This window comes from Mirounga angustirostris, unplaced genomic scaffold (assembly GCF_029215605.1).
Source record: "Mirounga angustirostris isolate CCGP_5_RB_7025 unplaced genomic scaffold, mMirAng1.0.hap1 SCAF_12, whole genome shotgun sequence".
Lineage (NCBI taxonomy): Eukaryota > Metazoa > Chordata > Mammalia > Carnivora > Phocidae > Mirounga > Mirounga angustirostris.
Genome location: NW_026991720.1, coordinates 189,136 through 327,818, shown reverse-complemented (window position 1 = coordinate 327,818; position 138,683 = coordinate 189,136). Strand labels below are relative to the sequence as shown.

Sequence of the window (138,683 nt, the reverse complement as noted above, 5' to 3'; positions counted from 1 at the left end):
TATGCTCAGCCTTGTGCCACAAAGCGAGGGGATAGGTGGGAAGATGGAGGGTCAGGAGGCTGAGGCCCCCAGCTTCCCTGTCTTTGGACAAGTCAATCCACTTCAAACCCCACTCCCCGCTTGTGAAATGGGGGCGATATTCTCCGTCCACTCAGTCCATTCATCTTAGAGGTTGCTGTGGGCCGACGTGAGAACCCCAGCATGACCTGCATGGGGTAGCAGAGGTCAGCGTGAGTGCTGTGTTTTGGGGGGTGGCTACTCGGTTTCTCATTCTGCTCACACTGGTGGACTGGCTTGTCTCCCTCAGTGGCTTGAGACTCCTACCCAAGACCAAGCTTGCTTGGGGCTGGAGAGGGCAGGAAAGGCTCACCTGACGGCCTCTTCCTGGAGTGGGGCGTCTTCCTTGTGGCTGGGTTCTCTGTCAGTCTCCAGAACCTAGCCTGGGCCTGAACACCCTGTTGTCTACTTGTTTATTCCAGTGTGAATGCCAGTGTCCCCCACATCCCACTGGCTGGCTTCCATGGCTGACCCCGGACACCTGCCTCTCCCAAACCTGATCTTTGTCCTACACTTTGCTATCTTCTCTAAACATATGCTTTTGTAAAATAGGCAATCCTGAAGTAATATCACCATTCTCTTCCTCATATCATCCAAACTTTTATTACACAAATTTTTAGATTCCATTTTCGATGGTGCTGACGTATGGCTCCAGCTCTTGATGTTGGGGGAACCCTCCCGTGGGTGTGTGGGACCATCTTAGCTGCCTGCTAGGTCCTGCATCCAGGCTGGCCCACGCCTGGTCGGTGTATCCACTGAAGCATGTTCCACAGGCAAGGGGTAGCTGCTCTCCTTCCTCAGACTGAGCAGTTGCGGACCCCTCTGTATCTCAGTGCCTCGGGCAGGGCTTGAGCCACTCATGAGTCTGTGACCACGAATGCCTGGAGCCCAGGGTCTCTCTCACCGTCCAACAGTCCAGGGCACTGACACCCTATTCCCCCCTCTACAGTGTGTGAGGCTCACACTAAGTTCGTGCTGGCTCTTTCAGGGGAAAAGGAAACCAAACCCCACAGTGTACACTTTTTTAGTGGACGTTGCTGTCTGTTTGTCCATATGTGGCAGCTCAGATGCAGGGGACGCCTCCCTGACCCTGGGCTTTTCAGTGGATGGACTCAACCCCGTCCTGCCAGGGCTGCCGGTCACTGCCTCTCAGTTCCCGGGCATCCCTGAGACCCCTCTGCCTTTGTGTACTCAGTGCAGCTGGTTGTGAAACAGCCCTCGCCCCAGCTGCACCCAAATCCACAGTGTCAGGCATTTGGTGTTTCTAATAACATTCCAGACAGGTGAGGGGCCCTTGGGAGGGACCGCAGGGTCCTCCATCCAGCCTGTCCCCCTGCCCCCTTTGCCGCCCCAGAGGAGGAGGCCTCCTGTGGCCTCCCTCCAGCAGGATCCGTGACAGCAGGCTGGCATTCCTTCTAGACAAACCCAGCTTCTCCCAAGAGGGGCACTGAGGCACAGTCCCCAGGGGTCACGCAGAGATGGAATCCGGCCGGCTCTTGTGCAGAGTCCCCTGAACTGTCCTTGGCTCCTCGCTCCTTCTACAGCCATTCCTGAAAACCGGGGCCTCCTGGCCTGCTAGACGTGGGAAGCCTTCTGCTGGGAAGTGTCATCAGCACCAGGCATTTCTGCTGGTCTCTCGTGCAGCTCCACGTGTCGCCGTGGCTGGATTGGTGGACAGTTAAACAGCACTTGTCCATGCCAGCCACAAGCTCTGACAGCCGCTCAGTGGCTGGGATGTGGTCTTTGTGTTACAAGAATTTGTCCCACCAACGCTTTCAATTTTGGAAAATTTTGTGATGTAGTCTGAGATACTTGGAGATTTCTACTCTGTTACGTTTTATTGTCTGGCACATGACAGGAAGTCAGTTGCCTACACAGTCACTTTTTATCTTACTGCATCAGACTGAAGATGTTTTGAACTATTTAAAATTGTAACTAGGTGGGGCGCCTGAGGGGCTCAGTCGTTAAGCGTCTGCCTTCGGCTCAGGTCATGATTCTGGGGTCCTGGGATCGAGCCCCACATCGGGCTCCCTGCTCCGCGGGAAGCCTGCTTCTCCCTCTCTCACTCCCCCTGCTTGTGTTCCCTCTCTCGCTGTCTCTCTCTGTCAAATAAATAAATAAAATCTTTAAAAGAAATAAAGTAAAATTGTAACTAGGCATTGAAATTGAGATTACAATTATACAGATGTGAAGAATCCAAGCACCCCGACAGGCTGCGGGCTGGGGGTCCTGGGTGCGTGGGCGTCAGCACCTGCCCAGCGGCAACAAGCACGGCCCTGCTTGACTTCTGTTGGCTTTGATGACAAGATGCCTCTCTGTGCCAGAAACACACGGAAGCCGTGGCTCAGACGTGAGCAAGCACCTGCTCGATCTTTGGCATCACGTCACTGTCTTATTCCACCTGACATCTGGGCTTCCAAACACTTGCTGACCAGAGATCCCAAACGCTGTCATTCTTTCTTCCTCACGTTGGCTGTTTTCTGGCACTGAGACCCCGGGCCAGAGGCCTGTTCTGTGCGTCTACTGGCTGCCAGCGTCTGTGGGGACACAGGACCCACCTGTCTCCTCCCTTGTCTTCTTGACTGGCTCGTGGCTTCACAGACCCAGGAAGCTCAGCGTAACTCAGGGGCAGGTTTAAATACATCTAAAATACACCCCTGAAAACCTGTACGTAATAAACCGCCAGAGTGGGGTTCTAACTCAGCCCCAAAGCCCCCAAAGGCTCCCTCGCCTCTCGTATACACGTTTACAAACACAGTTCTTCCTGTAACACCTGCTCGGAATTTAATTCTTGCCACCGTTAGGGCAATTCCATCCCCTTCCCTTGGCTTATCGGTGTGGTGGTCGGGGACCTTGGCGCCTGCCTACTGGACGCTGCAGGGAACCGCACCCTCAGCACTGTGCCCGGCGTTCAGTAAGTGCCAAATCGGAGAGTAAGTGAAGCCGAGGATCATGTCAGAGACTCACAGACCACTTTGCTGCAAAGACTCCACACCATAAGTGTGGATGAGAGCAATGAGATGATTTCACGTTTTCTTCTGCCTCTGAAGGTTGACGATTTACAATGATTTGGACCGCTCACCAGGTCAACCCAGGAGGAGACAGGCACCTGCTGTGTGTACTTTGCAGCATCGCAGATGAATTACAGTCGTTCCTCTTTGTACGAGTCCCCCCAGGCTCCTCAGCACAAGACTCACGTGTGTACTTACAGACCATACACCGTTCTTGGGCAGAGGCTCAAGCAGAGTGGCTCCTCTCAGAGGCCTGCCCTGAGGAAGGCTTGGTCCTGAGCGGGGGCCTTCCAAGTGGCCTTTCCTTTCTCTTTGGCCCCCAGAAAGTGGCTCTTAGCCTCCCCTTTGCAGAAGAAGGGAGATGCAGACTCAGGTGCCCCATACCCAGTGGGCAGGACTGCCAGTTTCCCTCTCTCACGCACATCCCTGCCTCACTGGTGTGGCGAAGACCTGTCCTTCCATTTGTGCACGTGTGACCGACTCTCAGACTCCCGCCAGAACCTGCCTCCAGGTGCCCGAGCTTTTTCGGGCAGGGCTCCGGTCAGCAAGAGCGGGGTCCCCACGGGCCTGCTTTCTGCTGGGCGAGGGCGTTTCTCAGGGCGTCGCCCCGTCTGGATAACCCTGGGCGGCTGCGGCAAGCCCAGTCTCCATGCTGAGCTGCCACTCATAAGACCTTAGATTTGGGGGCAGTTTTATAAACACCCTGGGAAAGGCGCTGGAGGAAGAGGGAAGCTTAGAGAAAGACACACGAGAAAAATCCATGGAGGAAGGTGGTGCCATTTGTATCTATCATGCTTCTAATTTATTCGCAAAGTAGCTAGCGTTGAAATGATTGCAGTTTTATTAGAGTAGAATCTCCAGAGAGACCTCCTAATAATGGCGGTCCTTAAAGCTTAAAACCTACCATGCAAGTGTGGGAAGCAGATGATGAGGGTGTGAAAAACCAGCAAGGAGGAATCAGCCATTGGCTGGTATCTCTGTTTATTGTCATATTTTTTTCCTGTTTCACCAACATCCCTGTTCAGCTACTTTGTAATAAATTGTCCCTGAACATGGATTCCTTTTCCCTGCGGAGTCGGCAGAGGCCCTGATCTGCTACTTAGTTGTGGGCTCTCGTAGTTGTAGTTGCAGCGACGTTTCTGCATGGAAGGTGCTCGGTAAGTACTCTCTCTGGGTGTCGTGCCTCGAGTAACAAGTGTTTATTGAAAACCCTTCGCAGTGTTCTGTGTCCCTCTTGTAGCAATAAACCGCAGAGTCTAAACAAGGAGCTAGACTCATTTTTTTTTGCGTCTTTTAAAACGTTCTTTTATTTTGTCTGCCCAATGCCAAATAACTGGATGACTCAAGTTTTAACTTGTTAGGTTTTTTTTGTAACCTGTCATGGATAGAGCCTCTTTTCTTCTGAATTAATCGTGATTTATTTATATGCAAATGATCCTGGGTTTATGAATGGCTGTTATTCTAACCCTTCTTTAAATATGTCTCTGGGATTTCAAATCCATGTCCTCCACACTGTCAGCGGTGACCATTCATTTTCAGCTCAGCCCCACTCCAATATATGATGTGAAAGGAAGGAGGACCTCACCAGCTGTTACTGTGTTACTTGGGAAGGAGAACTCTCACCACGAGGAGATGCCCATGGGGGATGGATGTGGAGAATTCATTTGCAGAAATGAAGGTTTGGGAAAGGAGGCAGCAGGAGGGGAGGCGAGCTGACATTCCCTTCTCTGTTTCCCTCCTGCCTGCCGGTTCCCGAAGCCACTTTCCCCCTGGGTTCCAGCCACCGATCCTTTCTGTCTCTCCGCGGCCCTTGAGCCATGTTGGGTGCGTTGGGCATCTAGTCTGGTGAATACGATGCGTTCTCAGGCGTGGTATTAATGTTTTCCTTCAGGTGATGGGACTTTAAAACACGAGGCTCATATTCTTGGAAGACGGACAAATGGACTCAGAAAGCAGTTTCAAAACAGCCTGAAAATGTTCAGTGCTAACTTGTGACAGCAGGTCACTTAAGGGAAATCACCTTGTGCTTCTGAGGCTCCATCTGGCCTGCAGCCCCCAGCCTGGAAGACGCCTGTGGCAGATCCCACCGGCTTTCAGTGACTCCGGGTCCCAGACCGGCTGAGTTGTCTGGTGTGATCTCCATCTCAGTTCCATCTCCAATCAACCCAAGCCCTTCGTTTCCTCCAGCTCAGACCTCCCCAGGTCTGCTAATCTGCGGTGGGGAAGGGGGTACAGATCTGTACTTTCTCTCCTCCCTCTTCTTCCTGGATTCTGGTTCTTCCAGGACCCAGGCTGGGAAAAATGTGGGGAGCTCTGTTCCCCAAGCGGTGCCATTACAGGATCTGAGTCTGTGGAATGCCCTCCTGTCATGAGGAGGCTGGCTCACTGTGTCTCTGTCTCTCTCCTTCATGAACGCTCCTGTGCAGTGTCCCCTGAGCTGGCCGTGTGCCCTCACCCCACCCGTCTCCATGGGGTCTCCCAGCCCAACAGAGGCCTTCCGTTCAGGCCCCTCCACCAAAGCTCAGGGTTGCCCACGGCGGGCTTGGCTTGCGGTGCGTCACGGGGTCAGCCTGGGCTCCATGCTTCCTCCACTAGCCTGAGAGCAGCCAGAAAGAGCTTAAAAAATGTTAACGGACACATGACTTGCTTGCTTGATGCCCTTTGATAACTTCCCAGTGTATGAGGGCCAAGACCCCCGTCTCCCACCGTCACCTGTCCTGCACGTCTCCAGGCTGACCACATGCCTCCCCCGGGCCTCACCGTTTCTGGTACGGTTTCTCCCCCTTGGGGTGGAGGTGGGGGGCAGGGGAGGGACACCACAGCAAGACTGATGTGTGGTCTGCAGGCACATCCCAGATCTGGGCTCTTCTAGTTCCTCCCAGCTGGGGAACAGCTGCTCTTCAGAGACTCAGGGCGAGGTTCCATGGCTGTCTCTGTAGGAATGAGAGATTATAAACGAGAATTTTGTCTTCACTCCTTGAAAAGAGCTTTTACAAGTGCTTGGACCTTGTACTCTGGCCTTCCCTGTGCACACAGTGTTGCTAGGGTGCTCCTTCCCACCTGTGGGCCATTTTAATGTGCCTACATCTCTGAGAGACACACCTTCCTGACCCTCTTTATCTCTGTGCTTTAATATGGCCGTGTAGTTCTTTATTAACTTGGCAGATCTATTTGTATTTCAATGGCTAGTTTCTGGATTTTTTTGTGTGTTCCAGCTGTTGTTTTTAACGGGAACGCTCATCCTTCTCTGTGGTTACTTTATCATGGGGGTATAGTCCACCCTTTCTGCCTCCAGCCAGAAACAGCTCAGAAAAATAGGACCCTTCCTTCTTTTTCTTCACGCTGTATTCAAAGGATCACCCAGACTTATTTGATTAGGTGTAAGTGTGAAAGCGGGAGAAGAGAGGTTTTTTCCCGTAAATTCTAAGTCGGGAGTTTGCTCCAAAGCCACACGGGAAAGACCTGACCTGTGTCTCCGGCAGGATCGCCCCAGATGCCTCAGTCACAGAAGACACGCGGGAGTGGTTCTCCGCAGTTCACATTTCCTGCTAAACAACCAAACCAAACAGATGCTTAGCCTCCAAGTGTGGTGCATGCGTAATTGATGGGTCTTAAAATAAAGGCAGACTGGCTTTGTCCTAACAAACCAAGCAATTTCTCCAGGAAAAGTTTTGTTTACGATAGAGTAAGATCAACTGGAATTTATGGGAATGAACAGTGGGCCAGGACGGGCGAGGCTCGTGCTTGAATTCAGCCCTGGCAGCGTGTCAGGCCAGCGCAGCCCCTCGAGTCCTTTCCCTGCAGAGTCTTGAGTCTTGGACACTCTGAGTCCTCAAAGAGGCCACACTCACATCAGTTCCGACTGTGAGTTGGCTGAGGAAACAGTGAAGCAATGAGTCTGCAGGCTCCTGGGCAGTTGGATGCGATGAGTGGACGTGGCCTTCCCACGCCAGACCTGCGCAGCTGATGGAGCCACGGCGCCCACGGCCACTGCACAGCCAGTCCCCACACCCCTGCTCCGGGGAGCAGACGTTGGTGTGCATGTGCACGCCTGTGCCGTTGGGGGTTTTCTGAAATCCTTGTCTCCTGCTCGTGGCCAGAGCTGGATGCTCCATGTGCTCCAACGTGGGGACCACGGAACTCCTCTAGTTTTTATGAACAAGAATCTTCTCGATAATCTGCCATTGAGCAGGCTCTTCATCTAGACAGCTTTGTCTTCTCTTCCAGAGTTCGACTGCTTTTCTCATGTTTGAACCCTGCTTGGTTCTGGTGACCTTCATAGTGTTTCCTTTTGTATAGATTTGTTTATTTGGCAGAGGGAGAGGGAGAGAGAGAGAGCATGAGCAGGGGAATGGTGGGTCGAGAGAGAAGCAGGCTCTCCGCCGAGCAGGGAGCCCGATGCGGGACTCGATCCCAGGAACCGAGATCATGACCTGAGCCGAAGGCAGACGCTTGACCATCTGAGCCCCCCCGGGCACCCCATCCTTTTGTATGGATTTATATAGGTGGACATTCGTGTGCACAGTGTGTGTGCATCTTAGTCAACACTGGCTGTTGGGAAGGGCCCAGAGTTTCGGGTTCGTTCTGGAGCCTGGTAAGAGCTGCTTGTCACAGGGCATCCCACCAGGGGCTGCAACGAACCCCTCTCCGCGCCCCCCATGTTTCTTTCTCCCTGATGTCAGTGGACGAAATGCTTCCTCAGATGTGACTGCATGTGTTTCTCCTGGATGCTACATGAGAAACTGCACTTAGGGCTTTGGTAACATCGATAGTTTTGGCCTGTTTTCTGTCTTGCTCCAATATCCTGTTGGTCTGAAAACAAAGGGCACGAGACAGCGTCTCGCCAGCATGGGATGAGAGTGTGGTCTGCCCTCAGGCACGGCTGGGCTCCAGCCACGCTCTGCTGGAGTCGGTTGTGCAGGGTGGGCAAGGCCTCAGCCTCCCCGTGCTCCGTGTCCCTGTCCGTAACTGGGATCCCTTGAAGGATTGGGTAATGAGGCACCTCCCTCATGGAATCGGAGTGCAGGTTAAATGAAATAATCCATGTGAAGTGTTTAGCACAATTCCTGGTACATGATGAGAACTAAATAAAGGTAAGCCTTACTCAGTGTCAGTTCTGAACAAATGTTAAGTACATGATTAAATTATGGGTAAGGGTGGCTATTCAACTTGAAAAAATAAAAGACCAAATCTCTTAGTGTGTTCTGCTCATGGTCATGCATAAGAAATCTACTTATTAGTCAAAAGGAATCCAGAGTTTGAGTGTTTCCACAGCAACAGAACAACAAACACCAACCCAGAAATAGGGGAAAAGTCAGAAATAAAATTGTCCTTTCAAGGCATCTCTGCTTGCCTCGAAGAGGGGCAGGGGGCACATGCCGACCCCCCAATGAGCGCTGCCGGCCAGCCTGCCCCTCAGCCCCTCGTGCACCCTCCCCAGCCCTGGAGCGCACGTACCTGCAGATGCTCTGGCTCGTTGTCCTCGGGTTCTTGTCCATCTCGTGCGCACCTGGAACGGGGTCAGGCAGAGAACGGGCGCTCAGTGAAGGAATGACAGAGTTGAGTGAGGTTGGCAGTTGGCCTGTGATTACTGGTCCTTCAAATGCCCAGCTGGTACCGACTTCCCTGCAGATACCCCGTCACCGAACGTTACAACAAGAAAACGCAGGGAAAAATTAGAAATGAGAGGAAGCTGTGTCACAGCCATGTGACGTGTGAGCGGACATTCTGTCATTAAACTTCCCTCGGCCGCCTGGAAGCACCTCAGTGTTTGGTGTAAGAATTAGCATTTTATAAGGAATCCAGATTTTTCCCTAAATTAAAATAATAAAATACTCTACTTTTGGGTTAAAATGGAGCTGTTTTTCCTGAGAGGAAAGCTTGAATTTCTAGATGACGTCCGTGTGAGACTCCTAACAGAATTACTCTGTGAAAAATTGCCTTTTAATTTCAGCACATTTGCACAGTCCCGGGAGCCTAGGACACCGGGGACCAAGAAGCATCGATGATCGTGTGACAGCGCCACCCAGAGGTGGCTGTTGTAGGTGTCTCCCCGCATTCCCGCTGGGGTCCCCGTGTCCCTGTGTCAGGCGTCCTGTAGTGTGGGGTGGTCCTGGGGTGAGCGTTTGGTGTAGGAGCAGGTCGCGCCTGGGGACGCCAGACTTGCCTGGCCAAAGCCGCAGAGCCACCTCCCAAGGACACCTGGGTGGAGGGCCCAAAACGCGCAGGCCGATTCCCGCCACTAACTCCCCGTTCCCCACCTGGAACACAGGCGTCGTGGGGGAGGGCTGGTGCCTACGCAGGCTGGTGTCCAGCGGGGTAGGGGTGTTAGGGCGGCCGTTTCCTCTGGACACCTCCAGCGGCAGGCGCCGGTCCTCCACAACAGCGTCTGAGGGAACCGGTGTCGGAGTCGTGACTGCGAACGTCCTGGGTCTTGACGACCACCCCACGCAGCACAGCACAGGGCAGTGTGAGGGTGCTCTCGGGCTTCCTCTTTCCTTCCTTTTCTGTGTTGTTCGGCTCTGACTTCCTCAAGACATTTTGGAAGCACTTGCTGATGGGAACGTAGCGTCACCCAAGGTGAGGAGCCCAGCTGTGGACACTGATTTGGGGGTGAAGCACCCTGTATAGTTTGAATATAATTTGAATCTGAGCTTTGGACACGCTTCAGAGATCTGCAGACTGATTTACGTTATTTTCATAACGGAAGTATGATTACATTTCTTTGGTGTCTTTAAGTGAATTGGGCATTTCCAAAAGATACTTGGCACCCCTATTACTTGGAACTACTTCTGCGACCAGCAGCGTGTGGTGGCCCCTCTCGGCCCGGCAATTGTGGGCTCACAGGCACCGCTGTGCGTGTCATGGGTGGTGGGGTTCTCTCCAGGAGGCAGCTCTTCTCCCCCTTCCTGCGTGGCCCCCTCTTCCCTCCGCCGGGGCGCACTCTGCGGCCACCTTACAGCATGGAACTTGCGGAGGTAGAAACAGTGTATCCGAGCCCATCTTTGAGATCCTGTCATTTTTGGAAGGTGTTTTTCTCTATATAAAATTCTAGATTGAGATTTCTTTTCTTTTAGCACTTCAAAGCTGTTATTCCATGATCTTTTGGCCTTTGCTGTTTCTGATAAAAAGCAATTGGTCATTCTGATCATTGTTTCCCTCTATGTAATGTCTTTTTTTCCTCTGGTTAATTGTAAGATTTTGTTTTTCTTTGCCTTTTATTTTAGCAGTTTGACTATGATATGAGTAGGTGTTTTATTTTTTATCGACTTATTCTTGCCTGGTTTCCCTGATCTTGGGATTGCTACATTTGTTCAAATCTGGACATATTTTGGACATTATTTTGACAAAGATTCTTTGCTTGTCCAAACTTAGGTTCCTGACCTGTGCTCTTTCTTATAAAATCCATTTTTAGCAAGAACCCTGGTAAGTCAGTTTGCCAGAACCAACCCACCCAAATCTGAATCTAATTGGGTTCCTCATTCCCCACCTTCCCCCAGGTGAAGTCCCTTAGCAGGAATCCTCTCAGGTCAGCTCAGCCAGAACCCCTCAACCCTGATGCTTCCTCTTAGTGTTTTTTATTTTTATTATTTTAAGATTTTATTTATTGATTTGAGAGAGAGAGAGCTCACGCAAGTGGCAGAGGGAGTGGGAGAGGGAGAAAAACACTCCCCCTGAGCAGAGAGCCTGACTCGGGGCTCAATCCCAGGACTCTGGGATCATGACCCCAGCCAAAGGCAGACGCTTCACCAACTGAGCCACCCAGGCGCCCCCATTCCTCTTAGTGATTTTGCACCTGCCAACCTGCCTGCTCTTTGGCTATAAATTCCTACCTGCCCACATTCATGCTGTGTTCAGCGCAATCTCTTTCCCTTTTTGCAAAATCTCATTGACCTTGTGCCTATATCTATCAAATGGCCCTGAATACAGTCTGCCTCACCATCTGTAACAAGGGTCATTGAATATTCTTATCTTTTCAACAAAATCTTTCAATATTTTATTTATTTTTATTTTTTTAAAGATTTTATTTATTTGACAGAGAGAGACAGCGAGAGAGGGAACACAAGCAGGAGGAGAGAGAGAGGGAGAAGCAGCCTTCCCGCCGAGCAGGGAGCCCGATGCGGGGCTCGATCCCAGGACCCTGGGATCATGACCTGAGCCGAAGGCAGACACTTAATGACTGAGCCACCCAGGCGCCCCAAAATCTTTCAGTATTTTTAAATGCACCATCTCCTCTCCCTCTCCCCCACCTCTGTCTATTTCTCTCTGTTTCTCACTGTCTCTCTCTGTGTGTCTTCCTGTTTCTTTCTCTGTCTCTCTTTCTGGGACTCAACTATATGTCTGTGGATGGATCATGTGATATTGTCCTCAGGTCTTTTGAGTTCTGTTCATTTTTTTTATTATTATGTTCAGTTAGTTCATTTTTAAATACCTTTTCTCTATGTGTTTGAATTGGTATGATTTCTATTGGCCTGTTTTCAAGTTCACAAATATTGTGATTTGATGTGTTCAAATAGATGTTGATCCCAATCAATAAAGTTTTGATTTTAGATATTATATTTTTCATATCTAGAATATCCTATCCTTAAATTTCTAAATCTCCTACTTATTATATCTATCTCTTTCCTGTAGAATCTTAAACACATTTTTTATTTTAAAGCCCGTTTTACTAATTGGAACTCTGGGTCATTGGTGGGTTTCCTTCTATTGACTGATTTTTCTCTTAACTAAGAATCACATTTTCCTATTTCTTCAGGAACTTTTGGTTGTACACTGGATATTGTGATAAATAATGTCATAAAGATTCTGGCTTCTAACTTCCCCTGAAGAGTGTGGAACTATGTTCCAGGGAAGGTGGATCATGAACTTATGAGGCTTGGCCTCACAGTTTGTTATGACAGACTTATTATATTTTTCCTGTAGTTCTGGGACAAATCCCTTAGCACTGGCTTGTGATCTTTACTTCTAAGGCCCAGTTCCTCTGGAGTTTCCATGGAACATGTGTGTTAAGCCTCTGAACTTGGTGAGATCTGAGCTCCAGAGACCCCCATTGTTTGCAGCTATGAGAAGGGCCCAGGATAGAGAGCAAGGGAACCACCAGCTGAGCCAAACCCAACTACTGACACAAAGAAGTATGAGCAAATAAATTGATCACTTCATGCCACTTGTGATATGATACACTTTGCAGCAATAGGTAACTGATGTACATGGTGATTGAGCATATTTCATACATTCTAAGATGCTAATTTGAATATCATAATGCTTTAAAAGTCATGATGTGTCCTATAATTCCATGCATGTTGTAATTTACTTAGCAGTGACTACTTATCCTTACTTAGTACACAAACAGTCATATGTTTTCAAGCAATGGCTTCTTAGATTCAGTGAAATACAGTGCGTTTTTTAAATACTGGGCTAAAGATAGTTAAAGAGCTTATTATATTGCAGGACTTCTCAGAGATTGTTATAGGTTAATGTGGAGTGTGAATTTCCAAAAGGAAATAGAGTAATAAAGTAGCAAAAATAACATATAAGGCATATATACACATGTATATATAATACTATGTGTAAATAAGAAATTAAAAGTAATAAATTAAAAGTCCTCAAACCCAGGACCCCCCCTCCCCCCAGTCACTTTTCCCTCATATTACCCACTAATCTATCAGAGATGGTGGTGTTTCAGGGAACCTAGTTCAGGGAGTTGGTTCATTTTCTTGAGTCAGACTAATCTATTACACTGGTTTCTTCACTTGCAGCCCAAAATGCTGGAGAACATATTCTGAAGACATAGTGGTACAGGAACAAAGAAGTGAAATTTGGAATGGGGAGGTGATGTCTCGTTTAGAACAAAGACAGCAATGTACAGATCTGAAAGAGAAAATGCAAAAGGTTGGTAGCTTTGTTGTTAATGTTTTTTAAATGTGTTCTCTCCTGCTAACAATAATTGAAAATTCTTTTTTAAAAATGGCAGCAAAACTCTTATCTTGACTACATCACAGTTCTGAGATGAAGTCTTTCTTGTCACTTGATAACAGACCTAAGCTCTCTCCACAGGCAAATGCTCACTTTCATAATGGGAGGAAATTAAAATTAGCTTCCAGAAGAGAAATTGCAAAGTAAAGGCATTTATATCTTAGATTAATGAAAGCTTAACAACATAATATTAAAAACAATGTCCCTAGTTAATTTTTTCATGGCCCACAACTGGTATTTCTAATTCATACAGTAGTATTGTTTTGAACATTGAAGATTCTTCTGATAATGGAAAATAAAATGTATTAAAATTTCAGAATATTAGCATTGGAAGGCACCCTGCTAGTCAACGGGTGAATCTCTTCTACAAAATCCCCAACTCACTTTCCTTGAATCCTCCATGATGAGAAACCCACCATTTCATTATATAACAAGACTTCTTTACTCACTTGATTTTTTCTTTATAATTGGAACTTATTTTTTTAAGTGGCTTTATATTTGTTTTTCCATTATAAAAATAATTCATGGTCTTGAAATATGGAAGGTTTAGAATGGCCGAAAGAAGAGAAAATGCTACATGTAGACTGATTTCCTGACAATGTTTGCATTCGTAGTTTGGCGTGTGGCTTATAGCTGACTGTGTTTCCTACAGTAACTCTGGGCATCTCAGGATTACACTCTGTATATAATTATGCAAACTGACTTGTTTTTACACTTAATGCTGCAACTTAGACATTTCCCTGTTAATACAGGCTGGCTCTAAACCTTCTCTTTAACAGCTCCACACATTTGATGGTGCTATAGACTGAATGTTTATGTCCTCCCCCCAAAAAATTCATATGCATATGCTGACATCCTAACCCCAAGGTGATGGTGTTGGGAGGTGGGGCCCTTGGGAGGGGATCAGGTCATGAAGGTGGAGCTCTCATGATGGAATTAGTGCCTTATAAAACAGACCCCAGAGAGCCCCCTCACCCTTCCTCCATGTGCAGACACAGCAAGAAGGTATCATCCCTGAACCCAGGAGGCAGGTTCTCACCAGACACCCAATCTGCCAGCACCTTGATCTTGGCCTTCCTGCCTCGGATCTGTGGGAAATACGTTTCTGTTGTTCACAGGCCCCTCTGTCTGTGGTGTCTGCCCAGCACTTTGGTGTTCTGTCCTAGCCGCCTGAGTAGGCTGAGGCAGGTGGGTCCCTAAGTAGCTTGGACATTTGCAGGTCAGTCCCTAGACAGGCCAATCATTTCCTTCAAGCCACAGGACATTTATTTTGTACACATTTAAAGGTGGTGACTGTTGTTCTTTCATGAGTTTAGAACTAGAATTTTATCACCGAACGGGCTTTATCTTTTCTTCTGTAGCTTCTCTATGTTAAAGCTCAAGAGGCCATGGCAGGGGACGCTGAATTAACCTTCAACAGGCCCCACCATATGCCATGCACTGGTGCCCTCTGCTTGATCCTTGCCATTCCTACGGGGTAGGATTTCCCCATTTGCTGTAACTCAGAAGGTGAAGCCACTTGCTCAGAGTGAGAAGTCCTATGAGCAGGAGGCCAGGGTTCCTGTCTAGATCTGTCTGGGTTCAGAGCCCCTTCTCAGTCTACCACACTCTCTTGGCCCACAGCATGGTCTGGCCCTCTTGGGGAGGCTCTGCTGGCCTCTTTGTTTCCCCGCTCTGGGCAGGAGCACCTCTTGCTCCCAATGATTTCCCCTCCTGAGCTCCAGCAAAATGCTTGTCTCTACACCTACATACCTCTGCCCTCCATACGTAGTGGGCCCTAGACAAGCACTTGTTGGAGGAGTTAGCAATACACACTACTCCTTCTGTGTTCCTGGGAATGTACTCATTTGCATGACAAACATCTATGGAATACCAAAATTTGCCAGGCAGCAGGATGGTGGGCGGCCTGCAGACCAGCGGAGAGCCAATGCTCCAGTCTGAGGTCGAAGGCCATCTGCTGCCTGAATTCTGTCTTCCTGGGAACTCAGTCCATTTCTCTTCATGAAGACCTTGACTGTTTGGGTGAGGACCACTCACATCAGGGAGGGCAATCTCTTTACCAAAGCCCATTGATTTAAATGTTAATCCCATGCAAAAAACACTTTCAGAAACCTCTAGAAGAGTGTTTGACCATATATTTGGGACCTGTGGCCAGCCCGGTCCACATGGAATTCACTGTTACAGTAGCTTAGGGAGCCGGCCTGGCAGAGACTGAAGAGCAGTTGCTGGTTTTAGCAATGAGAAGGTCAGTGCAGGACGGATTATTGTAGCAGTGAGGGGGAATCCAGACACAAGCAAGCAAGCCCTGGCCGCTCGTCAAGATGGTTGGTCAGGGCAGAGGCCTCAGCCAGAAGTGGAAGGAAGGTGGGAGGCTGAAAGTCCGAACAAGCTGGGGAAAGAGGAAACGATGTTAATAGCTAAACGAAACGGGAACGCTGCGTATGAGGCTATGTTATGCAGTTTACATGCATTCTTGCCTGTGATCCTAAATCTTACTGGAGAGAGTGATTATTACCTCCTTTCTACAAATAAGGAGGAGAGGTTTAGAGCAGCTAGAACCTCGAACTCTGCCACCATGTTCTCAACCATGAAATGTTCAGCCTTGGAAAGGAGAAGGGGCTGCATCCTCTCTGTGGAAAGGGAGGGTGCCAGGAAGGGTTGGACAGACACATTTGAAACGAGGAGGCTTGCATCTGGGAGCAGGGCGCTGGGAGGGGGTTGGGCAGCATTCCTGGGGGCCTGGGTCCCTGCCATGGCTGGAGCGGCATGAAACAGCTCACAAGGGTAAGCCCCAGGGGCAGTTGGGGCAGAGGGCAAGAGGGTAGGGAGGCAGCCGAAAGTGGCTTTGGGGCCCTTCCTCTCTCCTCGGGAGAGTGGTCTCAGGGAGAAGGGAGAGCCGTGGGGCAGGGGCCTGGGCCACGCTTCTGAAGTGCAGGACCGGGGACTTTGTCAAGACTAATGGCGGGCCGGTGGGCAACCAATGCGGCTGCCGTACTCTGAGCCCCTAGACTGTCAGGGTTTTAGCTATGCCCATTGTCCAGACATGCCCAGGGGGACGGCCCGGTGCGAGCTCCACCAGGACGCTGCTCTCCGGAGCCCGTTTCAGGGGTGGCATCGCCCACACCTCATCTGAAGGTACACTGTGGTGATCCGAGAGGCTTAGCTCACGTCCTCAGACGTCCTGGAGATCATCCCCACGGATCAGAGTGTCTGTGTCAGAGGAGAGATGAGCAAGATGAGCCTCAGCATGCCTCCTTCCTAGATGCTCTGCTCTCAGGAGAGGGAGGGTGCGGGCCAACGGACTTCCCGGGATGAAAAGGAGCTGTTTTGAGAACCCCGAGGTGCCGTGGTAATAGGCCTTAGTGTCTGCAGGGAGGCCGCCCGCAAAGGGTGGGAATGCTGTGCTGTCACCGGGGAGGGGTGCTGCCCCCGGTTCACTTCCCGTATGTCGGCGAAGTGCAGCCGGTGGAGCGGCCCCTCCTCCGTGCCCAGCGCTGGCGCTGCGGGCTTCCGGGGACGCTTGGTCTCCTGGCGGAGGCTCTCGGAGCCGTCAGACCTTGGGCAGCTCCATCCTGTCTTCACCGGGCACGGGTCACCCGAGCCCGGGATGCCGTGGGGTGGCTGTCACAGGCTGCACAGGACAAAATGCCGTTGAGCGGACCCTTCACTGTCCCCCGTGAGCGCGACAGAAGCTTGGGCTTCCCCTGCTTCCGGGAGATGTGACTCCCTCGCCCAGATGGAGCGACTGACCGTGGACGCTGTCCCAGCAGCGGTTCCCGGGCCGTCGCTGGGGCTGCGCGCGGAGGGCGGGGACGGCGCCCCGCGCTGGTCCGTTGAGCTGTAGCAGCCTTCAGGAAGGAGACACCTGGGAAGTGGCAGCGGGACGGCCAGCGCCTGTGGAGGGGAGTCCCGAGGGGGACCCCGGCCTCCGGGGGCTCACGCAGCAGGCGCACTGGTCACAGCGGGTTTGGGGGAGGCCAGTGGCTTCCGGCAGCTTCTCACGCGGTGGAAGCGTGTCTTAGGGATCATTAAGGGCCAGGGGTCACACACTTGGCCTCGCGGAACCGCTTGCTTTGTTCTCCTAAGAGCGCTCGCGGAGACCGCTTTGCCCAGGGGCGATAGGCTGCCCCCCTTCAGTGGAGACGCTGGGGCGGGGGTGCTGACCCCCTTGAGCCGGCCAGCCTGCCCCTCCGGGCTGTGCCCACCTAGCTTCGCGAGTGGCCTGGTACCAACAAATAGGCAATAAAAGGCCGGTCTCTCCCGCCACCCCCCACCCCCAGCCCAGACCCTTGTGCTGCAGGGGGGCTCTGGGCCCCGGAGGCGGTGGGGGCATCCTGTGCTGCCACCTCTTCCTGAATCGTCACCTTCTCCAGTTAAGCGGGGCCTGTGGGAGGCGGTGCGGACGGAGGAGGGAGGCTGATGTGTGTCCCGCGCGGATTCCAGGCCGTGCAGGCGGCTGCGGACGGGGTGTCCGAGGGCAGGGGAGACTGTTTAATTCAGTTCAGCCCTCAGACGGACACTCCGAACTGGGCTCCGTCCCTGCTAACATGGGAGCCACGGCAACCGTGTGAGGAGAGCCCGCTCGGAGGGGCTGCGCTTGGTGTCGGCCCCGTGGCGGGAGTGGCGGGGACCCCGAGACGTGTCCGGCAACGCTTGAGTCACCGTGCTAAACCTCAGCAGGATCTTGCTGCTCCCCTGTCTGGACCCGCTTCCCAGGCCTTCAGAAAAACCCGCTCTTGTCGCATGGGCCCTCTTCCCATTTCTGGGACATCCCAAGCTCGTCCCACACATGCTATTCCCTCCCTCTGTCTGGAGCGCCCCTCCACACACATACACACGTGCACACACACACTCACAAGCACACGTGTGCACACGAATGCTTCCGCACACACTTGCGTGTGACACCTGGACACACCTGCGCTGGCGTGGCGGGCTCCTCTGCCGCCTTCAGCCCTCAGCTGTCACCTGCTCTGAGGGCTTCCCCTGTCCACCCTCCGTTCGCGTGCCTGGACTCTGCCCTCACGTCCCGGTCTCCCTCGCACGGGGTGGTGAGCGGGGTGGGGGCGGTGGGGTCTCCCCGGCCCAGACGCCGTCTGCCCTGGCGGGTCCCTGTGAGCACAGCTGGACAGAGCCGGGCACGCCTGGGCTCACAGCGAAGCCTGCGCCGTGGCCCATGCCTGCCGCGTGAACTCCGCCTCTTCGCACGGCGGCTGCGACACGCGGGAGCACGAGCCAGTCGCCCCATTTAGGGTTACTAATGGCGGTCACGGGAGGGTTGATGCCCGCGACACTCCATGGAGGCCTCTGATCTTACCAGAAATGTCTCTTCACGTTTGTGTCCTTTAAAGCTGTGCGTTAGTGGGAAATGTAAAACTTGGCTGTGCGAGTCTGAAGAGCCTCTGGGCAAGGACCCAGAGTGGAAATCTGGATTCAGTGGAATTTGAAGTTTTCTAAGGCCTTCCGTCTTGGGAACGCACATTCTCTGGTAGCCGAGGTTAAGTGACCTGAGACTGCCCCGGGGCTTTGCCCTGTGTCCAGAGCCCAAGACAGGGCGTCTGCTGACTCTCCTTTTGATCATTAGCAGGCCCTTGCATGTTTTAGTCTTTGAGGGGAAAAGAGAAGTTTATTTTGGGAATAAGACCGTTTTTCCTGGGTTCTGGTTTGCTCTGTGTCACACATGATTGCCCCAGCAATTCATCATTCACTCATTGAGTTTGTCTGTCTAACCCAAATGCCCTGTTTTCCTTTCATTCCCAGTTGCCTGGAGGCCTGGCTGCCCACCATGCACCCCACTCCCACTGGGGTTCACCTCTGTCAGCTCCCCGCTCATCAGGAAAACCCCACAAAGGCCTGTATCCCAAAGCTGTGTGGCCTGGTGGTAGGGCAAGGGAGGGCCCGGCCTCCCCCATTTTGCTCCACCCCTGGTCACTGGGCCCAAAACAACTCTTCCCGTGTCCAAGACTCATGTCTCTTGAATGCCTCCAACTCACCTACGAAATTGCCAGTAACTTCTGCGCTTCCTGCAGTGGTTTTCCGTGAGTGGTAGTTTTATGGAACTTGGAGAAGATTCTGAGTGTGGGTCCAGTGTCAGCATGAAGATGGGGAGGGCCAACATCTCCTCTTCATCCTTCTCGCTTCCCCCCATTCTGTTCCCCACGTCCTCTCGGCAGCAAGTTCTGACCCGCAGGCAAAGGGAGCCTCCAGGAACAGCACACGGGGCGGAGGGGAGAGGGCTGCTCGCCCAAATCTCCCAGGAGCTACTGTGGGTCACCCAGCACCTATGTCCTCGGCTCCGGTCTGTAGGACAGAGAGGGTTATCATCACAGTTAAAGGAGATGCATCAGCTGTGGGGAATGTGGAGGGTATGTTGAAGAGACCCTCACTGGAAACGGCCTCTTCTCTAAATTTCTCTCCTCAAACTCTTGGCTAATGCATGTAATTCTACGCCTAGTAATTTGTTTATAAAATGCAAACCTTACGTGAATGGGTCACATTATTTAATAGGTCAGGTTCCCAGTGGGGACTGTTGGCACCCTCCCCTGGGGCATTTGAGAAAGGGTCACTTCCGAGTGTGGAGGCCCTTGTGTGAGGGGCACAGTCAGCCTGAGGCCATCTTGCAGAGACTCAACACCCCACCTCTCTTTCCCTGCCCTGAATTTACAGCAGGCGGGGTGGGGGAGGCGGGGGACAGGAGCTCACACTGGCTGCCCCAGGCAGAGGGCAGGTGGGGAGGGATAGCCAGGCCTGGAGGGGCAGTTGGAGGACGTGGGAGAGGTTAGTGCCTGCCCGTTCTCCAAGCCATCTTTATGTTACTGTAAGTTTAGAGAAGTTCCTTGTAGAATAAGCCACATGAAAATCATGAAGATCATTATTTTCCAATCCCCCAAACTAGGCTCTTTTTGCAAATATCTTCCATCTTGTCATATGTAGGATGTGTGGATCTCTGTGGCTCTGAGTACATTCTGGTGGCAGAAGAAAGGCCAGAGAGGGGCTGGATGTGGGTGTTCTTGACCTGAAGCACGATGGGGTGCAGATGGGCAGCAGGGGGTGCATCATGAGAAGACAAAGAAGACCCCCAAGGGGAAGAACACAAAACAGTTTTCAGGCTGGAGTTGGTCGCCAAGACAGGGAAACAAGGGCTCTAGTGGAACAAGGCCAGTCAGAGTGAGAAGAAAGACCCTCTTTGACCTTCCTTGGCCCTCCTTGACCCCTCCTGCTGCTCCACCAGTTTCTCTCTGGCTTGCCTTCATCCATGCTGATTCCCTTCCAAATCCCACTTAAAGGCCCCTCCAGGCTCCCTCGATGCCTGCGTGTCTGCTAGGGCCGCGTCTCTCAGGTCTACCTCACACTGGTCAGGTTCGCCTTTGCTCTCCCTGACACTGAAGCCCTGGAGGGAAGGGACTGTGTCCTGCTCCATCACACCCTCAGACATACCCAGAGCTGTGGGTGTTGTGGGCACTTACTTCATGAGGGCTGGTGGGTGGGTTGAGAAGTGGGTCAGAAGTGGATGTTTGTGGGTGCAAGTGATTTACGTTTCTCTGATGACTGCTGATGTGCAGCATCTTTCCACATGTGTACTGGCCGTCCTGATGTCTTATTTGGAGGAATGTCTACTTAAGTCCTTTTTCCAGTTTTGAACTGTATTGTTGGCTTTTTTGTTGTTGAATTGTAGGAGTTCCTTATATACTGTTGAAGGCTTATTATGTTTTAAAGATTTTATTTATTTATTTTAGAGACAGAGAGAAACAGAGAGAGAGAGAGCACGAGTGAACGGGGGAGGGGCAGAGGGAGAGGGGCAAGCAGACTGCGCTGAGCACAGAGCCCAACGTGGGGCTCGATCTCACAACCCTGAGATCATGACCTGAGCTGAGATCGAGAGTTGGATGCTTAACTGACGGAGCCAGCCAGGCACCCCAAAGGCTTATTTTTATGGTCCAGTAATTCTAGTTTTGGGCATTGTATGACCATATACCAGTATTTCTGGCCACAGCCACTGGCAAGGGTAAAGCATGTCCTCATTTGGTGACTTGGCCAGTGTTTCTAGACTCATTAACTTGAGATCATCTTTTAAAATGACAGAAATTTTATTTTTCTTTTTACAACAGGTTGAAAAAAACCAGTGAAATCTCTGGCTTTCATGTTTCCAGGGCCAAGTATTACCGTGGAGTAGAGTATTAAAGCACAGTGAGAAATCCCTGGGTGAGCAGAGGTTACTTCTCAAAGTCCGGACCCTGTGTGATGGCAGAGTAGGGTCATAAATGGCAACATTGTATTGTGTACTTGATAAGTCTGATAAGCATTTTTTTTTTAAAGATTTTATTTATTTATTTGAGAGAAAGAGTGAGAGAGAGAGCACAAGAGGGGGGAGCAGGAGAGGGAGAAGCAGACTCCCCGCCAAGCAGGTAGCCCGATGCGGGACTCGATCCCGGGACTCCAGGATCATGACCTGAGCCGAAGGCAGTCGCTTAACCAACTGAGCCGCCCAGGCGCCCCAAGTCTGATAAGCATTTGCTGGAAGCCAGGAGAAACCCACAGTAAGATCAACTGGTAGTCATCAAAACCGCAGCTGTTTGCCGAAGGGCAAAGCAGTGTTAGCAAAGGGACTGACATTTGGACCTGCTCTCAGGGCAGTGGGCTTGCAAAGAAAGCCAGAGCACAGAGGGGACCGAGAAGGCCACTTGCCCTGAAATTGGTAGGGAATCAAGTTCTGTGTGGCGTTGAGGGCGAATCGTGCAGCCTGACGCCCATGCTGACATCCCTTCTCAAGAGCTTATCAAACCTCTCCAGGATCGAGGCAGAGGAGGAAGCCCTAGATGCTGATTCAGAAACCCCCCTGTTGAGCCTCGATTGGTTCTTGAAGATTTTGAAACATTCACTTATGAAAGGAATTTTCCATGATGACTTTCCTCCCTGTGATCCACCCTGAGGTTCTTGTAGACCAAACTTTGCATGACTTTTCTGCAGGTGGCTGCTGGATGCCAAACAATAGGAAGGACATTTATAATTAGTCCAATTATCTCTAACATTCTTGTCTGAGTACTGCCCTGGGATGACCCACAGAGGTTTGTGTAAAGTATTCTTATTCTTATTCTTACTATTATTTTAAGTAGGCTGTACACCCAGCATGCAGCCCAACGTGGGGCTTGATCCCACGACCCTGAGATCAAGACCTGAGCTGAGATCAAGAGTCAGACACTGACTGATGGAGCCACCCAGGCGCCCAAGGTTTGTGTAAATTCAAACAGAAACTACAGGCAAGTATTTTGCCAAGACCTTCCTTGCAGACTCCTCATCCCGGTTCTGGGAGAAAGCATGACCAAAGTGGGAAACAAATGCGCCCAAAGAGGGAGCAGCCATGATCTGACAGGGAGATCCAGACCCTCTAGCACCTGTATGCATGCAGTGGAGATTCAGGCCCAGCAGGGGCATCGGAGGCCTCTTCCCCCAGCCGCTGGTGGAGGGTGGAGGGGGCTTGCCAAGGAGGACAAAGGGGCTGTGGTTGGTGCCCTCGAAGCAGACTGTGGTGCTGAGCTTTATAAGACAGATTCAAAGGGGACCATTCCTATAGGGACAGGGGACCCATTGGACCTGGTCACACAATGTTGTGTTCTTTTATTAGCAAAGATGTATTGATGTGTGCCAGGTGGTCTGTTGGGCCCCCCAGCCACGGGATGAAAATCTGTGGAGAAGTAAGCCGAGTGTTCTCTTTGGGTCACCTGGCCACAGGCCACAGAAGCGTTAGCCCAGTTTCCCACCAGGTGGCCAGGGTGTCCACTTAACTCCCGGAATGGTGGCCCAGAAACTCAGACTTCGATGCCTTAGCCCGGGCCATTTAATCTCTGGATTTTATAATCACCAGGATGAGACACGGGAAGTGCAGACGGTGCCGCCATGCTGGCTGGAGCCCAGCCTAGGGCATGGGTACGCAGAGGGCCTGTGGTGGGTTCTGTCTCAGGGTTGAGGAGCTGCTTCCTACCGGTGGGACCTTCTGAGGCGGCCCCTAGGATGATGGTGGGTGCGTGAGCCACACCCAGAGTGTGAAGGAACTGTGAGCTGTGGGGACAAGAGAAGCAGGCAGGGGCAGACAGAGGAGGACCGGTGTGCAGGGCTGAGGGTCTGGTGCTACCCCATTGAGGACAGAGCCTCAGGAGATAGTTAATGGTGAGGCTGTGGGAGACTGGAATTTCCCAAGGTTTTCTAGAGGTGGAGGCAAGACAGGCCTTCCCCGTCTGAGTGGAAAGCCCTGGAGAGGAGATTGTGGGGCTTGTGTGTTCTGAGGAGAACCCTGCAGGCTGACGCCTATCTCCGCCATCCGCAGCCCCTCCCAGGCCAACACGGGTGAGGCTCAGATTGCTTGCCAACAGTCATCTGACAGTATTTAACGTCCTCATGGCACTGGCTATTGTGGTTGTGTCCTGGGGTCTGGGGCCCAGTGGAGAAGCCATGGGGGTGTAGAGGGGAGAGCCTGGGTCTGTGTTTGCCCACCCAAGGGGGTCTTCCTGGTATGCATCTGAAGTTCTGTGCTCCCCCGTTGCTCTCTGGACCTGAAGGATGACTCGAGGACGGCCCTCAGTGTCACCTGGGTGAGCCCTCTGTTCAGAGTGAGTCCGCATGTGGATATTCTGAGCCGGCCAACTGGCTCATGAAGTTTCTGCAAGAAAGTTCTCTGGAAAATTTGGCAGTTCTGAGGGTATGTTTACCCTATCCACTAAAACCCTTTCCAAAACCATCAACTCCAGATTTTGTGAAGGAATTACAAAAGGTCCTGACCACAGAATGTTAGCTCAAGAGCGTTTAGCGGTTTGGTCTCACTTGCTGATTTTCCTAGTGAAGATACTGAAGCCAGACTGTGGGTAAGTCCGAGGGCATGGCGCCATCTGCAAGGAGGTCACCCCCAGCACTGGGTCCCACCACACCAGCTGTCCATGGGATTTCCAACTGCCCAGGATGTAGGCAAATTTCTGGTTCCAGAGTTCTGCACCAAGATATTGACGGCCTTCTTGTTTATACTAATGAAAACTTGGGAGAATCTAAGGGTCCCTCAGTAAGGAGAGAGTGAAGTAAAAGCTGGGGTGATCCTTCTAAGGGGCATGAGGCAGGCTCTGAAGTCCACGGAACTCTTCAGGGATGAGAGTCCCTTTGTTTTTCTGGCTAGAGACATATCCTTAGTGCCCAACACAGGGTCTGGCACTTGAGAGATGCTACTAAGTATTTATTCCAGATTAATGCTGGGATAAAGAGTCTGCATGGAGAATCTTTTCAGAACCCAAAGCTTGAAGTGGCAAATGTAAAAGGGACTGATGTAGCCTGGACCAGAGCCCTGGTGGCATAGACCCATTCCCCAAAACCATCCTGGAAGGAGCCAAGAGAAGTTGGAAGAGGAAAGGGCCTCGGAGTGGATGTCCCCATGGGGGAGGTTGTTTCCTCATCACGCTTGTCTCTTTAGCATCTGAGCTGCTCCCAGGCCATACAACTGACCCACGCCCACTTCAGAGCACACGGGGCCCTGTCAGCTGCGGGGGCCTGATCTCCAGGTGTCCCCAGGGGTTCAGGCTGCTGGAGCATATATTGTGCTTTCAGCTACCGTCAATGTCTTCTCAGCACCACCCCAACCACAGGCTCACTGGTCAGCATGACCAGCAGCATTTTCCTCCCCATACCTGCTCCGGACTGCCTGGGCATCTTCTGTGATGTATTTCCCTCCCTATGGTAGGCTTTCTTGATGGCAACTCAATTTCATTAAGATGCTAATGTTGGAAGTAGAAGGCGTGAGCACAGGGCTCAGTCCCAGAGGGAAGACAGGTTTGTTAGGAAAGTGTAAAGTGCTGGCCCCACTGGGAGCTGTTCCTGAGGTGCAGGGCAGAAAGCAGCTCTGGCCAGATACAGAAAGGTTCTTGGTTCCCCATAAGCTGGCGTCACTCTCAGGATTGTCCCACCCTATCCTATTAAGACAGAGCTCAGATTGCATATGTCCTCTGAGTGAAGCCTGGGTTTTAATCACTCAGGGAATGTGTCCACACAAATGCCCATGCAGCTGAAACTTTAATGTGCTTCTTTAATTAAAAATTAATGTCACAAGCTTAATTAAGTGTTCATAATGAATACGCAATTAGAAAATCTCTTGAGGCATTTGGGGACCCCTTGCCCCACATTTCATGCTCTGGTACTTTCTGGTACATACTCTGAGAGATGTAAAGCAAGTTACTCAGAGTTTAGGGCTAACTAACATTTTTCTGTGGAGCATTCAACTGCTCCAGTCATTTCAGAAATGACATCTTGCTGTTTAGTAAACAAATATTTATTGAGTTTTCTCAAGAAGAAATATAATTATACTTGAATTATGGTCTTTGTTAAGTGGTTTAACTAGGCTTAAGCTCAGTAGATGACAGTTCAAAACTGAGTGCTAGTAATATTCTAAGGAATTATTTGGATTGTGATTTGGGAAAGAGACTTTACCTTTGGTTCAAAAGGCAGCTTAGAAATGTACATGTTGGTTTTTGTAGAAGGGAGGAAGAAGAGGATTATTCTATCCATCCATCATCCACCCACCAATCATCCATCATCCACCCCTCCATCTATCCACCCATCATCCATCTATCTATCATCCATCTATCATCCATCATTATCATCTATCTATCTATTATCTATCTATCTATCTATCTATCTATCTATCTATCTATCTATCTATCATCTATCATCCATCCATTATCCATCCATCATCATCTATCCATCATCCACCCATCCATCCATCTATCCATCCATCCATCATCCATCATCCATCCATCATCCATCTATCTATCATCCATCCATTATCCACCCATCCATCTATCCATTCATCCATCATCCAACTATCATCCAACTATCATCCATCTATCATCCATCCATCATCCATCCATCTATCCATCATCTATCTCTTCATCCCATCCCCTTCCCCTTTTTCTCACCTAAACTCCATACTTAAATTTTCTATTGTTTGAATCCATTATCTTCTTTGGTAATGGATTCTCGCTCTAAAATTCCTGGTCTCAATGAATGACACCACTATCCACCCAGCTGTCCAAAGTCAAGACTTTTTTTTTAAAGATTTCTTATTTATTTATCTGAGAGAGAGAATGGGAGACAGAGAGCATGAGAGGGGGAGGATCAGAGGGAGAAGCAGACTCCCCGCTGAGCAGGGAGCCCAATGCGGGACTCGATCCCGGGACTCCAGGATCATGACCTGAGCCGAAGGCAGTTGCTTAACCAACTGAGCCACCCAGGCGCCCCAAAGTCAAGATTAAGAAATCATTTTGGACTACTTCTGCTTAACATTCACAAGTCCTGTTGATTCTACCTTTCACACTCTTTTGAATCTGTCTCCTCATCTCCACCAACCCAGTTGGGGCCCTTCTCATTTGTCCTACAGATTCCCAAAGGAACATTAGATTATGTTACTTTCCTTGCTTAAAATCTCCAGTGGTTTTCAGCATAAAATCCAGACTGCTTGGCTTGTAAAGCAAGTGGCCTCATGAATGAATCCTATGTATATTTATAGCTTCCTTCTTCACCATCTGCCACGTGCCTCCTATGATCCATTCATTCAACATTCAACAGTATTTTTCGAACCGCTGCTAATAGTGAAGTACTCTACAATGAACAGGAGTGAATAAGACAATCGCTGCCCTTGAAGATGTTGTGGTTTAGAGGTTGAACCATTTGTGGATCCCTTGAGGTCTTCTACTGCACCATCAGCCTGGAAGTGCTCCTGGGACCCCTCTTCCACCTCCTTCATCTGGAAAGCCCCTTCTTGTGTTTCCAGTTGTCTCAAGTCTCAAGTTGTTGCCTCTGGAATCTTCCCTCTCACACCTGCGGTTCCTCTGGTCTCCTACAACCACATGCACATTCATGTTCCACAGTATGTACATGGTAAGTATATGGTAAGTAAGAGAGTGTGCTGTCCATGGAGAGGGGCTGAGATCACTAAGCCGGTGCCTGGCTCTTGGACCCAGTATGTCCCTGGAGAGGACTGGGCTCTGCTGGCATCTGCCACCCCAGTTACCTGCGGAGACTCCTGGCTTAGGTCCTTGACTACAAATCCCCAGTCCCACCTCAGTCCACCTTCCTGTGGATCAGCCTTGAGAATGTATCACGGGCTCTGCCCCATTCTGATTGTGAATTAATTCGGTGGCAATCTAGTTTGTGTATATAAGTCTCTTGTGAATCTCATCTGGCAACTTTGTATGGAGGGCAAAAGCCAGAGGATAAACTTGGACTGTGAAATGCAAAGAAACTCACAGTTTGGGAGCTGCTCACCCCGCACACTCTGCCTGCATCCACATGCCAGTCTTCCCAGGGTCTCGCTTTGTGTTCAGGGAAAACGTCCTGCAGGGAGAGGGATCAGAGCAGAAGGTGATTATTTCACTCATGCTCCAGGTTTTCCTAAGGCGTACCCAAGTGCTTACAATTTTCTCCATGTATTTATAGCATCTAACAACTTCCGCATCTTCTGTAACGTGTGCTGAACTCCCTGGACCCAGATACTCCGTTAGGGGCCCTGTCATGTGTCTTTGATGTGAGTCTCTCTCATGGGGCCTGCCAGAACCTCTTCACATGGAAGAGTGTTCATATCTCCCTGACCAACAGAGATAATTGTTTCCCCACATTTTTCTTGAGTTCATGAAAAACGTAAGCCCTAAAACTCGGCTTTCTGCTAATAACAAAAAGAATAAATTCCCTAGGTGTTTTCAGGCACAGTCAGAATTGCTTGCTGCTTGCTAGCCTGAAATTCTTTCGAAATATAAATGTGGAAAGGACACTTTACCTTGACCTACAACCTCAGAGCAAGTAAGCTAGTTGACACTGGGGCAACAGGTCAAGTATGAAAGCGGCTTAGCGCCTACTAAGGCCCTGCTCTGTCTCATTCGTGTGGAAATACCTGTGAGTCTCTGGATGCCGTCGCCCAGCAGTACAAAGACTGCCTTGGAGGAGTTTGTGATCTCTTTACCACTCCCGTGCCCCCCACCATGGGGTTGAGTGAGGGCTCGGGGTGAGGAGATGATGGCCGTGGTAGTGTTTCTTTCTTTCTTTTTTTTTTTTTTTAAAGATTTTATTTATTTATTCATGAGAGAGAGAGAGGCAGAGGGAGAAGCAGGCTCCCAAGAGCAGGGAGCCCGATGCGGGACCCGATCCCAGGACCCTGAGATCATGACCTGAGCCGAAGGCAGACGCTTAACCATCTGAGCCACCCAGGCGCCCCGTGGTAGTATTTCTGACAGACAGACAGGATCATATGTGCTGGCTTCCTCCTGTGATTCCACGGAACCGACGAATGGCAAATCTAGTCTAGCCAGCTCTCCCCGTGCTCCTCATGACCACTGATCACCTGTGGTCTGGTGCAGTCCCCAGTGGGCTTGTTGATACACGTTTCCAGCTATTTCATGGGATTGGATGACACTCAAGAGACGTTCCTCCCTCTACCTGGCCACCCCATGGGTCACATTTTCAAATAGTCCCCTGGAGGACACAGCCCTTGGGAAGATTGCTGCTTGCCGATCTCAGATGTCTTGCCTGGATTCTTGTTAGTTTTGATTTCTGATTTTTAGAGGTAGTGTTTTCTGATTTTTTCCTTCCTATTCTTCATCCTTCAATTTTACAGATATTTGTGACCAACACTGTGATAGACACTATCTTGGGAAGTGGGGTAGCAGGATGGAATCCCTGACACCTGGAGGCTTAAATACAAAGTGGTGGTCATGGCAACTCTCTGTGGTCTGGTTTTCTTAGAAAGGGCTCTGGAAGGGCAGGCTCTTTGAGCGTGCAGATCCAAGGCCCTCAGTGATGGGGATGGAGGTGGCACCAGCTGCTTTCTCTAAGACTAGGATGAAATGTCCATTTCCCTGTTGGTATGCGCCTGGGACAGCCGGGATCCAACTGTTAGGTGTGGCTTTTCTTCACTGGCTCTTTCTGTTGTGTTGGCTTGAGGCTACGCAGCGTTACTGGATGTCACGTGCTGATCAGTGCAGATGAAGTGGCACTGCCCCAGGGACTCCTGGCATCCTGTGGCTCCTCAGATCTTTTATATCACTGTGGTACTGGGTTCAGAGTGAACATGCAGGGAGCTGCTAAAATGATTTCTTTCCTTTCAAAGTGTTACCAGGTGATTTGGTGCAAAAGGTTAAAGGTTAAAAATAAGCTGTTAAACGTTTTCCATTAGCCATTCATAAAAGAAACGAGACTCAAACTTTAGAGCCCCCTAAGCCCCCATACTCGCCCTGGCCCCGGATGGGGAAGAGCTGGGTTTGGAGCCCTGGCCCTGCTGCTCAGAGATGCCCCTAATCTGTACAAGGGGCTATTCATGCACAGGTCTGTTCTGGGAAGTAGAGGACATCCTGTCTTTGCGTACCCCTAGCGAATGTCGGGCACTCAACAAATACCACTGTGCTTGGTTCAGGTCCTCCTCCCCTGCTTCGGAAAGGGCTGTGCTTCTCATCATGTCCAAGTGGGATCTGTTGCCCTTCTTTCCAAGCACACCTGCTTCACCTCTGAAAATGTTATTTTCCTATTTTGGAGCAGACAGATTTTGGGCGTGAGGATAATAGGCATTTTTACCATCTGTTCTGGGGGTTGGCCTGCCTGGCAGTGACAGATAATGCCTTCCTGCAAGAGAGAGGGTGGTTTCGAACTGTCTGCTGGATACTAATTCCACATTTGAGGCTTGACAAATGCCTTTTCCCTCCTCATTTCCATTTGGTGTTTCCCCGTGGCTGGAATATTATCAGAATTAATTTCTCCAGATAACGCCCTGTCCTCAGAGCAGACGCTGGGGTTTGCTTACTGAAGTGACTTCATGCATAGCGCTCCCCAGAGCCCCTGTGCCCTCTCTCCTGCTCCCACTTCAGAGGAGCCTGTGTGGAAGAGACCCCCTGCCTGTGTCCCTGGGGCTCTTTCTCTCACCCCTGCAAGGAGAGGCTGAACTAGGACATCCTACGTCATTTCCAGTGAAAGCGGTTGACGGCCCCATGCCTTCATCTGCTGACCTGAATTCTGACCCTTTCAGAGTCCCTTTCTCTATGGCACCAAAATTCAAAGATTTCCGTTGATATTTGAGGATTATAATTAGCATATAGATTATAAGTGCTGCTCCAGAGATTGCCAAATCAGACAGATTATTAAATAAGATTTTTTTTTTCTTTCCAGTAATTTCTACACCCAGTGTGGAGCTCAAACTCACAGCCCTGAGATCAAGAGTCGCATGCTCCCCCTAATGAGCCAGCCAGAGACCTCTAAACCAGCTAATTTTATGGTATGTAATGATAATGTATGGGGTTGTCACTGGGGGGGTATTATCACTGGATGGGTATAGACTTTGCATATATAAGTGACAATTGCCAAACATGCAAATGGCTACACTTTCATAAAGGCCGCACTTCCGGGTGCCTTTTCCCTGGAGACTCTTCCATGGGCGCTCAGGTGACAGAACTCTGCTTTTCTGAGGATGAACTTGAGTGTTTGGGCCAGAAGTGTGGATGGGGCAAGGACTTACCCCTGGCCCTGTCTGCCCTGATGGTTGGGGTACATTATTTTAGGTTCTCTTCATTCTCTAAAGTGGCATGAATTTGCCATCTTGTATTTGTTAAACACTCGTCACCCATGTTGGCGTACTATCATGGAGGACACTTGATTCCCTCCTGCAGCCAGGAGCCGGAAGGTGGGATTCCCGGCGTGTCTGTTTGGTCAGACGCTCTCCCAGAGGGGCTGTGCAGGTTCACTCAAGGCACTGGCCAGCAAACAGTTGGTAACAAAGTCTGTGCACATGGCAACTTGCTCCGCCGAGACCGTTCAGACAGAGCTCCCCCGAGAGAGCCCATTTTCAGAGATGGATCAAATATTGTCAGAAGAGCCACCCGGCACAGGGCTGAGAGAATGCAACAGGGCTCTGTCTCCAAAGTGTTGTCAAAGCTCCTGCTGAGCTGTGTCACCCACAGGCCTGACCCCAGTACTCCGTAGGCCCTGCACTAGCTAGCCCCTCATGCCACGAGAGGGTGGCATCCCACTGAGAGGGTGACATGGACCCCACTCTGACCTGGTTGGGGATGTGCTCCTATCAGGCCAGGAGCATCCATGGAAATCATTGGGAATCCTCCCCAGCAGGTGGGGGCTTATGGGGAGGTGAGGCCTTGAGAACCGTTTTGTCTTAGGAGAGACTTCCATGTATAGACTACTATTCTGATGTTCCAAAAACAAAAACAGAATCCAAAAGGTAACACCATGCTTTCTGATGCGGCAGGAACAGTTTCTCATGGGCAGTTTGGAAAGAGCCTGCCCTGTAAGTTCTGGGATCTGGGTCCTCCCTTTTCCTTGCCCTACAGCGCTATGCTTCTGCAGATCAGCCCCCTGGGTTTCACCCGAGAGACAGAGACAAGTCATGCTTGCTTTGAGACAGGGCATGAGGGGAGAAAGCCCCCAGGACCTGTTGTCCTTAGATCTATGATTGCTGTCTTCAGACAAGAGCCTCTCACTGTATCCATGTGATGGGCATGTCTCCTGCTCACTGGAACTGAGGACGAAGGAGGGCTGGACACTCAGCCCCACTCCCAGCAGGCTGATGGCAGAGACCCTGGGGACGTGAGAAAGCTCTCTTCTCTTCAAGAAAAGCCAAATATCCAGCCAGGTCTCTCTCATGCTCAGGTAGCTTTTCTGCCTGGTCACTGTTCCAAATGTTGATGAATGTAGTTGGAAGAGTTGATTGCTTGGTGAATATGTTTTAAAATAGATTTTAATTGTTGCTTCTTCTGCTTCTGCCTAAAGGGTATTTTCTTGTAAAGAACATAACTTTAGAAGTCTGCCGCAAACAATCATGTAGGGAGGTAATGGGGGCGGGGCTGGAAGCTGAAATCACCGTATACCATTTTGAATTTGAAGGCAAATTAAGGGCAGGTGGTCCTTGGGGGTTTTCCCCAAGGTCCCTAAGGTCCAACAGAGGTGACATTTAAGACAGGCAGCATGAGTTAACTAAAGCAGTTTGTATTAAAGTGACATCGGCTGAGGAGAGGGGCCCCTGTGCCGGCGGGAACCCGGAAACCATTATTACTGAGTCCAGTTAGAACTCGGTACATCCTCCCATGCAGGCTGCGGACATTTGGCTGTCACATCCACGTACGGCTGCAAAGTCCCAAGGCCAGAGAGTTCCCTTGTTGCCTCAGCATGCTGGTGGACACTGGCCACCTGCTGTCTGCTGAGGCCCCTTCCCGCCCCAGCCAGATGCAGCTCCCGTCCACCGCCCCTCTCTCCATGCCTGAGTCCCTCTCTCATTCGGGTGTGTCCATGCAGGTCTCCTTCTTTTTTTTTTTTTTTTTTTTAAGATTTTATTTATTTATCTGAGAGAGAATGGGAGACAGAAAGCATGAGAGGGGGAGGATCAGAGGGAGAAGCAGACTCCCTGCCAAGCAGGGAGCCTGATGTGGGACTCGATCCTGGGACTCCAGGATCATGACCTGAGCCGAAGGCAGTTGCTTAACCAACTGAGCCACCCAGGCGCCCATGCAGGTCTCCTTCTTGAGAGCCCAGAGGGAAACTGGTTACACGCTTACAGCGCTCTTAGGTGTTTGCAGAGAGGACCTTCCGGATTCCTAGTCTGTGATATCGTGGAGCTGGAATCAGATGGTCATTGTGAGGCACATATGATAATGAAGTCCATAAAAAAGGGGCCTGCTGATCAGCAGGTGATTGGTCAAGCCAGGCTCAGCAAGCTCTTTGTAAAGTGCCCGATAAGAAGCATTCAGCCACTCTGGCCTCTGTTTCACCCCCTCATTTCCTTGTTCGTGTGTTACAATCACCAGACATGTAAAAACTATTCTTAGCTTGCACAGAGAAATGGGCCTTGAGCTGGATTTGGCTCGAGGACTGCTGGGTTAAACCGTGCTACATCCATAAAATAGCACCCTACGTTGTCATTAAAACAGTTTCATGGGACAGCATTTAGTGAGATGGCAAATACTGATGCTATGTATTTGAATGAAAAAAGCATCAGTGCATGTTACAACATGCATTGGACATGGACATTGCACAGACAGTGATCTCAGTTCTTAAAAAAGAACCCCTCCTTAAAAACAGGTGTGCACAAGTGTGCAGAAAAAAGACTGACTAGAAACCCATGTCTGAATTGAGGCGTGTGGCCTCGCAGGGGCTCAGTGGTTGTGAGGCGACGTCTGCACTACAAAAGCCATCTTAGAATAAAACATTCGGCCGCCTGTCCCAGTCCACTTCGCTGCTGTTACAGACATACAGACACCACCGGTCAGGCGGCTTGCAAACCACACACGTTTCCTGCTCACAGTTCTGGAGGCTGGAACCAGCGTGGATGCCGGCACGGTGGGGTTCTGGTGAAGTCCCCTTCTGGGTTGGAGACAGCTGCCTTCTTGCTGTGTCCTTCCGTGGTGGAGACAGAGCTAGCTAGCTCTCGGGGGGTCCCTCTTGCCAGGCCGCTGACCCCGTCATGGGGCTCCACCCTCATGTGCTTGTCACCTCCCAAAGGCCCCACCTCCTAATATTAGGAGTTAATTGGACACTTACATAGTCAGGGCCAGGGTCCCCAACAAGAAAGCAAAAAAGCTGGGACAGCTAAGACAAAACCGCATTAGCATCCTGTTTTACAGCTTAGAGGAGACCACGATAGCCTCCTGCAGCCTCTGCAGGAGTGACTTCTGCAAAACATCCTGAAACAAAACAGTTAACCATAAAACATGGGTCACTATCACAAGTTGAGGCAGTTAGTCTCCAGATGTCAGCCCAACAGACCATCAACACATGAACAATAACCCGCTAGGTAGTGGGTACATGATCAAAGCCCTGATTGGCACACCTTAGCGGCCAGTCCACAGGGGCCCACACTCAGGATGCTCAAGATAGTTCTGCAAAAGAGCTTATAAAACCCCCTAGATTTAAAAGCCCAAACGGCAACCCTCTCGGTTCCCGTCCCTCTCCAGGAGCTTTGTACTATCGCTCGATAAACATTGCTTTGCTGTCTACCACTCTTCGTCTGGTCTACCTCTTCATTCTTCAAAGCGGTGTGACCAAGAACCACGGGCAGCAAGGGAACAAAAAACCCTGACACTAACAGCATCACCTTGGGATTAGGGTTTCAACACATGAATTAGGGGGAGGCACAAACATTTAGTCCATGTGTCCCGTCCACATCAATACCTGTTATCCCCAGGTCTGGGTCCCAGAGCAGAAAGTTTGCATTTCGCTACCCCTGAGGCTTTGAGAAAAGCTCTAAAATGTGTTGCCTTGGAGCCAATGCACCAAGGAAATTTCCTGTGGACTTCTTTAGAGTTTTGTGACTTGAGTTTAAACATGGTCTTACCTCCACACATATGTTAAAGTAAATTCAATGTCGACCAAAGGTTTCAATATAAAAAGTGAAACCAAACAATTACTAGAAGAAAACGTTTTTTTTGGTATGCAGTAAAATCATTTCAGAGAATGAAAAAAACCCCGAAGCTCATAAAAGAGAAGATGAATAAACAAATTTGACTGATGAAAGCAGAAAACTGCACAACGCAAATGCCATAAATAAAATCAAAAGACAAAGTATAACATGAAAAACATTTGCAGTGCATAAGACAAAAGTGTGTTTTCCTTAAATGTAAAGAAAGCTCAGCTCTATAAGAAAGGATGAACAACCCACTCCAACATCAGCAGATTTAGGAAAGACAGTTCAGGAAGAGAAATCTGATGACCCATCAGCATGGCCAAATTCATAGCGTCCCTAATAATTCAAGGAATGTTTCAAAAGGACACCAGTATACCGTTTTCATCCACCTGATGGGCAAAGATGCTAAAGCTCCTTACAACCTGGTGCTGGAAGTTCTGCGGGAAGCGAGCTCTCAGGTACGCCAGCGGTGGGGGCTAGCCGAGCTCTCAGGTACGCCAGCGGTGGGGGCTAGCCGAGCTCTCAGGTACGCCAGCGGTGGGGGCTAATGGACTCCAGCTCTTTGAAGCCATTCGATGTCGGTTTTCAAACATTAAAAGGCTCCACTGCTTCAAGGAGCACTTCCCCTGCTGGGTTTTATTCAGTGGGTGCACTCCCAGCTCTGTTCCTGGTGGCATTTTGTGTGGCAGCAGTTTAGGCGTCTGTTAGTAGGGAACCAGTTACATGCGTTTTTATTATGACCATGGAGCAGAGCATGGTGTAGCCATTAGGAACCACTTATATGTAACAGGCTCCAAAAATATTAAGTGGAGAACAGCAGGTTAATTGCAGTAGTAGGAGATGACCTCCTGTTTTCAAACATTAACACCCTCCTGCTGTCAACAGAGGTGACCCTTGTGGGGTGGCGTGCTTGGTGGGTGGGAGGAGCTTGTGTTCTTGTCACTGATCCCTCCTTTTTATATGCATCAATTCTATAATTTAAAAAATTACCTTTCTGTTTTTGAGGTATTTGAATCTCCAAACAAAACGTAAAGCAAATATGGGAAACTTCCTCCCCCGCCCCGCCCCCTGCCCCTTGCTAAACAAACACCTCTCAGGGGGATCAGAGACTTGTGATGACCTTGAGTTTGGTGCTCCCGGAGGCTAACACCAGCTGATAAGGGTAAACTGAGCAAACACAAGCAAGCCAAGAAACCAAGCTCTCTCTGGTTTTCTCTTTCTCTGTATTTCTTTTTTTTTTTTTTTCAGATGGATCTATGGAGTTGCGAGTTTAAAAAAAATTCGAAATAATATTAGATTTATAGAAAAGTTGCAAAAAGAATACAGAGTCATCTGTAGCCTTCGCTCAGCTTCCTCCAATGCTAACATCTGGCATTGACATTATACCGTAGTCAAAGCAGGGAGTCCTATTGGTGCAGGGCTATTGACTGGGCTTTGATGTTGTTTGAACTCCACCACTTTATTTAGTGAGGTCCTTGCCGTGCCAGAGTCTAATCCAGGACTCCCTACCACCCAGTTGTCCTGCTTCTTCCCTGTCCTTCAGGCTGTTACCCTCCTCACCTTCCTTGTCTTTCAGGGCCTGGATGCTCTTTGAAGTACTACATGTCTTGTAGAACATCCTTCGATTTGGGTGTGTCTGATATCTCCCCACGATTAGTCTAAGTTGGCGTGTTTAAGAAGAATATCACAGAGGTGATGTGCCTTTCTCATTACATTATACCAGGGACTCCATTGAGTGGATTATGTGGCTCCTATGGGTCTAAAGTGGTTTCCAGTATTTTGCAACTACAAATAGCACTTCAGTAAATAATCTTGTGTCTAGGCATTTTTGTATTGGTGGAGGTATATTTTAGGGTGGATTCCTAAAGTGGATTCCAAGTGGGTTTGCTGGGTCGGTCAAAGGTAAATGTGTATGCAGTTTTGTGAGGATTGACATATCTTCCTCATGAAGGATTGTACCAGTTTGCATTCCTGCCAGTAACATATGAGAGAACCTGTCTCCCCATGGCCTTACCCAAGGAATGTGTTGTCACACTTCAAAAAAATATGCTTGAGGGCCATTTTTATATCTTTTTTCTTGAATTGTTTATTGTTCTTTCCCATGTGTCTATTGGGTTTTTGGTCCTTCAATCCCTTATTTTAAGTTCTTGATATATTATGTGTATCAGCCCTTTATCTGTGGTATGTGCAGTGAATATTCTCTCCTGGGGTGTCAGTTGCCTTTTAATTTTGTTTATGGTGTTTTTAATATTTCATTAAAAATTTTTTTTTCTGTAGTCAAATTTCTTGATCCTTTTTTTGCATTACCTTTGGATTTTGAGTCACAATTAGAAATTCTCCTCCTATGGTTGAAGAGGAATTTTACCCACATTTCTTGTGGGCCTTGTATGATTTCATTTTTTACATTTGGTCTCTAATCCAATTGGGAGTTTATTCTTGTGTATGGTGTGAGGTATGGATCTAGTTTTATTTTCCACATTGGCTAACCAGCTGTTCCAGCACCATTTATGAAAAAGTTAAGCTTTAAACCAGTGATCACATTTGCCATTTGCTGAATTTCCATGTGTGCTTGGGTTATTTCTGGGATCTCTCTATTTCCATTTCACTGATCTGTCTGTGTACATTCCAATAGTATACTGCTTTCATTGCAGAAGCTCTAAAGCATTTCTGAAGCATGTTTTACTGTCTGCTGGGCCTGTCCTCACCCATAGCTTTATCTTTTTCAGAGTTTTCTTGGCTGTTTTTACATGCTAGTTTGTAACAACTTGTCCAACTCTATAAGTCAATATTTTTTTGGAATTGCATTAAATTTATAAATTAAACTTTGTAATTTTGAATCATCCTATTCAAGAATAAGGGGTATCTTTCTATGTGTTCAGTTTTACCATCATATCATCAGCCAATAGGGATAATTTTGCTTCTTGACTCATTTTTATGTCTCCAATTTATTTCTCTTATCTAATTGCCTTGAGTAATATCTCTAGCAAGATGTTAGCTGGTAGTGGAGATCATGGGCATCACTGCCCTGTTTTTTTTTTTGTTTTTTTTTAAAGATTTATTTATTTGACAGAGAGAGAGCGAGAGCAGGAACACAAGCAGGGGGAGTGGGAGAGGGAGAAGCAGGCTTCCCTCAGAGCAGGGAGCCCAATACTGGGCTTAATCCCAGGACCCCGGGATCATGACCTGAGCTGAAGGCAGACGCTTAATGACTGAGCCACCCAGGCACCCCTCACTGCCCTGTTTTAAGAGATGAATTTTTACAGAGCCGAATTCTGTGTTCATTATTACATTTATTTTAGACAAGTTTGGTCAGTCACTGAGATTTTTCAAGAGATAAAATATAAGGCAAATGGCAATAGTCACAGGCAGTTAAAATTATCTAATAAGTAAAGGGGCAGTTTTTTGTGGCCTTGAATGGCCAAATAAAGCTACATTAGGTTTATGGAAGAAATGAGAGTTTAAAAGGATGGAATGTCAGCTTTGAAAGAGAACTTAACATTTAGTTAGTCTACATGTTATCTTGAGGCATGAACTCCCTTTCATCCTTCCAGGCCTAAAGACAGAAGACGGTGCCTACCTTTACCTTGAGGGTGGCAGAGGGAAGTGTCATTAAGGAAAAATCAGATTAAGTGGTGTGGTACCATCAGGCTGGCAATCCTCGATAACTGGGAGGGAATCAGAGTATTTGAGTACTGCAGGGCAAAGAGCAGTTATTTCAGAAATAACATTCTTGATTTTTGAATGATATTTATTAAAACATGATTTGCTAAAATTTATAAAGTGCTACACCCAATAGTCAATTTTACCATATGATTGCTTAACAATTATTCAAGAAATTAATTTTCAGAACTATATATTAATAGAATTTATCTTAAACTTTCACCAGTATATCCAGACTATGGGCATGGATATTTGAATATGAACCAAACTGTTAACTATGTTTGGTTATCTCTGGAGGATGGTGTCATGAAGGACTTGACTTGTTATTTTAAGACTTTTTAAATATTGATTGAATTAAAAAGGCACTGCAAAAAAACCAAGACGCCAAGCTAAAACTCATGCAGGGGCAGGAATTTCTGATATGGTACCGCTGTGGGAGATGGTGTTGCTCATTGACCAGCAGGGTTTGAGCTTTGAGTCAATGAAATTCATACCCGTTGTGTGCTGTGGGTTTATGTAAACCCATCCAAGTCTCTCATTGCCACCACCTTGTGATAAAGAATAGTATCTGGCCGGCGTTCAAGCGTGAGAGACCTTGGAACCGTTGTTCCCTATGTAAAGGCCACGAGGCAATGTGGCCAAAGGTGGGGCTACTTGGTCCTGGGGCCTGTTTTGCTAAGTGTGGCCATCTGGGATTTTAAATGGGCAGGTTCACGTAGGTGAAGTCTGTTTCTTTCCTCAAATATCTCAACTATGTTCTGAAAGCTACAATAGAAAGTAATCAAAAACAAGGATTCAGGGAAGTGTCTGCTGATTTGGGGTTCCCCCAGGGGCAGGTAAAGGCCTGAAGTCTGCCAGTTCTCTTCTTCCTGGCCGTGATAAACGTCTCTGTGGGGGGACACATGCAGCTTACATCAGGGAGAGCTGCACATTTGTCTGTATGCATTCTCTTTCACAAACGAACCCAAACAATTACAGTCATATTTTGATCCCTGAATGCCAATAATGAAGAAAACCAGCATTTGCAAAATATGGACTCTGACACCATCTACCAGCCAAATTTTGAGATATGATTATGGATTTTTCCATGTACTGCCTGCTTCTGTTCCAAGTCCTTAAGGTACCTCTTTGAATGTTATCACATTAATCTTTGTTAGCCCTCCTTCCCACCAGGGAGGGAGGATGGTGGCTATTGTTTCTGTCCTAGTTTTACCAGGGAGAAATGGAAAAACTGAGTTAAAGCATATTGTGCAAGAGAGCCTCAACCTTGTGTATCTGGGCCACGTGGGCGTGGGTCAGAGATAGATTCAAGGAAGGCAGGTCTCCATGGTGTGTGTCTGAGATTTCTCACCAGTCAGACTCGCCTAGTGGCCTACTCAGTGGGCACTCGGGGTGCGCACGGGAGTCCAGTGCGGGCTCTGTCTGTAGGCTCTTCCTTTACAACAGGAGAGGCCACATTGCTTGGAATGACCCCGACCACAGAGGCAAATAGACTGTGGGTTCACGTAAGCTAAAAACAATGAAATTTAAATATTTTAACCAGAAAAATGTTATTTGTATTTAAATTTGAAAACATTGGAAGCTCTTTCTGGCAAATAGAACAAATAATAAAACATATGCTTTCTATCGTAAAGAGAGAAAGATGGGAAAGACAGGACAATGAAAAGGAGAAGAGAGACTCACAGAGAGAAATGGCAGGGGGTCTAACATTCACCGAGCTTTCAAGGGCCCACTTGGATCTTTGTAATGCATACGGAGGCAGCACTGTTACAGCTGCTTAACTACCTGGGGAGGGAATCCAAGCACAGGACTAGGAACTCTCACAGAGTTTCATCCTTAACTAGCAACACACACGCCCTAGGATGGGTCATAACTATGAGCCACGGATGAAAATGATAAGATTTCTGTGGATCGGATTTTGGCCCAGGAGCCAAGGTCTCCTTAGTGATCTAGAAGGTTTTATATTAATGTCAAGCCTAGATAGCCTATTGAACCATTATTTATAATAGAAAATGAACCGTTAATAATTTATAGTGGGAAGTAAGTCTACTAAACCCCAACTCACCCTAAAAGAATTTTAATTCTCAAGTTGATATAAAATTGCTGGACACATAGTCCTGTGAATTAGAATTCCAGGAGCTCACATGCTCTGTATATGTTATGTGTGTGTGAGTATCTGTGCATGATTTGGGGATGGTGGTGGAGTGATATTGAGGTGGGAACTTAGAAAATGTGGTCCATGTGGGATTAAGAGAAGAAGTCTACTGAAATATTGAAGGAAATTAACCCAATAGTCAAGAGCTGCTATATGTGTGTTAATGTGTGTGTATCTGTGTGTGTGTGTTTTCCCAGCAGTGAGGATCCAGAGGAGAGGTTCTAGAAGTATTGTTAAGCAGCGTATTTAAGAGAATAGTTGTAGAAGCCACGGTAACCCTCCTTAACTCGAAACCTCAGGGGGCAGCGTGGGGAGAGTCCCCTTCCACTCACCATACCCTAGGTAGGTGGGGCTCCCTCCATGCTCCGGGTGTCCTCCACGCCCAAACACTGCATTGCAACATGGGACTTCCAAGGAAAAGAGGGGCCCACCCACAGCCACTGGCCACGTCTGGTCACGTGGCTCTAAGCCTAGAACACTGTGCACCTGGGAGTGCATCTAACCCCAGTGTCAGCATCTGGGTTTGTCTCTCAGGGCGGGAGTTCTGAGGAAGGGCGGGCAGCTAAAGACCTGAGCCTGGGTTTTCTGTGGCAGTTGAAAATGGTCACATTTTACAAATTCCTGATTTATTACCTGTGACTCTTTGTTTGCTGGAAACCTAATACTGCCAAGAGTTTTTACTTATGGTTTCTCGCAAGCACACTATTCATCCTCTTTTTAAAAGTGATTTCCAATATGGGGCACCTGGGTGGGTCAGTCGATTAAGTGTCCGACTCCTGGTTTCCGCTCAGGTCACCATCTCAGGGTCGTGGGATCGAGCCCCACGTCAGGCGTCACGCTCAGCAGGGAGTCTGCTGAAGATTCTGTCTCCCTCTGCCCCTTCTGCTCGTGCTCTTTCTCTTTCTCTCTCTAAAATAAATAAATAAATCTTAAAAAAAGTAATCCCCAATATATTTACAAAACCTGTCATTGTTTTAAATACTCCCATCGACCTGCTGCATTGCACTCGTGCGGTGTTAAAGGTAACGGCGGCTCTCCGACTGCAGAAGCACCACCAGAGCCCTGGGGCACCAGCTCTCCCAAACACCACGCTCCTTGCATTCACTGGGGTGGGACCAGCTTGATTCTCTGTCTTTGTAGTGGGTCTCATGCATTACAGAGAGAGCGGCCCCTGTGCCTTGACCCAGGCTACCCCCAGACTCAGCAGAGAAGTCCCAAAAGGCCAGGACTATTTTTCAGATAAAGTATTTGACCAAACAGAACATTCTTTCATGGTAAGAATGATCAATGAACTAGGATAGAAGAAATTCGACTAATAAAGGCCATATATGGCAAGCCCACAGCTAACGTCACACTGAAGGGTGGGGCATCAAGATGGGGAAGGAGGCAAGGTGCCCACACTCACCGCCCCCTTCCACACAGTGCTGGGAGTCCAAGCAGAGCAGGCAGGCACTGCAAAGAACAAGAGGCATCCAAACTGGAAAAGAAGAAGTAAACTTGTCTCTGTTTGCAGATGACATGATTCTATACATAGAAAACCCTGAGGACTCCCCCCAAAAACTGTTAAAACTAATACATGAATTCAGTGAAGTTGCAGGGTACAAAAATCAGTTGCATTTCTACATACTAACAAAGAACCACCTGACAAGGAAATTAAGGAAACAATTTCATTTACAGTAGCATCCAAAAGAATAAAATACTTAAGAACTAATGTTTATATTAAAAATAGGAAAAAAATCCTGAAATTCATATGGACCCAGGAAAGACCCGAATAGCTAAAGACAATCTTGAGAAAGAAGAACAAAGCTGGAGGCATCACACACCAGATTGCAAAATACATCACACTTCAGGAACGGACAAGGGTTTAACTGGATGAGCTTCGCTTGGAAGGCACACCCTGTGTGCAATGTGAGAGCCACCCCATTTTCTCTATGCCCCAAATCCTCCTAATGCTTGACTCGGGAACTGCTAATCTGGATTTCTGAGAGTTTACATGTTTGTGAGCTGTTGTAACCTCCTGCAAGGGATGAAGGAGGGGAGCACATGTTGATCAAGCCTCTCCTTTATAGCCAAGCCAGCATTTAAGGGAAAGATTCTGATGACACTATGTTCTTCAGGCCACCCACAGTTAGATGCTGGGCAGAGGAAAGTCACATTCCTCCCGACAAGGTGGCTGGAGTGCCCCACGGGCCACCTGCACCCAGATGGCTCCTGGGGCTACATCTCTGAGCTCCTCCAGGCTTGAGGCTCAAGGAGGTTTGGGCGTCAGAATTAGTCATTCCTGCCTATACCTAAATCTACTGGAAGCCTCCGTGTTCTGGAAGAAGAGAGGTCACTGGGACTAATGTGGATAGACAGAGGAAAGAGGACATCCAGATGAGTACCTGGTGGTCACAGTCCCATACCAAGATGTCTTCTATACAAGGGTGAGGACTTCCAAATTCTCAGTGATGGAGACTGTGCCATTCTAGAACATTCTGCCCTGTCTGCACCTGTCCGTAGGATGTAGGACCACACTGGCCACGCTCAACTTCTGATTAAGTTTAGAGGCCTACCAGCTTTGGGTCAGAGCTGCCACTTTCTAAATTTGTCTTTGATTTCTGGACCCTTGACCTGGGGCTGTGAGCCTGTGCATGGACCCTGGGAGGTGTGTGCTGGTTAGTTTGGTCCAGCTGTGAGGGCATTTTCACTCCACTGTGCCCAGAGGGCTTCGAGCACCTGAGAAAATGGGAACTGGTGTCAGGCTCACCGTAGTCTTGTCTGGTCCTGTGGCCCCGACAGGGGCTGACTTGTCCGTGTTGCCTCTGGGCTGGGCAGAGCAGACCCTCTGACATGACCGTTTGTCTGTGTTTCTGCCCGGGAGCTGCTGCTTCTCTCAGGGGACATGCTCTGACTGATGAGCAGAAGTGTCTTTAACAGAGTGTCCTTCACTTTTTAAATTTTAAATCCTTTGAAATATTAATGATAAAAGATGGTCATTTCTATGTTGAGTCCTTACTGGCCAATATTTAAAATGGGTAAGCCTTGGATGTCCCCAGGTCTGGAACTAGTGGGCTGGGCCCAGGCCCCGGGTGGACCTCCACGAACCGGTCCCCAAGCCCGGTCCCTCGGAGTGAGACGCGGCTGGTGATATCCGAGCCAAGCACGGTGCGTTTCCGTGGGTAAACGCTTTGTGCCTTCGCATACGGGATGTGCAATGCGCAGGGGCTCGGGGGTCACTCCACGGGCTGAAAGGCAGCATGAGTGCTGGGAGCTGCCAACATGGCCACTGAGCCTTTGCTCACCAACTTTCTGACTGAAAGCTTAGTGGGGCAGGCCGACAGCTCCCGCCCTACGGAGTCTTTTGGTGGAAGGGGAGCAGAGAGAGTCTGCAGGCCTCAGAAAGGCCTCGGTGGCCGTGGGAACCTAACCTCCGGGGGGGCAGCCTTCTGAAGTTTCGTGGACCCTTTAGGCACTAAGGCCACGTGCTCTGTCAGCATGTGTCTGACAGGCTGAGCTGGTTCAAGACCTTAAGGTTTAGTTTATAAACAGTATCTCTTGACAACGCTCCATTTCAAATTTCTTCACCCAAAGAATATGTTAGGGGGTGGTGACATCATGCCCTCCCTCTGCCCAGGGACTGTGGCTGTGAGGAAGACCAGGGTGATGGGCGGAGACGGCAGCATGCCCCACAACCAGGCTGGCCCTGCCTGGAGCTTCCGGGGCCGAGAGCAGGTGATGGTCCATAGTCCCCCTGGGGCTCAGAAACCCTTAGCCAGTCCCTCTGCAGACCAGGGATCCCTTTCCCGGGAGACCACTCTGAGGCTCTCAAGAAGTGGCCATCTATTAAAATGATGTAATTCCCTTTCTTTGGTGCCTTGCTACCCTATCTGGAACAGTGCAGACAAAAAGTTGAATTTAAAGAATGACTTCTGTGTTTCAGAATATTCTCCTATATGGTCCAGTTTGACTCAGTGGGTAGGGAAGTTGATAATGTTCCTGTTTAGTGGGTTGGCAAACCATGCCAGGTTTCGATGATTTGCTGGGGTCACATGTGAGGTCATGGGCAGGCCAGAGGTTTAGCTGTACTGACCAAGTTTCCCAGCCAAAGGAGGGAACACCTGGTCTGAAGGAAACATGTGTTCCTGTTTTTTACTTACTGAAAAACTTCATTGTGTTTACGAACGAAGCCTCATTTGGTTACGCACTTCCTGACTCACCTTAATGAAAACAGCCTGCAGGCTCCTGTGTTCAGCCAAGCCCCTTCCCTGCCCCACTCAGGAGTGTGCAAGGCATGAGCCTCTACCGGGGATCCTCAGCTGCCCGGGCAGAGGGACGGTGGCGTGTCAGGGTGACCAGGCATTGGTGGCAAAGCTGTCTGAGAAGATGGGTATCAAACGTGGACGCTCTTTTGTTTTGTTTGTACCAACCCCTCCCTTCCCTGGGGGGGGGGGTCACGGTGGCAGTTTCTCCTGTGACCTCCTGGCCACCTCTCTTCCTGCCACACAAATGTGACATTATTTCACCTTCTACCTGACAAGGAGGGTGACACTCACTTTCAGTTCTGCACTCTCTTCTGGGCCTTTGTGACAGGTAAGAGCCCCATGACTCCTCCCACTGAGACCCAGCACTCCCTCCTGCTTGTGAGCTTGCAGGGATGGCATCTTTCCATTTAGCTAAGCCCTTCCTGCCCTTCTGTCCCAGAGAGGCTACTTTTCACATGGAAAATGTCATAGCATTTTGTAAGACTAACAGAAACATTTCACCACGGCAGCAAATTTGCAAAGCTGTCTGCACAAAACCAACACTCATTCTAAAGTCTTCCTCTTTTCTCCCTTCTGCCTTGTGCCCGAAATATCCTGGGGATAGTTTTTTGGTTTTATTTGGAGTGATTTTATAGTTGCAAATTGCTGGTCCAGAATTTCCAGTATTCACCTCTGCTGAGTGAAGAACTGCCTTTTTGATTTAATTATAGATGACTTCCATCTTAGAAAGTTAAGGAGGACCTTCACCCCAAATTCCTGCCCTGCAGGAACTGGCAAGAGGGCCAGCTAGGCACAGAGAGGATCGGACCCCAGCTCCCCAGGGCCAGGGCTGTGGACAGACAACCGGACGGGGTCTGGCCAAAGCCTTACCGTGGCCTCAGGTGTGATAGGGCTCTGCCCAAACCACAAATCCTGTTAACATTTCCCTCCTGCATTTCTCCCCCTTGAAGAGAAGGTTCGCAACAGGGTTCCCGCCACTCCCCTGATGCCTGAAGGGCAGCTGGCTGTGCCCCAGGAGCCACAGTCCCGGGAGGCCCCTGACAGGTGGGTGGAGGCTGAGGAAGACAGGCGTCCACACTCAGACACTCATCAGGAGGTATTTGTTGGTATGTGGTCAGAAACACAATTTGGATCCAGTTATTTACGAGGACTAGTTGTGAGTGTTGGGTTGTGAATCTGAAGGGGGTTTTTAATAGGGAGAGAGTCTTGAGTTTGCTAGTTCCTGTTGTTGTGGATTGAAAGTGTTCCCCAAAGTCCTTCGATCTCTGGTTAGCCTGGCACTTGAAATCACTGGACAGACCTTCCTGTGGGAGGACTTTCTTCCTCTGTATCTGAGCCTCAGAAGGAGGCGGACTTTCAGCGTCCTCGTCCCCATCCTCCGCACCTGCCGGCACCCAGCCCTGCAGCTGAGAGCCCCTGAGGGCGGTGGAAGAGAGTGCATCAGGATTTGGCAGCAGGACTCAGGAAGACACTGATACGTCAGGAACTGAGAAGAGTGCTGGTGACACTAGGATAATTACCGGCATTTGAGGCCAGGTCTTCCTGGGGCTGGGGTGGGGTGGGGAGTGGACGGGGCAAGAGCAGTAGCAGGGCTGTCCCTCCAAGGGCCCAGGGGGCCAGCCGGCCGGGGCCTCGCCCTCCAGTGTATGCGCTGTGTCGTCCGGCTATGGCCTCAAGTCTGCGGCCTCTCGGCATTCGTGGGCCGGCTGAGGGGGCGGGAATGTTCTGTAAGGGAGCCGCTCAGTGGCTTCTGCCCCCAGTGGAAGCACTGAGGACACTTCCAGCCGGCAGGGCTGGGTCCCTGCAGAGCGCTTTGGGATGACAGAGGCACCAGGCTCAGAAGGGCCGTAGGGGGGAAGGTGACGTGTGACAGGTCTGTGCTCTTCTGGGCTGGATACTGAAAAATGAGGCATCTGAACAGTGAAAGCATCGGAAACAGGCGTCGGACACATGCCTACCACACGTAGAGGGTGGACTATCACTGGCGCTCGGAGGTGGATGAGGGACGAGATGCCACATTGCTCGGCACACCTGCCCAGCCTCACCTGTTCTGAGATCTGAAGCAAACGTCGAACCCTCTCGGGCTAGGGATGTGTGTTCTGCAAGAAGGCGTAGGCTTGTTTCGATAGTGAAGGTAGTACATTTGAGCTTCTTATGGACACAGCTGAATTTTATTACGTATTTACTTAATGCTTTTTTGGAGTTGAGGCAGGTGCTTACTTACCTCAGGTTCTTCCCTGATTCTTCATACTTCCCCAAGCCCCGGAAATGATTAAGGCAACATGATTTGTCACGTGCAGGAGTGGCCTGTGGACAAGCGTCCCCTGAAGGCAGCTCCAGGCTGACCCCATTCTAACCTTGGGCACCTAGGTTTGGGTAAAAGGGAAGGAGGGGTTTCAGGAGGACAAGCCACGTGTCTAGGTGTCTAAAGGTGGAGGATCAGAATGGGGGTGGGCAGGGTGGGATGGGTGGAGAGACCAACCTGGCAGCTCCAGTAAGAAGAGGGTTACACGTGCACTAGATAGAGTGGACCCTTCAAAGTTAAGGGGGGCATCTAGATAAAGCCTATAAAAGCAGGATGCCCTAAGTGTCCCACCCAGGCCAGGCCAGGCCGGGTAGCTGGCCAGCTACATGGCCATGGAGAGGGGACCCCTCCTCCTTGGGCTTATCTCCTCAAGTGCAAACAAACTGCATGGGCTGGTTAGGATCCAAGCTTCCCTCCAGATCAGAAGTGCTGACCATGAAGGGCTGACAGTAAGTCTACCACTGCAAAAGGGTGGGAAGCTGTCTTCCTCCCAACTCTTCCTTTTTACTTTTCTCGTCTCAGGAGCTAGGCTTCTAGGAGCTACAGTCCCAGGTGTTCATCATATTTACCGTGTGAAATCTGTCAGACTCTGGCCTGAGAATGCTCACTGTCAGGCATCTGCCCTCCATCGGGAGAGCTGGGGTTACTTCCCTGGAGAAAATAAAACCACAGAAGGAGGTATCTATATGCTGGAAATAGAAAGGCAAACATTGAAATCTTTGATATAAAATAGACTGAAATAAACCAACTAAAAACGATCCTATGGAAAGCAAAGATAAACCTCAGAATAGATATATTCCTCAAAGGTTTTGAGAGTATACTGATAAATAAGAACACCATGCCACAGACAGAAAATAATCAGGGAATTAAGAAAGGCTCCTGGAAATCAGAAACATGATTTACAAAATGAAAAAATTCAGTAGAAGTGTTGGGAGATAAAGTAAGGAAACAGCCCAGAAAGTACAACAAAATGACAAACACTTAAAAGAACAATATCTAATTAGTAGGGATTATGGAAAAATAATGGAGAAAATGAAGGAGAAAAATATCAAAGAAATGTAAGAAAAATGTCCCAGAGTTAAAGGACACAAGTCTCCAGATTAACTGGGCTCTCTGTGTGAATGAAAAAAGCCCCAAGACCAAAAACCAAAGCAAAAACAAAACAAAACAAAACAAAACAACAAAAAAACCCCAAACCTACGCAGAGATTTAACATCATTAAGTTTCCGAGCTCCAAGAGTCAAGAGAAGACCCTAACAAGTCCCAGGGAGTGGATGGCGGAGGAAAGTATCCAAGGAGGTGAGAGTTGGGTTGGTAGCAGACTTCTCAGCCTCATAGCGGCACAGAAGTCGCTGGGACCAGGCTTTGCTAGTTCTAAAAGGAATGGTTCAACCTGGAACAAAAGTAAATCACTGATAAGATGAAATAGTAGTAGTTTTACATATTCATTACCTCAGGTAACGTTTTTTTCTGATGTACTCTTTTTCAGAAAGCCACTTGAGGATATAAGCAAAGAACACAAGGTAGAAAATCCAGAGGAAAGAAGACATGAAATATCCGGCCTGGAGACAGGCCTGATGGCACACCCGGATCCTGGGACTCCGAGGGGTGGGCAGGGGCGCCCTGGGGAGGAGATCGGGGGAGGAGAAAAAGCTCCCCGGATTTATTGGACTGCTCAACATAGTGGAGCTTGCAGAGAGAACTATGAATACACAGGCCTGGACAGAGCGAGAGAAAGAAAGGCGATGTCGAAGCCCCCAGCCACGGAGACTAACCCTAACGCTACTCAGCTCTGTGACGACTCTGATCATGTTCATTAAAGTCACGATTTAACGTCAGTGGGAGGTGTACCAAAGCCCAATCTTCTCACCCAAACAGAAAGTCAGTATCCACTATCGGTCAGTCAAGAAGTCCTGTTTGAAGACCATCATCCAGAAACGTGGTAGCTCCTAGGATCCCGGGCGAGGCTTGCCAGTGTCCGCTCCAGGGACCAGCAGAGAAGGGTCTTTTGTTGTGTGTGGTTCACAGCACTATTTGATATTTTTGATCATGTGTGTTTCGTATTGGTCGCCATAACTTGGATGCTATGGTCCGTTGGTACTTTGTCTTCGGTTCTGCAAGCCTGGCAGCAGCGTCCGCTCACAGTCCGTGGCACCTAACTGAAGCCCGCGGTTCCCAGGTGCCGTGGCTGGCCTTTTCCCAACCCTGTGTCCCTGCAGTGGGGAAACCGCAGCTGGCTCTGGGAGCCTGTGGCCTGGGCGCCTTGGACAGGCACCCCTGAGCTCCTGCGTCTCCCGGGAGGACCGTCACAGGGCCTCCACCGGAAAGCAGAGCCCTTTGACCCCAGCACCTGCTTCTCCAGTGAAGCTGCACTTGAACCCCATGCCGACTCAGGCCGCCGCACTCTTGCTGTCTGCTACATCCATTGTCTTGCTCACAGGGAGATGGCCAAGCGCGCCGCCTCGTTCAGCTCCCGGCTGTGTCACTTGCTGACTGGACACTCTTGGGCGAGTTGCCTGCCCTCCCTGACTTTGGTTTCTTTGCTGTAAAATGGGGTAATAACAGCACCTACAGACAGGCTACGGGATGATGAGTGTCTTTCCTGGTACATAGATGCCCTCGGTGAGTGTTACTGTTGATGTTGTGGTTCTTGTGGGACCCTGTGAATGGTAGATCGTGTGCATGTGGCTCCCATCCCCGAAGAGCCTGCAGGCCCTGGGGTCTCACACGGTACAGGACCAGGGAGGGAACAATCCAGATAGAGGCCTTCTGTGTGCAAGGCTCTGTTGGAGAACTGAGTGCCAGAGAGGGCCGGGGGCGGGCAAACTGAGGATGCACAGGCTTTGTCTGGGGAAGCCCTGTGTCCGGTGAGAGGAGGGCAGCGAGGGCGTGCCTCTGGTTCTATTTACAAACACTGCTTGCTGCCTCCCGGGACTTGCTTCTGCTCTGGGTCTCTGCTTCTGCTCTAAGGTCTTCTAGGGGCTGTGTTGAGATCCTAGCAGCAGCTTACCCTGTTCTTCCCACAACAAACTTTCATCTTGTTTTGGGATGGAAAATTGTTTCATGCCATTCTATATTTTTCTTCACACTCTGACTTATGGCACAAGCTCAAAGCTTTGGATCATCTAGGCTCTTTGTGCAGCTCAAGGAAGCTGTTCTCTCTTAAGAAGCCTGCTCTTGTAATAGAAGCCTTGGATTTCAAGATCAAAAGTCTGAGAGAAGATTTGAAAAACTGATTTAGAAACCTAGTTGGCTTTGGTTCTCAGCTTTATGTAAGCTCCCCATCCTCCAACCCTTGGCTAGCAAATCCCATGACTCATTTGGTTGCTGTGGGAAAATAAGAAATTTTCAAGGAAAAATAAGTTCTCTGGGTCATTTTGTCATCTCCCCCCATAGTGAACCTTTGCACTTTTGTAAAGAACCTTTGCTTTCTCCTAGGTACTTCCTCATCCAAGAATATGAGAACATGTCTCTGTTCTGAATCTCCCCCGTCCTGGAATATTCCACCAGACACCCAGGTTATGGCTCTTGGAGGTAAGCCTTGTGTCTGGGTGAAGTTCAAGCTCTCCTCCAATGGTCAGCGGCCTATGGCCTAGCCTGCAGAAGGCAGGAGCATTTTAGAAAGCAGTGTTCTCATACTGAGTGCATGAGAAACACTTGGGTAGATTCCTAATGATGCAGACTCCCATCTGTGTCCCTCCATTGTGATATAGTCAGTCTAGGATAGGTCCCAGGAACCCACAGTGTTCTCAGATCCTGCAGGTGAGTCTTATCTTTGACAGACACTAATGTATCTGGGGATGACTGGCCAACCCCAACAGAGCTTGTCTCTTATGGAGTTTGCAGACAGCAGAGTCCCAGAAGGTGAGATGTGGAGCTAGATATGGATGTAGCCAACAGTGGAGATGAGGTGGGACAGCCTGTCAGGCTGCAGAGCAGGCCGAGTGAAAAATAGGAAGGGAGGCAGAGATGATGAGGTCACAGTGTGGGGTTCTAGAGCTACCTTTCGGTCCCCACAGCTTCTGTGGGGCTCCTGAGACCTCCTCAATGGTGGATGGCCCACGAGACCCATCTGAGCTCCTGTCACACCTGGCCGGTGGCTGTCGCGGTTGCTTCGGCCCTTAATCTCCTTGTCCTTTCAATAAACCTCTTAATTAGACCCTGAGCAGTTGTTTATTCCTTGCCACTAATGTAGCTCCTAACTCAGAAGTGGACTGAATCTTCTCCATCAGATCCAGTGTATCAGTTACGAATGCTTTGGCTCCAAGTAACAGAATATAACAACTAGAATCCTTCAAGTTTATTTACCCAGGTAGGTGTATTTATTCACATGGAAAGAAGTCCAGGAGAAGGTGACTTCAGGCCCTGGCTCTGTGATCTGATGATGCAGGGGCCGAATCCCCTTAAGGTTTTCATGATTTCCCCCATGGGATCACAAGTGACTGCCCCAGTGCCCACATCTTCGGCAGGAAGAGACAAGGTCAAGGGGGTCAGCCTGGTTCAGCATCTCCCATTAGCAGATGTGAAGTCAAGGAAATTATTCTCAGTGGTGTGGGTGGGCCCCCTCTAATCAGTAGAAAGACCTTAAAGCAAACATTGAGGCTTCCTTAAAGGAGATCTTCCTCAGGATGATAGCACGGGTATCTTGCTTTAGTGTCTGGTCTGCTGGCCCAGCCTGTGGATTTTGGACTTGTTGGTCCCCATAATTGCATAAGCTGATTCCTTGAAAGACTCCCTCTGCCAACATAGATGGTAAATACAGCAGGTAAGTAAACGGATAGGGTTCTATCTACTGGTTGATTTGTGTTCTACAGCTTACGACCAGAGGATTCACACGTTTCTGTTTTGCCATGATTTAAATGGCCCAAAGCCAGACCTCCTATGGTGATCCTTCTGAAAATCCCAAGACTCAACTTCAGGCTAAGCCGCCTCCAAGCCTCCAGCCCCAGCCTCATTTGCTCAAGTGGCCATGGGTTGAGCAAAATGACACACACCAAGTGCTGTAGAAACAGCTACTGCTCCTCGGAAGCAAGACAGGCCCCCCTTTCTGATAAACTGCCCTCTGTGGACCCAGGGAAGTCAGACCTGTGGGAGAAAGAGCTGAGCTTTTGACGTCAGTGTTATGAAATGAGCTGTTCCAGAAAGTGTTCTGTAATGCCTCTGTTGAGTGATCTCGTAACAATCAATGCAGGCCAAAACCCACTTTAGCAAATTATCTTATAATTAGTTAATTCTGTGTGATCAAAAAATAATTTATAAACCTTAGAAGAGGGCACACTAATCCCAAAATCAACACCACAAAATCCTAGGAAAAGTACTCAAATAATACTTGAACAGAATAGAAATCACCTACTTCTGGGGCCAAGCTTTCCTGAGATGATAAGCAAATGGGTTTGGATGGAGAGATGATAGATTGCGGTGGGTTGGGCAGACCCCGTCCCCCAGATGGGGAGCGGCAGAGTAACTTAACCCCTTTCCTTTGGACTTTGTACGGTTCCCAGAAGGTCTGCTCACATCGGCATTGAGACGCCCTATTGGGGAAAGTCTGCGTCTCCCAGGGGAGAGGTGAACAGGGAAGGAGGAAGCTCGCAGGTGATTCTAATGGACCAGTGTGCAAGGCACCCTTCCAACCGAGGTGCCCAATCCTGGATGCACACTGAAATCCCTGGGGAGCTTTTACGACTTCTGAACCTCAGCCCAACTGCCCAGACCAGAGGAGCGAGCTAACGCCACAGACCACTGCCTCTTGTCTCTGCTGGCCCTACTCAGTAGGTGGGAGGGGAGCTGTGCTCTGCTGTGAGTCCTCAGGCTGGTGGACAAGCCTCTCTGTGTCTCGATCTCCGTGGGGAATAAGGGGTTAACTCTATGGTCCCTTAGGACCCTCCATGGTAGAATCAATGTAAATTCCTTTCTACTCCTGGAAGATGGTTTTCTTGCTATTACATCCCTGATGATGTTATTGTGGATGTATCAAAATTTATAGTGATAAGTTGATAAATGGTTTTTGGCCTGAGAACATAATAATTAAAAATGAAAAGTAAATTAGGGAAAGATATTTACTTTTAGATAATAGAATCTGAGCAGTGTTTCTCAACTTGTCCTCTGAAATTTTCATTAAAATTCTGCTTAGAAAGTCATGTCTCTGTCAGTAGGTGGAGTTTAATCCTGATTGGGCTAACCAATCTGGAGTCTTCGCCATCATGCCATTTCGTCCTTGTGTAGGATCATATGGCTCTCTTGTTCTGGAAACTGTCTTGGGTTTTATTTGCCACAGAAACCTTCCTAACTCTCCTGCCAAATACAGTGTCTGCCAGCCTGTCAAATTCTGAAGGCTCGGTAAAATGAGCCAGGGCACAGCCTCTCAGGGCGTTGCTGGGGCTCAATGTTTGAAGGGCCCGGAAGTTACCATTTATTCACAGACTCCACTGGAGCGTGGATTCCTACCCTTGTTTCCACGAATGGGCTTTAGGGGCTCCACGGTCTCTTAAGCTGTGCCCCCAAGCTCCCACCTACTTGTCCATTTTTCTGGGGATGCCATGTGTAGGTTATGCCTGCCTTGTCTTCATCAGGGATTTCTGTTTCTTACAATGGCAGGTACTGCTGGAAACGTCCTTGCCCATGACCTTAGAAAGGGGACATGGATCAGAAGGACGCTGACCCTTTCTGAGTTGGGGCAAGGGTGAGTGGGAAGGTGGGGCAAAGGGAGGTACAAATGCATAAGGAAAACACAAGGAAACTTCAGAAGAATCATCTCTCTTCTTCCTCAGGACTTACACATTTTCTTTTTTCTCCAAACTCAGGGAAAAATCTTTTCCACCCAAATCTTTAAGTGTTTCTTTTGCTTCAAATATTAAAATGTATAACTAGTTCAACAAATATTAATGGAGTGTCTACTGTGTGTCAGGAACTCTTATAAATGCCAGGGTAAAGAACAAAGTCCCTGCTCTCATGGACCTCCTATTTGGGTGGGTTTACCAACAAAACACAATTATTTTATGAGTAAACCAAGTAATGAATAAGAGTCATTTTTTTTTTAAATGAAGATGACAGACTTTCTCCCTCTCTCTTCTTTCCTTGTTTGCTTTCTTTTTTCATTCCCTTTTTCCTCCTTTTGGAAATTGGTTTTAAACCTATAAACTGAACTCTGGGAGAGAACTCTCCTTTAAATCTATGAAGAAAGCTTGAAAAAGCATTGTTTAGCTCTATATCTTCACCAAAGCCGAGGCGTTTTTGAGTCGTCTTGAAGTTTCATGACTTTGGTGGCTGGGCTCCAGTCCTGGGAGGGGATCACGCTGTCCTGGGAAAGGAACAGGCTGGGGAGAAGGCCCTGGGGACTGGGTGGTGTTGGTGGTGTCCCAGCCACTCAGGAGCCACATTTCCTTCTGGAATGATCTGGAGGGAACGGCATCCTCAAGATCTGCTCCTCATTTGGTTGTGAGGGGTCTTTGAGGAAAACACAAACAAAGGCAGACAAACCCCGCAGTAGAGATGCCCCAACAGGGCTGCGTTTCCCTGAGGACAGACCGGTGGAGACCGCCACCTTTCCCGGGAGGCCAGAACGGGCGCCTGGTCCCCGGCACTGACGGTGCCCTCAAGGTCAGATCTCGGCTCGTGGTACCATTGTAAGTCTGGAGGGGTTCAGAGCGGTGGCGCCCCAGGCCTGCGTGGGGACTGAACACTTCCGTCCGTCCGCTCTCACCATCTTCACGCGCGGGGGGGTAAGCAGTGACCTGTCGCGAAGCAGCGCCTCAGATCCGCTCTTGTACATAGCGGCTCACAGCAGAGCCTCCGGCCCCAGCGCGTTCTTGCTCTTCTCCCATGCTGTTCTCCACTTTCTGGGAAGAGGCACACAAGCCCAGACCGTCCTCTCTCATGCTCTAAAGGCATGTCGGAGAAGCTAGAATGTACATTTTTTTCAACCAAGATTAATTATCATTAGATGCTTGGGCGCCTGGGTGGCTCAGTCGGTTAAGCCTCCACCTCCTGATTTTGGCTCAGATCATGATCTCAAGGCCCTGAGATTGAGCCCCGTGTCGGACTCTGTGCTCAGAGTGGAGTCGGCTTGGGATTCTCTCTCCCTCTGCCTCTGCCCCCCCCCACCTCCCTCTCCTAAAAAAAAAAAAAAAATTAGATGCTTAAATAGAGAAATAAAGTACCAATTAATTAAGTCTCCGCTCAAAACTGTTTTCCCAGCCTTTCTCATCAGTGAGAAACTGGCTGCACTCTCACAGTCAGTTAAGTAGGTCAGGCCTGCATAAAACCAACCCAAGCCTGGTATGGCTGCTGTCCCTCCCCGTGTCGCTGTCCTCAGCCCTCCTAACCACCAGGCTCAGATTAGCTTTACAAGGAATGTGAGGGAGCCCCAGGGAAAAATAGAGAGGCCCGTAGGCCCAGTGGACGGAAGGGGACTGTGCTCAGACGTCCCCTCTGTGAAGCCTTTTGCATGCCGGAGCTGGGGAGGACTGGGGAGTTGACCTTACTGAAACCCTCCAGTTTGTGCCCGCAGGAAAAAGGCCCTCAGGCACCCACAGTGGGAAACTTCCTCAGAGGCTCAGGGGCCAGCCCTACTTTAGCCAGCGTGTGTCCATGCTCCCTGGGACTCAGGACGGCCCAACTCCAGGGGCCCCTTCACATCCAGGAGCTGGGTGGGCCCATGACTGAGAGGTGTCGTCCAGTCAGGCACACAAAAACAGTGAAAAATGTCTTTTTCCTCAAAGGACCAATCCCTTCTAAGTCATAAGGCCCCAGAAAATACCCTTGTGCTTTCTGTACACCCCTGTCTCTCACATCCCAAATTCCCAGAGCCTCCCCACCCTGCCTGCTACTCGTACACCCTGACCCTGCTGTTTGTGCTCTTCTCCCCATTCTCCCTGTAGGACTCCTACTCTGTATTTGCTTCATTTCTCCTCCGCTGGACATTGTCTTCCTCCACTCCCCACTGAAGTGTTGGATCGGCCTGGGGTCCCTCTGGGCTGTGCTTGCGGGGAGGGTGGGAGGGGCTGCAGCGACCCACATAGCGATCTTTACCTGGTCACAAATGGGTTCTCTTCAGTCAAGCGGCTGGGCCATCAGAAAGTTGCTTCATAAGCATAAAAATGAGACAGGTAAGCTGATCCATCACTTTAGATATCTCCCTGCTCCACCCACCATCCCCCTCTCCACTCACCATCCTCCTGCTACACTCACCATCCTCTTTGCTCCACTCGCCATCCTCCCTGCTGCACCCACCACCCTCCCTGCTCCACCCACCATCCTCCCTGCTCTATCTACCACCCTCCCTGCTCCACTCACCATCCTCCCTGTTCCACTCACCATCCTCCCTGCTCCACCCACCACCCTCCCTGCTCCACTCACCATCCTCCCTGCTCCACCTACCATCCTCCCTGCTCCACTCACCATCCTCCCTGTTCCACTCACCATCCTCCCTGCTCCACCCACCACCCTCCCTGCTCCACTCACCATCCTCCCTGCTCCACCTACCATCCTCCCTGCTCCACTCACCATCGTCCCTGCTCCACTCACCATCTCCCTAGTCATCCTCCCTGCTCCACTCACCATCTCCCTAGTCATCCTCCCTGCTCCACTCACCATCTCCCTAGTCATCCTCCCTGCTCCACTCACCATCCTCCCTGATCTACCCACCATCCTCCCTGCTCCACTCACCATCCTCCCCGCTCCACTCGCCATCCCCCGGTCATCCTCCCTGTATTACTTCTCATTGTATTAGCCTGTGTACTTTGCCAATATATAAATATGGAGATGTTTTAGTGTCATTTATTTTAGGTGTAACTTTTAAAAGTAGCACATGGTTGTAATTTGGTGTTAGGTACAATCTGAGATTTATCTTCCAACAGTGAAATCACCCTATAAATGATCCAGAATTATATCTGACTTAAACATTGTTCCATCATTTTAATCAAGGCTTGCACACTGCTTTCTTCTTTTGGTGTATGAGTTGTATTTTCTTTCTTTCAATTTCTGTCTTAGAAGCAACATTTACTATATTCAATGTTAACTAGTGAATACTTTTAGTTTTTAAAGGCATGATTTAGCCTATATTTCCCTAAATAGTAGAGTCAATAGTGAAATGCCGTCTCTTGAATCCCCTCTGTTGAAGATGTGATTTTAGAATGTTCTTTCTCATCTTCATGCATGTGGTCTCCATCTTTATACCTACTGCTCAGCATTTATAGTAATATCTACTCTTTAAATTATTATTATTTTATAGAATCTTATGTGATGCAATTCAATATTGAGGATTTTCTTACATTTGCATTTAACTTTAAAAGCACAGTGTGATTATTTAGATCGCCTCTATTTCACGTTATTTATTACTGACAGTTTTTTTTAACACTGTCACTTTCTCATTCTTGAAAATTTCCGTTTTTTCCTTTGTCCAACAGTTGGCATATGTCTTCATATATACAACTGATGAATCAGTGAACACTACATCACAAACTAATGATGTACTATATGTTGGCTAATTGAAAATAATAAAAAAAAAAAGAAAGAAAAAAAAGTAAGAGTTCCTGGGTGACATCTGAGTTTATATTTGCTGAATATTCATCTTGTCTAGTTCACATATGAAAAGGCTTTGGCTAGGTATAAATCTGACATATAGTTTTGCAAAGAAATACTTCAGGTTCCAAAAAAAAAAGAAAGAACAAAATACCTCAGGCAGGGTAGGCGGTGCTGTATTCTAGAGGAGCTAAGATCCGTAGCAACATTACTCCATTGCAAATGGCAAGAACATCACTTCTGGGCAGTGTGTACATTACATGATAAGAAATTGCCTGTAAACCAGACTTTTAGAAGTTTTATTTCCATTGTGTTCCCTGTATTTTTTCCTTGTCATCACAATATCAGTGCTAGGGGACCTCCATCTGCCTGCTGGACATATTCTTGTGCCCCTGATTTGTAGAGCAAATATGGACTGCACTTGCTGCGGTCTGTTCTGATTCGCCTCTTACCAGCCATCTTCCCTGACTGGAATGCAGGTGCTTTGTTCTGTCCGTCTGAGCTCCCAGTGCCCTAAGAACCTTGCCTGGTAAGTAGAAGGCACTTTATACATGTTGGCTGAAAGCAAAGAAGCATGAATTTCTGAACATGGATGCCTCCAAGAGTAGCCACCTTAATATCTTGTGTGTTTCTTTTTAGTATTTTTAATGTGTTTTTATATGAATGAAGGATTCTATATACAATTTAAGTGCCTTTTTTTTTTTTTCCCACTTAACCTCTTAAGCATTATTTTTTATCATTAAAAGTTCGCAAACATCCTTGGTCACATGATACCCCAGGAAATGGGCACACTGGGATCTAGCCATTCCTCCCAGTTCCAGCCTGTTCTCCCAGTTCTTGCCATGTGTGCATCTTTGTACATAAATATTTGCTTAAAACCAGGTTTATTTGCTTAGGATAAGAAATGAAACTATTCGGTTGAAGTTCACAAACATTTTTGAAGTTATTGCTGTATTTACTGAAATGCTTTGTTGAAATTTTGGACCAGTTTAGTCCTATCAGTAACATTCTAGGTGGAATACTACTTATTTATCTTTACAAATTATTGTATTGGGAAATAAAAATGCATCACTTTATTTTCTTGTGACGTTGAACAATTTTCACATATTTATTAGGTATTTTCATTTATACGTTGTGGCTTGGCTTTTTAAGTAATCTGCCCGCTTATTCATAGATTCTTGGCAGCTTGCTTATTGACTGAACCTTAGGAATATTTACTCCTTTTCATAGTTCTTACAAATATTTTTCTATATTATTATTTGTCTTTTAGTGTATTGTTTTTTTTTTTGATATGCAGAACTTTAAAACGTGGTATAAATAAGAACTTTTGTGTGGTAAAGTGCAGCAATTTTCTTTGAGATTAGGAAGAACTTTCTCAACCAATGATAGAGAAATTCACCTACATATTCTTTTAGTATTTTTTGGTTTTGATTTTTAGCATATTAACTCCTTCATCCATCTGGGATTCATATTTATCTACAATGTGAAGCACTAGCACATGTTTATTTTTTCTTTTTTGGTTTTAAAAGTGAACTTTGACTTTGTTTTCCTGAAAAGGAACCTCAAGAAGCCCCTAGTGATGCAACGCATCGTCAGCACCTGGCTGGTGAGGAGCCACGTGAAGGCCTCCGCAGCACCCTTTCCCTCCACACATGTGTGGTTCTGACTTGCACTCCCCGGGGGGCTGGTGGGGCCTGGAGGTGCAATTTATGGTAACATGCAGGAGCAGAGCTGAGCGCCCGGGTGAGGAGGACGTGTGCAGGGACCGGGAGCACATTCCGCCCAGCACAAGGCCACCCGAAGCTCTGTGGTCCAGGCGGCGTTTCTGACTCCTGCAGAACAGCGAGCACCCGTTCTCAGCAACGGGGTAGCTGGATTGCTGGAGGGAAACCTTACGGTCAGACAGCGTGGCTGGGAAATATGTGCTTTATTTGACATTGGCGCCAACCCAGATCCGTCTGCCATTTGAGAACAGAATGATCTTAACGGAAAGATCCCATCAAAACAAACCTAGGAACTTTTTCTCTGAGGAAGAACTCTGAAATTTCTGGATTATTTTTCATTCCATACTGGTTGCTATAGCAATAAGTATCTTGTGCTAAAGCAGATAGAAGGAGTCAAAGTGACCCGCTTGAAAAAAAGAGTCCCTTTATTTTAAATTACGTTTTTTTCCCTCATAGAATTAAATATTTTCAAATGTATTTCCAAGAAAATAAGCCCAGGGCTTATGTAGTCTTGGCCTAATCAAGTGTGAGCTGCCCACCGATAGCCAGACTGGCCAAAGACCTCTGGTGCCTTTCCCTGATGTAACCATCCTTATGGGACATTTTAATGAAAATCTTGAATCCCTCATAGCCCCATTTTTCCTCCTTAAGGGCATATGAGAACGTTAATAAATCTGCAGTCATCATTCCTGAGCAACGCATGCCAGAGGTCACCATGCCCTTTCTCTGCAGCTTCTTTGCCTGGTTGCCTTGAGCAAAGATGGGTAATTGCACAGATCCCCCTGGTGCTTTGTGCAAGGGCCCTGCTGGCCTCTCCTACAGTCTGATCTCCCTAAGAGGACGTCTGTCCTTTCATCAGTCATAGCTGCCCAGCCTGTAAACTCACACGTGCTGAGGCCACATCCCACAGCCCCGGGGGCACCTGGGCGACTTGTCTTCCAGCACAGATGCCTTCTCTGCTCACCACCACATGCAGAACAAGCAGGATCTGTGTGCGCCATGACTTGAAACATTTGTGAAGAACCGGTTCAAAATTTACTGAGATCTACATTCCCTGGAAAGATCTAACGGGGATAGTCCTTAGGAAGCTTATCACTAAGTAAAGGTTTTCTACCTCTGAGCAGAGGAAAGTGTCCATGCACATTGCACTTCTTTGGGAATAAAAGAAGCAGGAGACCCTTGGCCAGTTTGTTCTTATATGTTCTGAAATATTCACCTCATGAGTTTAAATGGCCCAAGGGGGTGTGTCTGAGAGGCGCTAACTTCCAGCTTGGGCCAGATCCCTGTGTACTTCTGGAGGCAGCTTGCTGGCCTCCACCATCACCCGCAAATTATTGTGGGACAAGTTAGCGGGACCTGCTTTCTGCAGTGACTTCTCAGTGCTGAGGATGCAGAGGTGACTGAGACATCATTCCTGTCTCAAGAACTCAGAGCATAGCAGAAAAGGGAAACTAGAACATCACAGTGAAACTTATCCTCAGGTATGAAGGAGGTATGCAGAGGACATCAAGAGGATGAGCGGCACAGAATAGGGTTAACAACAAACTAGGAAACGTGGAAAAAGCCTTCCCAGGAGGCTCATTCCGACTTCGAGAGCAACCTGACATCTCCTTGTGGAGCAGGTGGAGGAGGGCGTTCTGGCGGGGGCCAGATGGGCTGTGATGGTGCGGGGAGCATTGGCTGGTCTGTGTGGTGGGAGCAGAGGACATGTGTGAGCCATTTGCAAGACCCCCATGTTTATGGTGGTGGAGGGCTACTGAAGGCCATAAGAGCTCTGAGGTACATGTCGCTGGAGTGACAGCATAATGTCAACTGCATGCTAGAAAGCAATTTCTATGGCCAGTTTGGGGAAGGGTTAGTGGTGGGCATGTTTGGCTGAGACCAGTTAGGAGGCTGCTGGTTCAGCCACTTGCCAAATACTGAGGCTGCAAAGAGAGGAATGAGGAACAGCGTAAACGAGCCAACAGGGAGAAGGTGGTGGGGTAGCAATGACAAGACACTTGGGTGTATTGGTTGGATGAGGAAGAATTTAGAATGACTCCAAGGCTTCTGGCTCAACAGGACAAGGGGAATAACAGACTGGGGAAGAAGTTGTTGATTTGTTCTTCTCATGAAGTGGAAGTGAGATCATTAATTTTTCTAATTTTCTTTGCTAATATCTATATCTTAAGTTATAAATTTTCCTCCAAGGATTGCTTTAGTTGCAGCCTACAAATTTTGAAGCATTATGTTTTTGTTTTCATTTAGTTCAAAATATTTTATAATTTTCCTTGTGATTTCTTCTTTCATCTATTTAGACAGATGTGTTGCTCAACATAATATTTGATGTTTTCTACTTCTTTTTGTTACTGATTTTTAGTTTAATTCCATTGTGGTCAGAGAATCTACTATGTATGGTTTCATTCGTTTGAAATCTATCAAGACTTGCTTTATGGCTTAACAAATGGTCAAGGTTCCATGTGCACTTGAAAAGACATACATTCTTCAGTTGTTGGGTGAAGTGCTCTGCTTATGTTGATTAGGCCAAGTTGGTTGATATTGTTGAAACTTTCTTTATCCTTATTGATTTTTTTGGAAGTTTCTATCAATTACAGACAAGGAAGTGTGTTAAAATCTCCAGTTATGATTGTGGATTTGTCTATTTCTACTTTTAATTTTGTCCATTCTGCTTCATGCATCTTGAAGCTCATTAGGTATCTGCACATATAGGATTGTTTATGTCTTCTTGACAAATCGACTCTTTATCATTATGAAATGGGAAGAAGAGGAGATGCTGAGTGTGGGGTGGGATATCAGGGAGGATATCTGATATACAAGTGGAAATTTGAGTTTGGACCTCAGGAAGAGACACCAAGCTGTATGTGAAGATGTGCCTTCATCTTCATTGTAATCGAGACCACCTGTGTTAGATGAGCTTGCCTTTTCCTTTTCCAGTTTATTTGATCAAAAAGTGGCTGTCTAAATTTCATCCTTGAATATCCTTGCTAGGTGAGTAATTGGATCACATAAATTGTGTTGCATTATTAATGGTTTGCACAATGGTGAGTATTTCAGGTTGGACCATCCAAGAGAGTTGTCTGGGCAGTAAATGCCCTCAACCACAAGGGTGGTTACTTGTTCCCGCTGCTTACTTACAGGTGACTCTTTCCCATAATTCTGATCTTGTTCAAGATCCCTCAGCCTGTATGTGGCTGACTCAGTGTACTTTTCGAAAGATAGATTGGCATGTGGCACCCACGTTCCTCAAAGTACATTTGCCCAGCATGGGCCTCCCATGTCAGAATCTTCATTCAGTAGTCTAAATCACAACTTACTTAACCATCCTTAAATGATCTAATTTTTTATTGTTTTCATTTTTCTAACATTGATATTATAAATAACATCGTAATGACCATTTTTGCACACGAATCATTGTGCACAGCTCTGTATATTTAATTAGGGAAAACCCCTAGAGATAAACTTACTAAATGGAATGAACATTTTAAAGTCATATCGGGTTTAATGTTTATAAAAGAAATAAATACAGGATAATAATATGCGGTATGGTATAATAGTTATATTGCCTTATGGTAATACTATGATATATAATAAAACCACCAAATATAAAGTTTATAATATCGTACTACATAGTATAACTCTAATCTCACATCATCATCACTGAATAATGCCATTCTTATAGGCAATTAAGGTATCCAGTTTTTTATTTTACTTATGGGGACGTATAACATTTTCCTTATTCTTTTTGTTTCTACAAATATTTGTTCTTTGATTATCTTTGTTTTTTCTGTTAGTCAATTTCTCAGTGTTGGTATTTTTCTTTTACGTATAAGCTCCTCATGGGGAGATTGACATTCCTTCAATTAAGAAATGAGGAACTGCTAACCCTCAGTTAGCTCTTGCTAAGTATCAGGACTGATTCTAGGGCTTTCCACAGTTAACAAGCCCATCTTCTCAGAAGTCTTGAGCTGGTCATAGGTCCAGCAGTTGGGAGGGGGTTTGGGGCTCACACCTGGGCACTCTGGACCCAGGCTGTGCCACTCATAGGGTACACGTGTAGGGCCTCGTCGTCCCTTGTGGGAACTGCCGGAACATCTGGCAATCGTGTCTGCTGGAAATTGCTCATTAAACCGCTCTTTGATCAGCTGCCCCTGGAGGGGGCTGGGCCTTGGGGAGGGCTGAGTCAGGGAGGCTGTAGGAGCTCCTCTGACAGCAGGGGGAGTGAATAGGCTCTGGGAACCTGTTAGAATCCCATTCATTTGAAGGACAAGCTGTGCTTGGAGCCCACCTGAGAAAATGCCAGAGCTCCTGGTCAAACTGTTTCCTTTCTGCCTCTGGGTGACTCCTGTTCTCTGGAGTGTGCATCCTGCAGGGTTCATTTAGCTGAAACAGACTCTGCCTGAGGACCTTTCTGGAAGGGTATGGAAGGACAGAGGGTGCTGCAGGATAGGTTTGGCCAATCCCACAAGAGGATGCCCTCCGCTTTGTCTTTGGGTGGAGCACCAACAGCTCCCGATGCTGAGGCCATGCGCCTTGGATGAACTCTCAGGAACTTTTATTCAGATGAATAAAGAGTCAAAAGCTTCATTTCTCTGGTTCATTTTATAAATCAAGCATTTTTTCAATTTGCTCTTACATATATTTTTGGGTTCCTTTTTAATTATTTATTTATATTTTTATTTTTTTAAAGATTATATTTATTTATTTGACAGAGAGAACACAAGCAGGGGGAGCAGCAGGCAGAGGGAGTGGGAGAAGCAGGCTCCCCGCCGAGCAGGGAGCCTGATGTGGGGCTCAATCCCAGGACCCTGAGATCATGACCTGAGCTGAAGGCAGACACTTAACTGACTAAGCCACCCAGGTGCCCCTGGGTTTCTTTCTTTCTTTTTTTTAAAATTTAAATTCAATTAATTAACATTTAGTGTATTATTAGTTTCAGAAGTAGAATTCAGTGATTCATCAGTTGCATATAACACCCAGGGTTCATTACATTATGTGCCCGCCTTAATGTCCACCACCCAGTTACCCCATGCCCCTACCCGCCCCCCTCCAGCACCCTCAGTTTGTTTCTTATGATTAAGAGTCTCTTATGGTTTGTCTCCCTCTCTGATTTCGTCTTGTTTTATTTTTCCTGGGTTTGTTTCTTTTAGTCACCAGAATCATGCTGTATGTATTGTCCTTTGATGTGCTTGTTGGAGATGTTCTCAGCCTAGCACACTCCTTTTATCCTTTATATATTCTACAGAATTAGTGTCACTATTGGGGTTGCTTCATTCTGCTGTTATAATTATGCCCACTTTTATGCACAAACTTGAGCATAGGGGAAGAGTGTCAGTTTGAGTCTTTGCCGATCTGCAGTGAAGGCATTTTGACTTGTCATTGAGCAGGTGGCAGGCAGCGCATGCTGACTCGGGCAGGAGGGAGGCTGGACTGTGGATTTCTGACTCACAGGCCGATGGCATCATGGGTGATGGGGATGTGGCTGGTTTTGCTCCTGGTCATGAATTTCTTTAACTTTTATTTTTCTGGGAAATTCTATCTCTCCTTCTATTCTGAATGAAAGCCTTGCTGGATAGAGTATTCTTGGCTGTAGATTTTTTCCTTTTAGTGTTTTGAATTTATCATGCTGCTCCCTTCTGGCCTGCAGAGTTTCAGCTGAAAAATCCACTGATAACCTTGTGGGGTTTCCCTTGTATGTAACTGCTTTCCTTTCTCTTGCTGCTTTTAAAATTCTCTTTTTATCATTCCTTTTGGCCATCTTATTTACTTTGTGTCTTGGTGCAGACGTCTTTGGGTTGGTTTTGTTGGGGGCTTTCTGTGCCTCCTGGATCTGGATTTCTTTCCTTCCCCAGATTCAGGAAGTTTTCAGCTATTATTTTTTCAAATAAATCTTCTGCCCCCTTTTCTCACCCTTCTTCTGGGATCCTTATCATGCGACTGTTATGCTTGACAGTGTCGCTGAGTTCCCTGGGTCTATTCTCATTTTGTGTATTTTTTTCCCTTCTCATCTGCTCAGCTTGTTTACTTTCCATGACTCTGTCTTCCGGGTGGCTGATTCATTCTTCTACTTCCTTTTGTTTGCTATTTATTCCAGGTGGTCTATTTTTATTTTCATTAGTGAGTTCATTATCTCTAATTGGTTCTTTTTTAGGTCTCCTATCTCTTGGTGGAGGGTCCCATGGAGGCCCTCCACTCCTCTCTCAATTCTAGCGAGTGTCTTTATGAGCGTTACTTTAAATTCACTATCAGACATATTACTTATCTCCGTTTCCCTTAGGTCTCCTGCTCTGATTTTGTTCTGTTCTTTCATTTGGGACATATTCCTCTGTCTCCTCATTCTGTCTATTGCTGTGTCTGATTCTCTGTGTTAGGAAAGTCAGCTATGTCTCCTGCACTTGAAAGTAGTGGCTTTATGAAGAAGAGGTCCTGTAGTGCCCCACAGTGCAATGTCTCCTTTTCACCAGAAAATGTTGCCTCAGGGGGTGTCTCCTATGTGTGTTGCTCCAGGGGCGCCCTACCTTTGTGGTGGAGCTGTGTTTGCCTTCAGTCCAGCCTGTGATGGCTCGCTGCCTGTTGTGGGCACAGTCTGGTGCCCGTGGTGTTAGTAAGCCATTCTGGGGCTGCCTTGGGCTTGAGTTGAGTAAGACCAGGCATTTGCCAGAGATGAAGTAGCACCAGACTGCAGGCACTTTCCCTGTGTTGTCCCCTGAGAAGCTTTTGTTGCTGGGTGGGGCCTGCAGTCAGACCAGCTGCCTGCCCCCAGCCCACTCCTGGAGTCACAGTCAGACTGGTGTGTGGTTATCTTACCCTCTCCTTGGAGCAGGACTCACTCTGGTGTTGTGCTGGCCCTTGTCTGGGCTGCACACACACTGCTAGGCTTGTGGCACTGCTTGGATGGGATCCTGCCAAGAGCATATCGGAGTGGGTGGATCTGCTTTGTTGTGGCTTCTTGTCTACATTCGGCTGTGGAGAGTCTGTTCTGCCAGTCTTCTGGTCACTTTCTGGGTTATTTATGCTGATGTGGGTGTTCTCTAGGTGCAGCACAAGGTGAACCCAGGGTCTTCCTACTCCGCCATCTTCCCAGCAGCCTCTGCTCCCTCTTATATATATATATTTTAAAGATTTTATTTATTTATTTGAAAGAGAGAGAGAGAGAGCGGGAGAGGGAACATAAGCAGGGGGAGTGGGAGAGGGAGAAGCAGGCTTCCCGCAGAGCAAGGAGACCGATGTGGGGCTCGATCCCAGGACCCTGGGATCATGATCTGAGCCGAAGGCAGACGCTAACCCTAACCCTGTGTGCTCCAGACCCTAGGGGCATTATTTTCTCTCTCAGTTCCTCTCGCATGGTCCACAGCCCTCCCCGTGGGCCATCTGATGCAGGTCACCTCTGTGCCAGGAGAGCATGCAGGGCTTCCTTCTGAGCTTTCCCCAGGGCTCAGCAGCTTCCTGGAGTGAGGGTCTCCCTTCTGCAGCTGCCCCCAGGGAGTGCTCCCTCAGGTCTGCCAGCCACCCTTCCCAGACAAGAGCAGGAGCCTGCCCCACTGCTCACGGAGGGCTCCTGGGCATCCCTGCTGACCCTGACCTAGATCACCCTCAGGCGGGTGGGAGCTCAGCAATGATGTGCAGTGATGTCCTGCATCAGAGGACACCTACCTCGGCTACCTCTGGCAGACCAGCCCACTCACATGTCTTCACAGGGAGTTTTGTCCATGTGGGGCAAGGGGGTGGTGGAGGGGCTGTGGGCCCCAGTAATGGGTGTGTGAAGGCCCTTGAAATAGGAAGGAGGGCTGTGAGGAGGCCACGGTCTTGCAGGGAAGATGGCTGAGGCCCAGATTATTCAAGAAGTTTACCCCAAACCACCACAAATGTTGGTGTTTCTCCAGAGCAGCCCTGACATTTTTGGAACAGGAACATCATCTGGATCTCGCTCTGCTCAAAGGTCTCCAGCAGAGACTCTGAAGAAGCTGAAGCCTGTCCCCCTTCCTAATTGCCTCTGCTGGGTGTTCACGTCTAGAGAACTGTCTTGCATGGAGGGAATTCATCCTGGCCTGGGCCCAGAAACAGGAGGGGACGGCATGGGGACCCCCGAAGACCTTAGCGTGACTGGCCAGTGCGAGGCTGGCTGGGTGGCTGCAGGAGGACAGTGTTTTTATTTACTGCTTTACTGGCATCCAGCCCAAAACAAATTCAAGGCAGCTCGCCATAGCAAGCCCACAGTGGGTGGCTGTGAGCAGGGCCACTGTGGTGCCGGCTCTGGGGGCACATTCGCCTCGAGGCCCGAGCAAAGGGCGTCTGTGGGCTGTGCTGACCCAGGGTGGAACCTGTCCCTCTGCTGTAGGGTCATCATCCGGGTGAGATGCTGACCAGGGAGGCCAGGGAGCCAAGGTCCAGGGGGTACCACGAGGATGTGGCGTGGCTTTCCGTGCCATCCCCAATAATCTGCTTTGGCCCAGCTGGGCAAATGTGCTGCGATGTGGACGTGGGACTTGTGTTCCCTTCTTGTGGAATCAACTGGGAATTCCCGATCACAGCGTCCTCGAGGCACCCCTGGACCCAGCCTCGTGCTTTTCCTCAAGAGCACCCAGCTCGGCCCAGGGGGGCACAGTGCTGCACCCCATCCTCACGGTGCTGCTCTTAGACAGTTTGGGCCCAGCCTGCCTTGTGTTTGGGGCATAACTGTCCTGCTCAAATGCTCCTCCTTCCTGTGGGCCTTGACCCCCCATTGCTGCCTCTGTCTTGACTTTGCTGTTCCTGACATGGGCCTGGCAATCTGACCTTAACCTCATATACTAAACCTGGAGGGTAATTCTCACTGACAGACCCCTCCCCTCACAGCCCCGCATACCCCTAATGCCCCAAATAGGATTCTGGGGTTTGACTTCCATAAAAACACATTTTGACATTGCTTATGGAAGCCTATTGTGTATCTAGCTTGACAGGTCAGGGAGGGTGGGCACGTCAGGGTCATAGGTTTGAGCTATGGTCTGTTGACCTGGAGAGCACGTGGAGCCCAGAACTGCTCTCTGGGTTTGACTCAGATTCATTCTGGATGGTCTTTCTGCGTTCTGGCCTGGATCTAGTCGAGTAGATTTTTACGCATAGATTTCTTTCTTTTTGGTTCCATAGATCGGTGAGAAGCATATTTAGAATCAGTTTGGTTTGGAGTTGTACAAACTCATGAGATCTCCAGTGTCTCTCCATGTCTTTTATGTTGTAAGTGGGTTTGAGATGCAGTTGAGCCAACATAGCAGAGCAGAGGGAGAGGTACCCCCCCTGAGGCCCTCAGGCACCTTTCTTTCTCAGAAAAACTTCCACAGGACAGGAAAACTGAGGGCTGCTAGTTCTGTAAGCCAGAGTAATCCTCTAAAAAGCAATGTATTCATTTTATTCTGAAATTGTCAGAGTCAATGGCGTGAGCTTGGCAGCCTCTGGCCCACAGTGTGCGTCACTGCCATATGGGCATCCGGGGACTCCTCCGTGATCCCTAGGTCACCTCTTAGCAAACTGTGCCACCACGGGTGTGGCTCCCCTTCTCTTGGCCTCGCTAGCCGCTGTCCTCCTCCCTGTCCTGCACAGACCAAGCTCACAGATGCTCCACGACACTTCTTCTTTCCCCAGCCGTCAATCACCTCCTGAAACACTATCTTGGCCACGTCATTCCCCAGCTCGAAAACCTCAGAAAGCTCCCAGTCTTCCATAGAAAGCCCACTTCACCTGCTAGGAGCATTTGGGGCCTGCCCGTCTGACTTCACCTCCTGTTTGCCTTCCTTGGCAGAGTGCAGCCCCTCAGCAAGCTGAATTAACTACATCCATCCTATTTTTATTATTATTATTTATTTATTTGACAGAGAGAGACACAGCGAGAGAGGGAACACAAGCAGGGGAGTGGGAGAGGGAGAAGCAAGGGGAGTGGGAGAGGGAGAAACAGGTCTCCCGCCGAGCAGGGAGCCCGATGCGGGGCTCGATCCCAGGACCCTGAGATCATGACCTGAGCTGAAGGCAGACGCTTAACGACTGAGCCACCCAGGCGCCCCCCATCCTATTTTTAAGTCACTCCCTTTTGTAAATTCCACATATCCCCTGTAACCTCATTTAAGGCCTGTCTTTTCCTCAAAACCCTCCTTTCCCTTGCTGAACTCTTGTCTTCTGCAGAGCCATGAGCAGTCACATGGTCAGATGTACAGACGGACAATGGATGTGTGGGTTAGGAGACACAATGCAGACCAGATACATGTACCGATCCACGATCCATGGTTTCATTCCCAGAGAAGTGTGACAAGTGATCAAAAGCACGATCTGTGCATCCAAAGGAATTTTGAGTAGTTGATGTGTTTTCTTACACCACAGAGGTCCCTCGTGGGTTGTGGTAGCTCCCGGTCTGCTTTCTCCCTTGGTTCTTGCTCTCAGCTTGGAGCTGAGCCTGGGCTGTGTCCATCAACCCCACCCAGAGGAAGGCCTCTCCTTCCTTTCTTCCTTCAGGTCCCCCATCTTAAAGCCCCAGAGGCTGTCTGACAGGGAGGGACTCTCTTTGGAGGGAGGGAAGAGAAGGGTGTGGGAAGCCAGTCAAAATCCTTTCCAGAGGGCAACAGAGGAGGTAGCCAGGAGTGCGAATGCATCCTATCCAAGCATCCGTGTGTGTGTGCGCTTCATACATACATACACAAAAACTGGAGTTAATTTTACAGAGATTGTGTCTTATACCTCCAGCTTCCATAGAGCTAATGATAGATAAGGGCGTTTTCGCTGCAGGTGGATAGACTTGGGAGACCACAATCCACCCACGCTATGTAAAAATCCGTAGAATTATGAGTCACCTTGTAATGAGGCTTTAGTGTAGTGTGTTTTCAAATCAGAAAGGGATTGTAATTATTTATGTTATGATTTGAAAATAACAAAATTTACACATTCTAGATTCATAATTATAATTATTTAAACCATAAAAGCTTGTGTTTCTAAGGTGTCTTGAGTTTGTAGACTGCTCCTTGACTTGATTACTTACAACCTTCAGCACAAGAGAGGATATGTACAATCCTAAACCTTACAAAGAGAGATGGGTCCTACTTGATCTCATTGTTTTGTAATCATGCTTTACCAGTGTACTTCTCCCTATTGTTTCTTCAGTTTTGGGTGTTGAATATAAGTAGCTTTAATGAAGGTCCTGTGCTGGCTCAGGGGGTCAGTGTTCACGCTACGACCTGCCCCTCAAGGCTTGGTCTAGGGCACCCCTAGGCAGGTGGAGGTGGGACTGTTTCCATTATTTTTTTTAATTTTATTTTTTTTAAGATTTTATTTATTTATTTGATAGAGAGAGTGAGGGAGCACAAGCAGGGGGAACAGTAGAGGGAGAGGGAGAAGCAGGCTCCCTGCCAAGCAGGGAGCCCGATGCAGGGCTCGATCCCAGGACCCTGGGACCATGACCCGAGCCGAAGGCAGACGCTTAACCATCTGAGCCACCCAGGCGCCCTGACTGTTTCCATTATTGAGGAGATCACCTGTCAGCCACCTCTGCCCGCTCCACTTCCCTAGGAAACCTTTAGAGAGGATGAAGGAAGCGAGCGTCTTTCTTTCCATGTTCCAAAGAACACTTTTCTGTATAAAGGATGCCCTAAATCCTTTGTAAGGTCCACAAGCTAAGCGGTGCCTCTTTAAGGGCTTGTCAGTTGTGACCCAGATCATGGCTGAGTGTCGTCCCCGTTTCCCTGGAATGAAGTCAGTCTTAAAACTGCAGCAGGACCTGCGTTCAGGTGCGGCGGCTGCCAGGAGGGGCAGGGGGCTGGCCATCTGACCGCGATGTCAGGCTCAGCATTAACTCAGAAGCAGAGAAGAGGTGCTCATGTCCCTCACACCTTGAGGCAGGCAGATTGGGGCGAGGAAGAGAGGAAATGTCGGTGATGCTGGGGTTGGTGGGTGAGGAGCCATCATGGCCACGGTGAGCGGGAGCCCTTTCCCAGGGCCGGCACCTGCCCCGCATTGACTATGCATGGCTACACCCAGCATGTCCCGTGCTGTGGGCTTATTCTGTGGGAATCCGCGGGCAAATACGCAGCACTCGTGAAACAACTCAAACATTTATCAGTAGGGGTGGATGAGGTAAACCCAATATATTCGGGGCCATGGACTACCACGCAGTCTTGTTAAAGCACATCTGTAGGTAGACAAGCAAGATTCACACAATCCGTCTTCACTAAAGAAGCAAGTTGCAGAAGCTTCTACACAATATGACCTAATTTCCATGAAGAAGAAAGGGAGGGGGGAGAGAGAGGTTTGCATAAACATAGAGGAAAATATTGGGAAGATCAGTTACTCATAATATTTAGCTCTAGAAGGGACAGGAGAGGATGGAATTGTCGGTAATATTTGCCTATAATATTTGAACTTTTATAACTCCTCTGTATATCTTCTGTAACCTGAAAACCTGAAAAAAGCCACTTAAGAGCCGCCTTTTTTGATAAGAAAGGAGCACGACCACTGTGGAGAGGAGGGGTTGCTCACGCTCTGCCGTCCCTGCAAGTGTTCCTCCCATCAGCGTCGGGACTGTGTTCCTCACTGGGCCCCTCCACCTGCCCTCGGCTGCCCGGGGGGCCTGGGGCTGAGGCCGTGCGCCGAGGCTCCTCTCCGCGCTCCGCTCGCAGGAGACTCACTGGAGGCTGGTCCGCCTCTCCACCTCCCGTCTGGCTCTTGAGAGTCTGATTTTCACAGTGTGCGGTGTTCCCCTTGAAGGGCAGCCCTGGGTGAGCATGGAGTGTGTGGGACATAGATTCTATCTGCCTGTGGCACACAGACTTGGGGTCTGCGCGCAGACACACACACACGTGCGTGCCCACGCTTGTCAGCCCTGCCCGTTAGCAGCTTCTCAGGTTCTGGGGCTGGGGCTGGGCGGGTGCAGGGCCCCCACCCCTCTGGCTGCCGGAGCCGCCCTACGCCACGGTGACTGCTGACTGGGTGCTCCAAGGAGGATGACCTGGCGGGGAGAGGTGGCTGTTTCCAGTGTCCCTGAAGGCACCGTGAGCCTTCTCTTCTCCCTCCTCCATCCAGCTCCGCTCTACGTGTGGGGAGATTTCCTCTGACGGTGACGGCCCTCAGCTAACAAGTGTGCGTCTGTCCTCAGTTTGAGACCCTAGGACCTCAGGATGTGCAGGCCAGAGTGAATGAACCTACCAGCCTCTGGACAGGAAATCAGGTTTTATTGAAGTGCGTACACACAGTGAGCTGTGGACGTTCCACACACATTTACAGCATTGTAAGACGACATATGTTGACTCTTCCAGCACCTGCTCCTGCTGTCAGTAAACATTCACTTTCCCGCCCCCCTTCCCTTTCCCAGCAAGACAGACCAGTCCACGTCTGCTGGACCTTGGCGCACGCCAGGGAGGAAGATGCACCTCTAAAGTCCGAGCACAACCTGTGGCCCCACGTAAACCTGGGTCTGGCTCTCCAGTTGGTCATGTGGATCTGGTTACAGTGGCTCATCTGAGGTGGGGGCCCCGGCTCCAGGTGGCCTCTGGACACAGTCGCTCTGCTGTCCCCGTTTGTCCAGGCTTTTGTCACCAGTGTGAGCTGTCCTGAGCTGCTCTGACCGCCCCAGCCGGCCAGGTCCTGCTCCCTCGTTCTGGCCAGGTTCTAGGATGCCTCAGGAAGAAGACGTCATGGCCTCAGTTTCGGGGGCATCAGTATCATAAAAGGGGTCGAATCGCTGAGTCCAGTGGCTGAGGCAGCGGGACGGGGTTTGGGCAGAACGTCTGTCTGTCTGGTGCTGCAGGGCCAGGCTCGGGACGGGGGTGGGCTCGCTCTCCTCGCTGGCTTCCTGCTCCCTCTGCAGCTGCTCAGCCACTCAGACCTAGCTTCCAAATCTGCAAACATCAAGGGAACTGGAAACCAGGACTGCTGCTTGCCAATGTTGGACAGAAGCGCTCAACACAGTTTTATATTTTGTTAGAGTAATTCTCCATTTAAACAGAAATGACTGTAGATTATTTTCACTGAAAGGAGAATAGGTTTCTGCTCCCCCCAGATAAAATGCCTGGTGTCTTTGTTGCCCTGATGACCAGGTCCTACAAGCTTGGCCAGAGGTCACCCAACCCTCTCACCTCTCCTGGGGGAGGAGGCCTGCAGTGGTCTCAGGGGGAGTCTTCAATGGTTGAGAAGCCCTCATAAACGCAGACGCCCTCGCGGGGTGACATACCACTCGCTGCCGTTTTCATCTGACACCCTTCTCTTCACTTTTCCTGGTGGACAAGCAGGAGAGGAGGCCCTGGGGCAGGTGGGGGAAAGCAGGGGCACCCAGCAGGGACGGGTTCTGCTGCTCTGTGTCCGTGTCCTGCAGACGAGAGGGCTGGCCTAATCAGGACCAGGCAGGGGGAGGCCGTGCTGGGGGTCATGCAGAGGGAGCGTCCAGCCCCCAGCTCAGGCCTTTGCCCCCTGCCCCGAACTGGCACCGAGATTAGAAAATCCCCTTGTTTTCCTTCCATGCTGGCTGGACCCAAGTTCTGGGCCACTGTACCTCATTTCAGGGACCATTCTGTCTCCCTATTCATTTTGAAAATGGCCCGTCTACTTGGCATTATGAGCAAAATTACCTACATGCTGGAGTTTAACACGAATCTGATTAAAGTCCCAGTCAGTTAGAAGGTAACCCCAGCTCCACGGATGGGATGAGCAGAGACCAGCTCTAGCGTGTCACCGCTGAGTCCCCCGCCAGGGCTCTCCCGCTGGGGGAGGCCCGCCTGTGGCTGCCCGCATCCCAAGGGCTCTGGGGAGGCCGTCTGCAACGTGGCCGTGCACTAGATGACCGAGGTCTCTGTCTGCAGGAAGGATGGGGCGCGGGAGCCCCGGTGGAACTGCTGGGCGCTTTCTGAGCCGTTCCTCCAGACGGACAAGCTGTGGAGCCTGCAGTCCCGGCCACAGGGCCGGCTACGGCACAGACTGCGCCACTTCCTTTTCAGCTCGCTCTGCACCTGGGGCGAGGGCGAGGCAACGGGGAAGTGGGGGTCAGGCAAACGTGGGAGCTTACAAACATAAACTTGGGGGCCGGTCGGCGCTGACAGGTCTCTGCGCGACCCCTCTCCTCTCGGGTATCTGTGGCAGAGAAGGTGCGGCCCAAGCAGCAAGCTTGGGGTTTTTGTGAGGCAGGTGGGGAATCGGGACTTGGGAGCCCACTGAAGGAGGTGAAGGAAAGCAGGCTCGGGAAGGGCCTTTGAACTGAGGGAGGGCAGAGGTGCAGGCAGGAGCATCGGGGGCGGTTGGCCACACAAGGTTGGGCAGGTGAAGGCATGTGGGAAATGAGCAGAGCAGGGCAGGGCTCAGAGGGACTCGCGCCCGTACATGCGGACAGCTGTGGGCAGGGAGCTCAGGAAGCAGGGTTCCCATCCATGTGCCCGCCCCTCCCCCCTGGGTTCTGAGTGTCCCGATATCCGGGGTCAAGGAGCAAGACAGTGACCATGCAGAGTGGCAGGGTCCTTCTCCACCACCCGGCCGGGGAGCTTTCTTGAGCTGGCCTGTGGGAGGGCGACCAACAATGCTTGGTGTGGAGAGACAGGCTTTGTGAACGGGGCTGGAAGGGACGGCAGGGGGTTTGCCCGGACAGAAGACCTGAGCTCTCCTTCAGGTTGGGGGGCCACATTAGGGAATCCCACACGAGCCGAATGTCCCCTGAGACGTGACAAAGCACTTACTTCACTGTTGAGAAAACAGTACAGAACCGCCACCACCAGGCCCTGCAAGCGAGAAAGGATCGTCAGAGGCCACTCACCAACTTGGGGGGGAGGGACAGTCCCTTCCCACACGAACCTGAAATGATCCGATGCACAATTCAAACAGGATCTGGTATTTGGAGGAGATGCCAATAGGAAACATGGCAAACACCACATAGTGAACTCCAAACAGCGGGATGAGCAGCAGCGTGGACTTGGCGAGCCTCCTGCAGCAGAGAGAGGGACGCTGAGTGCTGCCAGGGAGCCCGTGGGCTCAGGAGTCTTGCACGCTGGCCTCACCGGTCTGAACCTTGTTTCTCACAAGTTTAAGTAAAACCAACCTCCCCCACCCAACGACGGGCAGAATGTGCCAGCATGGTGATAAAAATGACTGGGCCTCACAACACAGCAAAGCTCCTACAAGACCTCCTGGCGGGTGCCCAGCAGCGACACAGGTCTGAGTGCGGTGTCCCATAACCAGCATTGGCAGGGCAGAGGCAGGCCTGGCTTTCCGATCGCAAGAGCAGACTCAGCAGGGGTGCAGAGGCCTGAGCACCGAGTGGGGCAGCAGGGCAGGTGGCCCGGGCTCTGGGTGGCCTGGACCAGCCAGGTGTAATTGCTCTGTCCATCAGAGTTACTACCCTCCCTGATCAAAATGCAGATTTTCTGCTCACTGCATTCTATGCTTGAAAGTAAAACAGCCGAGCTCACGTCCCCCTTTCCTGTAGCTGCTCTCCCCACGCCCTGAACAAACACCGTCTCTGTTCTCTACCTGGCGTTTCTCAAGCCTCAGCGGCACCAGGCCACCTGGAGGTCACGTCAGAAGGCAGATTGCTGGCCCCACCTTCGGACTGCTGGCTCTGTGGGTCTGGGGTGTGTCTATCAGGTTCCTAGAGATGCTGCAGCTGCTGTTTAGGAACCCCACTTTGAGAATCACTGCTCTGAGCCTGGGACTCTCACTGCTGCACACTAGAATCATCCAGGGAACTTCTGAAACTTCTCAGTCCAGCATGCCTCCTCACTCCAATTAAATCAGGTCCCTGTGGGCGGGCGGGACCTGCATGGTAGCTCTAACATTTTCCTGGGTGATTCCAGCGTGCGGCCAGATTTGACCCTCACAACTCCAGCATGGACAGGAGCATTGGGGTCCCCTGGGGGCTCGTCAAGGAGGAGCTTGGCCCCCAGGCCAAGTCAGGCCACCTGGTGATGTGTGTGCACGTCAAGACCCCCTAAATGAACATCCGGTAGCCTCTGCATTGACTCTGCAGCCTCATCCTGAGGGAACCCAGCGAGGAGGCTCCACTCTGCACCTCCCTCACTTTCTCTTGTTCGTTGACCCTACCCAACACTTAGAAAAAGTCATGAACTTCTTGACATATTTTTGAGGCACCCGCCTCAAACCTAGCACTCAGAGCCTGGGATGTAAGTTCTAGAAATGTGACCATTTCTCCTGGTTTCCTTCACAACAAAAACCACATCCTGTGGTGTTTACAACAAGTGGGATGTCCCGTTTCAGGCAATCTGTGCAAACCCCAGGAGTCCAGGCCGTTCTGCAGCAGGGCGTGACCTGGGCCTCATCAGCAAGGAAGGCCCGTCAGTGAGCATCACACTGCCGGCTGCTCATAGATCCAGACATTTAACCTTACGGGGCATTTCATACCCCGGCTCAGCGCTAGCCTGGTGAACAGAAGTGGGTTGTGTAGGGAGCTGTGCCCTTTAGTCCAGTGCGAGACAAAGAGTCTGCCTGAATTCCCTTACGTACATCATGCTCACTTCTAGAGAAGAGTTTCTAATGAGGCTGGGCCCCTGGGACTCTGTTCGGGGGGTTTGTTACGGTTATAAAGACAGTTGCCGAGAAAAGACATCAAGACACAGCCAGACGGCGGCACCACAGACAGGCTCTGCCTCTTTTGTCATCCTGGAAAAAGAACAGTTTCTATTTTCCTACTTAATTTTGTTTCTAAAATAAAAGCATATATCTCCAAGACCTACTGAATGAACACTCCCAAAAAACCCAAAGAAAAGGTCAGCATGGAAGCTAAACAAGACTAGCCAAAAATCAAACTTGATTTTGAAGAGCAACTGAGAGCAGTCCTGTCCCTGAGCTGCAAGTGTGAGTGGGCCCCAGGGACCAGTCAGGTGCAGTCCTGTCCCTGAGCTGCAGGTGCGAGTGGGCCCCAGGGACCAGTCAGGTGCAGTCCTGTCCCTGAGCTGCAGGTGCAAGTGGGCTCAGGGACCAGTCAGGTGCAGTCCTGTCCCTGAGTTGCAGGTGAGAGTGGGCCCCAGGGACCAGTCAGGTGCAGTCCTGTCCCTGAGCTGCAGGTGCGAGTGGGCCCCAGGGACCAGTCAGGTGCAGTCCTGTCCCTGAGCTGCAGGTGCAAGTGGGCTCAGGGACCAGTCAGGTGCAGTCCTGTCCCTGAGTTGCAGGTGCAAGTGGGCTCAAGGACCAGTACAGATGCTGCTCAGATGGGGTAACATGGCTTTGTCCTTTGTGGTCTGATGTGGAATCCCATCACTAGGTCTGGCCTTCTGTGCAGCCTCCTTGAGTGGACTGGGCAAAAAAAGGGATGCCTTGGGTTTTATGTGCCCTAGGGCACGGTCAGAAGGATCCGTGCACCAGACTTCCCCACAACACTTACTGGTGCCGACACTAAATGTCTTTCAAATATTAACTGTATTAACCCTCCCAGCCTTAGAGATAATGACTATTATTTCCACTTTACGGATGAGGACACTGAGGCCCAGAACAGTGAAGTCACATCACTCAGGCTTCCAGCTGGTGTGTAAGCCCAGCACTGGGCCCCTGGCTATGAGTGATGCTGCCTGTCCAGCTTCCAGGTCCACACCTGGCCGTAGTCAGGTCACCTGCCCAGGGTCACACAGCTCCAGGCGGCTGTGATTCCAAACTGGTCTATCTGAACCTGAGGCTCCCACTGGTAGGACCAACTATCCCATGCTAAACTAGTTCTACTTTATAATAAAGTTGTGGGCTTTACTTTTTCTTTATAAATTCTTGACAGAAATTTATAGAATCTTTAAATTCTTTCATAGAGTCTTCAGGTCCTCGTTAATGAGCTCGATGATTGTGGCGTGTTACTTAACCTCTGTTCTCTTTCCCACTGAATTGATGTGACGATAACCATCTTCATGTAATCATTCAGCGAATAAACATGAATTATTATTAAGTATAAGGCCTGGCGTTAGGTGCCTGCATGAACCCTGTGGTTTGATGGGGAAAAAAGAATTAAGCATAAAATACAAATAATGTGTGGCCAAGGAGAAGAAGTCAGATTGCAAAACAGGCAAGCAGGCAGAGTGCTTCCATAGAGGATATCCGTGCTGAAACCAGGGGCGGGGGCTTGGAATGACCACCATGGCAGCACCCTCCCTTGGAGAAGACACCAGCTGCCTTAGCCACGAGCACAGTCCCGCACCCAAAGGAGGCGAACGTGGGCCTTTGCTGCATGTGCAGACCCACGTCCTCCCTGACCCTAGATTTCCAGGCCGTGGGAGGGTAGTGAGGGCAGCTCGGCTCCCAGACCTACACACATACTCACTTATACTGTGACTGGTCATTGCCACCGACATCTGGGGACGTCAACTTCTGCAGTAAAATTCGTATGATACTAATAAAAAGGACAAAATTGACCTGCACAAAGAGAGACCACATGTTTGTGTGGGATTTCCCTGCAGGGAGGGGATGTAGCCGGGACGTCTGTGGCTCAGCCCCCCGCCTGGATCGTCTCTCCTCCGCTCTGTGACAGAAGTGCAGGAGCCCTGCCCAGCCTGCGGCTGCCCCCCAACTTGGAGCTGACTGTGTCCCCTGACAGCCCAGGCTACAGGAGCAAGCCAGTTCTGAGACGGGAGGTGGACAAATGACAGTGTGATTCAGCTGTGCAGTGCGTGGCTGTGACTTCCTTGCAGGGTCCCTCCCCGAGCCGGAGAACACGCCTCTCTCCCTCCACCCCTCCGCCATCACTGAGCCTTCGTCCCGACCGGGCCCGAGTCTAGGACTGATGGAAGGAGCTGGGCCGCTGTGTGTGGGTCTTCTCTCAGAAGGCTGAGCAGAACGGGGCTATTTATATTTAATACAGGAAGTGGGCTCCCTCTCTACCCAAGTGTGCAACCCAATGGATAGCTCATGTTTCAATACAGAAATTACTTACTAGGATAGATATTAAAATCGGTGTCCGTATAACCCACCAGGGAACACTGTGGTCGTTGGTATCCCAACACCTATTGAGAAGAGAGAAGGAAAATCATGTTACCTCTGATTGATCCACAAACCAAGTGCATGAGGGCAAGCTCGCTGCCTCTCAGCCCTTACGCGGTACTGGCAAAACCAGCTGGCTCCTCCCACCGCACGCGCTACATGCCTGTGTGTTACGTGGCCCCCCTGAGGGCCCGCGAGTGCCGCGGTAAGGCCGAGGTGCTCCGCACTCACAGATCCGGATGCAACCCGTCCCTATCCAGTGACTTTGTTTCATGTTATTCTTCCTGACAGGACAGTCTGCTGATGGAGAGATGGAGCAAAAGCAGAACTCCAGGCCATGGGAGAAGGGGGAGACCAAGCCCCAGGGAAGGCCCATAACCTGCGAGTTGGTGTAGCTCATGCTCACTCTGGCCAACAGAGGGGAGTTTTTCTCCTGAAAATTAATTTCCTCTCATCTCCTGAATGGTTTGTATCTGTACCTTGAATGAAGGTTTGAAATGTCTTTGGAATAACTGAGGCAGGCACAGCTAGGAATGTCTGTCTGGCAATGTTTTCACTGCTGGTTTCCAGCGTACGCACTGTCTCCGGTAGGAAGCTGGGAGAGGGCGCTTGCAATGTCTCCATTATTCGCCCCCCAGTGAGGCTCTGAAGCCCCTCCCAGCAAGGGCAGAGACCAACCCTCGCCTCTGAATCCTAGCTGGTTTTGGCAATAGGATGTGGAGCGCGTGGAACCCTCAGACGTGCCAGTCCTCGGCCAACCCAGCAGGTGCCCACGGTGCGTGAGCAAGCCGGACTGAAGCCACAGGAATGCCAGGGGAGTCAGCCCACGCTGCCAGTGCGCAGAAACGCACCCTATGGACTCCATTATGTAAGCCACTGGGTTGAGGGTGGTGTGTTACCAGTAGTAGATAACTGGTAGACCCCAAGAGCCCTTTATGAGGCACAACGTTCATGGTGGGAACTTGGTACCTGAGTTTGGGGCCATGATCCAGCTGTGTACATAAAACAGAAGAGCTTTGGACCCTGCTCATGCTGCATTTTAGAGAACTATGTCAGAGAGCTGTACTCCTGCTGGCCATTTTAACCTGGTCTTCAACTGGTCATCTCTCTGCATTTGGCTCCAGGCAAACAATGCATGCATTTTGCTTGGTTCCCTTTTGTGAACGCTGCTTCCCCCACCTAAGGTGCTGAGCCCCTCTGCCTGGTGTCCCCCAATCCCAGCTCTGCTGTAGGACCTGGTTCAGTTCCCATCCCTCACATGCATCTTCTCCAAATTCTGTCCCCCGCACCAACAGTCATGAAGTCGGTCTTCTCATATGTGGGGTGTTCTGTGTCACTCTCTGCTCGGCTGCAGCTACAAATGCAAATCTTCCTCGCAACCGGACAGTAAGCTTCTTTCTCGTTTCCGAAGACTTAAGGATGCCAGCAACTTGCGCCAGGATTGCTCGACCTCATTTTAAAGGCAGAGGTATGGACCCAGCACTCACCCTGTGTCTTCTAAGGAGAGCCGGGCTGCAGTCCACGCCCCTGTGCAGACGGTGGGGATGCCTGCAGAAAGACACCTGGTTACCACAACCTGCGCTGCTTAACTGGGACAGCACACAGACTCACGTGTGCACCCTCGTTCACCAGGGTCAGCAAGGACAGGGGCTTTCTGATGGAAGGACCCAGTGGAAATGCTTCGTAAACACACGGAAGTTTATGCTCATGCCTTACAAAGCACTGAAGATAAACGTGTGCGGGAAAGCTAAAGCTTCACAGGTCTGCAAGGCGTCACCGTGCATTTTGAGTGTTGTTACCACAGTGTGGGAGCATGGCAATTACAGTAAGGGGTGCTCCTCACTGTGAACCTGGGGGGCCCACTGCTTATGCCCCTCCCAATTCTGGCTATCGAAGGTCCTGCTAACTGGCGGGGAAGCCCTTCTCCTCCATGCCACTTCTTTCTGACTTTCCCACCACAGGGTATGCCCCAGGAACGGGACTTTATAGCAGTTTTAAACCAGGTTCCTGGTTCCTAGAAATATGAGGGTGCTGCCTATAGGAAACTCTAGTCATGCTAGAAAAGCTCTTCCTAATATGACCGGAAGTGCATCCTACAGGGGTAGGAAAGAATTTTTCTGAGCTGAAAGTTCTGCATTTATAGGTGAGGGGGTGGAAATCAAGGACCTAGAGGGTTGGTGGGGTGGCTGATGGGCATCGGGCATACACAGGGGAGGACAGTCCTTACCCCATCCAATCAGGAGATAGGCTGCGAAGCATCGGCTGGGGGAGAATATGGCCACCAGCAAGGTGTGGAGGTATAGCCCCTCCACCAGGAGCCAGTAGAAGTTTGCCATGATGCAATACTGGAAGAACACGAGGCTCAGCTTGCAGCCAACCTGGAATGTCGGAGACAGAGCAAGAGAACACGGCCCCATTCGGATTGAACAGTTCACCATGGGCAGAGCAGCTCCAGAACATGAGGCATGCACGTGTTTGTCTGAGGAGCCAAGGACACCAACACAGTGGTGTTGGCCGGGGATGCGCACCGTGTTAAAGTGAGGCCCTTGGCACCCACAGCCTGGGATCAGAACTCACTGGAAGATAAACACGGGCAGGGGGCAGATGCACACAGCCACCTCTGGGAGCAGCGGGCTGAGGGAACGTGGTGGTGAGCACACCTGCCTGCCCCTCTCCCTGCCCCTCCTCGGTCTGCGTCCTCATCCTCTGCCCACCCCGCTTTCGATTCTCCGTTTGTCCTCGCCACCCGCTCAGCAAGAGACAGAAAAATAAAGGGCAAAACAAGAGAAACCAGCAAGCACGTTATGTCCCCAGGCATTTTGAAAGAGTTTTCACCGGGAAAAACCAGGTAGTATATAAAACAAAGATATTTTAATCTCTCAGACCTTCATATAAACATACCAGGTATTTTAGCCTCTTGAATAAACATGAAACTGAGGCTTTTAATTGGCAAGTGTGTGTAAGTGCTGAAAAAGAACAGAACTTCATTTCTATTCTTCTGTATCTTTGCTGCCTCCCCCAAAATATATGTGTACAGGTAGATATCCATACACACTTACGTGTGGATAGATGTACCTTTACATACGTGGATATATGTCTGTAGGTGTGGATATATTTGTATATATGTGGATACACTTATCCCCGTGCATGTATTTATATACGTGTGTGCGCTCACTCGTGAGCTCCATCGGACAGAAATGAGAACAACAGTGCACGGAGATGTGTGTGCAGGGAGGGGTGTGGTGCCCAAGTTGGTAGAACGGTTAAATGCATGATGTCTCAGCCACACGCTAGGCGATCGTGCCGCCACTCAGACTGACACTCCGGTTGGCCTGGATGATTGCCATGATGTCGTGCTGAATGAGGACGGAAGATGCAGAAACAGCGTGTTGCAGGTGACTCTGTTTTCTTGGTAAAACTGTGAAGCCACCACCCGTGCGTGTCTTTCCAGCTGTCCATTCCCCACCAGCACACCGTGAGGACAGGAGGTCTGGGGCGGGACGAGCTCTCTGCTGACTTCCCCTTCTGCGGCCGTGGCTTCAGACTGCATCCCTCGGGGTCGAGAGCACGGAGGGAGGGCCTCCGGGGCCTGCTGCCGCTCAGACGGCACAGCACAGAGACGCAGGCCGATCGCCGAGGGCTGTCCCCTGGGCTGGGGGCCTCCCACCGCTGCACACAGCCAGAGTCGAGGCCATCAAGCCCTGCCTTCAGCTGGGGCTCCTGCTGAGGGTCGGCTTCCAGGCGGCCACCTGGTTGTTTGTTTTCTCTGGACTAGAATATGCTTTTCCAGGGGTCAGACGAAAGCCAAGCCAAGCAGTGCAGAGAAGGATGCCAAGTGTGTACACAGCTGGGCGAGGGTGGGGACGGAAGTGGGGTGCGGCCCCTAATACAAGACACTTGGCTTCGAGGCCCACTCCCTGAAAAGAAGATGGAAGTCTGCGCCCACCTGCAGGCTGTCAGAGGTAAAACTGGGCAACACACCCCACACCCTGCAGAAACAGAAGGTGTTTCCCTAGTCCCTGGAACACATATGGCGTCTGTAGTGTTGATTAAAAACAAAAACCGGGGCACCTGGGTGGCTCAGTCGTTAAGCGTCTGCCTTCGGCTCAGGTCATGATCTCAGGGTCCTGGGACTGAGCCCCACATCGGGCTCCCTGCTCCGCGGGAAGCCTGCTTCTCCCTCTCCCACTCCCCCTGCTTGTGTTCCCTCTCTCGCTGTGTCTCTCTCTGTCAAATGACTAAATAAAATCTTTAAAAATAAATAAATAAATAAAATATTTTCATAATGATTTTTTTTTTTTTTACATTTAAGTTTTTATTGTTTCTGGGGCGCCTGGGTGGCTCAGTCGTTAAGCGCCTGCCTTCGGCTCAGGTCATGATCCCAGGGTCCTGGGATCGAACCCCGCATTGGGCTTCCTGCTCAGGGGGAGGCCTGCTTCTCCCTCTCCCCCTCCCCCTGCTTGTGTTCCCTTGCTCTGTCTCTGTCAAATAAATAAATAAAATCTTAAAAAACAAAAAACAAAAAGCCCAGGATATTTTATTTAAATGTGTGAGAATACCACGAAGCAGCGGGCTACGAGACCTTACCACACAGCGAGCAGCAGAGCTGTGTGCCCATGGGAACGCCCGCTTGTGCGCCTTCACGTGTCCTGGGTCCGCAGCGGTGCCACTTTTGAGGGTGTGGGGCTCCCGAAGCCCCAAACCAGCCGTCCTCCAGGCACAGATCCAGACACAGACGGAATGAAGTCTGATGGTGCGTTCCTGTGTGCATGTGTCTGCACACATGTGCTTGTGTTCATGCCTGTGTGTACCTCTGTGATCACGTGTGTGTGAGTTTTGGAGGCATGTGCATGCAGGTGCACACATACACGTAAGCATGTTGATGGGCTCTCACTCACCTCTCTTCTTCCTGACCCTCTGCCATTCTGACCTGGGCTGTGGGCTGGCTTGGCAGCTCGCTGGGCCTAGGACTCTCCATGACATGCAGGTGCTCAGCCTCCAGCCTAAATCTTTGCCTCTCATCCCCTCCCCAGCCCACCTGCGACAGCAGGCAGTGGCCAGGTCCGAGCTTAGCTTTGGGCTGGGTGCGTCCCTGCTTAGATGTTCCGGCTTCACCGCAGAATTCACGGCTGCCACAGTGTATATCCCCACTCGACCCCTCCCTGGGCTGGGCGGCACTCAGACCCTCAGGGAGTGCCTTGGAAAGCCTGAAGGTAGGTTTTTGAAAATCCCGATTGACCTACATGTCATTGGGCAGCCAGGAGGAGACACACTGAGCCCAGGACTCACTGCTATGTCCAGAGTATGTGGGAAGAGGGGGCCAGTGGAGGGAGAAGCCTTCTTTTGAAAGGAAATAGACTGTCGAGTTCTTGGCCTCTCCAAATGTCTTGAGAAATAGACCCTTGGACCTATTTGGGGGAGATTCCCCCAGTGTTCTGCTTGGGAGAATACTGTTGGCTTGATACCCAGCTGAGAACAAAAACGTCCAAAAAATGCAACTGCAAGAAGAGATGTTTTCTCTGTTCCTCATGCTGAAATCTGACGTCTCTCTGACTAACTTACTCAAAACCTTGCCTTCTCTGGGGACAAGAAGAAGGAAGACCCAGTCCTCCTTCTTTCTCTCCTGCCTCCTTTTCTCCTGCCTTCTGTCCTCATCTTCCTCCTGTCCTCCCACCCTTCTTCCCTCTGTTGGTACACGTCTCGGTGACATCCTGCTGGAGGGGTGCAGCTAGGTCCCTTCCCCTTTGCTCTCATGGCTCTGGGGACTGGGCAGGGGAACCCTGCACCTGCTCCCTCCTTCTCACACTTCAGCCCTCAGACCCGAATCCTCGGGCATTTCCATGCCAGAGTGTGCGGTGTACCTGCAGTTTGAACCCTGACCACAGCCACATCGAGCCCTTTGAGCTGCCGGGCTTCCCTCAGCTCTATGTCCTCATTCACAAATGGGCAAACTACTCTTTTGAAGGTCACTGGGCACTCACCAACAGTGTCCAGCCTGGCACTGGAAGACCCTCAAGAAATGGCTAGGTGGATGGGCAGAGGGGTCGGTGATTTCCAGCATAGGGGCAGGCGGGGCAGGGTAGGCATGGCAGGGAACTTATTCCCCTGGGTCCCTGTCACTCCCCTGCCCCTCAGTGGGGTGCCCGCCAGGTCTTGTCTGTGTGGCTGGGAGCATGGCCTTGGGTTGGGTGGCTGGTGTCTGTGGGCCCACCAGGGTCACTAGCCCTTTAACAAGAAGCTAAGGAAGGAGGGCTCCTTTGAGCAGAGTTTTGAGACCCCCGCCCCCCGGAGAAGTGAAAGGAGGTTTCCCAGCAAGAGGAGACCCCAGAGTGGCATTAGGGCTCAGCCCTTGTCACCCACGTGGGACACTCCATCGTGGGGCAAGAGCCTCAGGGGCTCTGACTCCCACTTGGGGGTGAGGGTTTGCCAGGTGAAGGATCTTGTGTTACTTTTATTATTACAACAAACTCCTTTTATTAATTCAGTCCAAGTATGTCATGAGTTGATTATCCCCAGAAATCTATTTACCCTATAGGCCTATGGAACAGCTGATGTTCTGTGGTGTCCTAAAACCGAATTAATTCAAATCTGTTCAGCCCAGAGCAACAGTGTCAGCAGATGAATCCATCTGCTTGGACCTTGAGAGGAGAGCGACCAGCGTCCTGGCTCCTTCTGCAGAGAGGAGCCACCCTTGGAAGCTGTGGTCAAATCGAGAGCCCAGATGAACCGGAGCCCAGATGCCCACCGAGGTCCTGAGGTAGCCTTACGTGGGCAGCAGAGAAAGACTGGCAGAGCGACCTGCATATTGGAGGGGCGTGGCCAATGCACTAAAAGAACTAAGCACTGCAGGCCCACTATCACCACCAACACAGAGGGGTGAAGAACAGCACAAGTAGCGTCCATCTATAGAAATAATTAGCATGGTTTCTCCTCGTATCAGAGATCTGGGCCCAACATATTCACAGACATGCAGCTGGGCTCCTGGCAGGTGCTGCAGGGAGCTCATTAGCTGCGTAGGTGATTTCCTCCCAGCAATCCATGGAAGCATCTTTACGCATAATCTGGGAGATTTGGGGTGAAGACAATGGCACTGTGCATCTCCATCCATGTCAGGATTTTTCAGCCCAGAGCTGCTGCTGCTGATCACTTCGGGCAGTGCCCTCGTGTTGTTCTGGCTCTGCCTGGGGGTCAGTGCTCATGGCCCATGACCTCCCAGCCCCTGGAGGTGCCTGGGACACCATCCCTATCTCACCTGCCAACCTGGGCCTGCTCTGAGCCCCAGCCTCTTGGGCCCTCTGCTTCTCAGGCCTAACCCTTGTCTTTAGCCCTGTGCACTGGCTGTGGGACTTTACCACAGTGTGAGGTGGGGAGAGAGACAAAGCACCGGGGTGGTAGGAGGGAGGTCCGTGGGGCTGCAGTTCAACAGGCCACCCTCCCCTCAGTGAGAGGACCCTGCTCACAGGGACAGCCTTACCCAGGAGGATGGCTGGTCGGGGCAATGCAGAGTGCCCGAGCTGGAGTATAGCACATCATCCTTGACCAACACTGAAATGGCTCGGAGGATGAAGGAGAGGAACAGGTTCAAGTGGATGTAGTTCCGGGTGCAATGCAGCTTCCTGTGGTGGAGAGAGGCAGGGATGAGGGGTGGAGGGGTGGGGGAGGCAGGGATGGGGAGGGGCGAAAGGGGGTGGGGTGGGGGAGGGATGAACACTTTAATAATTGGATTTAATATTAAGGCTTTCTTCTTTTTTTATGGAAGTTTCAATTCCTTACTGTACATTTAGGATGTTTTCAGTTTTGCATTATGATAACTATCTTTGTAGGTAAACTTTTCCTTTATTTCTATCTCCTCAGGTTGCAGTCCTGGAACAGGATTTCAGGATAAGAGTATAAAGCAAACAGTGCTGAGTTCCGAGTCTGCAATGGCATGTGTCCACTTCACAGATATGAAGACTGAGTATCTTTGCAGCAAATTTCCTGCAAGACCCATGTCAAATGATCTGCCTTTGAACTTAACTTTATGTGATATCTTGCTTCTCTAAAAAGTGCTCAGAACATTTTGTTTCTAATTCGCTTGTACCACTTAGATTCTGCTCTGGAGAAAACTTAGTCGGTATTTGATTTGACTTTTAATTCAGAGCCATCAGGAAACAAGCTACTCCACACAAGTGAATGCTAGCTCTTTAAGTTTCAATAAAGTTAAAAAATGTTGAAGGACATTAAAACACATTGTAAGGAAGACTTCTACGACAAAGAAGCAGCTTATCTGACTACCTCCCCCCAGGGGGCCAGCATGGTTTCAGACAGCTGCCTAAGGACCAAGAGAGTGGCCAGAGTGGCCAGGACCCAGAGCACCGAGACCCCGGTAAGAAGAGAGGCCCCGAGACATGCCCCCCCTCCAGCCTCCGCCTCGGTCTCGTCTTTCGAGGCCACTACCTACACAGAGATTAGAAAGAGATTCCGATACTGGCATCTTAAGATATGGACTCTCTTACTCAGATCAGTATATTCAAAATAATTGATGAAGAGGTGGAGAATTTTATTAAAGAATGGAATTGATTACAAAAATCAAATGGAAAGTTGAAAACTCAAAAAGAAGCCTGAAATTAACAATCAAAATGGCTGAGTCTAATATTAGATACAATAAATGAGAGTATTATGAAATAGAAAATAGATCAGTTAAATACGTATAGACATCAGTAGAGAGAAACAAAATAATGGGAAGTGATGTAGGGTTCGAAGCCAACGGCCAAGAAAGAATTCTCAAGATATTTTCAGTGCAAAAAAGGTGGTTTTATTAAAGCAGGGGGACAGGACCCGTGGGCAAAAGGAGCTGCACTGGGGTTGTGAGGAGTGGCCCATTATATACTTTCAAGTCAGGAGGGGGTTAGGGACAGCGTAAGTCTCTAAGGAATTTGGAAGCAAGGTTTCCAGGACCTTGAGGAGGCTGGCTGTTGTTAGGAAAGGGCCATTTACTACTGTCTAGTCAAACCGTAGTTATGAGACCCTTCAGATGTGTACGGGTGGGCCATGTGCTTGGAGGATGATTGCCAACACGTATCTTGGGGGGGTAGAGATAAAGGAAGTTTCCAAAGTAATTTCTTTAAAAAAAATTTTTTTTAAAAATTTTATTATGTTATGTTAGTCCCATACAATACATCATTAGTTTTTGATGTAGTAATTTCTATATGTTAAAGTAGACTCAGGATCCTGGGGGTTGGGCTCAGATTGCCTTTTGCCCTTAGCAAATATTAACATCCAGTCTTCCCTAGAGGAAGTTCACTCTGCCCGTTTCAAGGACTTGTCAGTGGGCTGTAGGTGGCAAGGAAATATAATAATTTTTCTTCTGCCTTTGTTTCCCACATCAGGAAGTATAGAAACAGAGTAGGAAATATATGGGGAATGGTGAAAACACTGCTGAACACATGAGAATGGAGTTTCAGAAGGAAAGGAGAGACAATAGGGTAAAAGCAACATTTAGAGAATACTAGCTAAGGATTTTTGGAAACGAATAAAATAATGAGATTAAAGAAATGCCATTAACCTCAAGAAGGACAAATACAAAGCAAACCACATTAAGTCCCATGACAGTGTCACTGCTGAAAACCAAAGACAAGTAAAAAAAGCTTCTAAGCACCCCAAGAAAAAAGACACCTTCCTTCAATGAAACGGTGGTGAGACTGGCCGCTGACTTTTTTTTTTTTTTTTAAGATTTTATTTATTTATTTGAGAGAGAGAGAGAGAACAAGCCAGGGAGAGAGGCAGAGGGAGAGGGAGAAACAGACTCCCCGCTGAACAGGGAGCCCGATGCAGGGCTCGATCCCAGGACCCTGGGATCATGACCTGAGTCGAAGGCAGATGCTTCACCGACTGAGCCACCCCGGTGTCCTAGGCTGCTAACTTCTAAAAAGAGAAATGATGTTCATTTTTAGTGTGATGAGAGAAAAAACTGCCAACAAAGAATTCAATACTCTCAAAAATATCCTCAAATGAGGCAAAATTAAGATGATTTCATGTGATCAAAAACCACGAGCCCTCATTGTCAGTAGGCCTGTGCTGAAGGAAATCCTACAGGGGGTCTGCAGGCAGAAGGAAGATGACCCCGATGGAGACACAGGAGGAAGGGAGAGCCTCGGGAAAGATAAACACATGGCATCTCCAAGTAACCACTGACTGTAAACGACAACTATAATGCATACGGCCTTAAAATAGACTTCGGCTTAAAATACATTACAATAACACAAAAGACATGAGGGGGTAAATGGAATAAAAATGTTGTCTTGAATTGACTGGGAAGTGGTAAAAATAGTGATTGGAGGTTAACTCCTACGAGACAAGGACGTGTGGCAATTTTGGGAGATGCCTAGAAGCAGCAGAACAAAATGTATAACTGACGATCTGAAAGGGGGAAATTGGAATAATAAAAGGAAACATGAGATGAGTGTGAAAGCCTGCCCCTCCCCCCAAGGAGCTGGTGTCTGTCCCCCACGCTGGCCTGTTCCCACTGCTCCTCACAGGGGCTGGGCTCATCTCTCAAACACCTCTGCTCTCTGCTTCCTCCTCCTCACTCTGTGCTGCCTATGTCTTCCCCTGAGTGGAGTCTGGGATTTATGGCGGTCTCTCAGACATGAGCACACACTCATTCCAGTTAGCGAGCCGTCCAACTAAATTATGTTTGCTGAGTTTCTGAGCTATGTTCTTCCTCACTCATTGCTCATTGTAAAATCTCACTTCCAAGTGTGGATCTACACAGGATGATGGATGTAGCTGAAATTGGGGCTTCCAGAGAAACCACGCTGGAATTTGCTCCCTCCTGGTGGCTGGAAATGGGACACCAGTTCCCGAAGGTGAGACGGTGGACAGAGGTGTGGGCAGCGCCTTTCTGGGCTGTCCTGCTCTAACTGGTAACAGGGGGACAGGACCAGCACTGACCTGCGGGAGCTGCCGTAGGGACTAAGTTGATGGACACCTACAAAATGTGCGGTGTGGTATGTGTTGCTAGCCATCTGGGCTTGTGGGGACTGGAGCTGCGACGTCAGGTGCCTGGACATCAAAGACGGTAGCTGCAAGGACTGCCCAGCGCGTCCCACACAAAACTAGGTGGTGTGTTTGTGATGCAAGTCTACGCTGAGATTTGGAGTGGCCTTAAGAGACAAGCTGCTCCGTTTCTCTGCGTGTAAAATAAGAGCGTGGTTCCTTAATGCTTTCTTAGCTATGGGGCTATTATGGGCAGTAGATCCCTCATGATTGTAGAAAGTCGTTTCCTGGGTAGAATTTCCAGGATGACGGAGAAGTTATTTTTAGAATACGGAGTTTGGAATGGACACTTGTGGCATCGGGCATGCAAGCACAGCTGATGGACGGAGGCGGGAGGTTCGAGTCTCTGTGGCCCAGGAGGAAGGCAGACCCACGAACCGTACACCAGTGCCCGGCACTGGTCCCAGCAGCCAGGACACACCGACCACGGCAGAAGGACATCCACAGCAGGTGTCACCAGGAGGTGACTAAGGATGTGCGCGTATGGAACATTGTTTGACATTCATGAAACCATTTGCGATTCTCTTATAGACCAACATCCACTTTTGCAATAAATCAAAATGCCCGTAGGCTGGCTAATTAAATATGTCATGCATCGCAAATCCCAGGTAAACTGCCGATGTCAAGAACATGGATTATTCAATATGGGGGCTCTTGAAAACCAAGCTGTAACTTTCTAGTTCAAGTTACCCTGTCCCAGCTTGCCTCCCTAAAATTTTCCTTTCTTTTTTTTATCTTCAACAATTTGAAGATTTAAAAATACATAGTAAAATACAGAAGATAGCAGACTAGAATAGATATTAATGTTGCACAAGAGTTTCTATTCTTTTCTTTCCAGAACAAGAATATGATGGACTGTCCCCACATTTTCCGAAGAATAGCTCTTCGTTACAGCTGCTGACTTACTCTTCCTGAGGATTCCCACCCTCCTGATGGAGTTGAGATGCCTGGAAAGTATATTACATTTGATGGGTTTCTCAGCTACGACAGTCTTTACTTGTTTATTTCCAAGTATGGATCTCCTAATGGATTATCTGTTAGTTTCTGAAATATTCCATTTGTTATATTTTTGTTTTTATCTGAATACCGGCCAACATGTGAAATATATTTGTGTAAAGAGAAATAAGACCTGTGGTGATCAAATCCCTGTTAAAATAAGAGGAATATCAACTGGCTTATTTAGTACTGGGGATATTCAAGTCACAGATTTAGTCCTGAATATACTTACTAGCTCTTCCTAGACAGACGCTTCTGTTCTGAGACCAAAGCCTCTACCTTTAACCCTAACCAACCAGCTGTATACACCGCATGTCATTAGTTACCAAAAAGACCTACCGGAGGTTCGGGTGGGTGGGAACTCTAACTGCACACCAGGGAGAAAAACAGCAAAATTCAGAGTGCTTCCCACATGCCACGTAGCTTCATTAGCACCCACACTTTGCGGATCACAGAGAGGTTCAGTAATTTGTCCAAGGTCACACAGCGACCAAGAGACTGACCCAGGATTTGCATCCAGGCATCCGGCTCCTGCCTTCATACTCTTGAACACATTATACTGTTTCTTAACACTCTTAGCACCAATGGGCAAGATCACGTTGCTTCCGTATTTTCAAAGGATTTGCATAATGGCTGAGTATTTAGTAACAGCAGTTGAACTGAGTTCTTATAGCCAAAGTCCGTATTATCTCTTTATGTAAGAAATGCAGAGTATTTAAACAAAAATGTAAATATTAGCATCATATTTCACACTAGCATTCTCCAAGGGAGTTTTATTGGTTTAACACAGGGAGAGAGGGCTTGGAGACAGCGAATTTCTTTCCTCTTCTGACGGGCCTAGGTGGCTTAAATAGTAGAAATGCTTATTTCTGATACTTACCTGAAGAGGCAAAGAATTATGCTTCCGGTTGTAAGGGAAATCAGAGAGACACTGTAGCCCAGCGTGTAAATGGCCTTCACCAGAATGTAGAACGTAATCTACAAAGAGGGAGCAAAACAGCTGTGAGATTGTGGTGGTCAGCACCGAGCAATGCTTCCTTCACGCGGGCCCTCGCTGCCCGTCTCGGGGCACAACGGACAGCATCAGCCCACCTCCATGCTGAACCCAAACACTTTATTCTCCTCTTTAAATGCCCACCTATTTCCCTAAAATTCATTCTGAGTGACTGTGTGGAGCAGGGAGAGGGATGACCTGGGGGGTCCCCAACTTCGCTGTCTGATCACTATTAAATATGTCATGCATCACAAATCCGAGGTAAATTGCTGATGTCAAGAATATGAAATAAGCTGAAATTTTTCTAAAAAATATTTTCTAAAAATAAGCTGAAATCAGAGGAGGCTTGGGGGGGTGCTTCCCATGAGAGAACCCCAAAAACCACAGGCGACTGCTTTGAAAATATGTCCTGACCTAACTGGGTTTTGCTGCTCTGGACTCCGTGAGGAGTGAGGACCCAGGGGACATTCCGCACTGGCCCTGATTTCTCCATAGCCCTGTTCACACCAGCTTAGTGTAAACTCTAGAGAGGGGATGGTGCCCACCGAGCCGATTCCCAGCCCTGGGGTCAGCCAACAAACACGGGTTCAGGCTGGGGTAGGAGGGACGGCCTTGCTCCTGTAGCTTCGTCGGGCTTGGCAGCGTCCGCAGGTCAGTGGACCCCTGCAGGCTGGTCTGCACCCACTGTCCAGCCCCATTGTTATTCTTTACCATCAAGGTGATGCCCTTTTGAGGAGAGCTTTCCCTCTCCTTATTACCCTTATTATGGAAGACTCAATATGGGTAATGACATATTTCAGAAGTAAACTAAAAATTTGGAAAAAATGAATTTCTAGTTAATATTTAATGATAAAATGAAATTAATTGGTATAGCCTCTCAAATAGTTCAGGCAATCAAGGTTAGCATGAAGCTTGATCTGGCAAGCTAATGTATTAATCTGATTTTAGAAGGGTTTTTCCTTGTTAAACCTCAAGGCCCTGTTGTCATTCTTTTTAGCTCAAGAAGAGAGGAGATGTCATGCTGGCATTCTGAAAACGTCCTTGAAAACTCTAATTTTAAGTCTTTGTCCACATTCTATGTTCTATTCTGAGTGAGAGATTATAAATAGGACTGGGGCATCCTGAGCAGCTTTTTACCATTTCGTCTTGTGATCAGAGCTCACGTTAAATAACTGGAAAAGGCAGTATTTCAAACCTACCAAAAGCACAGAAAACAACATATCTATACTTAACGAGCACGTATCATGTATCTAATATACCCATCACATGTAATACATACTAACATTTTTTTTTTTTTTAAGATTTTATTTATTTATTTGACAGAGAGAGACATAGTGAGAGCAGGAACACAGCAGGGGGAGTGGGAGAGGGAGAAGCAGGCTTCCCGCAGAGCAGGGAGCCTGACGTGGGGCTCGATCCCAGGACGCTGGGATCATGACCTGAGCCGAAGGCAGACGCTTAACGACTGAGCCACCCATGTGCCCACATGTAATACATACTATACATGTAATAACAGTATCTATAATCAACAATCTCCAACCAGAGGGACAACTGAGCAAGACTGCGGGGAGACCCCCGGTAGCCGCCTCCCTGACGCTGGGACGCTGGCACCCGGGATACCTCCACAGGGCATGGGCACGACCTTGCACCGTTCCGACCTTTCTGATGAGTTCTCTTCTGCGCGTGGATGGCACGTAACTTTTATCACCCATCAACTGTGTCGTCTCTTGTCCAGTATTGGCTTCACGTGTTTTCAGCCCCTCGGCCTAATTGTACCACCGCTCTAAACAGTCAGTCTTTGCTGGGTTCCCTTGTTTGTTCATTCCTTGATTGTTGCTTCATCCTTTCTCGATTCTCAGTTCTTTTTTCTGGCTTCATTTTACCCCTGAAGCCCATTTCCTGGGCATTTTTAATGAGAGTCTGCTGACTGTGGATCCTGTCGGTTTGTTTTCTGACATGTCTCTTTCCCTCGTATTTCCAAGTGGACATTCCTCTTCTCCAGGCCCTGGGAGGGTATCTGCTGCCTGCCCTGCGGCTTGCACGTGCGTGGGCCATCGGCCTCAATCTCTGGCATCTTCTGGCAGCTGTGGGGTTCTCTGTGTATGTGGGGTGGTCAGGCTCTCTGAATCGGATTGGTGCCTCCCTCGAGCTGCATTTTCTCCGGCCAAGCCTGCAGTCACACTGTCTCCTGCCCATCCTTCTCCCTACTCCTGGAGCCCACACTCCCCATCCCAGAACTCCGGTACCTACGTCTGAGTTCCTGTGTAATGTATCTTCTCGACTTTCATGTTTAGGTCTATTTTTCCCCTTATAAGGTCTGGTAAGAGCATCTTGTTCCAGGTTTATATTTTTAATTTCCACTTTTTTTAACATTTCAAATGCACTTATTTGCATTCTATGTCTGATGACTCCATCATCTGAAGTTCTGAGGATGTAACCTGTTTGTCATCTGCTGACTTTCACTCACAGTGGCTTTTTCTTGGTGTGGTCTGTGCATTTGGAATATAAGCTTGTCTTCGGAGTGGACCTATGGGAATTTGTAAGGTCTTGGCAAAGATGCTTCCTTCCAGGAGCACCTGTGTTCACTTCTGCCAGGTACCCCCCCGCTGCTTCCATTCAAGACGCCTTACATGAGTGTCTCAGCTCAGAGCTGCATACCACCCACAAGACAGGAATGGGAAAGCCCAACCTGCAGGAGGGCATGCCCGAGGTGACAGATTTTTAGATTTTCCTCCTGGAAAGCAAAGGCGGGTACGAACAGTTTCCCTGTCACCTCCATGGCCAGATTTTTGGTCTAGCTCTCAACTCCAGACGCCCAGCACCATCCACACCTGCATGCTCTTCATAATGACCCAGCAGTTGCCCCGGAAACCAGCGGCCCCTGCTGCCTGGCACCTGATTCTCAGCTCTTTTATTGAGATTTCTTTACTTTCTTGAAATCTCAGCTGTGCATTTTAAAGCAACACTGTTATACTTCAGCATTTTTGAGTGATTTGTACTGGGAATTTTTTACCTCCAATTTCTTACAGAAGACTTTCATTTCTTGCTGAACATATTTGGTATTACTGGTTAATTTAAATCTTTCTGTTCAACACATTTACTCAGCTCTTAATTGGAACCAGACACTGAGCAAGGTGTCTTGGGAACAGGATGAGTGAGAGAAGGGTCCCACCCACGACGAACTCACAGACATATTTTCACCACTGGACTGACTGTCCCAGGAGATAATGCATGAGCTAGAAATTGAGATAGGTATAAATTAAAACATTTTTCTCTGTGTTCACTTAAAAAAAAGAATATCCACATTTCAATTTATATTACTTTGCTTAAAGATGGTTTAGATTTTACATTTCTCACGTTTTCAATCATTTGAGAAGGCTTAATCTGGTTATTTGCAAATTGCCTCTGTTAAGGGCTTTTCAAAGCAGAGTACACTCTAGGGCAAGCTAGAAACCTCAAATAAAAGGCAGCACTGGGGAAGTCTTACCAGAACAGAACGCAAAACAACCACGTAATAGCTGAGCCACGCCAGAACCAAGGCTAACGGCCGCAGAATTACATGCAGTGCTTAACAGGCAGGAAACCTGCTCACAGCCAGCTTTTAAGAGAATGAGGCATATCACAAGAAAACAATCTGGGGTCTTTGCTCAAGGAGGTAGGAGGAACAACTTTTGGGTTTTTTCTGTGTACATCTAATCTCCTGTATCGCTACCTACGTGGACAGAACTGAAGATAAGAATTACTGTTTAGAACACGAGCCCTAAAAAACTGTGTGGAGTTCTCCGTCTTTGATGCAAGTTTAAATTTATTTTCATTAGAAGTGGCTAAAACCAGCTACGTGGTTTTAAGAACTGCACAGTGGGTCTGCACAGTGCTTTCGTCTCTGGCCTCCAGAGCCCAGCCTCTGCCTCCTGATCCAGCCTCCTTCCCCAGGGTCCCCCACCTGCAGAGACCTGCTTTCTGCTCTTGGTGAGGCCATGGTGTTATGATCCATACCAGCGGTTCTCCCAGTGTGACCCCCAGACCAGCAGTGACAGCATCACTTGGGAACTTGTCCAAATGCAAACTCTCAGACCCCATCTGTCCCTGCCTGCTCCAGAACCAGAAGCCTGCAGTGATTCTGATGTGGCTCGTTCCAGAACCTCTGGTCTACACCACAGGCAGAGTTAAAATGTACACATGACCTTTCCTGTGCTGCTAAAACCCTCCACAGAGCCCTTTTGCTTGTGAGCAAAGCTGTGTGCCACAGCAAGGCAGCTGCTGGCCCCTCCTCACACTGGGTCCCCTATAACGAGAGGGCAGCCTCCACTTGCTCCCTCCATTGCTATGAACAGGCTGTGTCTTAGCATTTCCATCTTGATTCTCCTACCCACCGCTCAGCAGTCACACAGGGGTCCTTCCTCTGGGGACCCGCCCTCCCAGGCTCTGCCCTGCCCCCACCAGGTCACACTGTGGTGGCTGGAGCTCCCTGAGAGCAAGCACCAATCTTGTCCCCCTTTGCACCCAGCCCCCAGTGGGCCGCTGGGAACTGGAGATTGCAAAGCTTTACAGTTTTCAAATCTCGCCTGACCATGTCATCTGATCTTCAAACTGAGGTGAACCAGGAGGCTAGCATGATGGCCTCTGCCTAGCAGAAAGGGCTGTCACAGCGTTGGGGCGGTGGATGAGTGGGAAAGCACGCGCATCACTGTCTGGAAAACAATGGTTTCTCCCAGAACCCTCTTAATAATGATTTACCTGCTCATCAACAAGTAGCCCTTTGCATTAGGGGCAGAAAAAACACCACTGAAGCTCAGATAGCTTCTTCTTAGGATAGGTCCCACTTGAATGAGAAGGCACAGTTCCTGTCCTGAGGGTGCGTAAAGTCCTGTTGGGTGAACAAGACCAAAACACACCTGGAAAACGCACGAGTAAGAGCTAACCTGCATTTCTAACTCCGAATTCAGACTGAATGGCCAAGGCACGAACAGGGGCAAGAAGAGGTGGGTGGGGGGAGCTGGTAGAGGAGCACTCGGGGCAGGGGAGGAGAACTGTGTTCTCCAGGCTGCAGGGGGTGGGGTGGGGGCCACTGGCCAGGAGGAGCGGGGCATCCGGGCCCCCGAGAGACAACACCAACACTGGAGACACTTCTCCCCGACTCCAGGATGCACACACGCACGCACACATGCGCACGTGGACTCACACAGTCCATCTCCCCGTGTGGCGGCCGGCAAGGGTTGAGGGCTGTGCTTGCTTCACGCTAAAGGACATGCAGGGGTATGATGGCCAGTCCAGGGGCCTTCACTTTGGGGTGGTTTCTGGGGTGGTGGCAGGATTCCAAGAGCCCGTGGACCAGCAGCCCCGTCAGATTACAAGGAGGTGCTTGTTCTCGCCATAAAAAGTGGAAGCCTGAGGCTTTCTTTGTTTTATTATTTATTTATTTATTTAAGATTTATTTATTTGTTGGGGGGAAGGGGCAGAGGGAGAGAGAGAGAATCCCAAGCAGACTCCCAGCTGAGCATAGAACCTAAGGGTGGGGCTTGATCCCATGACCCCCAAGGGTCAGACGCCTAAGTGACTCACCACCTTGGTGCCCCAAGGCTTTCTTTGAAACAAATGTGTTAGAGATCGTTAGAAACTACCACCTATTTATGGGGAATGTGGTCCACGACGCCATTTATTTCCCTAGTGCACAGCAAGACATCAAAGCCCCATTCACAAGACGTACACCTGGTCTCAAGATCCAGGATGAAGCTCACAATCACCCGTTGTAAGTTTCTTCTTGCTAGTTATTGGCAAAATATCTTTTATGACCCAGGTATTCTACTAAAGCCATTCTGCTTAGGGGACTGTAACAATTCTCAAGACAGTGGTGGAGTGTTCTGCAATTTACAAAATGTAACACAAAATTTATTCACGTCTCCCAACAACCTTGGGAAGGAAACTGACTGAATATTATCACCATGTTCCTATTAACAGACAAGGAACCTGAACCCCAGGAGGGGAGAAGCAAGTTTAAGGACATGGGACCCTCAAGTTGTGGAGCCAAGACTCCAGCCTAAACCCCATCGTGTCATCCCCCAGGAGAGACCACAGTTACTCTTTTGTTTTGATTTTTTTTTCTTTAAGAGGAATCAGTTCTGCATGTAAGGAGTTTGGAAGTTGCCACTGAATCCTGGTAAAGAATGAAAGTCTGAACAAACTGAAAAACCAACCACTTTTCTTGGATCTGCAAGACAAGGGAGGACACAGGACCCGCGGCTGCCCCACAACCGGAGAGACAGACGGGTGGTCAACGGGAGTCCCTGCTTGCCAGGGCAGAGTCACGAGACGTACTACTGATTCAGCTGCAGCCCTCGAGCCAGCCTGGCGTTGGCAGGCAAAGGGCTCAGTGGAACAGAACGGAGCCCGAACAGAGATCCACATAAGTACCGGCACGACATTTGACGACGGAGCAGAGGCAGTTCAGTGGCGGAAGCACAATGTCCTTGTCACATCTACCAGAACCAGTGGGCATCCCCATGCAGAACAGGAATCGAGACTCAGGCTCACAGCTGCACAAACGTTAATGCAGATGGATCACAGATCTGAATGTAGAACGCAAACCTAGGAAACTCCTGTTAGATGCAGAGGAGAGAACAGAGAAGACCCTGGGTGTGGCGAAGCCTTCGAAGACACAGCACCAGAGACAAGGTCCACGAAAGAAAGAAAAACTAAACTCCTGCTCTGCCATCGACCATGTCAGAGAGTGAGAAGACAAGCGCAGACTGGAGATGCACCTGATGAAGGACTGTCACTCAAAACACACAAAGAACTCTCAAAACTGAACTGAGAAAAGAAACAACCCCATTAAAAAAAAAACAAAATGGGCCAAACACCTTACTAGACACCTCCCCAGAGAACACGTACAGGTGGTAAGTAAGCTCATGGAGAGATGCTCCACACAAGGGCACAGACCGTGGTGCTTGTGGAACTGTGTTTGTGCTCCTGGGATCAGCACCCACGGTGCACAGGACAGTGGGTGCTCCCTCTGGCTCAGGCCTATGTCCCGTGAACACACAACAGCGCGGGTTCGTTGCCTTCTGCGTCTGCAGTGGGCGCTCCCTCTGGCTCAGGCCTATGTCCCGTGAACACACAAGAGCGCGGGTTTGTTGCCTTCTGCGTCTGCTTCTCCGGCCAGAAGTGCTGATAACAACCATGCTGTGTCCCACAGCTCGTCGGGGGATTAAATGAGATGGCCCACAGAGAGCTTAGTAAATGCTCTTGGTAAGCGATTTATGTTACTTGGTTTGATTTTATAATGAAAACCATCTTTATAATGAAAGAGGTTTTAAAGACGATTAATCCAATGACCCAAGTCGTCCTCATTCAGGTGAAGAAATACTTCTCAAGCTTCCTCTGTACACGTGTTGCGTTCACAGAGAAGGTCCGAACACGCTGGAGAGGGCTCTCCTCTTCCCCATCCAGCCCAGACTGGCCCTGCAGTGGAAGGGCAGGGGCCCCGAGCCAGAGCCTCCCGGCGGCTGCTTCTGGGTGGTCAGAGGCACAGCCCCAGCCTGCGGAGAAAGCGGAGGAGCCCTGAGCTGTAACTAAGGGCCTCTCTAGTCGTGGATGCTTCACTTTCAGAGTCATGGGGAGACAGGCGCGGGTCCCACCTGGAACCATCAGAGACACCTGGGCATTTGGGGCAGGTGTTGACTCCGCGTGGGAGCTGGGCTCCACAACTCGGAGGGCACAGGAAGGCACCGCGGAGAGCTCAGTGCTAATGATTTAGGAGCTGCCGGGTGCGCGTGTGTGCGCGTGAGTGTGTGCGTGCGTGAGACCAGCCTCCCACGCCCTCCTCCCCTCCTCTGTGAAGTCGCCAGCTCTCCTGAGGAAGGAGCAGACACCTGGAAAATGCCTCTTGAGAGCTCAGATGCCCCGTGGAGGGGCGGGTGCGTCCAACTCTGTCTGAGACCCCTATTCTGAATAAAGGCTGCCTTCCCGGAGAAACTCTGCATTGTTACTTTGCTTGGGGCCCGCGGTGATAATGGCAAAGTGATTTTGCAGCTTGCTCGCATGTGGCTGCAGGGGTGACATTCTAAGGAGGAGGGGCGCTGGGGGGAGGGGCCGCCCCTTGGTTTAAGTCACTACATGGAACGTTCCTTTGTTAGTGTGGAGGGCTCTGAGGAAAAAAGTGACTTTCTTTTAAAATCCAAATATGGCATTTCTGAAGTAAACAGCCACAGATATTTTGGAGGATTTTATCCACTGAGACCTGAATGTCATTGTGAGAAACATCAGACTAACGCCAACAGACAGCCGCTTACAGACTCACAGGCCCGTGTTCTTCAGAGACACAATGTCATGTGAGAGAAAGACTGAGGAATGTTCCAGATTGGAAACCCCTGAAGAGTCACGACAAGCCTGTACTGGGACCCGGACAGGATCGGGGCCCAGATGGCAGATGGTGTAACAGCCAAAACGTTACATTTCCTAAACTGGATGACAGTGCTGAGGCTAGAGAACATCCTCACTTTTAAAAGACTCACGCTCACGTTTTAAGAGTCAGAGGGAGGGTGCACCACGGCGATGGGTGGTGCCCGCACACCCGCAGCTCCCCGGGGCACAGGCCGCCGGGGTGAGACTGCCTGGAGACTCGGCTGCAGACGCGCCGGTCCCCCGCAGCTTCTGAGCACACAGGGCGCCACAGAGACACGGTGTGACGGTTGTGTTTCCTCATTGTTCTGACAAAGTCCAGGGTTAAAAGGCAAACGTAGCCGAGAAATGATTTGACAAACTTGGCATACATTTAAGAGGCTTTTTTTTTTAGACTAAAATTAGATTTTATTTGAATACAAAAGTAGTATCTGCTTACTTCTGAGAAAGTCGTAAATATAACAAAGAGATTTTTAAAAGGGAGCACATAGCTATCACAAGGACCTCCCCGTTCCGAGGAGCTTCTGTCCTTTGTCAGCGGCTCTTGTGGCCGTGGCCCGCGTCCAGCCCCAAATCCCTCAAAGCCCGCCCAGGCGACTGACAGTCAGCAGGGGAACTTTGTCAAAACTTCATCTCCTTTTGCTGGGTCTCTAATAGAGCTCCCTAGTCCCCAGTAAAACAAATATTGCTAGTTTCCATCCTTTCCTCAATTATTTCAATTAGTCCTAAAATTTGTACACCAAACGGAGAAACTAGTAGGACTGCTCGATGAATAGCCTGCCAGAGGACCAGGGCCTTCCCTCCTGTCCCCACCTGAGGGCCTGGCCAGGGCAGCCAGCACTCCAGCCTTGCAGACTGCTGCTGCCTGAGCCCCAAATGCCCGTCTCTCCGGGCAAGGCTGCTCATAGACAAGCCCACGGAAAGCGGGGGATCAGGGAGGTCAGACCCTTCTCAAGAGCCCCGTTCCGGGTTGAGACCAGTCTGGTGCTGTTCAAACTTCTGCCAGGGCCCCAGCCTGCAGCCCTGAGTTTTGCCCGATGTGCCCCGTTCTGTGGGCACACCCGGTCCTCACCTTTGTTTGACAAGAAACAGAGGCCTTGTGCTCACCAGAGCAGGGCCCTGGGCTCATGGTGGAGCCTTCCCACCCCTGTGAGACTCCGTGGGTCTTCTTTGGCCTTGGAAAGACTCATTCCTTTATTGGGCAAGTATTACACATCACTGTCACAGGTTCAGTTAAAACTAGCATAAAAATAGCGCATAACTGTGCCTGTCTCATGAATCTCCTGTATAAGTACCGCGCACTAACCGATTGCGCCACTGGAGCTCCTCTCATGAATCTTCTGAATCATGTCTCTGCTCGTGGTCAGATTTCTGCCTCGCATGAGTCAGCCGGCTCATGCGAGCCCGGCTCTGCCACGGCAGGCTGCGGCGTCGTGTGCTCTGCTTACGGCGTTCTGACCCAGCCTTCCTGCTCATGTTGCCCCCTCTCAGCTTAGCTGAGTCGGCGCCTGCCTCGCTGTCCAGCTCCCAGTGTCCCCCACTGCTGATGGGCAGTCCACCTGAGGACTCACATGCCCCTGAAAACCACAGTGGGAAGCTCCCTCCTGCCATCTGATGTGAAACGAAGCAGACACAGCCCTTGGAGCTGGTTCAGAAGCTGGATTAAATGGGCAACTGTAACAGAAACAAACACGGGGTGGAGGTGCGCCAGATCTCGGGTTGGTTGGCATGCCTGGAGGCGCACACTTTGCCGCATTCAGGGCTCTCATCCTGGCTCCACGTCCCATGGCAGCTGCTCAGCACGGCCCTGAGGGACCCCTCACAAGGGACTCCTTGTGAGGACTGAGCAAAATGCCAAAGTGCACCTGACCCAGTTGCCCCACAGACACCAGGGCGGCCGTGATCTTTGTTGTCAGGGTGGGGAATCTTGGGGAGGCCACACCGGCATTTAGGCAGACAGAGTTACTGGTGTTTCTGAAAGCTGAGAGGAGAGTGCAAAAATATTTTTAGGAATATGGCATAATATGGAAGAAATGTGTCCACTTGATGCATGGGGAGGCTGAGATGCCAGACAGTTCTCTTGGTTAAATTTAGCTGAGGCGCTCTTTATTTAAGAACTATGTTAGCAAATATATAATATAGGAGACACATGGAGTGCACCACCTTGCGTGTCCACTGCACACGGGATGCCAGTGCGTGGCTGGGGGCGCCCTCTGGCCGGGCAGAGTGTTCAGCTTTAGGGCAGAGTCACGCATGACGACTGAAGCAAAGCCAAGGTGGGGGGGTGCTGCCCTAGGTCCTTCTACATTCATCTGGAAGATTCCTGATACTCAGGAGAAAGGAGGCACCTCTGACCCCATAGAGACCTGTGGCTGCTAAATTTCTAGGCTCTTCCATGTTCCACCAGCTCTCAGCATCCCTGGGAGACGGGTTGGGGCCCTGGCCTGAGGGGGTGCCCCGAACCAGAGCCTCAAAACAGCCTTTGCTGCAGGAAAAATGCCAAGAGACTGCTATGGTCAGGGGAGCCCCGGGGTGGGGGCCAGGCCTGGAGGGATGGACGACCAGGCAGATAACTCCAGGTAGAATGACTCCTGCTGGCAGTCCGGGCTGAGGCTGAGAACATGACCCTAGGACAGCTTCTTCAGCCCCATGAGTGGGGACACCCACACGTCCCTGGAAGGGTGGGGCACGGGAAAGGACAGAGGGCAGCTCCTGGCATGACCCTTGTGGGCCCCTGGGAGTGCTCCTTCAATCCTTAATGGGATGAAGCACTTCGTGCAATGGTTCAAAGATCAAAGTCCCGAGAGGAAAATGCTCCTACGGCTGGCAAGGCACATGCCCGAAGGTGGTTTTGGTGGGAGAGGGTCACAGACAAGGAAGATTGGACACAGAAACCAGGACCTGGTGACAGAGAGAGTCTGAGCCAAGCCTGGCCAGCTTTATTATCTCACTGTGAGACCCAGAACATAAAGGCCCAGACCACTGCTAAACCGGGCTGCCTTGGTCCAGATTGAGAAACAGCTTCACCATAGTGGTTCCCGCCATCATCTGAGAGGCCTCTGGGGTCTTCGGACACTGTTTTCCTTCATGGGACTCCCCATTCCCGAATTTATTTTATCTTCCGATTCCCTTGCTGCGTGTAACCAAGCCTGTGGCTTTTGTGGAGGCTAATTTTTTTCTTTAATTCAATTAATTCTGAAACCAACAAAGTTTGCACACACAACACCCAGGGCAAAGTCTGGCTGTGTGAGAGCAGGAAATCCAATTAAAATCATAAAACCGGGAGGATAGTGAGCTGCTGATGAGATGAGGAGTGACATCAGAAGCAGAGTTCACTGGGCTCATGGCCAGGGTTGCAGCTCCCCTCAGCTGCCCGAGGAGACCCAGCTGGGGCCGCGAACCCTCCGGGCCCTCTGCACGACCGCCACACCGCGTGGTTCTTGTCTTCCACAGGATCCCTTAAACAACCAAATATTCAAAGTATGTGACCAGCAGAAACTGCAAGCAGGAAGAAAAGTTATTCACTTTGGTTTTGTGCCTTCATTCTTTTCGCGTCCACACGTTAAAATATTTTGACTTTCTAATCCATTAGTAGGGAATGTGCATTCATGATATTTGTAGAATCTCTGAAATGTTTAATTAAGAAGACAAATAACTCTTCAAACTGGATGGAAAAGCATCGGAAAAGCAGAGACACTGTGCTTCACAAAGGCAGGGCTCAGTCACTCGTGTTTCCGAGGGCCTGGAAGAGTTTTCCATCAGTTTTCCTGGGAATGCCACCTACGGTGTGGCCCAGGGGAAACGTAAGGAAGAGGAGCTGCCGGCTTTGACTTGTCAAGGGTGCCAACGTTGCCTCGAATGTCAGCTCTCAGCACCTGCCCACGGCCACACTGAGTTCGTGATAACAGGACAGACTCACAACACCGGGATTCCCAAAAAGCGACTGTGGAATGAATGAATGGGGATGGGCCCACCCTCGAATAGGGACCCACAACTGGCTCGGAATAAATGCTACTGGGAGGTCTGGGGACACTCTGCTTCCACCCCACACAGGCGTCTGGGATACCTGCAGACGGTGGAACCGGAGGTGTGTCAGAACCCCACCCCCTCACTCCGGGCCCCAGAGGGCCAAGACTGTTCTGGTTGCCGAGGCCTGCCTTCTTGCCTCTGAAACGGGCTGATGGCACCCATTAGGGTCACCTGGGAGGCAGGTGTCATGTGGCAGGGTGCCCTGAAGCCACTCCTGGAGTCCTGGTCATTGTGAAGAAGGGCAGTCCCCACTCCCGGTCAGCCTGCAGGGTCAGCAGAACAGGGCCTGTGAATACTTCCTGCTCCAGGACAGTCCTGAGGCTTCAGGTGAATTCTGTACCAGTTCAAGGCTTATTCTCAGAAAGCCAATAGGATGGTCTCCTGGGGGCGCCTGGGTGGCTCAGTTGGTTAAGCGACTGCCTTCTGCTCAGGTTATGATCCTGGAGTCCCGGGATCGAGTCCCACCTTGGGCTCCCTGCTCAGCAGGGAGTCTGCCTCTCTCTCTGACCCTTCCCCCTCTCATGCTCTCTATCTCATTCTCTCTCTCAAATAAATAAATAAAATCTTTAAAAAAAAAGGATGGTCTCCTGGTTTGGTCCTATTAAAGAGCTAAACAGCAGTTTGGGACTAGTCTAGAACCTGAACTCCACAGGTTATCTTCCTGTGAAGACGTGTTCTGAATTCAGATTCGACCTGGACAGGTCACCGACTTTGAGCTACACTTGGAGGCTCAGCAGACACGATCATGGCACCAAACCTCCGTCTTCCAGCGGGAGCAGCTCAGTGGCTGCCAGAGCCGTCAGTCCCAGTGTTCGGGGCTCTCTACCACCTCGTGTTTCCTGCCCAACAGGCCACTCACGAGAGGCTGACATCTCACGGGGCCTTCTCGCAGAATCCAGTCAGTACAAGAAGAACGACATGAAGTCTCACTGTGCCGTGTAGGACAGCCCCCGACCAGTTGCAAAGCCCGATGTGGTGAGACTCCAAAACCAGCAGGCTGATCTGGAGCTGAGGAAAGACCAGAGGTAGGAGAGAAGGCAGAGGACCTGAGAGGACATTCTGTGGCATCAGATTCTGAATACGTGTCCTTTTACTGAGGCCCTGGGAGCAGCTCTGCATCCGTGCTTCCCTGGTCACAAGCCTGGCTGAGGGCGCAAACGACCCCTGGTGTCCTTCGGGACGTGCGGGATGGAGCGCAGCAGCACAAGCTCCCTGAGGGACACCAGGTGCGCACAGGCCCCCGAGCAGTTCCCTGCCGGCTGGAGAGAGCGCAGGCGCCACCCCAGGCTTCACTGGCAGCTCAGGTGACTGCACGCCGAGGGGGAAGGTGAATACTTCTGACACAGAGAAGCTGAATCTCAGTGATTGCACAACAGAAAAGAGCTGGGGCCCCGACGATGTCATGTCACACCCGAACCTCAGTGTTTCCCTCTGGAAGGTGGGCTGTCACCAGGACTAAAGAACACAAGGTGTCGGGGACGTGGGGGATGTTAGTCAAAGTGTACAAACTTCCAGTTATAAGAGGAATAAGGTCTGTGTCTCACCAAAAAAAATAAGTAAATAAAAGGTAAATATGTGAGGTGATAGATACTTAGCTTGACTGAGGGGATCACTTTATGGTGTATGTACATACACAGGTCAGAACATCACGCTGCATACAGGCATATGCCGTGGAGATACTGCGGGCTTGATCCAGACCACCGCGGGGAAACAAACATGGCCATGAGGGGATTCAAGCGAATTGTTTGGTTTCCTAATGCTTCTAAGAGTTACGTATACACCATCGCGTAGTTTCTGAATGTACAACAGCATTATATCTAAGAAAATGATGTACATATCTTAGTTAAAAAATACTTTGTTGTTAAATAATGTTAGTCATCATCTGAGCTTTCAGTGAGTCCTATCACTGATCACAATCATCCTAACAAATATAATAATCATCAGAGTGTTAGAAATATTGTCAGAATTAGCAAAATGTGACACAGAGAGACGAAGTAAGCAAATATCGTTGGAAAAATGTCCCCCACAGACAGTGCAACGTTGCCCCAATGTTCAGTTTGTAAAACACAGTATCCGCCAAGTGTGATCCTGTGACGTACGCCCGTACCTTAACTATAAACAGTGTTTGCATGTCAGTCACACCTCAACAGAAAAAGACTGCTGAGATGATGTTGGTAATTGATGGGGTTCATAGTGTGCACTGGACAACACCAGTGATCCCACCACCCACCACCATCATCCTGGCAGTTGGCCAGACGCCCTTCAATTAGTGAGAAACTCGCTAAAATGTAAGGTACTTCCTTTTCTAGGGTTTACTAATTTGGTGGCAAGAGAATTGGCTTTATACTGTAAATCTTGGTGAGGAGAGCAAAGACAGTCCCTCTATAAAAAAGGAACATGAAAGATGTGTTAATCCCCCAGGAAAATGTATCTGACAGTGACATTCGTACCAGTCTCACTGATGGTGGGGTGGCAGGGCCCAAGGTTGGAGGGAGGTGAGACCAGCATGCATGAGTAGCGAGGTATTCCCTAAGGCTCTTTAAGAGGGCCTCAAGTATGTTCTCACACAGCGGGTGTTTGCAGGGGATGGGGGCATGAAACGCATGGTATTCACCTGTCATTAATATGGCATTGAGGGGGTGCCGCGGTGGCTCAGTCGTTAAGCGACTGCCTTTGGCTCAGGTCGTGATCCCGGAGTCCCGGGATCGAGTCCCGCATCGGGCTCCCTGCTCAGCGGGGAGTCTGCTTCTCTCTTGACCCTACCCCTTCTTGTGCTCTCGCTCACTCTCTCACTGTCTCTATCTCAAATAAATAAATAAAATCTTTTAAAAAATACGGCATTAGGGGGTGAAGGAACGCGGCCCAAGGGGAGGACGGTGACCTGGTTTTCTGGTGGTAAACAAAGTAAAACCACAGTCATACAATGTTGCAGGGTGAACATGCAGGAAAGAACAGCCCCCCCAGCCCTGGGGCTGAGCAGAGCTGAGCGGACTTGATTTGACACATCACTTAAACAATCACGCTCCCAGAGAAAGGGCTCATCTTGAGCGCACCTCCGTTACAGCACGCGGACCAACGCTGCAGCCCTTGCCAGAGGCGGAGTCCCCAACACACCCTGGGCACTGTTGGCCAGGGACATGCTCAGTCTCTCAGTTTGCAAACACGCTCAATCATTAGTCCTGTCTCCTGCTGCTGGCCCACGGCTAAAAACACGGCTGCACAGCTTCTGGATGACCCGCTTTGTGGCGAAGTCCTAGACAGACTAAAGAAACCTGTCGGCAGAGTGGATGCTCATTAAAGCTCATTTCAGGCAGGCAGAGCCATTCGGGCTAACTGAAAGCAGGCAAAAAGAATCAGGCTTTCCTGCCTCCAAAATGACGGAACCATGAAATGAGCCAAATGCGGGGCACAGAACTGAAATAGGGACTTTGCCCAAGTTGGCCATCAAGAAGCAGCACTGCTCTTTGCAGGAAAGGAAATGTACATAATTCTTGTCGGGCAGCACACGGACGCTGTTTCGCGTGCACTTCCAGAAAAGGGACTAGAAAGTGCGAGAGTCACGCGGGGGCCCTTACCTTGCTCTCGTCCTCGGCATCATTATAGCCGCAGGCGTCTACGAAATCTGGAAACATCTCTGACCACCCATCACTTGTACAGTTTTTGCTTATGTTTCCTGGAAGATAAAATGTAGGCGTTAGGCCTGCAGGTCCACAGCAGCTGGCCTCGGTGCTGACGAGCAGGCTCGCAGGCGCATGGCCCTAGATGCCTCCTCTCTCTGGTCAGCGAGGAGCAGAGTGCAACCCATTCAGCCACTTCACAGTGTGTGCATTCATCCCCCCGGAAGCTGGGTGGCTCGCGGGAGAGCTTCTGTGTCATGAGGCATGGTGCAGTGGTAACCATCATAATGGATGGTGGTGTTATTATTAAGGAGCACAATGAAAATTAGCAGACTCATATTCTGTCCAGGGAGAGAGAGTGATTGCCAAATCCCAGCCATTCCAGAGCCTGCTATGCCATTCCATCCTGTTCTGTGCCAGTTCCCTCATCAGCTGCCCTGGGCGCTGCACTGGTCACTGACGTTGGACGAACAGACAGTGGGTGTAAGATTTAAACTGCATGAAATAAAGGCCGTTTTGATCTTACAGCACCATTTTTTTTTGCTCTTAATTATGTAAACGTGTATGTTAAACTCAGGAATGCAATGTTCCCTCTATTTAAAAGAAAGTATCAGGGCGCCTGGGTGGCTCAGTTGGTTGAGCCTCTGACTCTTGGTTTCAGCTCAGATCATGATCTCAGGGTCATGGGATCGAGCCCCGTGTAGGGCTCTGCGCTCAGGGCAGTCTACTTGAGATTCTCTCCCTCTGCTCCTTCCCCCGACCCGACACACTCTCTCTCTCTCTAATAAATAAATAAATTTAAAAAAAAAAGAAAGTGTCCTCAGTAGGTGACCGCACTAGGTGCTGAGTGGTGCTGAGTGACCTAAGGGCAGGGCACTGATCACCTGTGACAGGGCTGGGACTTGCAGGGCAGGCTTTGGGAAGCTCAGGCCTGGGAAGGCACTTCCTGCCCTTGGTGCTGGGAGGCTCAGCAGCTGATCACCCACCAAGCTTCCTCCCTGACTCACAGCCCCTGGGGCTTTCAGAATAGCAGACATTTTCACTCACGTCACCTCTTTTTGCTTTGGGCCAACACTGAGGCAGACTTGGTGGGCATTACTGTTTCCATTTTACAGATGAGACTGAGTTCAGTAACACCCGCAAGGTTCTGTGATGACTGAGTGGCGGAAATAGGTTTTCTCACTCAAAAACCCTTTATGTTTTCTACACGAAGGTGGCCTATGTGATTGATTAATCAGACAAAATCAAGAGCAAGGCGCATTCACATTGAGGTGATAATATGCATAGGCAATTCTTGGCATGCTGCATGGAGGCAGGTGGGAGGGCCCAGATCCTGAGCTTCTGGCAAGAAAGTGGGGTTAGGGGGCCTCAGCAAAGCCCCTGGCAGCTTCATGTGGGCTTGCTCTGCCACTCTCTAACACTGCTGTCCCCTGCGTTTTTCTGATTCCAGGCCCCAAACCTCCTCCTGCTCTAACCCCAGGGGTCCTGGAGGGTGGGGACCACAATGGACAGTGGAGGCAAGACAGAGTCCTGAAAGGGGCAAGGCTCGGGGGAAGTGAGAGAGGGCCGAGGGAGGTGGGGGGGGCTGGGGAGGTGAGAGAGGGGCTTGGGAGGTGAGAGAGGGCTCAGGGAGGTGAGAGAGGGGCTGGGGAGGTGAGAGTAGGCTCAGAGAGGTGAGAGAGGGGCCAGAAAGGTGAGGGGATTAGATGAGGGGGACCTGGGAGGTGAGTGGAGGGGGGAGACCTGGGAGGTGAAAACAGGACCAGGGAAGAAAGGATGGGGAGGCCATAGCTGTAGGACTCAGGAGCCTGGATCTTCTTCTCCCTCCTCTGTGAGTGAGCCTTTTCACCCTGACTTTGTGGGGACCTCCTCCATCTGTGGGACCATCTGCTCTATGGGAACCCTCACCACTTTGTGGGGACCCCCCAATCTTCGTGAACTCTCTCTGCGGTGGCCCTAAGTTCAGCCGCAGTGCCTGGGGGCCCTCAGCAGAGTGGTGACAGGTGCCTGTCTCCCCTGCTCCCCAAGGCTGATTACAGGCTCCCAGTCCTTCGCTCATGGAGTGTAAGTCTGGGTGTGATTGTTCAGAGGGTCCTCGGCTGTCCATGGAGGCAGGAAGGGTGGGTGTGCCTGCACGGCACTGTGCCTATCGGGGCGAGGGGGTCCCTGCTCTCCAGACAACCCATCCTTGTGAGCTCCGTGTGCCAGGGTTTGTGTTAGGCAAGCTCCACAACCCTCTGCAGAGGGTCTGACTCTACTGCCCAGCTCATTTCGGGACTTGCTCACGTCCTCCCAGGACAAGTCGGCATGGCCAGAACTCAGAGCCCGGCTGCCTGGCTATAGGGCATGTGCTCTGGACCATTTTGACCCCGACACAGGGCACATCTCTGCTCTGCTCTCTGCTACACTTGAAGGCACTCGCGGCACCCTGAGGCTTCAGCGCTTCAGAACAAACCTCCCTCCTCTCCCAGCCTGCCCCTGCTCCTTCACTTGATGACCTGTTGCTGTCTCTTTCAGAGGCTCATTCTTGGTGCTGTAACGAGTCCCCACAGCCTTCCTGTCACACTGGAGGCAGAGTCCCTGCCTGCCTGTGGGAGTGGACTTGCACCCCATATCCTAGCACAGCTCAGAGGAGCCTCCCCAGCACGAAGACAGCAGAGACAAGGTGTTGGCTGCCAAGACACCATGCACGGCTATCAGGAGAGCCCCCCAGCTTCCCACCTACTGGAGGTATGAGAACTCAGAAGAGAAAACAACTTTTTATAAAAACACAGATTTATTTCTTGAACATTGGGTCTGTGGGCTGAAATGATCACAAGTCACTCTGTGACTGGGCGCTCCCCACGGGTCACTGTGAGGAGCGACTACCATATCTGTAAAAGCTTTCTGTAAACTGGAACATACCACACAGATTCAAGCCCTACTGGTTCTTAATTGTATTTCAAGACCACCCTTTTATCTCTGCCTCAGAGATAGACAGCCCAGCCTCAGCCCATTGTCATCTGATGCCTGTTGGCCCCGGCCCCAGCCCTACTCAGCCCCCAGCTCTGCATTATGTCCACGTTTCTCTAAGTAATTGCACAAACACTCCAAGCATTCCATGTGGACAGCAATTTGTCAACAGTCTGTGTAAGTACCTCCTGGCTCACATTTTTGTGACCAGTTAAACAAGTGGATGCATATACATTTCAGGCCATCTAGCTGTGATATACAGACTTAGGGAAACTCCAGCAAATTTTCTAGTGGTAGAGATGCTCCCCACAATAACAAGGCAGTGTCATGCTCCCTGCGTGGACAAAAAAAAAGCATCAAACATTTAACCCAAGACATCCTGGGAATTCTCATTCCCCAAAGGAGAGGATGCACAGTGATTCCAAGCCGAGCCAGATTCTAAGCTGACCTGGGCACTGTGTGTCCCAGATGGCTCCTGTCTGGTAGAGGTTGGGGGCTCTTGCAGATGGCCCAGGAACCAGAGATCTTGTGTTTGTCAATGTGAAACCCCTGCTGCCCCCAGAAGGATTCAGAGCCAAGCCATCTGATTAGGGGAAGCTTAGGTCTATGCTAGTTCATTTGGAATTTCTGGGAGAATATTATAGCCCAAACCATTTGGTAGAAATGTTATTGATGGGACAGGATATTTTTTAAAGTTCAGATTCTCTAAAATGATTTAGTTTTTCTGAGTTGAAGATGACCAATGACTGAGCATGACTTCAGTCTGCTCAGACTGCTTCATTGACTAAATCACGAAGGAAAACGTCTCACCTTGCAAGTCACAGGGATGAGCAAAACCTGTTTCTTTTGAATCTCCTTTTTTCTCCATCCCAATCTGTGCCACAACATTCTGCTTAAAGTACTTCAACAATTCTAGTTCTCAGAGTTTTTACCCTGTAATGTTTGCTCAAGATGAAAATAAGTTCTCTATAGTACTCCAAAGTAACACGCCTTTCTGATTTCCAGATGTATCTTCTCTTTTCTATTTTTCCAGATAGATTTCTTCATATTATGAAAATCTGAATCCTTTACAACAAAACAAAACAAAACACAACAGAACCGCCTTCTTGGGAACAAGCCAAGAGACGCTGCAGCGTTGTGCAGAGAGCCAGCTGTAGGGCTGGTGGCACCCCCACGCGGCCAGCCCCTTCCGACCCTGGAGACAGAGACTGTGGGTCTTCAGGCCACATGGCGCTAGTTCAGAAGGTGGGGGCTGGGAGCTGAGGAGGCTTAGTCCAATGAGCAAGATGTTTCCTGTGGACGAGAAACTGCTCTGGACTCCAGGAGAGACTGGCTGCTGTCCCTGAGCATCAGGGCTCCTCAAAACCTCTGGGGAATGCTGAGGACTCATGGGCAGCCACACACGGCAGGGAAGCATGGAACCACATTTACGCTCTCAGTGCCTAAAGCCCGCCGCCCCCCGTGGGCATTGCCACCTCCCCTCATTTTGGTGCTCAGGCCCCACCTGTCATGTACCAGGCTCATGCGTCCACGCTTGTCTGAGGCCTGCTCTCCCTGGTGTTTGGTTTCAGGTGGCTGACCTGGCAAGAGGCCTCTCATTCTTCTGCTCCTAAAACCACTCAGCACACGATGGCACAACTGTTCCTGACTCCCTTAGTAGAGGAAACCAGTGAGCTGCTTCTTGTGGCCTTGATGGGGAATCCAACCCACAGCCTGTGCAGGAGCTGAGACGATGCTGACAGACAGTACCTGGTTTGCTGTAGAAATTGCTGAACACTTTAGGACAGGGCACCGTGACGGTCTCGCCTATGTCCGCAGGGCGCCAACACGTAATGTTGTCCCAGACACCAGTGCAGGCTGGAGGGAGAGAGAAAGTGTAAGAAGGACTAACGCAGCACGAAGGAAGCATAAGTGTTGCTGCTTGTGGGGATGCCCAGGTCGGCAGGAGCACATCTGTTTAAAAGCTTTGCAAGTAGGGCTGCCAGGGTGGCTCAGTCGTTAAGCGTCTGCCTTCGGCTCAGGTCATGATCCCGGGGTCCTGGTATCGAGCCCCGCGTCGGGCTCCCTGCTCTGCGGGGAGCCTGCTTCTCCCTCTCCCGCTCCCCCTGCTTGTGTTCCCTCTCTCGCTGTCTCTCTCTGTCAAATAAATAAATAAAATCTTAAAAAAAATTAAAAAAATAAAAGCCTTGCAAGTAGATAGCCCATTACTGAGATAATTATCTTGCAAATTACATTTTTGTGAAACAAGTTTGCACCAACAATATTATTGAGAATATTCTTAGCTTGTGTGTTCATTTTAATCAGGTTTGGAGAAATAACCAGATGTGTGGTGGAAAGTACTTGAGTATTCTAATGTGTACTGTGCACTGCTGAATTTTCATAGAATGGTCAGTTACTCTTCTACTGCTGATATGCATCCCCCAGTGTGATCACATGGGTCCTACTGGGGATTTGTGTAAGTCCTGGAAGCTTAGGGTTCCCAGGATGAATGTATACTTGTGCTTTTAGGGCATCTGACTTCAAGGGTAATTTGCAAATTTAAATATGTGATAAGTTGGCTTGATTTTAACAGTTAAGACGGCATCTAAGTGATGAAATCTTAAGTTACCCTCATGCAGGTATCAGATAACCTAATTTGTATAATGTTATAGCTTAAACCATTTTCCAGATCTCTTACTGGGCCTCAGCAACCACCCACCCTGTGCAAGGCGTCCAAACGCGCATCCGTCATGCCAGATGAAAGGCAATGACCTCTCAATGTCATACAAACCGTGACTGAATCCACACTTGAACGCAGGGCTTTTTACTACAAGTCCAAGATACTGCTACCCTATTTTGTGACCTCTAAAGTGCTATATTTCATTTAAACCAATACTGGAGGAGCAATGTGCTAGCCTAGAGAAGAAAGAGCGAACAACGGGTCTGCTCTCATGAGCCACCGAGTCCTGTGCAGCGACTGCACATGAACACCAATGGAGTCTCCACAGTCCTGGTTTGACCACAGGAGTGTTTATTTCAGGAATGCAGATACTTCTGATAAAGTGGCTGTAAGTCAAGTTTTGCAGATGAAAATACTTTCTAAAGGTTTTAAGATAAAAATGAAAATATATTCTAAAAATTCTGTTACATGTCAATAATTAAATGAGTGCATACATTCATACTATATTAACATTCTTACATATTTAAAGAAACATTGCTTTCGAAGAAATATTCAGAACAAGTCATCGAGTACAAGTGAGTGACTAGCTACTCCAGGTGTGTGCCTCGGCTGCAGAGACCAGGCTGGTGAGAGGCCCTGCAATGACTGTCCAATCTCAGCACAGGAGACAGGTGGCTGCTGAGGCTTGGACGAGACTGGCCAGGGCGAGGGTTCCCCACAGAGAGCCACCAAGGGGGCCAGTCAAGGTGTCCAGGTCTCCAGAGAAACACAGGCAGAGGCTGAGCCTCTCCACCAATGGGGAAGCAGCACATTCTGACCACTGGCCATGGTTTTTGTGAAAGTTCAACTGTCTTCACCACAAAAATGACAATTTCTGCTTTAATAATGAAACCTTAATGGAGACATATTAAATCCATGGGTTCATTTGAGTCAATCTTCACATTACAGTTGGGTTGGATTCAAGTACCTAGAGTCCGACGGATCATCCTTTCAATCGCTGGCAAGCCTTCTCTTTATTTGTGCGTTTACTGGACCCCCACGCAGTGGCTGTGCAGGACTCAGAGGCCACTCAGAGGTTACTCAAGAGTAACCAGCCTTCCTACCTACGGTCCAGTGGGGAGGGCAGTGTGCCCGGCCCAGGGATGCGTGTGGATGAGGGCCAGAGGCTGGTATTGAGGTGTTCACATATGCGGCGAGTCTGAGGCCAGGAAAGAGCCAATTAGGAGTCCATAAGCTCCTCTCTTCCACTTCCCAAATCCCACGAAAATGACATCAAGAAGTTTGAAAGGGCAGCAGCCAGAGAGGTCAATAAACTTGGACGATAGAAAGCATACGTCTGTGCTAGGTAATGAGGGAGAGCAGAGGGAGACACTGCCAAGCCAGCAGGAGGGTGAGGAGCAAGACACAGGTGACGCTTGCCCACTGGAGGGGCTCTGGACCCAGGACACCAAGCACAGGGTGAACGGAAGAGCACCCCGTCAAGTTTGACTTCTGAGCATGGCGACCTCCACCTTTCCTTCCCTTGCCAGGTTCTTCTGGAGGCTGAGGTTATGCCACCTATAACCAGAACAGAACCCGTGGGAGGCGCAGCCAGGCGAACTGAGGCAGGGGGATGGAGCACCCAGGGGGAGATGCTCTAAGAAAGAAATAGCACTTTGTGATGAGAGTAATTTGTTGTTCTGGTACAAAGTGTGATGCTTAATTACTGCTAGATATATAGAAAATGAAGGAACAGAAAAATGAGGTACTTATTGTTCCAGGAAAAGCATGAAGTTATATAAGAAAGGAAATATTGATTGTTATATGATCAACTGTGGTACACCAACAACTGTGACATGACTCGGAGGGCAGATCGGAGGAGGGACAGAAGTGTGACAGGCAGGGGCCATTCCTAATAAAAGAACAGTATGAGCAAAGACATTACACTTGGGAGAAAAGTCTAGTTTGAGAAATGGCGAGTAGTCTAGATGGTCTAAGTCAGCGTGGCTCAGGCGAGGCCATTAGGCCTGCATGAGGAATTTATTTTTGTGACGCATTGGCAGCAACCCTCGGTATTTAAGATGGTGGTAATGAAGTCCAGAGTCAGTCTGCAAGGAGAAAACTTTGTTCGTACCAATAGACTCTGAAAAGTTACCTGATAAAATTTAGCAACCATTCCCAATTTTCAAAAACTCTAAGCAAGAAAATAATATAATGAGACTGCTTTAACATAACAAAGACCATTTGTTTAAAATAGCAAGTATGGGAGCGCCTGGGTGGCTCAGTCGGTTAAGCGACTGCCTTCGGCTCAGGTCATGATCCCGGAGTCCCGAGATCGAGTCCCGCATCAGGCTCCCTACTCGGCAGGGAGTCTGCTTCTCCCTCTGACCCTCCTCCCTCTCATATGCTCTCTCTCATTCTCTCTCTCTCAGATAAATAAATAAAATCTTTAAAATAAATAAAATAGCAAGTATGATTGGAAATGATTAAACACAGTGTGCAACCAAAGTCAGGAACCTGACTGGACCCTTGCTCTCCCACACTGATAGTCAACGCAAGTCAGAACTCTTAGCTAAAACAGTAAGTAAAAGAAAAGAACCAAGTGGAATACATTGATGTAAAACTGAGAAAAAAATCCTAGAACTGCACATTCCACGATGGCAACCACCAGCTACATGTGACCCTTTCATTTAAATCTGAACTAATTCAGATTAAATACAACAACAGTTCAGTTCCTCAGTTGCACTAGCCACGCACGGTCTGTGACGATGACAGCACAGCTCAAACACACAACCCTTCATGCCCTCAACATCTGTTAATTTTTTTTTTAAAGATTTTATTTATTTATTTGAGAGAGAGAATGAGAGAGAGAGAGCACATGAGAGGGGGGAGGGTCAGAGGGAGAAGCAGGCTCCCCGCCGAGCAGGGAGCCCGACGCGGGACTCGATCCCGGGACTCCAGGACCATGACCTGAGCCGAAGGCAGTCGCTCAACCGACTGAGCCACCCAGGCGCCCCAACATCTGTTAATTTAAAACACAAAAGTGAGTATTTATTACTTAACTTGGAGCACAAAGCCAAAGGCTTTCCCTTGAGTCTGGACTTGTTGATTGGGCCTCTCGTTTCTCCTGCGCAGACGCACCCCGAAGCCTTGCCTCGGGTTCCCGCTTTGAGAGTCTGGACGTGTGCTGACAGACCCCTGCCAGGCTAGATTTCCAGAGCTGACCCAGCTGCCATTCTCGCCTCCAACTCGATAGCTGCTCAGCAGCTTGCCTCTCCTAGTGTTCCTGGAGCACAGACCCGCGTTCTCGCAGAGACGGTGCCTCTGGGTGCTCCATCAGCCGGCATACGTGTGAGGCGGTTGGGGAAGGAACGGGTGTTGCACGGTCTCCCAGAGGCTGCACGAGGAGGGGACAGCTGGGCAGGGAGAGCCCTCAGCGGGAGCCTAGCCAAGCTGCCTGGAGTGAACCCACCAGTTTCAAGGGAAAAGCAACATGGGTGCCCACTGTAAACAATACTCCAGACGACGCGGCTCAGAACACTCAGCCTTCTTTGCGCGCTGCACACCTTTCTCAAGCTTCACAGCATTGTTGGCGGGAGCACATGCAGGACACTGATGAACAGGGTTCAGGAAAGGCTACCAGGGGAACATGCTCCTGGGAATGTCCCTGAAATATGGGCACAGGGGACAAACTCCAAAGGAGGCCGCTGTAATTCGACCTACCTGAGATCATCTTGTCAGAGGGAGAGCCTCACCAAGTGGGGAGGAATCTGCCATAATTAAAAGGAAACTCATCCCCGTTTACCCAGTTTTCTCTCCAAAGTATTTCCAGGCAACTCGGGCCTCTCGCAGATGATGCTGCATGTGTTGTTTTTGGATTTTGTTCTCATTATCTCAATGACATAAACATCGACTAATTTTCAGGCAAAGCGCAACATGAACCTCATTCCTTTCATGTTACACTTTCTCTGGGAAAGAGATTTGTGAATGCTGAGCTTCATCCTCACGGCCCTGACCCTGCACTCCACAGGGAGGCTCTCCAGTCCAGAGCTGGGACCAGAACACGTTCTCATCTCTGCTTGTCACTGGTCTCACCCCAGAAGGCCACCGTCCTCACCGGCCTTCACAGGACCTGAGGTGATATGCTCTCCTCACTTCTGTCTTCCACGTTCAAGATACTTTATGATGAGAGCCCTGCACGGAGCCAAAGGCACGTATCTGAGTCTTCCTCTTCCTTAAGCCTCAATGTGACAGAGATAAATCTCCCACTTCTGCGTGTGGACAGTGGGGTGGCTCTCAGTGCTCGTGTAGCAAACGCCCCGGCTTATGTTTCAGACAAGGCTGTGACCATGGCCACACATGGATGCTGCCCCCTCTGTGTGAGGATCCTGGGGTACTGCAGGCAGTGGCCAGGCCCAGAACCATCTACCTTTCTACCCTTCGAGAAATCCAGTCCCCTACAAATATCAACTCAGAGACAGACAACTTAGGGAACCCTGGTGGGCCTGGCTCTTAGAGTCGGACCTCTTGGTTCCCACGTGCATCAAGCGACAGAGGTGCGTCCCCGAAGTGGGCACCGGGAAGCACTGGGTAGTGACAGGGAGGGAAGGGACTAACCCTGCCTGCGGAGGAGAAGCTGGGAGACCTGCATTGGGCAGCCTCTCCATCCGGGGCTCCTGGCTCTCCACAGTGTGGGGAACGGGCTGCAGGAACAGGGGAGTGGGGAGAGGACAGACAGAAAACTCTTTCTAGCACTTAAGTGTCAGGCTGGGCAGTATTTGGCAGCCTCCCTCCACGTTTAAGAGCAAATATGACCAATAGCTTCCTCCATTCAAAAGCTTAATCTAAGTTTAAAGTCACAAGTGGCAAAGCTTCTTCCAGAATCAGACATTGCAGGGAAGCCGATAGAGTGCTCGGGGGGGTCCCGCCCAGAGCCACCTCCGCGCGCAAAGGGGCCTTTCTTCCTCCCTGCCCGCTAATGAGGACCTCTCAACCAGACTTTGTGGGAGGTCAGTGCCTCTCCAAGGGCAGTTCCTGCAGGAAGGTAACAGCCAGAACCCTGAGGAAAGCATACAGTCGCACAAGAGGAATTTCCATGGCTTGGTGTGAAGGGTTACCCTTGTCCTGGTTTCCATGAGCCGTACGTGAAACTCAGATTCACCACGTCTGTCTGAGGGAAGACGCCCAGGACGCAGTTTGATGCAGCAAGACAGGGACCAGCCAGGAGAGCCCCGCACACACTTGCCTCTTCTCCTGATGCAGGTGGCTTGAGAGTTCAGTGGGGGCGTTTTCATGTGAATAAGGAGATGGAAGGGGGTGGACGGGAGACACTGAGAAGTAACTGCTACTTCGTGGCGGGAGGACAAAGTGTAAAGGCCTCCAGTGTGGATCAGCTCAGCTCAACAGGCCTCCCTCAGTCCTTAGTGAAAACACAGCACCAAGTCCAAGGACCTTCATTATAGACAGTGACTTCTAATCTACTTTTAATTTTTTTTAACCTTGCTCAAGAAAGACCAGAAAAACAACACATCCAGCTCTGCCCGAGATCTTTCTGATGCATACCCTTTCTGAACCTCAGTTTCTCCTTCTGCAAAGTGGAGGTGATCCCCGTCAGCCACTGAGCAGAAGACGTTGAGATGGTCAGGCAGTGAGCCCGCGAGAGGCGGGGCGGTGCCTCCCGTTCTCCCAAGGATGCCGAAGCGCCTGGCACCTGGGTGCTGAACTGGGCTCCTGGACTCCTCACCTGATGCTCCTCCTCTGGCCCTCCATGAACCCAGGAGCTGTGCCCAACCAGCCCCCTCAGGTGGCACCGTTAAAAGAGAAACAGATGGTGCCACAGTGTTAATGCTGGTCGTGGTCGAGCTGACAGAAATACCACCTCCTGTGGGCCCACAGCACTGTGGACACAAGAACTCATTTAATCCCCAGAACGCCAAAGGCCACTGGTGCGTTTCTCACCAGGACCAGGCCGGCCCAAGAGCCCGATTCCATGGCCTGTGTGTGCCCCAACCCCTGGCCCACACAGCCTCTGAGGTGACTTAACTGGGGTGGCTGGGGTGCAGAGAGCCGGGCCACCCAGCCTTGGGAACAGCAATCCACCAGGCAGCTTTTGTGCTTGGGGTCCCTGGAAGTGCCAGGCAGGCGGGCTCAGCCTCTGCTCACACTCGGGCCTCTGCAGGGGCTGCCCCTTTGGGGTCGCTCTCTGGGGGTGAGCCCATCGCAGGTGGAGGGTGGGGGCTCAGCGTCACAGCTGCCCCTGTGGCCTGTATTTTGTTCTGGGGTCACTGGACATCTCTGAATGGGAAATAGCACTTCAACAACAAATGTCCCGATTCGTCACTCCCTTTGCCATTGCCTTCATCAGTCCCTTAAACTAAGCACCAGTGCTCTGCCAGGGAGAAAAGAATAAGAAGTGGGACGATTCACAGGGTCAGCGGGCGATCAGTCTTAAAGACAGCAGAATTTCAGAGTCGGGAAGAAACTTACAGCTCATCTGCGAAACACTGCTTTGTGGACAGGAGGTCCTGCCTCAAGAGGCTGCGAGATTGTCTCAGGTCGTGAGACCCTCTGGAAACACGTCCAAGCCCTCGCCAAATCCTGCTGCCATCTGCCTGCTCAGAACTTCTCATTACTTACTATGACAATAAAAACACCTAATCGAAAAATGTGTTTAAAATTCTACATGTTTTACCAAGTGTGCATTCTTAAATAACAAAAGTGACATATACCCACTGGACGCACGTTTCCACGCTGCATCAGCTCACGCAAGAGGAGAACAGAGACGTTACCCCAGCTAACCTCCAGTGCAGCCTGCCGTGCATGCAGGGAAACCCACGATTCCTACCTTTATTATTTTGTGTACCAACATGTCTGTGCCAGATCCAATCTGAAAGAGAGCCGTTTCTTCCTGGCTGCCCCCTGGGCAGGTCTCTGTCCCTGGAGGAGATGCAGGCTGTGCCTCTCAAGTTTTTGACCACTCTGGGCTCAGGCATAGTCTGGTGTCCCCAGCGGATGTGTCTCGTTTCTCTTGGGCTCACGCTGAACCAGCGGCCTGCAGCGGGTGGAGGCTGGGAGGACAGGGTGTGCAGGGAGCCTTCCTCAGTGGCTCGGGTGGGGATCTGCCCGCGCTGCCCCTGGGGTCTGGGAGGCTCAGAGCTGACCTCCTCAGAAGCACTGGTGGTCTTCCCACATGTTCTCTTGGCTGAAACCTCCACCCCCACTTCTCTGTGCAATTGGGCAGGGCCTCTGTCTCCCAGCCACAGCCCCCGATGTCTGCGTAGCCCCTGCTCTGCGGGCAGCTCCCAGGCAGAGGACAAGCACAAAGTCCGAGATGAGAGATGTGGTCTTGGCCGGTGCCCTGACGGGAACTGATCTCAGAGGCCCCGAAAACACCTCTGAGGCAGTTACTACCTTCTGTTTCACATGGCTCACTTATTTTTATTCCTTGAAGACAAGGACCCCCGCTTGACGCTCTGTGTTCTCGTACGAGAAGAATGAACCCGATAAAAACTGAGACAGGAGCAACACAGAGCTGGTGTTCTCATCATGCTGTCGGCCACCAGGAAGGTCTGGATGGTGTGAACTGTATTCTCAGTCCCTTGAGTTAAATTAAGAACCAGAGGAGCCCCGACAGGCACAGCGTTGCAACCACCTAGGACTTGTCCATGGATCCTCTGAGCTCTAAAATTCTAATTTAATGGTCTTTAAAAAAATGAATTATCTTCATTTTGGTCATCAAAGCCATTGATCTGTTTCCCATTTCTAGCCCCCCTCCATGCCTGTTTTTAAAGAACTAAAAGCTCAATGGAATGACTCACCAAGTGAGTTGGAACAAACCCTTTTTACAAGAGCTTTGTCTGTGAACCCAGCCGTTTGTTCTGACCTGAATCCCCAGACAAGCCGACTCCTGCCCGACCCCTGTCTGCTGGTCCCACAGAGCTGGCCCCAGGGCCATGCTGCAGACAGGCTTCCTGAGGGGACACTGGCTTATCCTTTTTCACCAGGTAGGTGCTCACAAACAGGTGAACACAGGACGACTCTGTGACCAGAGTTCTCCCCTCACTCTAGACGCCAGGCACTGGTGGGCACCCAGCATTCAAAAGACCAGACGTGGGCCCTCTGACTTCTCCCCATGGTGATCAGCACATCTGAAGCAACCCTCTGACCTCGAGGCCTCAGGTCACTATAAGATTTGTCGCATGTCCTGTTGTCACTTGGCTACTTGCAATTTCTGCTCTCGGCCCGAAGCCTGCCCTTGGAGCTTCCAGAGACCACTTGCCATTACAACTGCAGCAACCTAAAAATATTCTTAGCCCTACCTTGCTTTGACTTTCTGCTCAGAGACCACCCCCAAATGCTGCCATTCCTGGACACTCAGCCATGGTTTCCTGGTGGCCTGAGCTGAGCACACAGCATAAGAAGGACCCCAGGGTCTCTGTTTCCCGAGACATGGATGTCAGCCCCCAGCTGCTACCAGGAGCTACGCAGAGAAGCAGAGAACTGCTGGGCCAGGGTTCGCTGCCTCAGTGTTTACTGTAAACAAGAGTCCCCACTGAAGCCAACAACGCTCTCCAGAAAGCTGCATGGTGATGATGAGCAGGGTCCAGAGGCCCAGCCCCATGGACAGTGAGCACGATCACCGGGAAACCCTCCACTGGACCTGATGTCTCCAAAACACACTCACACTCCTAAATTTCCCCGCCAGTCCCTCCCTTGGTTTTGGACTTCGTCTTTGGCTATCTCTGATGCCACCTTTTCGGGTGGCCAATTACAAACGTCCTGTAACTCTCAGTCCTATAGAACCCCAGTCAATCTGAACATGAACAGCCATGATGAAGTCCATTTAGATGAGGGATTCCTTCTTCCTGTTGTTCTAAGGATGCGTATTTACATCTTGTTCTTAAAATATTTACCAGTGAGATAAGGCAAGCTACCTCCATGTTTTCACTGAGCTGGGTATGGTGCCAAATGCTGTTTTAAAAATGCTGCAATCAGGAACGATGAAACAAATGGCTGTTGGCAGAAGCAGAGTGGAAAGGAGCCTTTTGAGGGGAGACACCCGAAGCAAGGACACATCAGAACGAACGCACGTGCTCTTCTCAAAGATGTTAGTGTGGGTGAAAGACAAGCCCATGCCAGAGGGTGTTCTGGAAGGGTCTGCAAGGCAAGCTGCTAGAACCTGCATGGGGTGTTGTGACAACCTAGTTGTCCACGGGGGTGGAAACCAGACAACACACTGTCCCATCATAAACTGCACTTTCTTCCTGACATAGCATAGCTTGCAGGTGAGATGAGCCAGGCCCTCTCAGCATCCACAGTAACAAGTCATTTCTTCCACCAATGTTTACTGAGCACCTGCTATGCCCCCGAGGCTGCACTATCATGGGTCACCAATGCCAGGAGGGCCCTAACCAGGAGCAAGCACAGCGGAAGATTAACTACGCCAACAGAGACATCACCCGAGGACTGGCTCTTCCGCATTCCCTTGACTTGTACCCGGGTCCACAAAGCAGGTCAAGCCTTGGGTCCCTGAGAGAAACAGCTAAGAAGGCTCGGACCGAGGCCCTGGGACCAGGCTGCTTCCTCAGGGGGCGTGCAAGATACCTGGGCAGCAGCGAGGCCAGGCCCCGCAGCAAACCTGGGAGTCCAGAAACATTTAGGGTGCTACAAGGAATATATTACAAACAATGCCAGGGAACCCCAATATTCTGCCTAATTAGGGTGCTGAATGAAGTAATGCCCCCTCAGTAGCCGGGAGGTGAGCCACAACTAAGGTCTGGAAATACCATTTGCTGGGACATTGCCCCTGGGTGGCACTTTGAAAATGGATCACTTGGAAATTTTGCATCTGGAAGCAAGAAAATTTTATTTGGGGTGGCAGTACCGATGAATTCCATTGGTGAGAGTCATATTCTGGGATCTGAACTCACGTTAAACCAAGACTCAAAATCGAGAATTAACCTCTTCTCCAAAAAGAGGTCCAGTTTGAACCTTTATATTAAAAAAAAAATGCCAAATCCAGTAACGTCTTCCAAGTTGAGCCTGAGCAAATCTGATGCCTGTGGGTGGGAGTCCTGGCCAGCCCTGCTGCCCAAGGATCGGCTGCCACTCCCTCAAAGGCAGGAGCAACATCCACACCCCTCCTCAGACAGCCGTGCACACAGCTGGCCTCGGGAAGCCTGTGTAGGCCCTAGATCGGCGTCTGTTTAGGAACACCGATGGGTGCACTAAACCGTGTGCAACATGCATATGCCTTTCACTCACTGAGATGTTTGCTGCCATGACCTTTCATAAACAGCCTCTGTTTCCTCTTTTTTTGTAAAGATTTTATTTCTGTATTTTGGGGGGGGAATATATGGGTGGGGGGTACAGAGGGGGAGAGAGAGAATCCCAAGCAGACTCTCCACTGAGTGCAGAGCCTGGCGTGGGGCTCAATCTCACCACCCTGAGATCACGACCTGAGCCGAAAGCAAGAGTCGGACGCTTCACCAACTGAGCCACCCAGGGGCCCCAAAACAGCCTCTGTTTCCTTCAATGTTCAAAGTTCTCAAAAGCCTTCGTCCCAATGTCTGTGACAACTTGGGGACATGGGAATGTCCGTGTGGGGCAGAGTGGCAGGGGTGAATATGCTGGTCAATGCTCAGGGAACCCTGCCATGTTTTTCCCGGGATAATCTTCCATAGATTTATGATCAGGACTTGGGTGACTTCCCGGGATCGCTCCAGGACATAGATCTACCAGTGTTATGATGAGCATGACAAATCATGCTCATGCATGGCCCAGCTGAGTTTGAGCCCGTGAGTGAGAACCAACGCAAGCACTGAAACGCCTGGTCCTGGGCTTACGTGCCATGGCGCCTCGGGCTCTGTCTGCGACCGGCCCTTGTGGGAGGCCCTCCTAGGCTTGGTGGGGGGCACGGCTGTGAGCAGGGTCTGCGGGACAAGAAGGCGGCTGTGGCACAGTCCCCCAGGCCCCAAGAGGGTCCACCAGTCAGTGCCCTGGACCCCGGTTCTAGTGACCCCCCCCACCCCTGTCCCCCCAGGAGTGCGGCCTCCTATGGGTCCCCAGCACAGAGCCCTCTCCATCCTCATCCTGCCCTCCCTGCCCTCCTCTCACTTCAGGGCTAACCTTGGGCTCACCTCCTCCTGCCTGCAGGGCCTTCTGCCGAAAACAGCCCCTCCGCCTCTCCCTCTCCCCGCTCTTGCCTTGTGCTTCCACACACGTTTGGTGCTCCCACCCAAAGGTACCTCTTCCTCGGAGAGAAGCCCGCTGCCTGTCTGGCATTGCTCCAGAGCGGCTTGCCCACGGCGTCCCTCCATGGGACCTGCTCAGTCACCGCCGCCCTGCAGTTTGGCGGCTGGCTGCATCGGTCTGTGGAAACGCTTCTTCTCGTCGCCCTCCACAGCAGACATCACCATCTCCCACCTGGGATGGTCCTGAGCGGCTTCTCTGTTCCTGGGGCCACCCTCATTGCTCCTCTCAGAAGCGTCTGCCTCTGGAGCCTTCCTGAAGCACAGCTTGAATCACACACCCCACTTTTCAGAACTCCTCAGTAGGCTCCTTATTCTCAGCAGACCAGGCTGTGGGTCAACCCTGCTTTCCTTTCCCTGTTCCCAGCGCCCCCCACCCCGCCCGGGCTAAGGCTCTGTGCACCCAACAGGTGCTTCTCCCCCTTCGCTGCATGTCCAAACCCTGCATCTCCAAGCTCCAGGCCCCCAGTGGAAACAATCCCTCCTCTGGATCCCTGTAGTGTGTTTTGGAGCCAGGAGACTGTCTTGAGGGGATCCTTTGGTGTCCCCGAGCACTGAGCCCAGAGTCTCATGGGACAGAGCACAAGTGCTGGGGGGACAGTAGGAAGAACGTGCTGCCTTTGTCCCTAGGAGCTACGCAGCCTGGACTCACCCCCACTGTCCTCTCAAATAGGCCTCTGTCCTCCTGCTACAGGAAGGACGGAGCTGCAAAGAAGTCACAGATTTGAAAGGCTGTGTGACTGCTGCCCGGGAGGGGAGGAAGGTGCCTTGTCAGTAGCTCTTGGGCTGCCGGGGCAGTGTTGACTGCAGTCACGGTCAGCGTGACATCCCAGGGGGGTGCAGACGTCTGGGAATGCTCTGCACCATGGATTTATCGTGCCCAACTGCGTGGTCTCCACCTGCAGACAAACCACGGCTGCCTGGGACGGGTCCGTGTTCACACACAGAAAAGCAGAGAACTGACTCGACCCTGCCAGGGGTGTGATAATGAAACTCAGGCCAGAGGTACAAGGTACCAATCACGGTCCTGTCCTGAAACCTCAAAGCCATTGCTGTAGGCCAGCGGAGAGGAAATGCTGGTTTCACAAGTGGTACAGTAAACGAGTGGAAATCCTTATCCGAAGAGGTAGCTCAGGCTGCACGTGCTGATAGTTAAAAATGAACCTGCAGGCGAGGTTGGGTACCACAGATGGTGGACTGTCAAAGGAACTTTCCTTCCCTTTGAAGCAGACATTAAAGAGAAGAAAGTCCTTTTCTAAAGCATCTTCTCTCTAAGATACCAAATGTGGCTTTGTAAAAAGAGCATTTGAGTAGGAGTCCAGGGACCTGGGCTCTGTCTGCCACCAACTTGGATGAGATACTCGGAATGCTCTCTTGAATGTCTGTACTTTGATGCATCTTGACAGGGTGGCTGATGATTACTTTCCAGATCAAGACGGAAGGCTCCCCTGCCAAGTGCTCTGTGCACATCTCCCTCCCCACCACCTCTCAGGCGCATGGCACGCTGGCTGCCTTCCTTCTGCCCTTGGCGCTCTGTGAGGTTCGCACAGTCTGTGCTTCTCAGACAGGTCTGTGCTGCACAGGAAGCGTCCCTCCAGCAGAAGCTTGTGTGCCAAAAAGCTGAGGGGCCCTGCGACGGGACCCCATGCCTAACATGCATGAAGGCCTGTGTTCATTGTCATGACAAAAGCAATACCAAGGTGCAAAAGGAGCTGGAAGGGAGACCGCAGGCCTTCGCCAGGTGGGAGTGAATCCATCCCAGGGCTGAGCACAGGACACAGGAGACCAAAAGGAAACCAAGACCAAGGTCACTGAGCAGGACCACTGTGCATAAGAGGTTTATAGTAAATTACCACACTACTGGTCACCGATTAGCTTATGATCAAAAAGCATTTTCCTGCCCATCCTGTTTCTGCCTTATCTCTGAGGAAGGATGCCCCAAGTCCTCACTGTCGGTTTCTGGTTCCAAGCAAACTGATGTTATTGTATGTTCACATTCTCTGGTTGCCCCTCGGAAATCCTACTGTCTCTCGACTCCAAGCCCTGTTGTCTCTGCTAAGCCACAGCATTGCCACTGGGGACGTGATTCGGGGTTCCCAGGGGTGATCATGCCCCGACCACACCTTCCCTCTTGGTATACACTTAATAAAAACATGCTGCAAAAGTTAATGCAAGACAGAATCAGCTGATGCCTCAGCCACGACAACAGCACAGCCTCGTTCTCACTCATTCTGTGCTACAAGGCAACCACTCAAAACCAGAGGCTCTGGTTTTGGCCACATTTTGAGGCAGTCCCTGGTGCTTGACCCAGAAAACTCGAGAAAGTCTTGCAACGGAACAGCTCACAACTCCAAGTCCCTGTCAGGAAGGGCTGCCACCTGCCCAAGCAATCAAAAACAGGCAAGACCCAAAGCCACCTCGAAGGTGAGAGGTCATGTGGTAGCGGAGCCCACCCTCCACACGGGAGCACCAGCCCCGCGGCCATGGCAGCCGGGGGAGCCCAGGAGGAGACCAGGGCTGTGTCTGCCATGCAGTGCACACAGCAGAAGTGCCTGGGGCTCGGAGCCTCCACACAGCGCTCCCGTGCCAAGGGAGGAGGCCCCAGAGGCGGCAGGCTGCAGAAACTCCGGCCTGTAAACACAGCACAGATCACAAAATGTCGGTGGAATGAGAACCTGTGCTGCCAGGGGTCATCTAAAGAGGAGACCCAATTCCCACTAACCCGAAAAGCAGCAGAATGTGCCCCCACTGCGGTGAGAATCCAGAGGGAGGAGGAAATCTGAGCTAAGGAGGGAGCACACAAAGCGAAGGGGCAGAAGCAGTGCAGACGGTCAACCAGCCGCTGAGCTGAGTCTTGGGGTCACCAGCAGCAGAGACTTGGCCGGCCTTAGGAGAAAGGACAGAGAAGCTAACCTGGTCCAAACCAGGGCAGTGTGAGTCCACTTGGAAGTCCCTTCCTGTGATTTAACAGAGTGTCAGGTTACAGCTTTCTTCTTCCAAACAAGATCAGCAATCACCGTGGCTTCTAGGTGTGCAGACGCCCTATCTGCTAGAAATGGATTTCTTGTTTATGATTCCCGGTAGGAGTCTAAACACAAAAATTTAATTCAGGGTAGAATTTTTTTCAGTGAGATTCATTTCCCGTAAAAAGTAAATTTTAAGTCATTACTTTCAGAAAACTTGATAAATAATTATTGGTTATTTAAATATCCAAGGCTACTAGTTGATTTTAAGGAGTTTAGAATTAGGAGAAACCTAGTTACAAAACAAAAGACCCAGTCCTAAGGGAAAAAACACATCAGTCTCTTTAACTTATTGGCCACAGAGATGTTTGGCCTAGAACAAGGGCCTACTTGCATCAGAGGGAAAGGGAAAGGGAGGAAACAGGGGTCTGGCATCACCCTGACTCAGAAGGGCAGCTGCCTACTCCTTGGCTGTGCCCCTGACTCCCAGCATGGCTCCCTTCAGACCCACATGGATAGAAGACGGTGGGTACTCTGTTTATGCCTCGACTTGCGTGTCCACTGAGGACCAGGAATAGAAAGCCATCGACACAGCACTTGCTCTACAAGAGCTCATGCTCCACAGGGAGAAGGACAATCTCCGAGCAGACGATGCACGCGACAGCAGGGCTCTGCACGGGCCACAGTGGCAGAAACAGGCACCCCCGCCTGGTGTGCGTCCAAGAAGAGTTTGCAGAAGAGGAGACACCTTCCCCACTTCACTTTCTGAGAGGGAACCCATTCATGAAACTGTCTAGTTCCCTTTGTGATGAAAAGTGCAGGGAAAGACTGGATGTAAAATGGGATGTAATTACTTTTATTTTATGTGACACAACAATCACAGAAATAAGAACGCTGTGAAAATGATGTTATTTGGTGATATGATTTCGTGATCAGTGGCTTGAAGTCCATCCTCAAATGCTGGTGAAATATTTTTATTCACATAAACAAATGCTGTCACTAGAGCATGGCTTATAAGCTACCTAAAAGCCCAGGAGCCTGGGACAGATAATGAAATATGTTAGAATACTACACAGCTCTTAGCAGAATATTTAAACCGATAAAGAATTGTCTCCAAATATACTGCTGAAGTTAAAAACAAAAAAGAAACACAAAGTCCAGACCGGAGCATAAGGGCCTACGGTACGTGGCTTCCATTTGTAGGAGAGAAGCGAGGAGCAGGGTGAGTGTGTGTCCTGTGTGTGCATGCCTCATCGGGGGGATAAGGGAGAGGCTGTCTCCAGGGAGGGCGCTGGAGGTCTGCAGTGGGAAATACCTGTTATTAGATGTGTGTTTGAATGGTTTTCCTCCCATGTGCATATATCACTTAATTTTTAATTTTCATTAATGTGTTCAGCAAAAGCTTATTCAATGCCTTCTTAAATGCCAGGTACTGTGTAAGACTTGGGGCTGTGATGGGAGCAAGATGCCGTCTCCCCCTTGAGGACCAGCACAACATGGGACTGTGAGCAGTGGCCACAGCCGTCATGCTGTGGAGAATCAGAAGGAGCTCAGCCGTGCGGAGAAGACATTCTGCTGGTGCTGGAGACAGTTCTCTCTGGGCGTGTCTCGGGAAGAGGACGTCTGTGAAAGGGGCTTGTTGGACAGAGACGGTGCTTCCGCCTGGCCTGAGCACAATAAATGAGAGAGCATCGTTCTCCGGAGCAAAAGCTGGGCAGGGGCACCAGCAGCCTCCTTGGGACACTGGGGGCTCCTCAGCTGTGACACGGACGGCCGTGGGCACTGCATCACGTGGCCGTTCTGCACCGCTCCCGTGGGACTTGGGAAAAGGGAACTATGTGAACATGGCTCCCAAGCTGCCCGTGTGCCAGGAGCAACCAAGTCTGTCTCTGACCCAGGGTCCCAAGTCTTTGGCATCTATGAAACCGTGCAAGCTAACTGGTCAGCTTGCAAGGAGGGGAAGTCCAAACCCCTCACAGCGCTTGGCAAGTAGATCCAAGTCAAAGAAAAGGAAGTTTTTTAGTCTAGCACCTCCCATGGTGCTGGTCCTAAGCTAACATTCGCCACCATACCTCGTTCAGCCGTGCACCTTAATGGGACAGCTCCGAATATGGAGCTGTCAAGAAAATATGGGTCCCCCTCTGCTCCGCCCAGACACAGGCCACAGCCCCTCCAGATCTAGGCGTAAATAATACAAAGTCACATAAGAGTTCCTCTCCACTCTGTGCACAGGCAGGAAAACTGGGCAAAGCCTGAGTGGCTGACTCATTCCCTCCCCTCTGCAGGTCGGCACAGGCTGCCGCTAGGGAACAGTGCCGGATTTTAGCTATGTTTTTAGGCATCAGTGGCCTTGGAGAGCCTCATATATCTATTAGTAGGATTAAGTTAGTCTTATCCATGAATCAGCATTAAATGACAAAGCCTAAATACCTCCTAAGCTTTTCTTTCTTATACAGTGAATTCTTTAAAAGGGTTTAGAATTGAAATTGTCTTTTGACTGGATTTATGTGTTTGCATTTGCTTTAGATTCAGCACATAATAAAAAGAACTCCTCGTTGGATTTATACGCATTACCTTGCTAAATTGAAAACTAGTTTTTCCTGGTTTCTGTTTTCACACCAACTTCTTAATCCTACAGAATTTAAAAGTATGCACTACAGACCCTCTCGCTTTTAATTTCATGAAGCAAATGTACAACTTTCCTCTCATCCGGTCAGAATGCCTTCACTTACTGCTTCTGGTTTACCTCGTCTACAGTATCTTTATTTTGGTAACTTATTACTATTTATATCTCTGGCATTTGAGCCATGCATATTCCAACGAGTAAAAAGGAAAAAAAAGGAATTTAGAACACAAGTTGTCCCTCTTTACAGAAAGCTGAAGGGTGGCCAGGCCTAAACCCAGTCACACTGCCACTTTTCTCCTGAAGGACGGCTGGCCTGGTAGCAGGCTCTTCCTGCAAGTCAAAAGGTGAAATGAGTCACATGCAGATATTCTGGCTATAGAGCTAATATTAGTAATAAGAGCCTTCAATATAGGAAAATGTCCAGGACTGATACTTGTCATTGCAAGAAAACTGAGTGACATCATTCTCCACCACTCCAAACAAGGAAGATCTTTTACAGCCTTCATCTAAAACTACCATGTTCTTTCTGCTTAAGCTGATGTCAAGGTGAACTAGTGATTTTCAAAGACTTTGCCCTTAGATATTGCCATCCAGCTGTCTGATGTGGGTCACATACAGATCACCCCTGAGAAACTGAACCGAGGCAGGAGGTACTTGTGACAAAGACTCTACTGAATATCTAAGATGTCCTGACCCATCTTTGTACTATGAGGTGCTGTCCAATGGTGGGGATAGGCCTGAGTGGTCCAGCCATCCCGGAGAGAGCAATCGGCAGCTCACAGGATCTGCCTGCCTGTCCTGCAGGAGGTCTGCCGGTCTCCTGCAAAACTTTTTTTAAAGAACTAGTTGTAAACTTTTAAGAAATCGGAATATTTTAGGTAAAGTTTGCATTTTGGATATTCTCTGAAAATACAAAGCTGGGCAATTTGGAACCTGCATTTCCTCAAAGTAACAGCCGAGGGTTGTAAGGAGACAGTCCCCAACATCCCCACTGCCCCATGTGTCACCCCTGCCCAGCCACAAGGCCATCAGCTCTCCCACAGGCCGACACCTTATCCTCATGAAGGGTTGGCCAGCGACTAGGGGTGAGACCTGTGTCTTTGGAACAGAGTAAAACTAAAAGGACATTGTTTTGAGTGAACTAATGCCACACTCCATCTATGCGAGGTAACCGGTAATAAAGATTCTTTCATGTATAAAAAAAGCCCCTGATTGTGGTGATCCTAACACCCTATTTCATAATGGCAGAAAACTTAACTTCCCTGAACTCATCCCATTTCTCATCACACAGCACCTGTCAAGTGAGTCGCGGGCACAAGGCCCCTCCGCCCTGCGCTGTCCACTCTCCAGCCAAGCCCAGGCCAACTGTGAGGGGATTCCTCTGAGGGAAAGTCAGGAGCCATATGCTGTTTTTTAAGTGTTAAGTATTCCTTGTTGCCCACTGAAATAGTGCCAGTGTTCTACTTGTTAACAAAATGTTCTTGATGAATGTGGGAAATAAAGAAGAACAAGAAAGAAGCACGAAGTATTCCAGGAGCTTTTCCCTAAAACATCAACTGTGAGAGGAGCAAGGGAAGGGGAGAAGCTGTCCAGCTGCAGGCTAGGGACAGGCGCGCCGTCTGTGAGGGATCCACCAAGAGTAATAAAACCGAGTACAGCTTGTCTGCTTTTTCTTTATGACCACATGCCAGCAATGTCAATTGCACTCTTCCTCCCTTCCCCATTTTGGGAGTGTCTGTGTGTGTCCACGGCTTGTGGCAGAGGGCCTGGGAAGTATGTCCGGGAGCAGGTGGCAGTAATGGGCAGCGTGAGGTCCCACGGAGCCTATGAATGCCCTTCAGACACTGGAAGATGAAATCCCGTGAAGAAGTGGTTCTGTTCACTGCTGCTCCAGGGGAACAGTTAATGCCAGTGAGTGAACACCACTTGTGGGCAGCCTCAGAGCACGTCAACGACCTGACCAGCAATGATGGCATGAGGGGTAGAGTTCCCAGTCCCCAGGAGTCTTCGGACGGCCAAGGGTCACCTACTGAGGATGTAGCAGACAGCATGCTGGCCCACCCGTCTCCATGCAGGAGGTCTCATGGATGGTGCTGCTGGGATCTGGGTTCACTGGCCACTTACCAAACGATTCTAAAGTCTGGCTCCTCTGCATTTATTTTTCCTAAGTCTCTTAATTTTCACTGAAGGTAACAGACCTCAGTGGCCATGAAGATTGTTTGGTCTCAAGGCCCTGGGTGGCAGGACCCGTGTCTCATCTCTCCTCAGAGCTGGCTAATGGTCAGCACATGGCTTTGCATAGGATTGACACTCGGTCCACCTTAGCTGTGGAGCTGATCTACTTCATTTGCCTTTCCCTGGTCAGAGCTCTACCAGACCATTTGGAAGATGCGGTGTATGCATTACAAAAATCACAGATCTTTAAGGCTGGAGGAATCCTGGGGTCAGAGACGTCATTTTTCAGCTGAGGAAGTGGAGGGTCCACAGGGGACCAGAAAGGACAGGATCCCTATTTCAGTAGCCGTCTGAAGCCCTACTGTCCAGCGTGGGAGCCACTGGGGGCTGCGAGTCCCTGAAACGTGGTGGGTCCACATTGTGATGTTCTGTGAGTGCAAATCAAATGCTGGATTTTTAAGACCCAGTATAAAAAAAATTCAAAATTTCTCATCCATGTTTTATATTGATTACAAGTTGAAATGATAACGATTTGGATATTTTTGGATAAAGTATATTAAAATTAATTTCACTTTATTACTTTTTTAATGGGGCAACTAGAATATTAAAAATTATCTATGTGGTTCACATACTATTTCTTCTAGGCAGTGCTGGTCTAGAACAAAGCTTATGTGCGTAACTTCTGGTCTCAAGTCCCTCTGCAGGACAATAACCTGTTTTAACACATAGTCTTACTTTGATTTTAACTTTTGTCTTGAAAATGAATGGAGATGAAAGACAAAGGTTTTTGCTACTGTTATAATTTGGGGGCTATCACAGAACCTTCTGAATTTATAGACTTGTGAATGTGCCTGGCTGGAGTGCATGTGCCCCAGCATGTGCTCTTTGACCTGGAGAAAATAAAATGAGCAAATTCACTGTATTCACAATAGGTCTGTCTTCAGGAAAACAAAAGTCTCATTTCCCTATTTGATTTCTGATGTTTCCACCATTATTAACTGGATTAAAATCATCTGTGATGTGACTAAAATTTTTAAGTGCAAGAAATCAGATAAATACTCATTCCATGGAAAATGGGAGTTGCTTTTGCAAAGCATAACAATGCCCATGAAATTATTTTAGTAACTGTTGCTATTATGTCAAACCATGGCTATTGTTACTGTTAAGGATAAAAGCTTTCTTTTAAAAGGTTTATTATGGGAAGGATTCCCCGGCCCCCAATATTCATATGAGTTTTACCAGCAGTTCCTTAAAAAACAGTGGAAACAGACTTTTTTTTTGAAAATGCAGGTTACCTTAAAACTCAATTTTTAGAGTGAGGCGTGAGCTATTTGCCTGTCAGCTTATCCAACTGAGACTGCTGTACTCGCCAAGCCGCTACCTTACCTTTGTATTTTTCTGTTTGAGTCCTTAGAAGCTCTGCACATTTTGTCTCTTCCTCCTGTATTTCCAGATGAAATCGACATTCTGGGTGAAGACTGGTCACCTGGTCAAGGTTTAAAAAAATGGAAGTAACTAAAAATTTCACTGTAAGAGGAAAGTTAAACAACACTTCTACAAAATAAAACAAAACAAAACAGCTCATGGTTCTAAGCTGTTCCCCAAATAACACCTACTTAAAAGCAATCACCTTCATATTTCTGGCATGGTTATTTAAAAAAAAATTACTTTGTAAAGGACTCATAACACAAATATAAACCTAATAGAAAAATTTTTTTCTGAGCAGGAAAACAACTTACTAACATAATACATAGTATGTTGTTGGTACTAATTTGGCAGCAGTAGAGTTTTTTAATCCAATGATCTTTCAATATTTGAGTCCTCCATTTCATAGCCCTTGATTTAATTAAAGTACATACCTGTCTACTCATAAGACTATTTTTAATGACCACATGCTATTCCCAGACGCCAGCACGCCTCATCTAAGGACAGCCTCTGCACTCACTGAACAGGGCTCTAACAGGATAATTTTTTTTTTTTAAGATTTTTATTTATTTATTTGACAGAGAGAGAGACACAGCAAGAGAGGGAACACGAGCAGGGGGAGTGGGAGGGGAGAAGCAGGCTTCCTGTCGAGCATGGAGCCCGATGCGGGGCTCCATTCCAGGACCCTGGGATCATGACCTGAGCCGAAGGCAGACGCTTAACGACTAAGCCACCCAGGCGCCCCTCTAACAGGATAACTTTATTTGTAGAGCCTGCAGGTCACATCTGAAACTTCAGAATTTGGTGCGAAGAAGATTTTCAAAAAGATTAGAGGGGTAAGTAGTGAGAGGAAGAGAGAGCTGGGTGTTATCACCACGGCTGCCACTAACAAGAGGTGGGTGACTTCCCATCGTGATCTGTCATAGGAACTAAAGTTGTGGCACAGATAGTGATTAGTGTTGCCTATTAATGTGTGCAAAAGACAAAACTGCACATTTCAGTCTTAGAAGAAAACAGTCTCTGATCTTTGTTTTTACGAAAATCCAACATTCTTTTTTTTATTTCTCCCCACCCCAAGTACTCACCCCTCCTGTGTCTGAACAAAATTTTACTTTTCCTGTAAGACTATCATACTCTGGGTATGTTATGGCCACCTGTATTTAATTACCCCACTATCAACATGCTTAATTAGGACTCTCACCAGGAATAAAGTTCCTAAACAGAATTAAAAGAACTAAACGCTGATACTTTTGCCACATTTACCCTCATTTTTAAAAAGACACCAAGTTCCTCCCCCCAGGCTCATTACTGGACAACCACCAACTGTTAGAAACTCCTGGTTTCAAACAGACTATACTTTTCCATATGGACAAGTTTCAGAATTGGGAAAATTATGTTGACTTAAAAAATGTTTGTCAAGGTATAAAAAGACACTATGGTTCCTGATATTCTTTAATATGCAGAGCAATGACTTACTTTGGGAACTCTTAGAAATCAAAGCTGCATTAGCCAGAATAATTCCCGGTACGTCTAACAAACTAGATCTTTCAGAGCATTAAAATTAGTAACAAGGGCCTTCTTACAATTCTTTTTTAAGATTTTACTTACTTATTTGAGAGAGAGAGAGAATGAGGGAGAGAGAGCACATGAGAGGGGGCAGGGTTGGGAGGGTCAGAGGGAGAAGCAGACCCCCGCCCAGCAGGGAGCCCGACGCGGGACTCGACCCCGGGGCTCCAGGACCACGACCTGAGCCCAAGGCAGTCGCCCAACCGACTGAGCCACCCAGGCGCCCAACACGGGTCTTCTTAAACCTCCATTCCTCCGAGGGAGGACAGACCCGGTGGCCCCCACACCAGGCGAGCGCGTTCCGTAGGTTCTCACGCCCTAAATCGCGAGATTCGCTCCGCAGGGACAACCTCCCTACACAGCCCTGTCCTTCGCTTCACAGCCTCCGAGGGGCTGAGTCGGGGGCCGGTGATGCGGCTGCGGTCGGACGGCCGAGCAAGCCCGGCTTCGGCGTGCGAGGAAGGCAAGCACCGGGCTGACCACTGCCTTCGAGCACAGGGAAGACTTCCGAGAATCGAGAGTCCCGCCGCGCAGCCCTTCCACGAGCCGCGGCTGAGTGTGATACGCGTTCCCCAGCAAGGGCGAGGGAACCAGGGCATTTCCAAGGAAACCTGCTCAGCCACGCCGTGTCCCCCAAGCGCACTCAAGCAAGTACAACCCGGGACAGTCCCAGGAGCGACCAGGCAAGCTCCGAGGCGCAGCCCGCGCAGGGGGCCTAGCCCCGGCCCCGGCCCCCTCGGGCGCCGCGACGGCCCGGCCCCGCCAGCCCCACGCCTCGGGAGGAGGCGGCCGAAACCAGCTCCTCTTTGCCCGGCGTCCTGGAGGAAACTGGACCCTGCTTCTGGCAGACCCGGGAGGCAGACGGAGCCGACAGACGCATGCTCCCCGCCCGAGTCCTGGCTGTGACCCGCTCCGCAGACGGGACCCCGGCCCCGACCCCGGCCCCCGACTCCGGCGGGCGAGGGTCCCCGGGCCCGGACGCGGGAGGGGAGCGCGGCCGGCGCGAGCCGCGCTCCCCTCCGCGGAGGGCGGACGCGTGTCGGGCGGCAGGGAGCGCGGGGGTCGCGGGACGCACTCACTGGGGCGAGCAGCCAGCCACAGCAGGTCAGCAGCGCGGGCGCCCTCATCGCGGCTGGCCGAGGCCGACGTGGGCCGAGCCGCGGGCGCGCACCCCGGCGCCGGCGGTCGGAGCGCCCCGCGCCCTGCAGCTGCCGCGGGGCCGCCGGAGCGCGTGGGCCAGCCGCCTAGTTCCCCGCCGGCTCCGCCCCCCGCGCCCGCGGCCCCGCCCCGCGCCCCTTCCTCCCCGCGGACCCGGGTCTCCCTGGGTCTTCCTCCCGGCGCCCCAGCTCCTCCCCTCCCAGCCCCGCGCGCTCTACCCGCCCCCCGGGCCGCCGAGCTCCCTCCCTCCGACCCGCGTCGGCGCCCGGCGCCCCCCCTGCCGCGGCCCACCCCCTCCAGCCTTACCCCGCGCCTTGCGCGGCTGGAGGAGCGGTGGGGAGACGAGCGCAGGTGTGCGAAGGGCCTGCGGTGCCAGCCAGACTCCGAGTGGAGACATCAGGGGAGGAGCGACTTGGGAGTGACCCTCCCTGGGAACGGGGAAACAGGGCTCCAGGCGCGAACCTCCACGGGTTTGCACCTACTTATGTCCCACTTGTTAAACAATAAGCTAAAGACGCCCAAGAAAATGTCAAGAAACCCAGTTAGGGTGGGTTTGCTGCCTTCGAAGCCAGTGGGGTTGGGGTGGAGCAACTGAAACTTAGGAAGAAAATTAGAGTGCATCTGGGTGTGGGCAGACTCCCCGTGGCGGGGGGTCCTGCCTGAGTCGAGCCAGCAAAGCCATTCTGTCCTCCAGAGTGGCTGCTCCAGAGGGACCTGAGACAGAAATGGGCATTTCCGGAAGCATCCTGCCAGCTCCTAACATCCCGGAGGATTACTTTAGCATTAGAGCTAGTTGCTCTCCAGCAAATGGAAAAGCACCTAGAAATGAAAAGTGAAACAGGTATTTTCGTTGTGGTTTTAACTTTTTGTGTGAAAATAACTTCAAACTTACACAAAAGGTAGAATAAGAAGAGTACAAAGAGTACCCTTTTACCCTTTAATTAGATTCAGCTATTAAAGTTTTACCCCATTGGCTTTTTATCATTTGTGTCCTCTCTGACCACCCTTACCCCTCCCCACATGTATCCATTAATATCTATCAGTCATCTATCTATCGTCTGTCTACCTGTCTATCATCTATCATTCTCTCTGGTGGGGAGCAGTGTTAGAGGCCAAGATCCAGATGCTCTAGGTGGATGCAGTGTGGGGTCTGGAAGCTCATTGACCTTGGGACCAATTTGGTAAAGATTCTTTTTACTCACTATTCAACCCTGGACAAGTCAAGGGACTTCTCTGAGCTATATGTCTATTTTTTTTTTTTTATTTATTCATGAGAGACAGAGAGAGAGAGGCAGAGGGAGAAGCAGGCCCCCAAGGAGCAGAGAGCCCGATGCGGGACTTGATCCCAGCACCCTGGGATCATGACCTGAGCCGAAGGCAGACGCTTAACCATCTGAGCCACCCAGGCGCCCTATATGTCTATTTGTAAATGAGAATAAGGATACCTGCCTTCCACCTCAGAGGGTGGCTATAAGAATCAAGATCATTGATGCATGCATACATGTTTTGTTGTTGAGGGCCCACACTCTAAACATTAATACATTGGGTTCAGGACAAGACACAAGGTGTGTTCCCGTGTAGGAGTTCATATCACGGGAAGTAAGTGTGAAGGTAATGAGACGCAAGCTAATGGGAGAAGGAGGAGTTGGCTTCCTCTGGGAGACACTGGAGGAGTAGACACCTACATGTGACAGGTTAAGAAGAATGGTTATGAGTGAGAGATCAAGGATGGAGAGAGGAAGCATCTCAGAAGCACCAAGGAAAAACAAATGTGCTGAGAGCATCAGAGAAATCAAGAAGTATGGCCAATTTGGGAGGCTTGAGAACCTGAAAGGTCATCTTGACCCAGTGGAGGACAAAATCAGTATTGTATGAGAGGCAGAATTATATACCGTACAGATGGA

At 49.9% G+C, this 138,683-nt stretch overlaps 1 protein-coding gene and 1 long non-coding RNA gene across 6 annotated transcripts; one reads left to right on the top strand and one right to left on the bottom strand.

Moving 5' to 3' along the window:
* Positions 1 to 20,498: 20,498 nt before the first annotated feature.
* Positions 20,499 to 81,171, top strand: LOC123835869 (uncharacterized). 3 transcript variants are annotated; one of them, XR_006788836.3, is made up of 6 exons: positions 20,499 to 22,265; positions 26,575 to 26,945; positions 30,216 to 30,321; positions 48,306 to 49,438; positions 50,255 to 50,350; positions 79,249 to 81,171. It is a non-coding gene; the product is annotated as an uncharacterized LOC123835869 (long non-coding RNA). The 3 variants fall into 3 exon arrangements; XR_010406676.1 differs by having other exon boundaries at positions 20,499 to 26,945; positions 79,249 to 79,825; positions 80,253 to 81,171; XR_010406675.1 differs by having other exon boundaries at positions 20,499 to 26,945.
* On the bottom strand, positions 71,856 to 136,827 carry VIPR2 (vasoactive intestinal peptide receptor 2). Of its 3 annotated transcripts, XM_045863951.3 has the most exons (13): positions 136,701 to 136,827; positions 134,017 to 134,116; positions 112,729 to 112,836; positions 107,986 to 108,083; positions 91,871 to 91,968; positions 86,432 to 86,573; positions 81,185 to 81,335; positions 80,445 to 80,505; positions 78,911 to 78,980; positions 78,302 to 78,393; positions 74,842 to 74,971; positions 74,727 to 74,768; positions 71,856 to 74,009 (listed from the first exon to the last, which is right to left on the bottom strand). In XM_045863951.3, exons 1-13 carry the CDS (start codon positions 136,746 to 136,748, stop codon positions 73,836 to 73,838), a joined length of 1,314 nt encoding a protein of 437 aa, XP_045719907.1. In that variant the 5' UTR covers positions 136,749 to 136,827; the 3' UTR covers positions 71,856 to 73,835. The 3 variants fall into 3 exon arrangements, with proteins under 3 accessions (XP_045719907.1, XP_045719906.1, XP_045719908.1); XM_045863950.3 differs by having other exon boundaries at positions 73,870 to 74,768; XM_045863952.3 differs by lacking the exons at positions 107,986 to 108,083; positions 112,729 to 112,836; positions 134,017 to 134,116; positions 136,701 to 136,827 and adding an exon at positions 101,688 to 101,900 and having other exon boundaries at positions 73,870 to 74,768.
* Positions 136,828 to 138,683: the final 1,856 nt, after the last annotated feature.

Coding starts and splice junctions, on each gene's coding strand:
- VIPR2 (XM_045863950.3), bottom strand. CDS start 136,748: ATGAGGGCGCCCGCGCTGCTGACCTGCTGTGGCTGGCTGCTCGCCCCA. Junction 81,336..86,431: donor CCGACCAGCCATCCTCCTGG/GTAAGGCTGTCC, acceptor CCGACATTCCAG/GTTGGCTGCAAGCTGAGCCT. Junction 80,506..81,184: donor CTATCTCCTGATTGGATGGG/GTAAGGACTGTC, acceptor GTCTTTCTGCAG/GCATCCCCACCGTCTGCACA.